The sequence below is a fragment of the Bubalus bubalis genome, chromosome 3, assembly GCF_019923935.1.
Source record: "Bubalus bubalis isolate 160015118507 breed Murrah chromosome 3, NDDB_SH_1, whole genome shotgun sequence".
NCBI classification, from domain to species: Eukaryota; Metazoa; Chordata; class Mammalia; order Artiodactyla; family Bovidae; genus Bubalus; species Bubalus bubalis.
In genome coordinates, this window is record NC_059159.1 from 165,386,471 (window position 1) to 165,530,101 (window position 143,631).

At 48.5% G+C, this 143,631-nt stretch overlaps 1 protein-coding gene, 1 long non-coding RNA gene and 1 other non-coding gene across 7 annotated transcripts; 1 reads left to right on the forward strand and 2 right to left on the reverse strand.

Moving 5' to 3' along the window:
• Positions 1 to 4,182: 4,182 nt before the first annotated feature.
• On the reverse strand, positions 4,183 to 96,405 carry WHRN (whirlin). 5 transcript variants are annotated; one of them, XM_025282324.3, is made up of 14 exons: positions 94,918 to 96,405; positions 68,885 to 69,103; positions 60,977 to 61,102; positions 28,473 to 28,675; positions 27,318 to 27,354; positions 25,991 to 26,203; positions 24,761 to 24,970; positions 21,695 to 21,727; positions 9,976 to 10,047; positions 7,995 to 8,532; positions 6,259 to 6,321; positions 5,938 to 6,119; positions 5,312 to 5,434; positions 4,183 to 5,055 (listed from the first exon to the last, which is right to left on the reverse strand). In XM_025282324.3, exons 1-14 carry the CDS (start codon positions 95,533 to 95,535, stop codon positions 4,873 to 4,875), a joined length of 2,820 nt encoding a protein of 939 aa, XP_025138109.3. In that variant the 5' UTR covers positions 95,536 to 96,405; the 3' UTR covers positions 4,183 to 4,872. The 5 variants fall into 5 exon arrangements, with proteins under 5 accessions (XP_025138109.3, XP_025138110.3, XP_006061268.3 ...); XM_025282325.3 differs by lacking the exon at positions 21,695 to 21,727; XM_006061206.4 differs by lacking the exons at positions 6,259 to 6,321; positions 21,695 to 21,727 and adding an exon at positions 27,895 to 27,898 and having other exon boundaries at positions 28,465 to 28,675.
• LOC112584128 lies at positions 53,732 to 53,865 on the reverse strand. The gene has a single exon (XR_003108474.3). It is a non-coding gene; the product is annotated as a small nucleolar RNA SNORA43 (small nucleolar RNA).
• Positions 96,406 to 115,562: 19,157 nt separating the features above from the next.
• On the forward strand, positions 115,563 to 121,276 carry LOC112583570. The gene is made up of 3 exons (XR_003107611.3): positions 115,563 to 115,974; positions 119,643 to 119,816; positions 120,244 to 121,276. It is a non-coding gene; the product is annotated as an uncharacterized LOC112583570 (long non-coding RNA).
• Positions 121,277 to 143,631: the final 22,355 nt, after the last annotated feature.

The window sequence follows — 143,631 nt, forward strand, 5'->3', positions numbered from 1 at the left end:
TTAGGAGTTTGGGGTTAACAGATACACACTGTGTGAGTGCTGAATCGCTTCAGTTGTGTCCAACTTTTTGAGACCACATGGACTATATAGCCTGCCAGGTTCCTCTGTCCATGGGATTTTCCAGGCAAGAATACTGGAGTGGGTTGCTGTACCCCCCTCCAGGGGATCTTCCCAACCCAGGGATCCAACCTGTGTTTCTTATGTCTCCTGCATTGGCAGGTGGATTCTTTACCGTTAGTGCCACCTGGGAAACACAACAGATACATACTACCTTATATAAAATAGATAAACAGCAAGGACCTGCTAAACTATATTCAAAATCTTGTAATAACTTATAGTGCAAAGAATCTGAAAAAGGATATATATATATATATGTATGGTGTGTGTGTGTGTTTGTATTTACATAACTGAAGCACTTTGCTATATACCTGAAGCTAACACAACATTCAATTTAAAAATTAACAAATACGGCAATGGAAAAAAAAAGAAGAAATACGAAGCTCAGAGAAGTTAAGTGATTTGCCCAAGCTCGCATAGCCAGGAAGTGGTGGAAATAGAATGAGTCCAAATGTCAGACTCTGAGCTCTGGACTGTCTGAGGTGCCTTGTTCTCTGTCCTTATGATCCTCACAGAGGGCTACTCCAGCCCTCACCCTGCTTTCTCCCAAGCACAGAGGGCTCCAAGTGATTTAAAGGCCAGCTTGGCACTTGCTTGGGCAGGCCCAGTCTCAAACCAAAAACTTGCCCTCTTCCTGCCTTCTCCTTCATCTAGCAGCAGATCCTGAACTTGTCTACCTGTACCTACCCCCTTCCCCCAGCTCTGACACTATGAGTAAAGACATTAGGGCCATAGACATGTATGTGGCCAGATGGACCTTTGGCCCCTCACTCTCCCAATATCCAAGCTGCCTTAGCCCACTATTTTTGGTCCCTTCAAAGGGCTTCCTTGGTGGCTCAGACGGTAAAGTGTCTGCCCGCAATGCAGAAGACCCGGGTTCGATCCCTAGGTTGGGAAGTTTCCCTGGAGAAGGAAATGGCAATCCACTCCAGCACTCTTGCCTGGAAAATCCCATGGATGGAGAAGCCTGATAGGCTACAGTCCATGGGGTTGCAAAGAGTCGGACACGACTGAGCGACTTTACTTTCAAAGGCAATAGGACATCTGCTTATTATCTTGGAGCTTCACATGGTGAACCTCAGGTAGCCATGGGTCCAAATTTTTCCTCTACCACTCACTAGCTATGCAAATTTGAGCAAGTAACTTGGTCTTTCTAAGCCCATTTACAAACGTATGTTTTTAAGCTTAAAATTCCACTGGGAGGGGAACCCTCACAGCCAATGGCCTACAGTCCCGGAGTCAGACCCAGGAATTTCAGAACCAACAGTTCCAGAAACTCTTTCTTGTTCCTTTTCAGAGAACAAATTTGGGATGGCAGGCAGCAGTTGCCAGGAATTCCCAGACCCCTGGGGTTGGACTGAGTGGGGAGATGGCTAGTTCAAGACACAAGAAGTCATGACCTGTCCTGGAGTTCGTAGAGCAGGCCAATCAGTTCAGTTCAGTTCAGTCACTCAGTCGTGTCCGACTCTTTGTGACCCCATGAGTCACAGCACACCAGGCCTCCCTGTCCATCACCAACTCCCGGAGTTCGCTCAAACTCACGTCCATCGAGTCAGTGATGCCATCCAACCATCTCATCCTCTGTCGTCCCCTTCTCCTCCTGCCCCCAATCCCTCCCAGCATCAGAGTCTTTTCCAATGAGTCAACTCTTCGCATGAGGTGGCCAAGGTACTGGAGTTTCAGCTTTAGCATCAGTCCTTCCAATGAACACCCAGGACTGACTGGCCTGAAATTCATACCGCAAGTAGGTAACAGACAAAAACCTCTGGATTCAGAACAGATCCAAAAGGACTTGGGCCTAGAAAAGATGTGGTTTACAAGGTCAGAGGGCTCCTTCTTCACCATCATTCTGACCGCAATCATCTCCCTGGGGCAGACTCTGAGCCCACACACAGCATCCCAGCCTCCATCAGAAGCGAGTGGCAGTATCCCCATTGTATTTATTTCCTGTGGCTGTTGTAACAAATTACCACCAGTTCATGGTTTAAGACAACACTAGGTCTTCCCTGGAGATCCAGTGGTTGAGATTCCATGTTTCCACTGCAAGGAGTGTGGGTTTGATCAGTGAAGTGAGATCCTGAATGCAATGCTGCTTGGCCAAAAAAAAAAAAAAAAAAAAAAAAAAGACACTAACTTGTTCTTCCAAAGAGAGGTCATAAGTGCAAAATCAGCCTCACCTCACTAAAGTCAGGGGGTCGGCAGGCAGGTTTCTTGGGCAGGCTCTCAGGGAGAATCCGTTTCCTTGCCTTTTTTTCAGTTTCTAAATGGCCACCTGTGTTCCTCGGCTCATGGTCCTTCCTCCATCTTCGAACTGCATCACTGCAACCTCTGCTTCCATTATCACAACACCTTTTCCTCTCCTATGTCAAATCTCCCTCCGCCTCCCTCTTACAAGGACCCTTGTGATTACATGGGGCCACCCAGATGGTCGAGGATAACCTCTCCATTTAAATGCCCTAAATAAGCACACCTCTTTGCCACAGAAAGTAACATTCACACATAACAGGAATCCGGGTATCTCTGGGGCTGTTACTCAGCCTGCCACACACATAGACTAGGAACTTGGGTTCGGAAAGGTGAAATCACCTGCCCGTGACCACACAGGATGTGGAATTTGATGCCAGGAGATCTGGGGCCTGACAAAGCCCTCTTGCAGCCAGGTGAGGGTTATTTCTTGCAGGGGTACCAGGATTGGGAGGGGCATACACAGTCCCATGGGAAGGGCTGGGGTTTTGGGGGTTACTGGCTGCTTCAGAGGTCAAGCGGAAGCCAGGACTCTGGCCTCAGACTCCTTAAGCTGGGAAGGGGACACAAGCAGCTAAGAGCAAGATCCAGTAAAAGTCTGTAGAATCAACAGCCCCCAACCCATTTCTAGAAGATCCCTGGACACGGCTGGACAAAGCAGGACTTTTCAAACTCTTCTTTCCCCAGAGAAAGCCTGGGGAGGGAGGAAGTGGGCACTGGGGCTGGTAGTGGGGCCCCTCTCCTCTTTGCCCCCTTCATGTGTTTTTGCTTCTAATACCCACTGCCCTTGGCTCCTGCACCAGCCTCGTGTGCACAGGTAGGAAGCGACTGGGAAGTCACTGCCTCTTCCCTCTCCCCAGACCTTGTCTAAAGACCGACAACTTGAAGGCCCTGTCTGCTTGCCCTGAGCGGAGACAACTCTAAGTGGAACTTACACTCCAGTGTCCCCTGTGGGATCAGGCTGCAGCTGTCCTCCCAGGACTCCGCCTGAAATCACATCCTGCTTGCGTTCCTCACCTTCGCTTCTGATTCACCCACTGCTTTACCAGCCTCCCTGCACGCTGCTTCAATGAATCACCTGCACACACATCCTCGTCTCAGAGCCAGTTTCTGGGATCCGCCCTAAGATAGGCCACCTCTGTGTGTGCCCGTGTGTTTATAATTTTATTTATTTATTTAGTTTTGGTTGCACTGGGTCTTCATTGCTGCACAGGCTTTTCTCTAGTTTCGGCCAGCGGTGGCTACTCTTCAGGCCGTGCACAGGCTTCTCACTGTGGTGGTTTCTCTTATTGTGGAGCATGGGCTATAGGCTGCAAGGGCTCAGTAGTTGTGGTTCCTGGGCTCTAGAGCTCAGGCTCGATAGTTGCTCACAGGCTCAGTTGCTCTGAGGCATGTGGCAACTTCCTAGACCAAGGATCGAACCCTTGCTTCTTGCATTGGTGGGCAGATTCTTTACTACTGAGCCACCAGGGGAGCCCCCTCTCTGTGTTTTATAACATTCATGCCCATTGTGCATTCTGTCTCATAACATACCTGTGTATTTTAAATATTCTTATATACGTTTCAGGGGTACAGCATTATTAAAACCTATATATACCTGTGCATTTTGATCTAAAGATGTTATCTATAACCTTCAGGGAAGGTGTTCCAAGATGTGAGTGTGGTTCCAGTGCCCCTGCAACACGCTTGGTGTGACCCAGATTGATCCACGAGAGGCCAGGGAAGATGTGAAGTCTGGGTGCCTCCATCTGTCCTACCCATCCCTCTCTCCACAGCAAGCCCAGCCACACACGCAGGCCACAGAGCACGCTGGATCCTAACCTTGTTCAGATCTCTTTATTGAAAAATTAAAGTCATAAGCTCTGTATATAAATACACTGACATCGCTGGTCACCTGCAAGGCCTCTGGGATAGGCTGGGGGAGCAGTGGGAAGCTGGGGTCTTGTGATCCCCAGGGGTGTGGGATGGAAATAAATAATAAATACCATGGGGGATGAGGAGCTAGGAGAAACAGGGGTGTGAATGGGGGTGCTCGATGCTTATTTGTGGCACTGAAGGTCCCGCAAGAGGCCCCCCGGGTTGGGGGCTGTGTCCATGAATTCTTCCGTGACTTCATTCCAGACAAAGATTCCTGCATCGGGGGATAGGCCAGGTCCTAGCTGGCCAGGGAGCACTCAACCCAGAGTTACAGGCCCTGGGAGGCTTCAGGTGAAGACACGGGTGCTCTGCCCTTCCCCTTTCTTTCTCCCCTTCCTGAGGGTTCATGCTTGTATGGAGCGCCTACTGTATATCAGGCATTGCATCAGACCCTGACTTGACCTTCTGTTTGCCTCACCCAGCTCTCTTCTCCCGGTTCTGGTCCAAAGGGCCAGTACGGAATGGGGGGAGGGATGTCTTCCTGCTACCCTGGCCATGCAGCTCCAGCCCCCGAAGGAGCTCAATAGTGCCAGGAGGGAGGAGGGACCAGGGCCGGGGGCTGGGCAGCAGTGGGAGGCCCTGGGGCCTCGGCCCCTAGAGCAGCACGTTGAACTCAGTGACCAGAAAGTCGATGTAGTCACGCTCCTTGGTCTTGAAGGCCTCCGCGATGACGCGCGCGGCCTCCCGGTGCTCCTTGCCCCGAAGCGTCACCCCGTTCACTTCCAGGATCACGTGCCCCACCTTGAGCTGCCCACAGTTGTGGGCTGAGCCACCTCGCTGCAGGAGTGAGACACAGGGCATGTAACCTGGGACACCCCAGGGCTGGCCTGGACTGCCCCCCACTGCCAACCGGGGAGCCATAGTCTGTGTCCACAGCCCTGATGAGGAAAACTGAGGCTATGAGCCAAGGTGCTATGAGCCGGAGGCTGCCTGTGGTGCCGGGTTCCTCTGGGCATGGCAAACCCCTGGGGATGCTGAGAGAGGGACCCTCAGGGGTAGGGAGAGACGGTCAAGCAGGTCCCTGGGGATGTACCTGAATCGTGACGATCCTAGGCAGGGGCTGGCGGGTGTTGGCACCACCCTCGATGGCAATGCCCAGGGTGGCCGCACTTTTCTTCACGCGGATGAGGGTGGACGTGGGCTCCAAGAGCCCGGGCTGCAGGTATGAGGAAGGAAAGTAGTGGAAGCCGTCTTGGTGGGTGGGCCTGGCCTGGGGGCTGGCCTGGCCACGACAGGCCCTTGGGTCAGCAGGGCGCAGGCTCCAGCCCTTTGCTGGGAGCCTGCCGTGTGCTAGCCCTGAGCACAGCGCTTGGTGCGCCCAGCTGTCTAATTCTGAGGCTCGGGCGGGTAAGCAGCTTCCCCAAGGCTGCTAGAGGTGGCCACAGGCCTTGAATCTGGCCTGACTGCCTCACCTCCACCCTACGCTGGAAGGGAGTGTAATGATCCGTGAGAACAACCTTCAGTGCCTGGCCTGTCTGCATCAGTGGCAGAGCAGTAGCCTTCAGACTCTGAACACAGAGGTCTCTCCGGACACCCACATCCGGACAGCACCTCCCTTGCAGTCACTTGTCAAGCTGTACCCTGGTTGGGACTTCCTGTTGCTCATCCCCAACCAGACTTCCCCCCGCCTGCGCTCTGCACATCTCCCGTCTCACTTACAGGTTTGGTGGTCCCCTCGGCGGGCCTCTCGTTCCGAGGCATCTCCTTGCCACTCCTGCTTCTGGTGGGCGCTGTCTGTCTGCCTCGGCCGGGGGCGCTGGCCTCGGCCTCGCCGGCGTCCACGCCACTGTCCTCGCTCAGGGTCTGCCCGCTATCTGAGAGCTGGGAGAGTGTGGAGGCGGCTGGGGTGGGAACAGGAGGAGAGGGGTTTGTAGAGCTGGGTTCAGTAAGGGCTTCCCGGAGGAGCTGAGGGGCAGGCCAGAAGGCTGGGCGGGGGATTCCCTGGGCAGAGACTCCCTGCCACCCTCCACCTGTTGAGACCTGCCCTTCCAATAGGGTCTGGCCCCAAGGCTGCCACTTCCAGGATGTCTGCCTTGACAGCCTCTGGCAAAATGGTGAAAAAAAAAGAAAAAGTCAAGAGGCAAATCCAGCCCACAGATATGGGTTTTTTTGTTTGTTTTAACTATTAGTGTTATCAATATTTAATGATGGACCAACACATTCAAATTAGGAGATTTCACATAAAAATGGAATTCTAAGCTTCTTGGGAAAAAAAAGGAAGGTCTGGGGGAAAAAAAAAAAAAGGAAGGTCTGCCATGCCTGGTCTGTGCCCTTGCTGACCCCACCTGGCCTGAGCTAAGGGGAGGAAACATGCCCTCTGGTGCAATAGTCAAACCCAATCCACTCCACTAGGTATGTAATGGCTTGGCTCCTGAGTTTGAGACACTCTGGGGTCTGGCAGGTGGGGTCTGAATCCCCTCTGACCAGCTGTGCAATCCTGGGTGAGTTACACAGCCTCTCTGAACCCCAGCGTTCTGATTCCAACCCAGGGGCAATGATGCCTATCCCATAAACACTAATAGACAGGACATATGGAGTGAACAGGCTTACGCTAGCCTGCCTGGCTCCACGATTACTGCGTCTCAGTCTCTTTTGCGTGTAAAATGGGGGTGATAACAGTACCAGCCTTACAGAGCTGTTGAGAGAACTGGGTGAGTTACTAACACAGGCACGTTCTAAAGAACAGTGTCCTTGGCTTACGGAGAGTGCTGTACACCTGTCAGCTTTATCATCATGTGTGTCCGGCTCAGTGCCAGGTCCAGAGCCACCTATTGGACAGCTCGGGTTTCCCTCACCACATCCTGCCTTAGCAGCCTTCCCTCAACGAGCTACTGAATGCAGGGACCCCGCCTTCCGCATCCTAGTCCGACCCTTACTTGCATACCACAGGCGCTCAGCAAATGTCCCCTGACCTGGTTGGCCACCCACCCTCCTTGGCCACAGCGGTCCTACGTGTCACCTTAGCCACGAGATGGCAGCAGAATCCAACAAAACGGACCCAACTCACGACCAGGAGGGAGGGGACGCTGGCCTCGCGGTGGGCTCAGGCTTACAGGGTGGAAACCAGCTCTCCCTTCCCGCCACCTCCCTAGTTGGACATCCTCTGAAAACCCCAGGGCTACAGCCCCGGGCCGGCCTCCCAGGTGTCTGGAAGGTGGACCCTGCACTGTGACCCTGCAGCCCCGAGCCAGGAGACCTCCAGGGGTCCAGAGGTGACAATTTCAATGTCCACCTGTCCCTCGGCACCAGCTCTGTGGGACAGAGATCACAAAAGCCACCCCTGCCCTGAACAGGCTCAGTCTTCTTGGGGAGACTGGTAGGTGGGTGCAGGGTGACCAGGTCTGGGGGTCCTAGAGGAGAAATCCCACCCTCACAGCCAGCTGGCAGAACTGTTGCTGTTACAGCAAGAGTTAGAGAACTGTTCCAGCCCGCATGGGATGGCCCAGCAGCCCGTCCACAGTCAGCCAGCCAGTGACGGCAGATCTGGGACTCACATTCCAGCCTCTGCCTCCAAAGCCCCTCAGGGCAGGCTCGGGGCCCTGTTCCCTGGCTCCCCTGACCCTTAATGGGGGAGGACTGGGTTCAAAGGCTTCCCACTGGATGAGCACCTGGCCCCACCTGAGCTGTGTCAATGAGCAGATCAATCCCCCAGTGGGGCACCCCTAAGGTGGCGCAGCGGCCTCCCGAGCCCAGCCCACCGGGCCTGCGGTACTCACTGCGTGTCTGGGGCAGCGCCCTCACTTCATTTACGTCTGGCTCGCTGTCCGGGCGGTGCACCTCCACCATGACAAAATGCTGGTTCGTGCCCGCCTGGTCTGGGTGGCCGGAGGGGGAGGGTGGGGGAAGGCCACCACCGGCCAACGCAGCCTCTGCAGGGGGGCTTTTCAGGTGTGGCGGTGACTGGACCCGCGGGAAGGGGCCGATGGGGTGCTGGTTGACCAGGGCCAGGTGGGTGTCCAGCGGCCTCCTGGAGCCGAGGTTGCCCGGGGAGATGGAGGCATAGATGGGGGAGGAGGGTGAGTTCTGTGCTGTGGGGGCCTCCGGCACAGGAGCAGTACCCGTGGGCGGGCTGCGGTTCTGCGGAGCCGAGAAGACGATGCCCGAGTGGGAAGACGCGGAGGAAGGCGGCTGGAGGTCCTCTCTGCCCGGCTTCCTCGGCTGGATGAGGAGGTGGTCGTGGCCTTGGATCAGAGGGGGCGGGGGAGGCGGCGGCTTGTAGCTAGGCAGCCCCTTGGAGGTGGACTTGACATCATCCTGCCAAAAGACCCAACAGGAGTAGAAGGAGTCAGAGCCCATTGCAGCCGTTAGAGGGGAGACCCGAGTGCCCCAGTGCACCGGACCCCGGCTGGAATTCCGTCCTCGCTCTATCAGCTCCTGGCCACGCTGCTCTGAATAATGCAACACCTGAGTGGAAAACTTCTCCTAGCATCTGAGCAGCTGATAAGCATCGGGATCTTGTCTCTGGGGATGGCATCGTTACGTTCGGGAACTGAAGTTCTTGGCATCGGCCAGCGCTTGTCACAGGGAACGGGACTTAATTAGAGGTGGGATGCAAAGATGAAAACAGAAAAGGCCTATCTTTGGCTTTTCTCTTTAGGGGATTATCACGGCTCCTGGAGCCTAGAGATATGACAGGACTGATGGGAGAGGATGGGTAGAAGGTGGACAGAGGTGGGCCAGGCTGCTGTGTGGCCCTGGGCAGGGCACAGCACTTCTCTGAGTGCACCTCGGGGCCATGGAGGAAACGACCTACTCAGCAGAGTCGTGGGGAGGTGAGGAGTAGCGCGTGTGCTGCACTAGCAAGGGGTCTGAGATCCAGCAGGTGCTTGGTGAGTGGCAGATTCTGTCATCACTATGCCCCCTCCCTATGCCACCATCCAACATTGGCATGGCTCTGATGGCCATGCAAGCACTGTTTCCAATGCTTTACTTAGAATAACTGATTTGCCCTTTGTTCCAGGCTTATGGGGTGGTACACTATTATTGGACTTCCCTGGTGGCTCAGATGGTAAAGCGTCTGTCTACAATGTGGGAGACTTGGGCTCGATCCCTGGGTCGGGAAGATCCCCTGGAGAAGGAAATGGCAACCCACTCCAGTACTCTTGCCTAGAAAATCCCATGGACAGAGGAGCCTGGTATCCATGGGGTCACAAAGAGTCAGACACGACTGAGCAACTTCACTTTCACACTATTATTACACCCCATTTTACAGATGGGAAAACTGAGGCACAGAGAAGTTGAGAAACTTGCCCAAAGTCACACAGTCAGCGGCACAGGGTGGGATTTGGACCTGGCAGTCTGGCTTCAGAGCCCAGGTCATTCGAAAGCCACGTGAGTCAGATCACAAAGCGAGACTGCCCGGACTGCTGCTGAGTGCGCATGGGCGCGAGGTCACGTTTCACCCCCTTTCCCAGCGCAGTCACGGGGCCTCCTTGAGAGGAGCTCTCGTCACACACTTCATGCTTCAGTCCTTGCTATGATAACGTTCAGATAACGTATCAAAAGTAACACCAACTCAGCAAACAGTCAAACAGCCTGACAGCCCTGCCTCAAATCCCTGGAACTCGCTAAGAGCTCTTCGCTGAGGGCCTCAGTCCTCTCCCTGTGGTCTCACCAGGGAGCCAGCCCCCAGGGGCCTCAGGCAGACCCAGGAGGGGGAAAACACAGTGAAAGGGTCTTCCCAGAGCGGGGTCTCACCAGGGAAACGTCTGAGAGGGTGTTCGCATTGCCCTGGACGGCCTCCCCGGTCTCCTCCAGGTCCAGAGTGTTCTAGAACAGAGAAGAAAGACCTGTGAGCAAATACACATTGAGAGGGGAAAACCACTTTGCTCTCTAGGACACAGAACTCTGCAGGCCCTAAGACACCTTCGTGGGGCTTCCGTGTTTCCTGACAAGCCCCACTCCAGAGGAACTTACATGGTAAAATGAATGTTGATTTTCCTGCCTTTCACTTTGAAATCAATTTCAAGGAGTTCAATTTCTTGGAGACTTTCCAGGCCTCCCCAGAACTACGTGGAAACGTTGCGGGATGGCTCTGGCCTTAACTGGCAATCCCCGAAGCTTGGCCCACGCTCAACAGGCTCAACTCCTCAACCCGACTGTTCTCTCTTCAGAACCCCAGGGAGGTGTGAAAATAGCAAGTGAGGGGCGGATGGGGAAGGTCTCTAGCTCTCTTTTTTTAGTTAATCAGTTACTCGTTCATTTTGGCTGCATTGGGTCTTAGCTGCGCATGCGGGATCTTTCACTGTTGTGCCCAGGCTTCCTTCCAGCTGTGGCTGGCGGGCTTAGTTGCTCCCTGGCAGGCATGTGACATTCTAGTTCCCCGAACAGGGATTGAACCTGTGTCCCCTACACTGGAAGGCAGATTCTTAACCACTGGACCACCAGGGAAGTCCTTCTCTCTCTTTTTTAATTTTAAGGGTTTTAATGGTGTATCCTGGGGGAGGGGGGAAGGGTTATGGTTTCAGTGGTGCTTATTTTGCAAAGACGCTCATTTCTTCCTACTTTTCCTAACTTTAGTTCAGTTCAGTCGCTCAGTTGTGTCCGACTCTTTGCAACCCCATGAATCGCAGCATGCCAGGCGTCCCTGTCCATCACCAACTCCTGGAGTTCACTCAAACTCACGTCCATCGAGTCGGTGATGCCATCCAGCCATCTCATCCTCTGTCATCCCCTTCTCCTCCTGCCCCCAATCCCTCCCAGCATCAGAGTCTTTTCCAATGAGTCAACTCTTCTCATGAGGTGGCCAAAGTACTTTCCTACCTAACTTACCAGATGCCTAATGCTTCCTCAAGTGACCCTGAGCTGCTGTGAGGCCATGGCTAGACACCCCACACCAGGAGGTTGAGCAGAGTTCTTCTTTAAACTCAAGAGGGGGCTCCTGAGGGCTCTGCAATCACTTCTCTCCACCGCACAGGACCCAGGCTGGCAAACAAACTTCCCTGACCATCACCCAGCTCAAGTCTCAAGTTCAGGGATTAATACTGGGCAGTCTCAGTGCTCCTGACTGAGGGCCTGGGGACTTAGAGGAAGTGAGACACCTCCCCTGCCTTCAGTAGCTTAGAGACAGTGTGCACACTCAGCTGCTCAGTCATGTACGACTCTTTGTGACCCCAGGGACTGTAACTTGCCAGGCTCCTCTGTCCATGGGATTTTGCAGGCAAGAATACTGGAGTGGGTTGCTGTCTCCTACTCCAGGAGATCTTCCCAATTCAGGGATCAAACTCGAGTCTCTTGTATCTCCTGCATTGGCAGGCAGATTCTTTACCATTGCCCCACCTGGGAAAACCTAGAGACAGCAGGGTCGACACAAATAAGCCAGGAGGAGGCTGCACAGGGTGAGGCAACACAGTTATATAATGCATCTAAGGAAGAGTCATCCAGGAAGTCTTCCTGGAGGAAGGAGCACGGGTTACAGCTGGGAAAAGGAAAGAATGATGGGTGTATCAGAGGGAGGGGTGTGCATAAAGCTAGGAGGATAGAGGATGCTTGAGAATCTTCAGCGGTTCTACAGCAGTCAAGAGCTGCTTAGACCTAAGCCTGAGGACAGTGGGTTGCCATGGAGATGTAGTCAGGTCTCCCTTCTAAGAAGATCCCCTTTGCTCACTTCCCTTTGAGTCACACTAGAGCTGTGCAGGCATGTCAGGGCTTTTATACTGGCCCTTCCGTCTGGAACATTCTTTCCCAGAACTATCCACAAAGCGAGCTCTGTTTGTTCACCCCCTTCAAGACCTTACTCAAATATCACCTCCACAAAAAGATCTACTCTGACAACCCCACCTAAAATCACAACCTTCACCCCTGCCCTGCTTTATTTTTCTCCTTTGCACTGATCACTATTCCTTACCCAGCAGCCAGGATGTAATCTTGAAACACAAGTCAGATGATGTCTCACGCCAGCTCATAACCCTCCAGGCTCCTTCCATCTTAAGTGGAGGAAATTCCAAACTGCATTCACTGGGCACAATGAATTCTGGGCCCTTTCTTGCTACTCTTGCAGCAGGATGGGATGGTTCCTGCCTCAGGGCCTTTGCACTCACTGCTCTGCCTGCATAGCACTCCTGGTTCATTCCTTCATTTTAGACCTGGGTGAGGCTTTCTTTGACCAGCCCTGTTTCAAACAGCACCACCTCCACCCCCACACCTCTGTCTAACCCTTGACCCTGGTTCATTTTTCTGTGTAAGATTTATCACCGCCTGATGGGCTACTATTGATTTGCTCATTGTATGTCTTCCTACTAGGATAACTCCTCAAAGGCAGGACTTGTGACCACCTGGTCCCTACTGTATCCTCAGTATTCAGGATAGTAACTGCTTGATAAATATTTACTGAGCAAATTAATTAACCCATGAATGAATCGATGGGTGAATGAATTAATCAATAACTCTGGCTGTCATGGGGAGGAGGCCTGAGTAGACAGAGAATTGAGCCAGGCTGCTACAGTAGGTCATGGAGAGCAGCGATGATGGTTTGAATGAAAGTGAAGGTATGATGAGAGTGAAGGTGTGGGGGGATGGGAGGAGCCCCCTGACTCCATACCCCCAGAGCAGAGGCTGCCAGGTCACTCCATACTGATCCCCGTCTCAGATAAGCCTCCTGAAGCCTTGAGTATTCTGGGCAGGCACCATGGGAACCCACCGGCCAACAAGATCTCTGTCCTCCCAACCATGAGCCTTTCTCACCCAAGACGCCTCATCTGGTCTTGTGACGGCTCTGGGGCAGTGTCAGGCCAGGTCAACTGCCTTTTACCCGCAAAGCTGAGGCTTGTGCAAACATCCTGACATCTCCTGCCCTCCCCACCCTGATCTCTCACATACCGCTTCGCAGGAAGATGTTCCTGACGGCCCCGGTGATACAAAGACAGGGGCACCCTTGAGGAGGGGAGGGCTGCTCCTCCCCACCTTGATCAGAGGCACCAGTTCTGGCTTCTCTGAGATCACTCCCAGCTCTGCCACTCACAGCTGAGTGACAGTGGACAACCCACTGGACTGCTCTGTGCCGCAGTTTCCTCATCTGTAAAACAGGGAAATAGCAGTCCCTCCCTCATGGAGTGGATGCATTAACACTTGAAAAGTGCTCAAACAGAGCCTGGCACAGTATCTGAAGGGAGGTGACTGTCACACTAGAATCCTGGGATCTTATAAATCTGCCCCAGGAACTGAATGGCTGCAGGTGCCCTGGCCCAGGGGAGCACATCGATGGAAAGAAACAGTGGTCCTCCAATAACCCCCTCCCCCAAAACTGTAATGTGTCCAGTGCTCCCAGGAATCAGTCCGCCTGGGCAACACAAGCCATCTAGGGTGAAGGTGAATGGCAAGGCAGGTTACATGCAATGACTTCCCAAGACTGGGCAGTCACTGCCTTGGCCTCAGCAGGAGGCCCCCAGGAGGTCAGAGACCTGGGAGCTGTCGATAGCAAGGACGAGAGGGGCCTCCATCACCTGCAATGTAGCTAGCTACTGCCACCTGCCCCCAAAACTCAGCCTGCAGACACCCTGGGGGCTTAGATGACAGTCCATGGTTGGACCAAAGATATGGGATTCTGTCCTGTTCTGGTATCAGGAGCTTTGAACATTCATTTAGTTGATCAACAAGCATTTAACAGGCAGCCTTGACTTATGAGGAAAGCTAATGGGGATAAAAGATGAGCAGGTCCCGGTGTTCCTAAGACCCACCAGAGGGCCATGCACACAGGAGCTGCCCACAAACTCTTGTTCGGAATCACTGATGAAAGGTGGTGTTGTGATAGGGTCAAAGGGAGGGAGCAAGGAAAGGACCCAGAGTCTGATAACGCAAGCATGTCTTTGCCCAGCACTACAGAGCGGCTGTGACTTTCTCTTAGAAAGGGCATGGGAGAACTCCAAACTGTGGCAGGCCTTGCTGCATGCTAGGCCCCTGCTGGGCATTTTATTTACATGGTCTCACTAATTCTCCTTATGACCCTGTAAGGTAGGCACTCTGATTGTCCCGGCTCACAATTTTTACACTTAAGCTCAGAGAGAGCAGTGACTTGTCCAAGGCAACAGGACTATTCTACAGCAGATTAGGTTTCTAACCCACATCAGGGTGACCCCAAAGCCCATGCAACCTTAGCAGGACCCCAGAATTAGATGCTGTAGGAAGCAAGGGACTCCAGGAGGAGGACCCTCTCTGAAACAAGCGAGAACACGGCCATCGCTGGCCCCTGACCTCAGTCACTCCCTGTTATTAATGGCATCCTGGAGCCAAGAGGGAAGGCAGGGATGGATGGGTGGGAGGGTGAGGGTGGAGTGTGGACAGGCATCCAGCCCTGGGAGGAAGGCCTGAAGTGGAGCAAACGGCAGACGGCTTGGAGCCCAGCCCTGCCAGACTCCATCTGCCGAATCCAGACGCTCAGGAGCCCCGAGTCCCCGAGCCATGTTCCTTGTGCGTCTGAAATAGCTGCAGACAGCAGGCTAAGAACCCGGGGGATGCGTCAGCAGAAACGCTTCCGGGACAGGCTTCGAGAAGAGGATCAAGGTCAGACCGGCCGTAGCATCTTGGCCTCCTTCCCATCCCCCTCTCAGCCCCAGCTGCTCAGTGGATGGGAGTGGGGGGCTCCTCCTGCACCCACGGAGGCCAGAGACTAGCTGAGGGTTTAGATCTGGCAGCTCAATTAAACCTGCCAGGTGGGACCCTTTTTCATCAGTTCTACAGCTGAGGTTACTGAGGTTCAGAGAGGGAAGGCCACTTGCCCAAGGTCACACAGCAAGGACAGAGCAGAAAGCTGAACCCTATTCAAGGTCTGAGTCTGTCATCCAGAGAGAGGACTTCCCACAAGAGCCGGGATGCCCTCAGGACCTGCGGCGGTGGCTCCCTCATCCCCTTCCTCCTCAAATCTGTGGCGGTTCAGGAAATCTCCTCCCTTTCAGAGAGAACTTGTTATTTTATTTTTTTGGCCCAATCAGGGTTCTAGATATTCCAGTCTGGTTCGGGGGCACTGTGGGGCGAAAATGAAGTCACGAGGGGCCATCACCGAGCTGGCCTCTGCCAGATGGACTCACGGTTCTGGAAACGGACGCCCAAAAGGCCTTGGGTGGCCCAGGTACCACCCCCAGCAGAAGGAGGCTCTCTGCTCCCCGCCCCCTCCTCCCTTCTCTCTCCCCTCCCCCCCCAGCCCATTTCCCGGGCTCTGCAACCCCGCCCTCTCATTACAAGGGGAGGGCTCTTACATAAAGGTGCTATTTTCAGCTCTTTGTTCTTCTGGCTTCTTTACTCTTAAGTCTGGACAACAGGCTCGCATCACCTCTGCCCCCACCCCTGCCAAATGCACCAGAAGCCCGAGACTGGGAGCGCCCTCCTCTCTCTGTCTCTGGAAAACTGAGGCAGGGAGTCACAGGGGCTTCTGGAAGGTCGCATCAGGGGGCTGCTGAGCAGAAGAGGGCCACAGGAGAGAGACAAACTAGAGAAGGGGGAGTGAGCATCAGAGGGGACAAGAGAAGGGAGGAGACCAGGGAGAAAAGACCAAGAAGAGGAGGACAAAGGGAGGACGAGGAGGAAAAGCCAGAGGCGGTGGCCCTGCCAGAGCCAGAGAAGAGGAGCTTGTTGGCCCAGCCACGGTGTGGGCAGTGGCAGGGGGCGGGCAGGAGTGACAGCAGCTGGGGGGAGCCGGAGAGTCCTGGCGTTCTTGGCAGGTGGTGGGGCTGCCCAGAATGAAGGGGACAGGTCTGGGGATCCAAAAGAATCAAGGGGCGGACCCCGGGGCACTGGCTGTGCTGGTGGAGGCCCATCGATCAAGCAGCCCCAGCATCTCTGAGCACCGGCTGGTGTGGAAGTCTGGATGCTGGAGGGAAGGGCGGAAGACAGGACAGGGAGAGGAGCAATCCCCGCACTCACAGAGTGCTGGGAGCCCGCGCTCGCAGACCAGGCTGGGGCGGTGGGAAGCAGCACGGGGTCTTTGAGCAGCTGGCCCACTGCTGCTACCATGTTCGGCCACCGAAGCAGAAAGGACCCAGGGAAACCAGCGCACAAAGTCCTCCTGAGACGAGGGTGTCCCTCGTCCCAGCACAGCCCAGGCTTCCTTCTACCCCTTTGCATCTCCCTCCCAACGCTCTTAAGAAAAGGATGTCATTCAGCGGGCAGAGAGCATGAGGCAGAATCTCCAGGTCAGGCCCAGAAAAGTCCTCAGGACAGGCACTGGAAAACAGGGCTTCAGGAAGGAGTCAGAGGCCCGTGAAAAACCCTGCATCCTTTATTTTCATTAACCTCTAACTGAAATGTAGCATCTCCTTCCATTGTGAGTGGAGGCAACACAGCCTTGTGCGATCAGCAGCGCCTGGGACCCTGTCACAGCTCTTTCGAATCACATTGCAGATGCCGCAAAGTCCCATTTATGCTCATCACGGCCTCATAATTGCAGCTGTTACCGACCTGCCATCAGACCTTGTTATAGGGCACGCTAAGAAAAAAGCACACCTTTCAATGTTTCTTCCTATCTTTGAAAACAGCATTTTATGATGTTTCCTTTGTCATTCTACATGTTTTCTTTTTAAACATTTAAAACTGTTACTCTGAGAAAGGTCCCCAGGGCTTTGCCAGTCTGCCAGAGGGGTCCATGGCACAGAAAAGGTGAACCCCCCTCCACCAGTTCTAAATTAGTGTTTAGTCTAGCTCTCCTAGGGGGTAGCTGGAAAAACGCAAGCTCCGAGGGGCACAGGGGCTGGCCATGTTCCAGCAGGCTCTGACCTCCATGGACTTGGTTTTGTTTTCTGGAAGCAGTTCCCACATCCCCAGTCCCCACACAGAGGGGAGGATGCTCCTCAATGAACCGGTTTGGAGGAAGGGTCCTTATTTCAGACACCGGCCCAGGGAAAGCTGCACCCGCCCAGAGGGTTACTAACATCCTCTGGTGAATCTATGGTTCTGGGGAGGTAAAGGGCATTGCTGAGGCCTCTCAGAAGGGAATGGGATATTCTACTCAAGGGAAAAGACTAATTCCAGCTTCACCGTGTCCCTGTCTGTGCACGGGGGAGCTTCCTTGGAAAGGGGCTATAGACAGCATATCTGTGTGAATGAAAACATTGCTATCGTAGCAGTAAACAAAGGGATGCAGTGGCCATCAAGCCACCACATTAGAGCTGTGGGCCCCGAGGGAACTCAGGATGAGAAAATACGGGATACTGGCCCCAGAGAGCTGAGGCGCATAGCCAAGGAATGGTTTCAGTGAGCCCAGACTCTTGCATCTTCCCATATACAGAAAAGCATCAAATTCCTTGAGATACCTGGTTTTCTTTAATGAACAGTAATCTCTTGAGGGTCTGACTACCTGATTTTTGTTACAAAAACTCCTATATATCCTGGCTCCTCTGGCCCTTGTCTCTTCGGAGCAGTCTCCTGAGTTTTCTGAGATGTTATATCCTCAGTTCTGTCCACCAAATAAAACACAACTCTCAACTTCTGGGCTGTGAGTATTTTTAAAGTTGCTATCATGTAAATAAGGAGCCACAGAGTGACTGGGCTCCATAGATGGGCTCCTTCCTGCTCCCCCACTAGGGAGGGGCCTGCCCAGCAAAGGAGCTAACCCAACCAGGCTGGACCAGAGGCCGATGCAGTAGGTGGGATGTCAACCTCTCATCACTTGCTCCCTCTTTCTGGGAAGGGGTGCTTTGACAGTCAGGGGTCTCTGCAGCAGGAGGCATCTGAAACAGGCTGGAGCTTCTCCATCCACCTCTGGCCCCGCATGAGCAGGAAGGCATGGAGGCCAAGGGGAAGAGGCTGGTGCTACCAAGGGCTGCCAGCCATGCCCGCACCCACTTCTGGCCTTATTGCAGGGGAGATGGCAGTGGCCTTTAGAAGCAATGACCCCATCCCAAGCATCCTTTGACAAGACTGGAGAGCCCCATTCTAGACACATGAGGGGCCTGGAGGGCAAATCCAGGAGAAGGGCTCTAGTTAAGGCCCTCAGCAGGGCAAGTTCCACTGCACCCTCAATGACATCTACCCGGTGGGCACAAGCTTGGCCTTGGCCTCTCAACCCCTTTTCCTCTGCAGTCCTCTGCAGTGCCCTTTGCCAGCCTTAATTTCCTTCCTTCCTTCTTTTCTTTCGCTGAGCTGCGTCTTAGTTGAGGCATGTGGAATCTGACTTGCAGCATGCAAACTCTTAGTTGCAGCAATGTGGGATCTAGTTTTCTGACCAGGAGTCAAACCCAGGTCTGCTGCATTGGGAGCTTGGAGTCTTAGCCCCTGGACCACCAGGGAAGTCCCTGCTGGCCTTTAGAGTATCAGCAGAACCAACTTCTGAGTATTCCACACCTGTAAGCCCACCCTGGATCTCACTTGATCTCCATAGCAACACACAGATGGCTGATCTTATCAGCTAATTGTGCAGATGCAGAAGCTGAGGCTTCAGAAGCTTAAGTCACCTGCCCAAGGTGACACGGCTACCAGTTGGGAGAGCCAACCCTAGTGTGTGAGATTCCAGAGCCTATGCATTTAAGCCCCTCTGCCTCAGGCCTGTTTGCACCAGATGAGGAATTCAAGAAATGTCAGGCAGCCCTTTCTTCTTTTGCAAAGCTCTCCTGGCCGACATCTTTATGGGAGGGTGATGATACTGTCTGGAGGTAGCAGAAAACTGCCAGGGCTGACTCTATTAGACAAATGGAAACTAAACACAATTTGTTGAAGCGGGAGGCTGCATCTGATTTCCTCTGATCGATTGTGTCTGGTTTGAGAAAACGGCTGCAGAATGAGCCGTGTTGAACCTGGGATGGATAACCTGTGCAGCACGACCCAGGAACTCTGGGCTAAATGGGAACTGGCTCCAACTGGCGCATCCGTCTGGGGCATCTGGGTCACGAGAGCCAGCTGCCTGCCACCCTGCCTGTCTGAGCGCCAGAGCAGCGGACAGTTTCCTATGACAGAGGAGGTAACTGTTCAGGAGGCTGGAAAGGGAGATGATGATCCTGAGTGACCAGGGAATGAGGTTTCATTCCAGTTTCTGCTTCGCATTTCCTTGGCCTCCACCCTGTCCCAGGCCCTGGGCTGGCACTGGGGACACAGACAGGAGAAAGCTGAGGTCCCTGCCGGTGGACCCCACCAACTCTCCCTGTGTGCCGAAGAAAACTCAGCAAGAGGTTAAAGCAACGGGGTGGGCATTTTAACGGAGACATGAAAAACATGTGTGCTCCCCGGGCGAAAGAATTTTTGTACATGAGCAAGAAATGTTTTGAGTTGATGTCCATCTAGACTATGGGGCTTGTTTGTTACTCAGCATCTCTGCAGCAAAAGCTCACTGTATGAGCTTTTGTGGGTGGTTTTGTGGGCTAGTGCTGGGCACTTAGCAGGGAATAAGTGAATGTCATTTCGACCCCTTAGGAAGAGGTTCTTTAGGAGGAATGATGCAACCCTTGTTCAAAACCAGGAAAGTAGCGGAAACACAGGGCAGCCATTCCTTGCGGTGCCTCCCCTGGAATATTTTCTAGAATCTCTCGACAGAGAGGACTCTCAGGGTTGGAGGAGCTTTGGGAGCCTACCTGGGTTGTACAGATGGGAAGACAGGCCAGTGGTGGGTGAGGGGCTTTCCCGAGGGCGCCACTGCATGGCGGGGACAGGGCAGAGGAAGGGTGTGGGCTCCTACTTCCAGGATGGGTCTGGTGCCCTGCATTCCCACACAGAGGGGCTTCCAGGAAGAGGTGTCTGTCCTGTGGCTCCGCATGCAGGCAGTGTGGGGCGTCTAGCCTGAGACCTGCTGTGTGTGTTTGGAGGGAGGGGGTTCCCAAGAGACACTGAGGCCAGGGTTGACCAGGCAGCAGGAAGAGCTGGCCCCTGCAAAGCCTGTTATCACATCTCTTAGCAGCTTGGGCTGCACAACCTCCCCAGCACCTGCCTGGGAATGAACTTGTTTTGGGTTCAAACCCACGCTCATCCACTCTCAACCACCAGCGGCATCCAGGTACAACTAAGGCAGACCAGTCAGACCATGTTGGCCCCTGTTCCAACTTTCCAACAGCTCCCATCTCGCTCAGACACAAACTCCAAGGCAGCAGCACTAATCCGCCACTGCCCTTCCCCTCACTTACTGCTCCAGTCTCTGGCTTCCTGGACTTTGCTCAGACACTCCGGGTTCCACCTCAAAGCCTTTGCACTTGCTCTTCCCTCTGCTGGAAATGCTCTTCCCCCAGCTGTGGGCAGGACCGTCTTCCTTACCTCTTTCTCGTCCTACTGAGGTGTCACTTCCTGACCACGCCCCTTTCCTGTTTCTTATTTTCTCCTTAGCACTTTCACCACTTAACACACTGCGTATTTCAGTTCTCGATCCGGTTTAGTCTGTCACTCCTGCTCCGCTCTAAATCGGATAATGGAAAGGATTTCTTTGTTGTTCACCGCTGTATTCCTAGCACTGCAACTGTGCATAGCAGGTAGCAATCACTCAATCGAAATTTGCTAACGGAACAAAAGGAAGATAAGGAGGAAGAGAGCAGAAATAGATAGACGGGTCGATAGATTGGTAGGTAGAGGATGCTTAACAAGGATCCGGTTGAGCTTCAGGGAAGAATCACAGCCAGAGTGCAGTGTTAGCACCAGCTCAGAGGTAAGCAGGCCTGGGCTGGAATCCACACTCTACCGTTCGCTAGCTGAGCAATCTTGAGCAAGTCACTTCTCCCTGAGCCTGTTTTCTTCTCTGTAAAATGGAAATCATGGTAGTACTTGCCACAGCTAGTTACCGAGAGGCTCAAAGAAGATATACTTGGAAAGCATTATCACCATGCCATGGAGACTCTTGACATATGCCAGCTATCATTATTATTAAGAAAGGCCCAAATTATTAATGCGGACCAGGCTCTATGCAGAGCACTAGGGAATCAATGCTGACTCCAGACACAATTGTGTCCTCAAGCAGCCCATGGTTGAGGGGGGTAACTGACCAGGCTGGTAAATATTATTAGAATATAATGACACAGGAGCCATAACGGCAGGAAGCCCAGGGGGCTGAAGGATCCAGAGACTCAAAGTCACCCCCTTTGAGAAGATCAGGGAAGTCTGCTTGGAAGAAGAGGCATGTGAGCTAAGGGCTGAAGCACACACAAGATAGCCATGCCATATGAAGTGGGAAGAACATTCCAGACAGACAGACTGTGTGGCACAGGCAAAGGCCAAGAGGTCTCTTGACAGCTCCATAGCACAGAACTGTCATCAACATTTTATAAAACTGAGCTCAGGGAGGTGAAATCATTTCCTGAAGTCACACAGCAAGGAACTGGCAGAGCTGGGATTTGAACCACCGCAGAGCCTGAAAACCCTGATGGACTGGCAAATAGGAGAGACAGAGAACACCAAGAAGAACCTGGTCTCCCCGCTGGGCTGGGTGTAGGCACAAAGGAGTGAGGGGAAGGGCCACAGCCCCCTGTCTCCACCCCAGCTAAAGGATCCCCAGAGCCCCACTCAGCAAGAAGGACGGTACCTCCATCAGGTCTATAAGCCACAGCAGCCGCTCCTGGGGAGGAAGGGTGGGCAAAAGGCAAAAAGAAAAATACGTCAAATAAACATAAGGGATGGAGCGGGCACAGCAAACCCCCTTCCCAAACACACATACACACACAAGGCAAAACAAACAAAAATTCCCCAAACTCCTTTTCTCTTCACGTGGACTGCTTTGGGCAGGAATAAAGGAGGGATGAGGAAGACCCCACAGGGACAGTCAGCATGGCTTCATTCTAACTGCTTCCTAGAAGGAAAACAAGAAAGGACAGTGTCCTTGAGAAGGGCAATCAGGAGATGGCCATGCCCCCTGAGGGCAACCCTGGGAGTCTCCAGCAGGTGAAGCTGGGATCATTATTCCCACTTGGCAGATGGGAAAACTGAGGCTAAGCAAAGGGAAGTGGCTTGTCCAAGGTCACATCTGTGGCTGAAAGGCAGAGCCTGAAGGAGTGTCTTGTTTGGAAGCCTCCATCAGAGAAGACCCAGATTCCAGGGAAGCCCAGGCCCCATGTTGGCAGAGAACTTCAGCGCCGTGAACAGGAGCCCAGGGCTGTGCCTGTGGAAGATGCCTGGTGTGGGATGACGTTTGGAGGGGGAACGGCAGAACCTCAGCCCCGTGCTTTCCAGAAGGCCTCAAGTGCCTGCAAGTCCCCGGATACAGGGTGGTTACCCCAGCCAGGCTGGGAAACGGGAGAAGAACAGATGCTTCCTCTGCTCTCCAGGTGTGGGCAGCATGTCTGGGAGGTTACTCGTCCTCTACGCTCCCAACAAGCTGGGGAAAGGAGCATTGCTGCCCCAGTGCAAGGAGGGAGAGCCAGGCACTGCGGAGGAGGGTGCCTTTTCACACTGCCTCTCCTGCCTGCACATCGCTCTCTTAGCACCCACCTCCCAGTGCTCGTCCTGACCTTGGTCAGTCCTGATCTGACACACCTGTGCTCTCCAGGGGGTCTCAGACTCATCAGTTCAGTTCAGTGCTCAGTTGTGTCCGACTCTTTGCGACGCCATGGACTGCAGCACGCCAGGCCTCCCTGTCCATCACCAACTCCTGGAGTTTATTCAGAAGCTGGGAGACCCTTTCCATCTGTCCTACAAACTTCCTGCTCAAAATCATCCTGTAGCTTTTAAGAGCTGTGCCTTTCCCAGGGTGTTCCAATCTGGAGGGAAGGTGTCTTTGACAAGGCAGGGTCAGCTGCCACAGCGGGGCCTCAGATGGTCAGGGACAGTGCCTTCCAGGTACAGGAGAGACCCAGGCGCTGAGCTGGGGCTGGAACCCCTACCCTGAGCCCTTCCTGGGAATACACCTCCAAGTCCTGCAGCCTGGCCTGCCCTCAGGGCCTTGGGCTCCTGTGGCCAGAGTCACCAAGGACCTCAGGTCATTCTACCCACAGGGAAACCAAGGCCCAGAGAAGCTGGGCTTAAACCTAAGCCCCTTACCTCCCAGGCTAGAACACACCCCATCCCATCCACTGGATCTCTCATCCTCACTTCTAAAGGGATCACCCCAGAAGTACAGTATGCAACCCCCCAAATTTTAGAGCAGTGACTTGTGGCTCCTGAATCCCCACATGGACATACTTAAGCCAATCTCAGTGGAGCTGGACGCAGACAGAAATGAACCCTCAGGCCAGGGCTCCACAGCCTGAAGCCAGCTCATCACCCATGTGTGCCACATCAGAGCCAAACATGCAGCCCCAGGTGGGGGACAGCCTCCTCCCTGCCCCAGAAGTGGTCTGCAGCCGTGTCCAGAGCCTGGAGGAATGGGCGGCAGCTTCCTAGCCACCCCAGGAAGGATGAGGACTTGGGGGATGAAGGTGACTCCGGATGGTAGGGACAGGAGGTAGAGGAATAGAAGTTTCCCCAGAAGCTCAGATCCCCAGAGCTTTAAGAAAAAAAAAAAAAAGCCACATTGGGAGCTGAAGCCCACAAAGCGGGCATGCTGCGGGGCTCTCCTGGTGACTGTGAGCACACCTGTGCCCGCGCTGACCACCTGTATCTGCAGGTGGACATCATCGCATCCTCTGACCTCCTCCTCCAACAGGACAACCAACACTGTCTAATAGAGATTCCACCCGTAAGAGCTCCCAGTTCAGTGTCTGGGAGTAACAGTGGTTAAAGAACTAGACTTCCTCCTCCCCTTCCACAGGAGAGGTGGTGAATGACCGACAGGCAGGGAAGCAGAGGACGGAGCCGAGCCGGCTCTCCTGACCTCCAGCTCCGACTTTTTCCATGGCATCGGTCTTGGTAACTGGCTGTGTCCTGCAATGGATAAGGCACTTCCCCTGCCCTTTCCTCCCCAAGGCCTCCCAGGGTTCATCTGCCTCTGAGCATCCTGGGGGCACAGCCACACCCTGAGGCGGCCCAGATGCCTTTCTGGGGGCTGGTGAGTCTGGGAGAAAGTCAGGCTGGGTTCCGGGGCTCCAGAGAATCAGGAGTGGGTCTCTCAGGGAAGATCCCGGTCACCACGACCATTACCATGAATGAGACCACCAGCGTGATGTCTCATGGGATCCTCCCACTACTGGTTCTGTTTGTCTCATTAAGAAAAATGTTAGTTGCTCAGTCGTGTCTGACTCTTTTTGACCCCATGGACTACAGCCCAGCAGGCTACTCTGTCCATGGAACTCTCCAGGCAAGAATACTGCAGTGGGATGCCATTCCCTTCTCCAGGGGCTTGAACCTGGGTTTCACACATTGAAGGGAGATTCTTTACCGTCTGAGCTACCAAGGAAGCCCATTTGTCTCATTACCTGCATTTTCCGCCTTTCTTCCCCAGCCCACCCGCCTGCATCCCATCCCACAGCCTGTGAGCCCCTGAGGCAGGGTCAATCCGTCTTGTTCCGTTGTGTCTGAGAGCCCATGCCTGGCATAGAGGAGGCACCCAGCAATCAGGAGGTTTTCACAGGCGAAGAAACCGAGGCTCTGAAAGGGAAGGCCCAGAGCTGGCCAGGAGTCACGTCCCAGCAGAGACTCCCAGGGCTGGATTCGAACCCAGATGGGTCTTAACTCCCTTGCTGGCTGTGAGATCAGGCAAGGGGCAGGGGCTGCTCACCCTGGCCGAGCTGACAGTGGTGGAGGTGCCGTGGCTGCCTGTGGACGAGCCCGTGTCGCTGTAGGAGACCGTGGAGTAGGTGTCCCCGGCTGCAGGACCCGGGGGCTGCCGCGCCTTCATGGACTCAATCTCCCGTCTCAGCACCAGGTGGTCGAAGCGGTCCAGGTCTTGCGGGGAGATGGTGCCTCTCACCTCGGAGAGGAGTGAGAACTGGAGGCCGGCACAAGCCAAGCACTCAGCAGGGAGCTCCACCGGCAGGCATGACAGCCCTCTGCCACCCCAAATGCAGGCATGCGTGCTAAGTTGCTTTAGTCGCGTCTGACTCAATGGACTGTGGCCTACTAGGCTCCTCTGTCCATGGGATTCTCCAGGCATGAACACTGGAGTGGGTTGCCATGCGCTCCTCCAGGGGATCTTCTCAACCCAGGGATCGAACCCACATCTCTTGGGTCTCCTGCATTGGCAGGTGGGTTCTTTACCACTGGCACCGCCTGGGAAACCCGTTACCCCAAACAACCTTCGTGCAAACTTGGTCACTGCCCTCCCTCCTTAAGTCTCCGTGGCTCACCACTGTCCTAGGACAAATTCCAAACCCCTAGAGGCCAGGCCCAGCGTCATCGACCCCTGCTCCCTGCTCACTTCTTCTTCCCTAACATCTCACCTTTCATGTCCGGCTCCAAGTCCCTGAACAGGAAGCCCTTGCCTGTACCTTCCTTTTCCTTCTTTTTAAACTGACTTCCCTCTGTTAAATCTTCCCAAAGGTAACCACTCCCAGTGGATTTAATCACTTCTTCCTTGGTGCAGCTTCTGAACCTCAAACAGGCCTCTCCACTAGAGCAGCGTACTCAAAGAGGGTAGCACGGTTTGGTCACTTGGGGGCTTGTGAAACATGCGGAGTTAGCCAGCCTGGGGTGTGGCCTGAGCATTGCTTTTTAAGAGCAATCCAGACGATTTTAATGTACACCCAGCATAAAAAGCTGCTACATTGGGACCCCAAACACAAGGCACGTGGTCTGTTCCCTTGAGAGTCTGAGGGGTTCAGGGGTGGGGGCTGGGGGTGGGGTCTGTCTCGGTCACCAGTCTTTGCCCAGGCTTCAGGCTGGGTCTGACTCTTTGTGGGTTCTCAGTAAAGGAGTGGGGTTAAGAGGGAGGCAGGGAAGGATGTAGAACCCTGAGGGAGCTGAAATCAGGCCCCTCCAGCCCCGCCTTGCCCAAGGAGGCGCGGGTCACCTTGGCGTGGGTGTTGAGCAGCTCGAACAGGGCCATGACTAGGGCCTCCACCGACACGCTGCCGCCGCGGTACTCCTCCAGGTAGTAGGCCATGGTGGCACGCTCCTGCTCGGTCAGTAGGTGCCGCGCCTGCTCCTCCAGCAGCACCCGCGTCTGGTTGCCCAGGCTGCTCAGGGTCACCTGGGAGCCGGCTGGCCCCTTGTAAAACCCCAGCTGAAAGACAGCGAGACAGAGGCCCCGGGTGTGCCAGTCTGCTCTGAAAGCCGAGCCAGCTACCACCCTGCAGACTATGGGGTGGGTCCCTCTGAGGTCTCCACCCAGGGTTAAAGCCGCAGGTGTTCCCGGACGTCCTCAGGGCACTGGGTCTTGGTCGCGTGTAGCTGCAAAGTGCTTTTCTGGCTCACGTGGCACTTTTACACGTGTTGTCTCATCAGAGTCCCGTGACCATTCAGGGTCAAGCAGTATTATTACGGTTCCCATTTTACTGTTTAGGTTGCTGTCTCTCTCTGGGTACATTGGGGATAACAGTAATGTTATTTCTGAAACGTGGCTCAGACCTGCACACACGGCACACCTCCCAGCATGGCCTCCACCACCATCAGCCGTGTCTAAGAGGCCACCCGGTCTCCCTGCTTGTCCCCTCTGCCTCTCCCTGTCACCTACACAGAGCTGCTGAGATGACCTCGTGAAAACATAGATCTCATGTTGTCCCCCTGGTGAAGCCTTTCAATGGCACCCCATTTGGCTTAGCAGCCACACCTCTTCCCCGGCTCACTAAGTCCTATGGGATCTGACGATCCCACCAACAAGCCATGCGTGGCGCCTGCCCCAGGGCCCTGGCACATGCTGTGCCCTCTGACTGCATCCTCCCCTCCGGCTCCTGCCCAGACTGATTTCACTACCGCCACTTCATGTTCAGCTTACAGCCCAGACACTGTGTTGCCACCTTAGAGAGCCTTCGCCCTCTACCTCTGCCCTCCCCGCACCTAAACATCTGCCGTTCTCTCTCCTAAGACCTGGCACCTTTCTTGGAAGGCACTGAACATCTTTGCTGATGAGATACACACGCAGGTTTGCTTTACTTTGATGTGTGTCTCCTTCACTGGGTGTGACCCCCACCCGGGTGGGGACCTGATTTGTGCTGTTCGTGCCGCTAACTCTGGGGTCCAGGGTGGTGCCTAGAACCTGGTGGCCTGGAACCTTCCCAGGAGTGTGGGAAGGAGGTTACGCAGGCAGTCGGCGGGCTGCCCACCCTGCTGGACCCAGAGCTCCCCACTCGGGCACCAGTGAAGAAGCCAAAGACACCCGCAGACAGAGAGCAGCCTACCTTGTTGGTCCCTTCTGCTGTGAGATCCCCGGGAAACCTACGAAGAAAGACAAGCATGTTCAGCCTGATGTCTGAGCCGTTCAAACAGGCATGGGCCAGGGGATGGCTGCTTTACAGCGAGAGGAATGAAACTTTGGGAGAACCATGGGCCGTGTTCACTGGGCCCTCTCAAGGGAATATCAGGCCCTGGACAGACGGGCACTTTCTGAACTCCTGACCAAGCATGTGGATGGCACTTCTAAAACCAGGCAAGGTGGTCTGCTGAGTTGTTTCACGGCCTGTAGGGCCAAGTCAGGTAACACGCAGAGGAGAGATTAAGTAATAAGTGCCACATGGTCTCGGGGTCAGGCCAGCCCAGGGAGGGTGAGGACCGGGGCAACTGGAGATGCTGAGAAACAGCCTGCAGGTGCAGCTCTCTTCCAGTCTGTTTCCATGAAAAAAAAAAAAAAATGTGGTCTCAAGCTTCCAGAATCCCTGATTTTCAAGAAGCAGCCAGAAGTCCAGGTGTTCCCCCTCTCCCCACCCATGGGAAACCTGATGTCTTTTTAAATGTTGGTAACTAATTTTTAAAAATTACTGTACTGGGAAGGTGAAAGGAAGAGAGGAAGGAGGGGATGAAGAAAGGGAGAGAGAGATGCCCTGGGTGTGTTCGGCTTGGGGGACACCAGTCAGTTTGGGATTTCAAATGGAAATCCAAAGGTGACACTTTACATTATTAGCAGCTATGCAGCCACCTGGAAACTATCTCTCACGTTATGACTCCCAAGACCCTTTCATGCAAGTCACTCGTGGGATCCTTATCCACACACCTGGAATGCGGGCTGCAGTTAGGATTCCCACTTTTCAGACAAAGCAACTAAGGGCCAAAAAGGAAGTTATGAGATTTGCTAAACAGCAAGTAAAGAGCGAGCAAACTGGATGCTGCGGTTCAGCTTTCCAAGGAAAACTGAGGTCAGAAGAGCAAAGGGGATGTGCCCATGGTCAGGCCCCGCAAACGGGAGGGAGCCTGGGGTGGGACTTCAGGCTCAGGGAACCGGGGCAGTCTCCACAGCTCGGGGCACAGAGCATGGTGCAGGGGTGGAAGGGGCTGTTACTGGCTTTCAGGAACGGCCCTGGGATCCTGGGGCTCAGAGTGAGAGCCCAGCACGGCCGCACCCTGCGCAGTTGGTGGCAGCGTCCCCGATCCGGGAACTGGCAAACCACTTGGTCTCGTCCACGGTGGTGCGGGCGTGGGGCAGCCTCCCGACGTCCTTCACGGTCAGGATGAGATGCTGGGATGACTTGAGCAGCCTGACTGCCTCGTCATGCAGGATGTTGAGAAAGCTCCGCCCATTCACCTCCAGAATCTGGTCCCCAACCTGCCAAGCCCACAACACAACACAGTCACCTGGGCTGTCTGCAGGATACTGACTCATGCCAGGGGCTTCAGAGTCCAGATAGCAATTTTCCTCCTGGGTAGCCTAGGAAGGAGGTCACCAAGCCTCAGACAGGCTATGTGGATGCTTGAGGGTCACAGCAAGAGACTCAAAGAGGTTATGTGAATGCCTGTGGGTCATACAGCAAATCAATGGCAGAACCAACCATCCAATCCAGATCCTCAGCCCATGACCCTGTCACTAGAAAGGGCCACCTCCCTCAACCGAACAAGGGCTTTGAGGAGTGGGTCTGTGAAGTTCCCCAGGGTCTCCTTATCTAGAAAACAGAAGCCATTTCAGAGGCCTGGATGCAGGTGGAATTGGGGGGGAAGATGAGATGTGAAGGCACTGTTCCAATACTTTTCCTTTTACACTTCTACATCATTAAGTTTGCTACCTTAAGCATGCATTCTTACACTGCCTTAGTGTAAACATCATTTAAATTTACTTAAGAGAAATCAGTAAATGAGAAAACTAGCCTACTGATAAAGGAATAATATATTGCTTGGATTTTTAGGACAAGACGGTGGTTTTATTTGGTAATGGAAGAACATATTTTTTAATGAAAGGAAGAAAAAATAGAAGAAGAAAAAACTATAAATATGTGACAAGACCAGAAGGGTTGTCCAGCAAGCTGTTTCAGGGTCAGCTGGGGCACTTTCCAACTCAGAGGGTTTGGTGCTTTTTTTACTTTCATTGATGGGTGACCAGAGGGGGCTACCCAGGGTCACAGCCCACCGTGGTCTTGAAGGGCAGCCCTATAACACCAGTTGTTTCTGGCCCCTCTTCCTTCTTCCCTCCATCCCTGTCTGCTGATGGCACATGCTCACCCCTAGGGGAATTTTCCGGCATTTTTAAAAGTAGAATTTGGAAAGGGTGAGCCAAACACGAATTTGGAAGAAAAAGAGAAGAAAAGAAGATGTGGTGATGAGCCTGAGAACCAAAACCCTGGTCCTCAATTTCCTGTCTTTTCTTTAACCCCTCACCTGCAACCAGGGAGTTTCTAGAATAGAAAGTGGTTATAAATTCAGTCTTTCTGTCTCCCCTCTGCTCCAGTGTTGATGCGTTCAGAGAAGGCCCTTTGCCTCCACAACCCCATCCAACACTTCCCGCATACCTCCTGTGTGCCAGGCTTGCACTGAGACACGGAGCCGAGAAAGACAGACCTCCTCCTGCTCTCAGGCTGCTCAGTGGGCTCCACCTTGTGCTATGAGTGGGTTTTCCCGCCAGCCTCTCCACGCCTTGTCTCCAAGGCCCAGAACACAGTGGGAATTCAATAAAAATTAATCCAATGAGTGAAGAGTCAGATACCAGTCCCCCCCAATCCTAGCTCCAGGACCATTTCTGCTGCAGCTCGGGGTGGGGGGGGGCAACACATGACACCAGCCTGGAGCCCCAAATTTCGAGCCACTTCTGACCAGATGCTGACTGTATGCCAAGAACCTTGTTTGTCCCTTTACATAGCTTTCCCTATCTAATATCCTCCGCATTCTGCCAAGTAGGGATCATTTGCTCTGCATCTGACCAGAGAAAAGACAGAGACTCAAACAGGTTAAGTAAACAGTTTGCGGTTACAGAGGCTAGTGAAGAGGACAGCGGGGTGGAAACCCAAGTCAGGCTCCAAGGTCCTAACGCTATCTGCTATTGGGCTGCTGTCAGGCTTCTGCTGTTCCTCCCTAGGCCTGCCTGCAGCATCCAGCTCTGAAAACCCACCCTCATCATCAACTCTGCCTTTGTCCCCCCAATGCCGGAGACCTGGGTTTGATCCCTGGGATGGGAAGATCCCCAGTGGCAACCCACTCCAGTATTCTTGCCTAGAGAATTCCATGGACTGAGAATCTTGGCAAGCTACAGTTCATGGGATTGCAAAGAGACGGACACGACTGAGCAACTCTCTCTCACACACACACACACACACACACACACACACACACACTCTCTCTCTCTCTCTCTCTCTCTCTCTCTCTCCCCAGGAAGTCTCACCTTCCTCCCCCTACATCCGTTCCCTAACCTGCGGCTCCACCTGCTCACTCCTGGGGTCCTGGGCTGGCATTCTCCTCCGTGTATTAACTTCTAAACTGGCCCCAGACCTGGCACCGGGTTTTACTGTTTCCTGTTTCCTTAGCTTAAAAACCTGAATGACCCCTATAACCCAGCTGGTGGCATAACCCTATGGTCAAAGGTTTCAAAGACCATCAGACTTGGGTAGACACTCTGGCTTTGCTACTTTCATGCCACATGAACTCAAGCAAATCCTCCAATAAACTTCCTTTTTTTTTTAATCGATTAAAAGAACACATTCATTTTATTAAGGTACTTTTCTGTTACTTTAGGAGAGAAAAAAAACCTTTCAAATAGTGGCCTGGTTTCAAAATTCATTGTTTTGGGTTTTATTTCATGCTATTTCAGTCCTACTTCTTGGGAATAAATCTATAGCAAAACCTCAGAAGATCTATTACTTTGCATGAAGGCAGAAAAAAAAGAAAAACCGTAGGTCAGGTTCAAAAGGAGTTTGGGTTACACCAGCATATTATTGCTGCTGCTGCTGCTGCTGCTGCGTCGCTTCAGTCGTGTCCGACTCTGTGTGACCCCAGAGACGGCAGCCCACCAGGCTCCCCCGTCCCTGGGATCCTCCAGGCAAGAACACTGGAGTGGGTTGCCATTTCCTTCTCCAACGCATAAAGGTGAAAAGTGAAAGTGAAGTCGCTCAGTCATGCCGGACTCTTCCCGACCCCATGGACTGCAGCCCACCAGGCTCTTTTAGAGGCCTATTTAAATTTTTCTCAGGAAATTACTTTCCAAATTACATGTAGGAGCACATTTTCCACTGTTACTAAGAACAGGGGACAAAAATCCATTAAACTTTTGTCGCTTAGTTTTCTTGCACATAGGGAGGGAATCCTAGCCCAGGATTGCCCTCCAAATTTCTACAGTCATCATCGTCATTGGTCATCAGCATTGGTTTTCAATGCCACCAGCAATATCCACAATTTTCTCTCTCTTTCCATATCTTTGAGCTCCCCAGTCGAAAAATCCCTGAGAACTTGTGTGTCCTACGTCACTTAAGTCATGTGTGACTCTTTACAACTCCATGGAGTGTAGCATGCTGGGCTCCTCTGTCTATGGAACTCTCCAGGCAAGAATACCGTGGTGGTTGCCATTTCCTACTCCAGGGGATCTTCCCAACCCAGGGACTGAACCGGTGCCTCTCACACCTCCTGCTGGCGGGTTCTTTACCACTAGTGCCGCCTGGGAAGCTTAGGTAGCCTGAGTTGGTCTCCTTGTAAAGAGCTTAAGGTAAGACACAATGTCTGATTTTAGGCTTGGCACACAATAAGTGCTAAATAAGTGCTTATGCACAGGAGGTGTGGCTTTTGCCTCTTCCCTCTGTGCTTCTCTCCCAGCTGGTGTTTCCTGATGCTGAGAAGCAAAGCTGTGTTAAAGAAGACCTTCGCAGGGCAGGTACCAGGGCCTTACTGAGAGCGGACTGCGATGCCAGCTCCCTCCAGCCCACTGTTCTGGGTCCTCACATTTCCCTGCGTAGCGGCTACACCTCTCCCCTCTGCCCCCAGCTCCCCGCTTCCCCACAGCTCTGAGCTGGAGCCAGGCTGTACTTTTCATCTGCTGAAGTGCTCTGTTTGCTTAAGTATCCCTCTCAATAGCTCTGGCTTTTGTTAAGCTAAGGGAATCAATTTTAATCTTTCCCACATACTTTATTTCATCTCAGCAGTTTAATTAAAGGAAGTAACATCTGAGAGACCAGATAAGTGCAAGCATCCTTTGTGAGCAAGCCCCTCCCTACGGGTCTAGGCCCTGGGGGCAAACAACTCAATTCCACAAACAGATACCTGGCCCTTTACAGTGAGGAATGTCCCAGATACTGCATGGGACTTAAGTACACTAAATCAAGTATTCGCTGTTTAACTGGAACTCAGATTTACATGGTGGCATCTGTTTTTATTAGCTAAAACTGGCTGCGCTGGGTTGGGGGTATCAGTCTCCTCTGGAGGCAATGCTTCTTGATGTGGGCAGGGGTGAGCCGATTTAGTGCTATGGTTTCCAAACTTCAGTTACCTTCCCTTGCCCTGGGCCGGGCACGTGTCATCGGTCCTGTGAATCACCAGTGGACAGGTACTGCAGCTTCCTTGTAAGAATTAATATCTGGCAAATAGAAGGTCTGCTGTGCTAATCACATGCCTGTTGAATAAATCCCTACCCAGCCTGTGCATCAGCATGGGGATCATGTGCGATCCACCAGGGAACAGACTTGAAGCAGGAGTCACTCTCTGCTGCTGCTGCTGCTAAGTCGCTTCAGTCGTGTCCAACTCTGTGCGACCCCATAGACGGCAGCCCACCAGGCTCCCCCGTCCCTGGGATTCTCCAGGCAAGAACACTGGAGTGGGTTGCCATCTCCTTCTCCAATGCATGAAGTGAAAGGTGAAAGTGAAGTCGCTCAGTCGTGTCCGACTCTTCGAGACCCCATGGACTGCAGCCCACCAGGCTCCTCTGCCCATGGGATCTTCCAGACAAGAGTACTGGAGTGAGTTGCCATTGCCTTCTGCAGTCACTCTCTGAAAACCCCGATTTAATGGGGGTACATGAGCCTGTCCTTCCCATCTCTTTCCTCTCTTCTCCTATCTTTCTTCTTCAGTGAGTGAAAGTCGCTCAGTCGTGTCTGACTCTTTGCAACCCCATAGAATAGTCCATGGAATTCTCTAGGCCAGAATACTGGAGTGGGGTGCCTTGCCCTCTTCCAGGGGATCTTCCCAACCCAGGGATCGAACCCAGGTCTCCAACATTGCAGGAGGATTCTTTACCATCTGAGTCACCAAACCAAAACTCTAGATGGGGCTGTCTCCAGACAGCCCTTCGCAGCATCTGAGTTGGTCCGAGTGACTCCCATTTCTGTGTCCAGCTCTCTGTCATTCCTTCTACTTGTTGGAAAGCTTCCCGAGGCCTGCGAGCCCTGTCAGAAGAGTCATCTGCATGTTCAATGCCATTTAAAGTCCACCAGCCAGTTTCAAATAAATCCAGCGTCTCCCTGTTGACCCCAGCAGCCCCAGGCCAGCAGGCTCTGCAGTCTTGTCCCCGCGGTGCAGCCGAAAGATAACCGTCGTCCTGAAGCCAGGCAGCCAGGACACAGTGGCCATGTGGCCCTGCCCAGTTCAAGGACACTCCGAGTCTGTCTCCTGCTCTGTACAAGGCACACGAGACTGCTTGCAATCCCCAGGTCATTGAGAAGCAAGTGGGACCACTTGGCACAGGGCCTGACATGAGAGAGGCTTTCGAGAGCTTTTCATTCGCTTTCTTTCCAAACCGCAGGGACAGGTCGACATGTCAGCTGGCTCAAGGTCACCATCACATGTGAACAGGGAGCCAGCATTTGGGCCCAGCCTCTCCTGTATTCTTCCTCAACCCCGAGGCACTTGTATCCCCGCGCAGTGTCTGGCACACGGGAGACGTTTATGGGGAAGGGATGGCAGAGACCCCTCCTCCCTATTCTCTGAGGCTTACTTCCACTCGCTTCCCCTTTTCCTTTGTTTTGTGTGATGTGAAGTACAGGTGGAGTGTTTAAAGGTCTTCACCCAGCGCTTCCCCTAAAGCCCACCCTTCCAGCCAACCCCCCGCCCAACCCCTCACTGCTGCCCCAGGCAACAAAAAACCCAGCTAAGAGTTCTATATGTTCAGTCATTGGAATGTTCCTCTCCTTCCCACAAAAGACAGCTGAGTTAGACAGCCAGGGGCCGGGGTTGGGGGGGTGGTGGAAGGGTGGGGTGGTAATCAAGGCAAAAGGTAAAGACAGGCAATGACTGTCAGGCCTTCCAGGGTCCCCTACAGATGGGGAGACTGCCTGGACAGGCAGCATAGGGACCTGTCCAGGGGACACAGAGCGAGGCAACAGCCAAGCCCAGACCCTGAGGCTGATTAACCAAGGAAACAGCACCCACCCAGAGCTGTCAGGACACGACCCGCTAGAGAAGGGAGAGTGTGATCGAGTGTCTAATATTGCTCAGCTTGCAGACGGGTGCCGATGGGGAGGACGTGGAAGGATAAACGAATAAAGGAGGCTTTATTTTATTTGTCACCACGGGCGTCCTATTCATCACCAGTGACGGAGGAGCGGAGGGCGGACCACGGGAGTGCCCTTCATTTTAAGGCAGAGCAAAGACTCCTCCATCATCCACAGCCCAGCGAGTGACAGGCTCGGGTTCAGGACGCTCCGTGGAGAGCGCGAAGGGACTTTAACAAGGACAGGACACTGCTTTTCCCTGAACTTGGCCAGCCAACCACCAGGAAGCAGGAATTCATTTCCCCTGGGTCTGAAGCTCTTGGAGCAGCAGAAAGTGCTCAGGCTCGGGAGTGAGCCAGCCTTGGTAAACGGTTCCCTGTAACTCCCTGAGAGACCTGGGGAAAATACTGTTACATCTCCAAGCCTTTCTTCCCTCAAAACAAGAATAAGACCACCACTCACTAGAGTGTTACATCGTCTAAATGAGATGCCATCTGCTGTGTGGTTATTGAACACAGATTCAGGAGTCTTGTCCTCCGGGTCTAATTCCAGCTGCCACTTCCTAGCTGTGTGACCTTGGGTGATTTCCCTACCCTCTCAGTGACTCAGTTACCTTCTCTGGAAAACAGGTTAAGCATCAGTGCCTACCTCATTGTCTGAGGATTAAAAATGAGGTCATGCATTCTCCGCTGTAGCCCCAGCACCTAAGATAGCACTTGGCACATGCAAGGTACCTAGTGAATATTCATGGAATGAACAACTACAAAGCAGGTAACACAGTATCCAGGATACAATAAGTGCTCAATAAATGTTAGCTGCATTCTTGAAAACCATGCTTACCCTTAAGGGATCCCTTGGTCACTCACCAACCAAATCTTGTGATTCTGCCTCCTCAGAGCCTCTTAAAGCCACACCACCTGCCTTTCCACCTGCCCCCTCTCTGGCCCTGCCCTCCACTTCCACTCACACGGACTGACCACACCCATGAAGCACATACTCATATCCCCATCTTACAGGTGAGGAGACTGAGGTCAGGAAGTGAAGTGAGAAGAGCTGGCATTTGGCCGACGTTCTGCCAGCCTGCCAAGCCTTGCTCTGACCAGTACTGGCTCCTCCTTGAAGAAAAGCCAGCCTACCCTTCCACCTCTGATATGACCCTCAGCCCCGGGGCATCCTGCCATGCACAGTCTGTGCTCTGTTCATGCTTGGTGAAGGGAACAAATGAGCCCAAAGAACCCAGGGCAGGATGGCAGTGGGGCTACGCTCCTGCATCAGAAGGAGTCGGGGGAGAGACCTGCCAACAACTTGATCCCTGTGCTGAGCTGGGTGGGCGGGAATCTTCCCTCTCCAGACACGCACAGCAGTGGAACCCTCGCTGTGCCAGGGCCCCAGAGGAAGCTGACTTCAGCCCCTTTTTCCCCACCTTCCCAAGATTTTATTGAAATTTATTGGATTTTGCAGCTTCCAATGAGGACTCTGCTGATTGTACCATCACCGCAGTGAAAATTCAAATTCCACTGGAGAGTTTTATTGCAATTATGAATCTTTAATGGTCTACCATATCAGGTATGAAACTTTAATGGGCTTGTTTTCTTTTTTTTCGGTACAAGTGAGCAATGCAGTTTTAATGAGACACCAGTAGTTTTTCCCAACAGTTCAGAAGTCAGTAAACCTTGTCTGTATTTAATAAAAAAGATCAAGGTAAATGCTCAGAAGATGCCTGCATGAACCAAGCTGGGGGTAAGAGCTGGGTTTGGGTGAGCTCAGCACACACCCTCTCTGGTTCAGGGTTAGGGTTAGGGCTCTCACAAGGCAGAACTCACTCGAGACGCCACGGATGGAATTGGCAGATGGTGCATCCTCACCTCCTTGTGGTTCCTCCTTCTCACCCGGTGCATCCATTGTCAGTCCTTGCTCATTATTTTCAGGACACGAAATGAAATGTAAGATGCACTGTGCTCAGTTGTGTCCAGCTCTCTGTGACCCCATGGTCTGCAGCCTGCCATGGGATTTTCCAACCCTTGCATACCCTGCATTGGCAGCGGATCCCTTACCACTGCGTCACCTGGGCTTCCCCTTTCAGAACACGAGCAGTCCTCAAGGAAGGCCTGCTCTAACCCCAGGTCATCCATCAGTGGAAAAACTGAGGCCCAGAGAGGGGAAAGGACATGCCCAAGGTCACACTCTGAGTCCATGTTGGAGCAAGGGCAGAGAAGTCACTCCTGAGTCCTTCTCACAGAAGAGTCTGGCTTCCAAATAAACACATCAGAGCAATGACAAAGGTCAAACTCAGGAGAAAGAACAGCTACCAAAACCCCCTGAGCACCTCGCTTAGGCCAGCTACCTCGTACAATTTGACTCAACACTTAGAAAGCACCACTTGAGGCACGCATGGGTATAGCCTGTTCCAAACCAGGGCCATGAAACTCAGAGTAATGAAGTCACTTGTCCAGGGACACCCATCAGGATTTGAATCCAGAGCAGGATTTGAACCCAGTCCAACTGGTAGGCTGAGCCCCAGACTTGTATTCGCCTATGCAACATTTCAACTCAGACGACGCAAAGGCACCGGAAACCAGCTCCGCCCAAAAGCGCTTTGTGGAATAACAGCTCCACAGCCCTCATCGCGGTTTGAGGCCACGCTGGGCTGTGAGCACTGAGCTCCGGACCAGAGTACTGCGTTCCCCGTGCACGGCACGCAGGAGGCACCGTTCCAAGGCCTGACAGCATCAGTGAACTTGTGAATAAACAATCAAATAAATGGACAAGCAAATAAACAAACAGGAAAGCTAGTCCCCTTGCCCCTTCCGGCTTCTGCAGACGGGCAGGAGACATTTTCCATTTATGTAAAGGTCTAGTTTGACAAGGCCAGATGATGTAGGGAGGCTGGGTACCTGCAGCCCAGCTCTGTGCACTGCAGCGGGGAACAAATGTCCAATTTTTTCAATCACAAGGAAGGCAAAGAAGTAAAAACACAAGCTGCAATTTACTTTTGGCTGGAGTTTCACTCTGGGAAATAGTGCACGTCTATCCAGCCCTTCATTTTGGAAGAGTGAAAACTGGGATGATGGAAAAAGGAAAGATGTTAGGAGTTGGAGGCTTCCTGGTAAATCAGGGTAAAGCTGGCCTGGGCTAGCTCCCCCATCTGCTTTGGGCTGCTCCACAGACCTGTAAGAATCAGTGAGTTCTCAAGTTCAAGAGCACAGCCTTCACACACAGAGTGGCCAATCAGGAGATGAAATCCCATTTAAAATGGTGACAGAAGAGAGAAAATATTTAGGAAGAAACTTAACAGGAAATGTGCAACACATATGTGAAGAAAATGACTCAACAAACAGGAAAAAAAAGATGCCCTGTTGTTGGAAAGGATTCAGCATCATTAAGATGTCAATTCTCTCTCATTTGAAAATTTAACATTATCCCCTTAAAAACACCAACCGGCTTTTGTGAGATAAGCTGACACAAAGGTTCATGTGGAAAAATAAAACCGCACATAGAGGAACCCTCAGTGTATATTGCTAAGTGGAGGAAGCCAATCTGAAAAGACTACATATTATATGATTCCAGCTGCATGACATTCGGGAGAAGGTGAAACTATGGAGACAGTAGAAAGATCAGTGGTTGCCATGGGTTTGGCGAAGGAGGGAGGGCTGAGCAGGCAGAATGCAGAGCATGCAAGTATCCCATATGATACTGTAACAGTGGGTGCATTTCATTAACATTTGTCCAAACTCATAGAATGTACAAAACCCATGGTGAGACCTAATATAAACTATGGATTTTAGTTAATAATTATGTGGCTCATCAATGCAGTAAATGCAATTTATGAACACTAACGAAAGATGTTAATAATAACAGGAAATTGTGTGTGGAAAGGGTGAAGGGAGAGGGGATATATGAGAACTCTATATTTTCTGCTTGATTTTTTTATGAACCTAAAATCACTCTAAAATGAATCTATTAATTTTTTAATAATAGTTTTTAATTAAAATCAAATGGCAAGAATAGTTATGAAAGCCCTGAGATCGAACTGCTGCAGGGAGAAGTATTAGATACTAAATCCTGTTCTAAAGCCTTTAGGTGAACAATGGGGGACCGACCCATCAGAAAACAGATGGACATACAGGGGAGCAGGCTAGAAATCAGTCCCAGGACACACAGAAATGCAGCATATGAGAGAGAAGCCACCACAAATCAGTGTGGTAAAGATACGCTTTGTGATACACAGCGCTGGGATAACTACGTAGCCATTTGGAAAGACAGAGGATTGAATCCATACCATATACAGCACACAAGAATAAATCAGATCCACACTCGGTTCGGGGCCAACATGTTGATGAGAGATTTAAAAAGAAAAAATGTATTTACAAGTATTCAAAGAAAAAATGGATAAACTAACTGCTGTATATCTAAAAAAGTTTTTCTAAGGAGAACTCAGATTCAATAGAAGGAAGAATTGGTAACCAAACTAAATGATAATCAAAAACTTGGACATAGGGAGAAAAATAGCCTGGTGGGCTGCCGTCTATGGGGTCGCAGAGTCGGGCACGACTGAAACGACTTAGCAGCAGCAGCAGCAGCAAGCAGTGTTGAAAGAAAATGACAATCAAGGAGAAAACATTTGCAATATTTATCACTGATAAAGGGCTAGCAAGTCCTGATATATAAAGAATTGTTAAGTTTAGGGGAAAAATCCAAAATCTTGACAACAGAAGGATAATAAAAGACACAACCACAAAACCATTTTTATGTTACAAAAAGACATAAAATGGCCCATAAACCTACTAAAAGATGTTCCGTTTCACGCATAATAAGAAAACCGCAGATTAAGCTACATCAAGATACACTCTCACCTGTCAGATTGGAAACAATAATCAACTGGACGGCAGCTGTCGGTCGTGCTTGGACACGTCTGCCGGGAACTCGGGAGGGAGCAACAGTTGCGTCCACTTCTACAGTGAATGCGATTTCGCAATATTGAGCAAACTGTGTGTTTATTTACCTGCTGACACAGAAATCTCACTTCTAGAAATTTACCCTGAAGATACACTTCCCAAAGGGATAAAATACATACACAGAGGCACTCATTGAATCATTGTTTGCAACTGTAAGATGCTGAAAGCAGCCTGAGTGCTCAGAGGACAGCGGGTAAATTAAAGTACAGCAGAGCCACAGAAACGGAGTCCTACACAGCTGTCTAAGAAAATGACAAAGACTTCTGTGCACTGACATGTAGTGATTTCCAGGATACTAAAACTTTATAAATTAAGTGAAAAAGAATATCTATTGCACACTACCTTCTCTATAAGAAAGGCAAAAGAATGTATCCATGTGCTTATTCTTACAAAAAGAAACAGAAATAGGTCAGAAACTAGCTCATTAAGTTGTCTTGCAAGGAGTGGCGGGGCGGGGGCGGGCAGAAGGGATACGACGGAGAAGTAATACTTTGAGTATGTTTTTTGGTAAAGTTTTGATGTTTTTGTTACTCAAAAAGTAAAATTAAATCAGTCAAGATGCCAGTATCTTCGGTCCAAATCCTTCTCATAGAGCCATCTTTCTGGTTCTCTCCTATGATTCTCTCCCCCACTTTTAGGGCCTCTTGTGATTACACTGGGCCCCCCCCACCCCAGATAATCTAGAAATCTCCCCATGTCAAAGTCAGCTGATTAGCAACCTTAATTCCATCTGTAATTTTAACTCCCCTTTGTTATGGAACCTAACATATTCACAGGTCCTGGGGATTAGGATGTAGACCTCTTTGGAACTCACCATCCTGCCTACCAGATGTTGTTCAGTCGCTCAGTTGTGTCTGACTCTTTGCGACCCCATGGACTGTAGCCCACCAGGCTTCCCTGTCCTTCATCACCTCCCGGAGCTTGCTCAAACTCATGTCCATTGAGTTGGTCATACCATCCAACCATCTCTTCCTCTGTCACCTGCTTCTCCTCCTGCCTTCAATCTTTCTCAGCATCAGGGTCTTTTCTAATGAGTTGGCTCCTTGCATCAGGTACCCAAAGTATTGGAGCTTCAGCTTCAGCATCAGTCCTTCCAATGAATATTCAGAACTGATTTCCTTTAGGATTGGTTGATTTGATCTCCTTGCAGTCCAAGGGACTCTCAAGAATCTTCTCCAACGCCACAGTTCAAAAGCATCAATTCTTCGGTACTCAGCCTTTTCTATAGTCCAACTCTCACATCCATACATGGCCACTGGAGAAACCATAGCCTTGACTAGACGGACCTTTGCCTACCACACGGGTGGCCCCAAACCTGGCGGCAGTCACGGCTGTCCAGAAAGAACCACAGCATGCTACCTGTGAGCAAAACACTCGGGAGGACAGACACCATAGCTGTTGCTTGAGTTTTCCCCTTAGTGTGGATCTCCCGGCTTTTTCTATGGTGGACATGCTTTACTTTCAAATTCACGTTTTTAAATGATATCTTAAAACTGCCCATCTTACATGTCTTCCAGTGTGTTAAAGAGACTGGGAAGGAATATGCCAAAATGTTCACAGAAGCTGCCTCTGCATGGTGAATTCCAAGCAATTTTAATTTCAAGCTCTTTAGGAATTTCCTGTGCCTTCTGGATTGCATGTGAAGACTATATTGGTGAGGCTAAAGAAAAAATATTCTAAAAAGAAATGTAAAAATTTGCTGGGAGACATGATATAATGCTAACATCTCACTCAACATTTGGCGGCTTGGGGAGGAACAGGCCTGGGCCCTTGGCAGATCTGCTGTGCCCCCTGGAGAAGAATCTTTTTTATACCAGCCAGTCCAATCCTTGTCTCTTAGTAATTCGGGATAAGTCATTCCTGTCCCCCGCTGGGCTCGGCAGCTTGCTGGCACTGATGGGCTGAGAGATGATTTAAGCTCTTTCTGGAGGGATCCTCGGAGGTTTTTCTCCATTGATGCTCCTTTTAAACATTATTTCAACTGGAAACAACTAAATGCGTGACTTCAAGGGAATGGTTAGGTAAATTATAATTCAGCCAGAAGATGGAGTATTATCATGCAGCTATTACAAACTGCACTTATGAGAAGTTTTTGATTATGTGGAAAAACACAAGTGAAAATGGGGGATGCAAAATAGTATATATGGTATAATATCAATTGTGTAAAAGCGTACAGAGGAAGGGATGAAAGAAGCTACGTCAAGGTGCTAACAGATGGAGACGACCCACACGTCTATCAACTCACAAGTGGGCAAACAAAATATGGTATAGCCACACAGCCGAATATTTCACTATAAAAGGAATTTACTGCTACATGCCACAGCATTGTGCCAAGTGAAGTGAGCAAGACACCATGGCCTCATATGCTACGATTCTATGAGGTGCCCCAAACAGGCAAATCTAGAGAGACAGAAGTGGGGAGTGGCTGTTTAAAGGGTGTAGGATGGGGCCGGTGGGGGGAGTGTGAAGACATGTTTTGAAATAGATGGGGATGACAGTTGTGCAATCTCACGAATATACTTCACTGATTTGTACACTTTAAAAGGCAAATTTTATGATACATAAATTATATGTAAAAAAAAAAGATGTTAACAAAGGTTGTCTTTGGAAGGTAGGATGTCTGAGTCCTTTTGAGTGTATATTATGGATTGAATCTATTACTTTAATAGCTGGAAAAAAATAAAAAGAAACAAACTCCCCCAAACAGTGTGAGTTAACAGCCCTAGGGCACAGTCCCACCCAGGCCGCTGGACTCCCCAGCCTCTGAAAGCTTTGGCCTCCCTCTGTCTGCCTTGACAGCAAACAGCTCCTTGATTCTGGAGTTAATGCAGTCAGTCCAGGGCCTACGGGTGCCTCTGGGTCCGTCAGCCACCAGCGCGGTCTGGGAAAAGCCAGGGCGTCCTTCCCCGCCCAGGCCCCCTCACCCTGCCTCTCCTCTTGATCAGCCCCCAGGTCCTCCTCTGCAGATCTGTGTCCCCCAGCCCAAGCCTCTGTGTGCTGGCTTCTGCTCGGCCTGCCCTGAAGTTCTACGTCTGGTGTAACTGCCCACAGTCAACACCCCAGCCAGACCACACAAGGGCCGAAAGCACGTGTCTTTTGGTCCCTGCTTCCTGGTCAGGCACCCACGCACGTGGGTAGCAAATCTCCAGTGAAGGCTCAGCTTAGGGAGCGACTTCCTCTCTGCAGCCACACTGACCCTCCTCCCCTGGGCTGATGGCTCCCTTCAGAGGTCCCAGCCCAGGCAGGGTGGTACAGTGGTTGCTGCAAGGATTCCGAACCAGCCCTGTCTAGATTCAAGTCCTGGCTCCACCACTTCCTGGCTGCGTGACCTTGGCCAAGTCATTTAACCTCTCTGAGCCTCAAATCTGAGACCAAGGACAAAAACCCTTATTACAAAGCTTAAATCCGATCACTGGTATCCATAGAAGAGAAGAGAGATGGAGACGTGCAGGGAAGAAGACCAAGTGAGCATGGAGGGAGACACTGGAGCAATGCTGCCACAAGCCAGGGAATGCTAGGGACACCAGGAGCTGGCACAGGCAGGGAGAGATTTTCCCCTAGGGCCTTCAGAAGAAGCATGACCCTGCCGACACCTTGATTTGAGTTGTTTTAAGCCGCTAAATGATCAGGGCTTCCCTCATAGCTCAGTTGGTAAAGAATCTGCCTGCAATGCAGGAGACCCAGGTTCTGTTCCTGGGTCAGGAAGATCTGCTGGAGAAGGGATAGGCTACCCACTCCAGTATTCTTGGTCTTCCCCTGTGGCTCAGCTGGAAAAGAATCTGCCTGCAATGTGGGAGACCTGGGTTCGAACCCTGGGTTGGGAAGATCCCCTGGAGAAGGAAAAAGCTACCCACTCCAGTATTCTGGCCTGGAGACTTCCAAGGACTGTATAGTCCATGGGCACACAAAGAGTCAGACACGACTTAGGGACTTTCAGTAATCACTGATGAAGCCACTGAAGTTATGACAATCATTCGCTACCACAGCCCTAGGAAATGAAAACAGGAAGTAAGTTATTCGCCCTCCCTTGAACCTACCTTCTGTTGTTGTTCAATCGCTAAGTGTGTCTGGCTCTTTGTGACTCCCAGGGACTGCAGCACGCCACGCTTCCCTGTCCATCATTATCTCCTGGAGTTTGCTCAAACTCATGTCCATTGAGTCAGTGATGCCACCCAACCATCTCATCCTCTGTTGTCCCCTTTTCCTCCTGAGACTGGGTCATAAAAAGAATACAGCTCTACCTGCCTCTCTCTGGGACCCATGACTTCAGAATCCCCTTCTAAGTTGCCATGCTTAGATGAAGCCTGAGCTAGCCCTGTGAGAAGATGGCCCCAGCCAGCAGCCAATGTCAGTCTCCAGACACGAGACAAAATGAGCCTCCCAGCAGCTCCAGCTGCAGCCTGAAGGGTCATGGAGCCAAGACAAGCCGCCCTGCTTTGCCCCGTCTGCTTCTTGACTTAGTAGACCCACAGCAAGGCAGAGGAGAATCCAGGGCTATTGCATATGTCTCGGTTTGAGAGTTGTTATGCTGCCATAATCGGAGAAGGCGATGGCACCCCACTCCAGTACTCTTGCCTGGAAAATCTCATGGACCAAGGAGCCTGGTAGGCTGCAGTCCACTGGATCTCGAAGAGTTGGACACGACTGAGCGACTTCACTTTCACTTTTCACTTTCATACATTGGAGAAGGAAATGGCAACCCACTCCAGTGTTCTTGCCTGGAGAATCCCAGGGACCGGGCAGCCTAGTTGGCTGCCATCTATGGAGTCGCACAGAGTCGGACACAACTGAAGCGACTTAGCAGCATGCAGCCATAATAATGGTATTAATAGCACTTTTGGAATCATTATCTGCATTTGACAAGGTCCCTGACCATTCATATGCACGGTCAAGGGCCGGAAGCACTACCCAGCCGTGTTTACTGACCTCTCTCAAGGTGTGTGTGCCCTATCCTACAGCAGGGAAATGCTGCTGAAACGCTCATTGATTACTGCTTCCCCTGCAAAAAGGGAGAGTAGGTTGACCTTCGATCCGGCAACCCATGCACATCCTGGATTGTTGTTTAGCTGCTAAGTCGTGGCGTCTGACTCTTTGTGACCCCATGGACTGTAGCCTGCCAGGCTCCTCTGTCCACGGGATTCCCCAGGCAAGAATACTGGAGTGGGTTGCCATTTCCTTCTCCAGGTGATCTGCCCAACCCAGGGAGCGAACCTGCATCTCCTGCATTGGCAGCAGATTCTTTACCACTGAGTCACCAGGGAAGCCCACACATCCTCAATATGCAGGCACTGAACTTGGCATAGCCATAGGTGGAGCCAGAGGGCAACTGCTGACCCCCCTGTGCTGGTTAGTGGCCACTCAGCGTCTCAGGCTCTTCCCTTGGCCACTTGGGATGAAGGATGAGAAGGAAAGCCAGCCCTTGCTGACCGTCTCCCTCCTGTGGACAGCATGGTTCACAGGGCCATGGGAGCCTCAGTGAATGCTATCACCTTTTCCTGTGACCGGGGTAAATGACAGCTGGGCTCCTGCTCCAAGTGGCCTCCCTGTAGAAACTGTTACTCTTTTTGGCAGTAGCCTGCCTGGCAGCAATTACTACCCTGGCAGGGGCCCCTTTAAAAATCAGGCAGACCTACCTGAGTAGCAATAAGTACTGGCCAACCCTCAGCAGAGAAGGAAATGGCAACCCACTCCAGTGTTCTTGCCTGGAGAATCCCAGGGACGGGGGAGCCTGGTGGGCTGCCGTCTCTGGGGTCACACAGAGTCGGACACAACTGAAGTGATGCAGCAGCAGCAGCAGCAGGACTAAGCAACTTGAACATTTGCAATTTACTGAACCTCCACTCAGAGGCCAGTTCACAAACTCAGCTAAGAGAACAACTACGGAAGGACTGAGAATGTGGTCCAGCCGGCAAGGGTTGGGGCAAGTATGGGTGGGGTGGGGAGACGCTTAAACCGGGCCCAGCCTGTGCTGGGATTCTCAGGAAAGAAACCATCTTCTGGCTCCTCGGAAAGGTGTTCATCATCAGGGCAGGTTCATCAGCTACCGGAGAGTTTCAGATGGCATCAGGGACCAGTCTCGCCCACCACACCAGCATACATACTCATGTGGATACTGACGATCACTCACAACCAGAGCCATCGTTTGGGGAGGGCTTTTCCTGTGCCGGGTACTGGACTTTCTTGCACTAGCTCATTGTCCTGACAATATAGGACCTAGGGCACAGGTGGTGGCGGTATAGGTATCATTATTTTAAAAAAATTATTTTTAGAGAACCTGGAATCGGTTGAAAGCACAACTCCTCTCCCACAGTCCTTGGAAGGGAAGCAAGATGCCAATTCGGAAGTTCATGGCTCATGGACTCCTGGGCAGGGAGAGAGGTGGCCACTCCACCCCAGGGAGGGGCAGCCCCCAGGGACACAGAAGGCCCTGCTTCAGCAAGGGGCTCTGGAAAGGAGGCACAGCCAGTCTTCTAAGGCAGAGCTTGGCAGTGATGTGAAAGTGTGATCCCCCCTTTTGCTGAAAGAGCAGGGGAATGTCAAAGACCTCCAGCAACCAGGGGCTGCTCTGCCATAATTCCTCGCAAGCAGGCTCCGTGTGGGGCCAGGGCTGGCAGGTGAACGAGGAACCAAAGGAACTGCCTGAGCTTATTTCATCCTGGAGGGGCAACACCAGATTGACCCTTCACCCAGGAGACAGGCCCCACAGTGGAAACCCCACGGATGGGCATTAGATCTGAGAGCCAGGCCTGTGACCTTGGCTGGCCCCTTCTGGACATACGACCTTGGGCAAATCACTCCCACTTTCTGATTCTCATTTTCTCATCCATATACAGAATCAATGCTATTTACATTAAACAGTCGTATACTGAAACCAGACAGACTTTTTTTAAAAAGCCAGCACATTGTGAATACCTTTATCTGTATTAAGTGTTTCTATAGAGATTCTCTGGCTACATCCTCGCAAGTTCCTAGAGGTCCTATTTTCCCAGTTTTACAGATGGGGAAACTGAGTCCAGGCAGATACAGCTGGTAATTCTGACTCCAAAATGTGTGCATTTAACCACCATGTGACACTGCCTGCCAACGACTCACAGTGCCTGGCACAGTGGGTATGAGGAGCGGTAGGCATCATTATTAGCTTTCTCCAAATAATGCTTTCTTGCCGGAGTACAGCTTTAGTCATAAATTCTTATTTAAATCATCTTAAAAGTTGAGCTGGGCATGTGCTCTCACATGGAGGTGGCACATGTCCAATCATCCGGGTCCCAGGGCCCCCTTCCGCCCACAGCAGATGCTACTGCGAGAGCCTTAGCTAAGTCCTGTCTCTGGCACAGCCCGGTTGCTAATACACAAGCACAAGCGCTTTTGCAACCACACTAAATTAGTGGCGCTGGTATACACAATGGAGATTATCTGCTGCCCTTGGGAGTGGAAAAAGCACTGAATGCAGAGGCACAGAAACACGGACAAAGCCTTTCTCAACATACAATTTTAAAAACCACGTTACCAATCGGAGACATTCGTCCAGTTGGCAGCCGAGGTGAACATGTGACCTTAGAGAGCCCTGCATTTGAATTGCCAACTCTCTGCCAGCCAAGAACACACTTTGGGGCAAGCTGTTTAAACTCACTGAGCCTTAGTCTCTTCATCCACAAAATAGGGATGATGACAATCAATACCTCTGCGTGGGGCTGAGATGAGGATAGAACAAGATGATTCTCGCCGCCCCCTTCCCCTCCCTCCCTCCGCCCCGGCTCCCAGACAGGACTGGGCTGGGAGAGGTCAGTGACTACTAGGGCTTTTGTGCTGTTGCTATTATGTAGATTTCAGGAATATCACTGGGAGTGTGTGGACATGAGCACACACACCACATATACAGAGAAATAACCCAAAGTTGTGGGGCTTCCCTGGAGGCTCAGTTGGTAAAGAATCTGCCTGCAAGGTAGGAGACCTAGGTTCAATCCCTGGGTTGGGAAGATCCCCTGGAGGACGGCATGGCAACCCACTCAAGTATTCTTGCCTGGAAAATCCAATGGACAGAGGAGCCTGGCAGACAGCAGTCCAAGGGGTCGCAGAGTCAGATACAACCGAGCAACTAAACACACTAATGACTCACCTCCAGGGGGCAGTAAGCTCAAGATGCCCCGTTGTGAGAACCATTTTGCAACGGGATGAAATTCTGTCTTGTAAGAGCCACTGGAACTGGCCAGAGGAGGAGTTGTGAGCGGAGGAAGCGATGAGAACTGGATTTCTGTGACTAAGCTCCAGACCCACATGAGTTTTCAACCCCAGCTCCTCCACCTACCAGCTGTGTGACCTTGGGCATATTGCTTAACCTCTCTGGGTCTTGGGTGCCCATCTCTAAAATGAGGATGATTCTGCTCCCTCCTCACAGGGTTGCTGGGAGAATGAAACGACTCAGAGCAGGAGCAGCCTTCACTGAGCACCCTGGTTGACACAGAGGGAGCACTCCCCGGATGCTCATGATTCCTATGAGTATTACGGTCAATCAGAAACAGTAGATGACTCCTCTGCCCTAACTTATTTCCTTCTATTATTATTTTCCCCTATCATTATCATTACTACCCTCACACTGCCATACCTTCTGCTATTTCTACCACACTGTTACTTTAACATATTCTGAACAGCCAGGAGAATCCTCCAGGCCCCAAATTCAAAAGCAGAGTGTGCAGAAACCCCCAGCAGGTGTCACAACTGTGCTGACGGTGGAGAACCCGAGCAGAAGCAGGGAAGACTGAGGCCTGGCCGCCAAGGATTGTCAGGTCGCTTGTTTTTTTCCATCACATAAGCTCAGGGGTTTAGCATCTTGTGGCTAAAGGGGGAGGCCTTAGGGCCAATCTCCACCCAGTTTCACCACTTCCTTGCTGTGTGATCGTGAGCAAGTGATGACCTCCCTGAGCCTCAGTTTGCTCATCTTCAATTAATGGTACAGCGTCTATGTCAAGAACTGTTCAGGGATTCATTAAGGTGGAAACCTAAAAAAGCACTTAGCAGGGTCCAGCCTGGAATGTCACTCAGTGGACACTCGCTGTCACCATTTCTGTCACCGATGCTCAGCCAGCTCATCACCTGGGGCACCAGGAGTCTTCACTGACCTCTGTAGCCCACTCCCACCTCCCCCCACCCCCATTCAACACGAGTTCCACGCAGACCACACAGGGGACACAGATCCAGGCTCTGCATCGCACACACCTCGTTCTGGCCCCCAGATCACCAGTGCCTGATGCCCACCGAGCTCTCACCACAAGAAAGACTCTGAGGGCCCTGGGGTGCCCGGGGAGGGACACGGCTGCCCACCCTCCCTGCCACTCAGCCAGCAAGCCTCTCTCCAAACCCCGCTCAAGGTGAGAAAACGGACACGCTCAGGAGACATCCTGCCGTTTCTCCTTTGTTTTGGCTCTCTCTAGCCGGCAGCAGGAGAACACTGTAGATACTAAATGGCAGCAGTAAAAAATGATCACGAGATGGCTAAGACACATTTTTTTTTTTTTTTGCTACATTTTGTGCTTGGACTTTTGAGGAGGGCCTTCTATGACACTCTGAAGTGGCAACAACTTAGTCCAAATCTTATTAATCAGAGAGGAAAGGTTTTGAACTGAGAAAGGAAGCACTTTTCTAAAAAGCCGGTGGTTGGATCATCAAAGGAACAGAATGAACAAGGGCCCCCAAGTCACTGTGTGCACAGCAGGTCAGGGAGAAAGGGGTCTGGAAGGGTGTGCCAGCTGCTGACAGCTGCCACACCCTGGGCCGGCAGGTGCAGGGGAAGGACGGTCACTGCACACCCGAGTGCTGCCTATGATCGGACTCCTTCACAACCAGCAAGCGTTACATTTACAATTAGAAACAAGTTAAGATTTTTTTCTTAATACTTATTACACTTGGCTAACTTGATACCTGCCAGGATTCTCCACTGTGAACTTAACAGTTTTCCCCTTTATTATTACAAAATATATTGATAGAGGTACTTTGAAATTATGCAAAACATCCTGTTTCTGCTATTTAGCATCCTTTGGTGCTCCTTGCCTATAGCAATGTAATATAACGCTCTAACTGTGATTTTCTCTTCCTTTATTCCTTCTATGCTTTTTCATGGCAATGTTTCTTTAAGCAGGAGTTGCTGCTTCTCCCCCATTGATTTATTTATCCTGGTCTTTATGTAATTACGTTAGTATGGATCCCTGGATATTTACTTCTCCTTTGGCCATGGCTGACTCTGGACACATATGATAGGCTGATTGATTGATTGGGTAGTACATCTTTATTTTCTGGTCCTAAAAGATACCCCAGGGTCCTCTGCCCTAGACCTGGAATCAATGATTCCTACAAAGAGCCGTGGTTCCTTTCATTTGGAGAATAGTATTTAGAAACTAAGATCTCAGTACTTAGCTGTTCCCATTTTTATTGGGTACAACCCCCATCAACGGATCGAGTAAGGAATTATATGTACATGTACTAACTCATGCATACATACACAGCTGAATTGATTTCTGCATCTATCTGTGTATATACGTACACAGATTTTTTCTCTTTTTTGTGAATGAGTCCATATTGACATCTCCGATGAGTCCAGCACCACAGGGTTTTTTCTATTCCCAACCCTTTCTTTCCTTGTGACTTTCTTTGAAAGTAACAACCTGGCTCTCACTATCTAAAATGTACTTATTTTTTCAACCTGTACAAACGAAGTAGTTTCAGAATTCCTAATCCATTCCCCTTCGAGGCAAAGAAATTTGCCAACTGGAATACAGTGTCTGAGGGCAGTTCTTCTTGTTTTTGCCTTATAGCATCAGTTGAAATGATGTTTTTCAAAATCACTTAGGTCAGCTTCCTCCTTTTCCACTCCCTTTCAGTGTGGCTACAGGAATCATTTGTAATACAGTTAGATTCCTTTGTCTTCATTTGTCTCAGTCTGCACTCCATCTATCCTCCAACAACCAGGCTGAGTTTTTAAAAATATTATATATAGCAACATCCCTCTGTGTACAGCTCTGTGGGTGTTGACAAGTGCCCAGATTCATGCGTCCATCACTACATACAACCAACTTTCCATACAGAACCATTTCCCAGGTCTTCTGCCCATTTTGAGAGTTCTTTATACATTCTCAGTACAAGTCCTTTGTCAGAAATGTAATTAGAAAATACTGACTTCTCCAAGTCTGCGGTGTGTCTTTTCATTCTCTTAAGAGTATGTCTTTTGCAGAGCAATGTTTTTAACTTTCATAAAGCCCATTTTATCAATTTTTTTCCCTTATGGGCCATGCTTTTGGTGTCTCATCTGCAAACTCTTTGCCCAATGCGAGGCCCCACAGATTTTCTCCTAGGCATTCCTGTAGCAGCAGTGCGGTGTTATTTTACCTTTAGGGCTATGGTGTATTTTGAGTTCATTTTCATAGAAGGTGTGAGGTTGAGGTTGAGGCTCATTTGTTGGCATGTAAATGTCCAACTGTTCCAGCACCATGTTGGAAGGACCATCATCCTTCCTTTCTCCACTGACTTACCTCTTCACTTTTGCCAAGCACCGGTTCAGTATGCAGAGGGGGGTTTGCTTCTGAACGCTCTGCTCCGTCCCCCCGGCTGACACGCCCATCCTGTCACGAGCACTGCACCGTCCTGTTTATTGCGGTTTTATAGCAAGTCTTGACATCGGGTACTAAGTCCTCTAACTGCTCGTCGGCTTCAGGATTATTTGAGCTCCTCTAGTTTCTTTGCCTTTCCAGTACAAAATTTACAGTCAGTGTGTAAATATCTATAAACATTCCTGCTGGGATTGGAATTGGGATTGAATCAAGATTCAATTGATTCGTTGAATCAAGATCAAACTAGAGAGACCTGGCTTCATAATACTGAGTCTTTGTATTCCATGAACACAGTATATACCCATTTATTTAGGTCTTTTTCGGAGTTTTCAGCATACAAATAACTGTACATATTTTATTATTTATTTCTACCCTAAACTGTTTTTTTAAATTGATGCTGAATTTCACTTGTTCATTGCTACCATATTGAAACGGAGGTGACTTGTGGAAACAGTGTCAGACTTTTATTTTTGGGGGCTCCTAAATCACTGCAGATGGTGATTGCAGCCATGAAATTAAAAGACACTTACTCCTTGGAAGGAAAGTTATGCCCAACCTAGATAGCATATTCAAAAGCAGAGACATTACTTTGTCAACAAAGGTCCATCTAGTCAAGGCTATGGTTTTTCCTGTGGTCATGTATGGATGTGAGAGTTGGACTGTGAAGAAAGCTGAGCACTGAAGAATTGATGCTTTTGAACTGTGGTGTTGAAGACTCTTGAGAGTCCCTTGGACTGCAAGGAGGTCCAACCAGTCCATCCTAGAGGAGATCAGTCCTGGTGTTCATTGGAAGGACTGATGTTGAAGCTGAAACTTCAATACTTTGGCCACCTCATGCTAAGAGTTGACTCATTGGAAAAGACTCTGATGTTGGGAGGGATTGGGGGCAGGAGGAGAAGGGGACAACAGAGGATGAGATAGCTGGATGGCATCACCAACTCGATGGACATGAGTTTGAGTGAACTCCGGGAGTTGGTGATGGACAGGGAAGCCTGGTGTGCTGTAATTCATGGGGTCACAAAGAGTCGGACACAACTGAACAACTGAATTGAACTGAACTGAACTGTGTATACTAACTTTGTGTCCCTCCATCTTGCTAAACTCATTATTTCTTGGAGTTTTTTGTAGATTCTTTGGAATTTTCTATGCAGACGAGCAGTCTCTGTAAATAGAGTTTTATTTCTTCTTTTCAGATATGTATGCCTTTTCTTTCTTTCTATTGACTTCTGCACTGACTACAGCTTCTAGTATGATACTGAATAGGAGTGGTGAGGGAAGATATTTTTGCCTTATTTCAATCTTAGAAGAAACTGTATAGTTTTCACCATTAAATATATTATCTATTGCTTTGTGAAGATGCTCTTCATCAGGTTAAGGAAGTCCCTTTTGACTCCTAATTTAATTAGAGTTTTTAAAAATCATAAATGGATATTGTGCTGTGCTTAGACTCTTTGTGACCTCATGGACAGTAGCCTGCCAGGCTCCTCTGTCCATGGGGATTCCCCAGGCAGGAATACTGAAGTGGGTTGCCATGCCCTCCTTCAGGGGCATGGTGGATACTGAATACTGTTAAATGCCTTTTCTGATTATATGGTTTTTCTCAGTAACACTAATTTTCAAATGTCGAACTAGCCTTGTGTTCCTTGGATAAAACTCATTTGGTCATGGTATATATATTTTTAATAGATTGTTGGGGTTGTTAAATTTCGTTGGGGGTTTTCACATCTAAGTTCATGAAGAACAGTGATCTGTAATTTTCTTTTCCTGAAATGTGTTTGTTCTTGCTGTTATATTATACTGGTTTCATAAAATGAGTTGGGAAGTATTCCCTCACTTTTTATTTTCAGAGAGAGATTGTGTAATAGTTCTTCCTTAACTATTTGCAAGAGATCATTAGTGAAAGCAACTGGGCTTGCGTTTTCTTTTTTTGGATGGTTTTTAACTACAAATTCAGTTTCTTTGACACACATATAGAATTTTCAGGTTATCTATTTTTCTTTCTTGAGTGTTAGTGGTTTATGTCTTTCAAGAAATTGGTTCATTCATTTAAGTTGTAAAATTTACAGGCAGAGAGTTGCTTGTAACACACCCTTATTTTTTTTTTTTTTTTTGAATCTAATCAGCGAATCCTCCCAAACCCTGTTCCTGCAGCAGCGCTGTCAACCGGATTCTCTGGCCTTCCCTCGAGGGACTCCTTACGTCAGGCGTTCGTAGGCCGGGTGGCACAGGACGCCAGCTCAGCAGCCCCCAGCCAGGGATGCACGTCACAGGTGCTCAAGGACGCCTAAATGTCCTCCCACACAGAACCATCATTTCCAGCAGACCCTCTCCTGGTCAGTCCCACCGGACCCAAGCTTGCCGTGTGCTGTCCACTCCCTCTGTCCTCTCCGGCCTTCTGTGCACGTGGGAACAAGGGGCTCCCTCATGCAGTGCCCACTGATGTTCGGCTACAAACCATTCTTAGTGCCCACGGTTCTGAGCACTGAGCGTAGAAATAGCCGCTTCCTCTCTGCCCCAACTGCACGGGCGCAGCAGGGCGGCCGCACCCGTGGTGCCGGCAAATCTGGCATCTGCAGGGCAGTTAACACACCCTTATTATCTAAGGTTTTTTCTTATTGTTAGAAATATTAAGAGGTAATTTTTATCATCTTCATTAGGGCTGCTATAAAATCAGTCATCAGATCAGATCAGATCAGATCAGTCGCTCAGTCGTGTCCGACTCTTTGCGACCCCATGAATCGCAGCACGCCAGGCCTCCCTGTCCATCACCAAATCACAAATAAAAATACTTTAAAAATATCTTTACTAAACAAGTATTATGTAGCAGCCACACCCTTTTTCCCCACTGAGAATATGCAGACTGCATCCTTGGAGAGTATGCCAGGCTCATTCTCTCCTAGCAGGACTATTTCAGGGACTCACGGAGACAGAGTCAGCAGGCAAAGGAGCTGCCTGATGATGAAGAGGCTCTGTCCAGGGCTCTGTGCTGGGGATTCATACACCTGGACCTACTTCTCCATGATCCTCAGCGAGTCCTTCCCCTCCCTCTGGTCTTCAGTCTCCCCAGGTGGGAAATGGGAAGCTTGGAGGCTGAGATCTATGCATATAGATGGGTTCCTGCCATCACCTACCCTCCATCAGGGAAGAGTTGAAGGTGGTCCTGAATGTCCACTGGTACCTTTGATGAGCAAACCTCACTGTGGGCCATGGCGCTATTCAGCTTTTTCATCATGAAGGCACGTGTCTCTAAAGTAAAGGGTCTGATTGCTCAGGTCCATCCCAGGTGGTTATAAAAACCACTAAGGCCTCTTAGCAGGATTCATTCCTCAACAGAAGTCCAGCTCTGTGCTGTGTTCAGACCAGGATGCACATGAAGCAGTGGTCAAGATTGGAGCTTTGGAGTCAAAAAGACCTGGCCTGGGGCCTGCCTCAGCTGTAGCCGCTCTCCTTCATTCAGGACATCCACCGTGTGCCAGGCACTGTCTGCACAGCGTGTAGCTAGCATGCAGTCTCTGCTCCACGCTGCTGGGATCTCAGAGGAGAGACAGTCATTAACGTCATGTCTAACTCTGTGTGACCCCATGGGCTGTAGCCCGCCAGCCTCTTCTGTCTATGGAATTTTCCAAGCAAGAACACTGGAATGGGTTGCCATTTCCTCCTCCAGGGGATCTGCCAGACCCAGGGATCGAATCCGAGTCTTCTGCATCTCCTGCATTGGCAGGCGAATTCTTTACCCATGAGCCACCTGGGAAGCCATTATCCATTTAGTTCAATTGCTCAGTCGTGTCCGACTCTTTGCGACCCCATGAATCGCAGCATGCCAGGCCTCCCTGTCCATCAAGTCAGTGATGCCATCCAGCCATCTCATCCTCTGTTGTCCCCTTTTTCTCCTGCCCCCAATCCCTCCCAGCATCAGAGTCTTTTCCAATGAGTCAACTCTTCGCATGAGGTGGCCAAAGTACTGGAGTTTCAGCTTTAGCATCATTCCTTCCAAAGAAATCCCAGGGCTGATCTCCTTCAGAATGGACTGGTTGGGTCTCCCTGCAGTCCAAGGGACTCTCAAGAGTCTTCTCCAACACCACAGTTCAAAAGCACCAATTCTTCGGTGCTCAGCTTTCTTCACAGTCCAACTCTCACATCCATACATGACCACTGGAAAAACCATAGCCTTGACTAGATGGAAGCCATTATAAATAAGCCCGAATTATGATGAGATTATAAGTTTCTATCTCACAGAGCTGCAGTGAGGGTCAGAGCTGACACGTGGAGATCACCAGCTCCTGGGTGAGTGCTCCATGAAGGATGCCATCCCAGGCTCAGGCCAGAGAGGACCAGTCAGCAGAACAGACCCTGGTAAAAGCCAGTCCATAGAGAGGTCAGCCCAACCCAGTTGAGACACAGCACACACGACAGATCTGGAACTAGTGGTTCATCCCCATAGTCACCGAGACACCAAATCAGCAACACATGCTCCATGGCCAGCCCCAAGGCCACAGGCAGCACAGTGGTGACCCCAAGAGTGGGGCATTCATGGGAACAGAGTTCCTGCCCCCCAAAAACCCCATCCAGGATGGAAGCCTGGCTCCCACTGGCAGAAACCAAATAAGTCTTCTACCCTGCAATGACCTCAAGGGTGAAGGCCATGGAGCCTGGCAGGATAAGGTACAAGCACCCTGGGCTTCACAAACTCAGTGATTCATAAGAAGACTAAATGGCCTTTGTTTCCTCTTTCTGCATTCTTTTGATATTTGACCAATACAGGGTCCTAGGGAGGTGGTGGAACAAAGTCCATAGGTTTTAGAGGGCCTGAAGGGCTAGGGCTGGATCCCTGTGTGAGCCCAAGCAAGGACTATGCCTCTCTGAGCCTCAGTGACGCATCTATGAAGTGTCCACTTATTAAATGCCATCTATTAATGCCCACCAAAGGGCTACTGGGAGGATTAAATAAGCATGAATCTAAAGTGTTTAGCACAATGCCTGGTTCATAATAACTGGTTAGTAAATAGCATTATTATTATTAAATGCCAGTCAACTCTGGCTGTCCTTAAAGGAACAAACAAGGTTTTATGGCCCCTTCTCTGGTGGGGTTTGCTGGGGGCAGGTGTAAAGGCATAAGAGAGGCCTAAAGGTAAATGCAGAGGCAGGAGTCACCCCTGCCGGGAGGGCGGGACAGTTCCAAATTCCAGGCGGCTGCGCCCTGGGTGAAGGCTGGCAAGTGCAGGGCCGCCTCCTCTGAGCTCTCCTCCCAGCAGCGTTCGCGGGACTCACAGGGCCCCTCAGGAGCGAAGGGAGTGGCTGGAAGCCAGGCGCAAGGTGCTCTATCACCCCAGGAAAGCTCTGCACGGTGGCAAGGAGCCCTATTTACAAATAAAGTTTGTTCTTGGCTCCACCACCCACACAGCCAAGCCCCTTTATTCCATTTCAATATGCTTAATTACATGGAAAGTGCACTGGCAATAAAACAGAATTAATCAGTCCCGGAGGCCTGAGTGAGTGTAGGCAGGTGTTAGCATATGCGAGGGCCCTGGGAGGGGAAAGTCCAAGAGTGGCAGGGAATATACTGATGAAATGTTTTACTACGGTGGGGATGGAAGATGGAAGGGCCTTTACTGAAGGGAGGCATTTTAGGAGCAAATAAAGCTTCTGATCGCCTGCAACTGAGAAGCAGACTAAAGTAAATGAACAACTTCTACGGAATATTTTTCTTCTGCCTTGTTTCAAAATGGAAATCACTTTCTTGTTGCTGCTTCCATGATTATAAAAGTAGCATTTGCTCCATTGAGACACTGTATAAGGATGTAAAGAATAAAATGAAAATCATCCAAAATCTTACCACCTCAGGATAACCACTATTGACATCTTGGTGTGTGCTGCTGTAGATGGTTCTCTGGATATGTTTTTGCATAAGTATTCAATATGCATGAGATCCTGTAGACACGTGGTTTGGCAGCCTGGTTTCCATCGAATAACACACCGCGGACATCCCTCCGCAGAAATAACAGAAGATCTCGAGCATCATCTTTTTACGGCTGCAGAGTCCTGTGTGCATTATATGACCTGTGTGATCTGGCTATTTGCCTCCTCAGCATGGTCTGGCACCTTCTCCCTGCCTGGCTTTCTGCATTCAGCCAACACCAGTCTTCCTTTGCATCCTAGAACACTTCAGGGACTCAGCGTTAGGTGTCCTTTCTGCGCAAAATTCTCCTTTCTCCTTCACATAATTCATCTTTTTCCTTTCAAATTTCCACTGAAATGTTTCTTTCTTCAGGAAGTCTTCCTGGATATCTACCCCCAGACACTCAGAGTTCCATGCGCCTTGCCGTCTTGGTATTTATCACATCTTGGTATTTATAGCAATTAAATACATAGTCGTGAAACTTATTCCCCCTCCCCCTTGTCTTTCCACTAGAAAATAAGCTCTCGGAGGGCAGGGACTGTGTCTGTCTTTCTCAGCTCAGAAGCCACAGGGCAAGTACAGTGTCTGGCATGCAGGAGTCCTCAGTATATATGCGCTGATCACGTGGAAGGAAGCGAAGGAGAGGCAGCCAGGGATCCCCGCTTCCTGCATTAATGCCTACTTCCTGCCTGCCTGCCAAAGGATCTGCCAGCAGGTCACCTACTTTGGCACCTCTCTGTGGGTACAGGAGCCTCCAGGTGAAGGAGAATAGATCACGGTCCTGTGCCTGGGCACCCACTGGTGCTCCCCGGCCAGAGACGGTCCCAGAGATCTGCCTGCCCAACTGTTCAACTGCTCACAGCCCAAGCTGGGAAACCAAGGCCCAGAGATGGTGACTGCAACTAAAAGATGCTTGCTCCTTGGAAGAAAAGCTATGACAAACCTAGACAGCATATTCAAAAGCAGAGACATCACTTTGCTGACAAAGGTCTGTTTAGTCAAAGCTATGGTAGTCATGTAAAGGATGTGAGAGTTGGACCATAAAGAAGGCTGAGTGCTGAAGAATTGGTGCTTTCGAACTGTGGTGCTAAAGACTCTTGAGAGTCCCTTGGACTGCAAGGAGATCAAACCAGTCAATCCTAAAGGAAATCAGTCCTGAATATTCATTGGAAGGACTGATGCTGAAGCTGAAGCTCCAATACTTTGGCCACCTGATGCGAAGAGCTGACTCATTGGAAAAGACACTGATGCCAGGAAAGACTGAGGGCAGGAGGAGAAGGGGGTGACAGAGGATGAGATGGTTGGCGGGCGTCACTGATTCAGTGGACATGAGTTTGAGCAAATTCTGGGAGATAGTGAAGGACAGGGAAGCCTGGCGTGCTGCAGACCATGGGGTCACAAAGAGTCAGACACGACTTAGCAACTGAACAACAACAACAAATAATTGCTTTGTTAATGTTGTGTTAGTTTCTGTTGTACAACAGCATGAATCAACTACACGTATACATATATCCCTCCCTCTTGAACCTCCCTCCCACCCACCTGCTTCCTGCCCCTCTAGGTCATCACAAAGCACCAAGCTGTTTCCTGTGCTATACAGCAGCTTCCCACTAGCTATCTGTTTTACACATCAGTTCAGTTTAGTCTTCTCCAACACCACAGTTCAAAAGCATCAATTCTTTGGTGCTCAGCTTTCTCTATAGTCCAACTCTCACATCCATACATGACTACTCGAAAAACCATAGCTTTGACGAGATGGACCTTTGTTGGCAAAGTAATGTCTCTGCTTTTTAGGTATGAGAAGGAAATGGCAACCCACTCCAGTGTTCTTGCCTGGAGAATCCCAGGGACGGGGGAGCCTGGTGGGCTGCCGTCTATGGGGTCGCACAGAGTCGGACACGACTGAAGCAACTTAGCAGCAGCAGCAACAGCAGCAGCATATCTATGGGAGAAGGCAATGGCACCCCACTCCAGTACTCTTGCCTGGAAAATCCCATGGACGGAGGAGCCTGGTAGGCTGCAGTCCAAGGGGTCGCTAAGAGTCGGACATGACTGAGCGACTTCACTTTCACTTTTCACTTTCATGCATTGGAGAAGGAAATGGCAACCCACTCCAGTGTTCTTGCCTGGAGAATCCCAGGGACGGGGGAGCCTGGTGGGCTGCCGTCTATGGGGTCACACAGAGTCAGACACGACTGAAGTGACTTAGCAGCAGCAGCAGCAGCATATGTATGTTGATGCTACTCTAAATCCATTCATGGGGCTACACCTTTATAACCTAATCACCTTCCAAAGACCTCACCTTCTAGTATCATCACTTTGGGAGTTAGAGTTTCAACGTATGAATTTGGGAGGAACACATTCAGTCCGTAACACAGACACACAATAATTTTAACCTTTATCATTAATGCCATCGAGTGTATTACTCATTTTCTTCTGAGAAAGAGATGCTGTATATTATCATTATCTAGGAAGGGGAAGGGGAACAGTGAGGTGGAGGGATTCTCCAAGGTCACAAAGCTTCGACAACAAAAGCAGCAACGCTGGGATCCGGCCTCCAGACCCAGAGCTTGCCTCATCGTGTTGTGTTTCCTAGGGGAATCCCCCTGAGCCACGTCACGGAGCAGGAGGTGGGGGCAGCCTCCTGACCCCTACTCTGACCCGCCGTGACCCTTCTTCTCATCCACATGGAGAACCAGCTTCCCCGGGTCAGTAGAGCACGCAGGCCCTTTGTTATGAAGACGCAATCTCATCTCCTGCCTTCTTCCCCAGCCTCACACGTGGCTAGTCGCCCATCGGGTCACACCTGGTCAAACCACATGGCTCCTTCAGCCAGAAAGCCCTGCAGCCCAGCCCCTTCACCCATATCCTCTCGTCCACCGGACTTGGCTCAAATGCCACCTGTACCCAGGGTCACTGCCACCACAGCACCTTTGGCCATAGGATTTAGCCACAAAGCATGCTGCTACTTACCTAAGGGATCTGTGTCCGGGGGGGTCCAGTGTAACTCAGTCTCCACCTCACCCACTGTACCTCCCCCAAAGCCCTGGGGCAGTTCCCAGCCCTCCCCAACGGGGGATACAGTGTAGCGGTTAAGCCCATGGGCTTTGGAGCTAAGGCTGCTGGGCTCAAACCCTGCTCTGCACGCCATCCGCTGCATGACCTTGGACAAGTCTGTTTAACCTCTACAGCCTCAGTTTCCCCAACTGGACAATGTGGGTAAGAACATCTCACCCCACAGGGCAGGATAATGTTCAGGGAGATGATATGTGTGACATTAAGGACAAATGTCGGGCATGCAGCTGGCCCTCTTCAAGATGAAAGGTAACTTGCTGGTTGCCCTGGATTGAATGCCAGCCCTGAAGCTGCCCAATGCAACCCCATCCCAGCCCACAGCTGCCTCTCCTCTTCCCTCTCCAAGCGTCACAATAAACCCCAAAGTCAGGGCCATCGCTGGTGTTTACAAAACAGCAGCCTCAAAGAGCTCAGGCTGGCCCGCTGCCCTCAGCGTGTGGGAGGGTGCCCTGTGGGACGATCACTAGGAGAACTCGAGGCCTGGGAGTGGGGGGTTGAGGTGTTGTGAGCTGTGAGCTGTGAAGGAGAGTCGTGGAGCCAGGGGAGGGCTCCCGGCTGGGACAGGTCCTTGAGGCGGGGTGCTGACCGCTCTGCCGGACATCCCATTGCAATCAGCTGCCCAGAGTTCCACACATAGGAACCTTCCCTCCCTCTCTCCCAGGCCTGCAGCCCGGCACCCCATCCCTCTCCCTGGAGTCAGGGGTCTCTCACCTTGAGCCCGCTGCTCTCTGCTTCGGAGCCCGGGTCCACGCCGGTGACGTAAATGCCCAGGCCGTACTCTGCTCCTCCGCGGATGGTGAGGCCCAGAGACCGGCCGTCCCCCAGCACCAGGTTCACCTGCAGAGGGGGAGAGGAGACAGCATCGGAGGGCCTGGAGGACACTGGGAACTTCGGGGGGCGGGGGGCGGCGGCCTGAAGAGCCGCCTCCCGTACTCTGAAGGGCACACCTACTCGGGCTTGCAAGGTGCCCTGGAACGTTCCAGTTTCTGCCCCAGCTCTGCCCCCGACTCACTGAGTGACGCGGGGAAATCCCTCTCCCTTCCTGGGTCACAGGCACAAGTGAAGTAAAGGGAAGGCCCCGAGGAAATGACCTCTAGGGACCCCCTGGTATTGACACCCCAGGTTTTCATGTTTCCCTCACACCACAGGGGCCCGGACTCTCTCGGCCCCCACTGGCCACCCTTGACTTCACACCCTTCTGTCGAGGAGTGCCTGTCAGGCCCAAGGCCTCCACCCAGCTCCCCTACCTCCCATCCTCTGATCTGAGGATCCAGGCTGAGTCCAGGATCAGGGCCCACCACCAGGCAGGCCACCCGCAGCGTCCCCCGCCTCCCAGGGGCCTGGTCTCCTGCCTCCCTGGGGGTACCCTGCTCTGCCACCCGTCCTCCCAGGCCACGGCAGTGTCACTTCAGCAGCCCTTCATCTCACAAACACGGGGAGTGCCCACTGAGTGCAGACCCAGTGCCAGGCCAGGGATGTGGAGATGACCCAGGCACAGGTCTGCCCCCCAGGGCGCCGAGTCCTGAGGGGCAGAGAGACCAGCAAACAAACCTTCAGGGTGCTGTGTGATCAGAGCCGGATGGGGTGACCTGGGGGCCATGTGGGTGCAGAGAAGGAGCAATGGCCCTGCCTGGAGATGGGGGGTTGGATAGGGGGAGCTTCCTGGAGAAGTGACATCCTTCACGAAGAACCGGAGAAGGGAGGCATGGTGGCTGGAGCAGGAAGCGCTGCGGGTGGTGGGGGAGGCTGAGGGGGGTTGTCAAGAGGCTGGCACAGAAGCCTCAGTATCCATGAGGGAGACTAGTGTGCTTGGCCACTTACAAAAAGAAGTGGCCAAACAGTTGAAAGTGCTAGTTGCTCAGTCATGTCTGACTCTGCAACCCCATGGACTGTAGCCTGCCAGGCTCCGCTGTCCATGGGATGCTCCAGGCAGGAATACTGGAGTGGGTTGCTATTCCCTTCTCCAGGGGATCTTCCTGACCCAGGGATAGAACCCAGGTCTCCCTCATTGCAGGCAGATTCTTTACTGTCTGAGCCACCGGACAAGCAGAACAGCTGAAAACTTACCCCAAAAAAGGGCAGAAAACACCCCGAAACAAGTTAAGACCCAGTGGCATGTAAGGGACCCAAACAGAGCACAGTGTGACCGCTTACAGGAGACGGGGGCAGAGGTCGCGGCAGACATTGGGGAGGGCAAATGTCATGGAGTCAGTTAGGAAGCCATTCACCAAGCTATCTCTTTCTGAAAAGTCATGCACCTGACAGTTATCAGGGGCTCTGCACCCATCAGGCGTCCCTTACATCTATTATCTCACTTCATTCTTCAATCCTCCCCTCTGGAGATCAGGAGGCAAGTAACTTGCCCAGGGTCACATAACCAGTCCCCTACTGGTCAGGGGGAAGTCCTGGAGAAGACAGACTCAAGTCCAAACTGACCACGAAGATTGTGGGGGGAGAGAGCAGAAAGGAACCCGGGAGCACACAGATGGCTGTGTTCCCCCTTCAAATACTAAAGATGAAAACAAACCCCACGGCTTGCCAGTCACTTCCCCATAAATTCTTTACATGGGAATAAAAGGGAGTCTTCATCACAGGACTATAATAACAGACCTACCCATAGCAGGGTATCTGCTTCAATCACCTGCAGGCAGCTCCACCAGCACTTGGCAGGAAACAAAACTCATCTAAGGGAAAGGGCACTATGTGAGAGGCATCCTGGCACAGTGAAAAGAAGACCATTCAGGCTAATAATAAGAATATAAAAGTAATAACTCATTAAAGCAATTGGTTACTGAATGTACTGCGTCTTTCCTAAATCCCTGCTCAACACTTCACATGCCTTACCCCCTTTAGTTCTCTTTCCTCTTCTGTGGTTTCTCTTATCATCCCCAGTTTCCAGATAAGGAAACTGAGGCTGGAGACATGAAATGGCCTGGCCAAGATCATAGAGCTGGCAGCTGGCAGAGCCCAGCCGTTTAACCAGCTCGCCACATTGCCTCCCAGAGGACTGAGTTCACATCCTGCTTCTGCCCTTTACTCCTGGGCAACTCTGGGGCAAGGCCCAATGCTTTTCTGATCTTCAGTTTCCCCATCAGTGAAATGAGAGCCACACAGCCTAGCTGGGGCAGGCACTGCCATCCTTCTTCCCGCCCCCGCTTAGAACCCCAAGGAAGCAATGTGAACAGCCCTGGGAGATGACATCCATAAATATTTGGGGGCAAAAAAAAGATATGAAAGGTACCTAGCACGTAGGCAGTAATGGATAAATGATGGTTGTTGCTGCCATGAATTACTGTGTCCCAGGTACCATCCTCTGTGCACACGATTTATTGATTCTTGAAACAGCCCCGTGTGGCTCCTGTGATCACCCCCAAATCTCGCCTAGGGAAGCTTAAGTGACACACCCAAGGTCAGGTGACTCACCCAAGGTCACACAGTCCGGGAGTTCTGAAACCAGGGGTGATACTGTGATTTATACTAAGAAATACATATTTTTTGTCTTTGTCCTCCTTCCTGGCAATAAGCTCCAGAAACTTTGTAGATTCCTAAGTGATAAGACCACTAGGGGCATCTTTTGTTCTCATAAGGCGACTCTGGGTGCCTGGAAGGCATCTGGTCACCAGAAAGACCCAGCCATGATCAGAAGCTTGGAATTTTCAACACCACCCCCATCTGCTTCAATGACCTGCTGGAAACTCCACCTTCCCCACTCTCCAGAGATGGAAGAAGCACTAGAAATGGAGTTAATAACTGGTCATGCCTATATGATGAAGGCTCCATAAAAATCCCAATTGTATGGGGTTCAGAGAGCTTCCAGCTCAGTGGACAGGTGGAGGTATGGGGAGTGTGGTACATCCATAAGGGGTGTGGAAGCTCTGAAACCCTCCCACACACCCTGCCCTACGCACCCCTTCCGTCTGGATGTTCATCTTTATCCTTTATCATGTCCTTTATGATAAACTGGTAAACAGTAAGTAAACTATCTACCTGAGTCCCATGAGTCATTTTAGCAAATTAATCAAGCCGAGACAGGGTCATGGGAACCTCTGAGTTATGCCAATTGGTCAGAAGCACAGGTGACAAGCTAAACTTGAAACTGGCATCTGGAGTGGGGCAGTTGGGGGAGTGTTCCATCGGACTGAGTCTTTAACCTGTGCGACTGGACACTTTCCAGGACGAGCGTGTCAGAATTAAGTTAAATTATAAGACACCCAGCTGGTGTTCCAGAGAATTACTTAGTGGAGAAAACCTGCACACATCTGGTGTCAGAGCACCGGGAGTGTGATGGTAAAGGAGAAACACAGGAGGAGCACTGTAGGATTTCCTTATACGGACTTCAGACCCAGTTCCAAACCCTCCTCACCTTCCATAACCAGCTGGTTCCCAGCCTGAACCAAAGGGGCAGGTCCCACCTTGTCTCTGCAGTTGCTGAAGGCATGAGCTTGGGGGAGGGAACAGCTGCTGCTTCAGAGGATCTGCCTGCTTAGCCCAGATTGGGGCCGTGGCTCTGAGAAACCACTGAGACTTGCCCACTTGCTCAGTGACCCTGGTCAGAGGTGGGCAGTAGGGGACATTTGAGTCCTACATTTTAAAACAGTCACTCATGCAATTAATACTTCTGCCTAGTCAAGGCTATGGTTTTTCCAGTGGTCATGTATGGATGTGAGAGTTGGACTGTGAAGAAAGCTGAGCACTGAAGAATTGATGCTTTTGAACTGTGGTGTTGGAGAAGACTCTTGAGAGTCCCTTGGACTGCAAGGAGATCCAACCAGTCCATCCTAGAGGAGATCAGTCCTGGGTGTTCATTGGAAGGACTGATGTTGAAGCTGAAACTCCAATACTTTGGCCACCTCATGCAAAGAGTTGACTCATTTGAAAAGACCCTGATGCTGGGAAAGATTGAGGGCAGGAGGAGAAGGGGGCAACAGAGGATGAGGTGGTTGGATGGCATCACCAACTCGATAGTCATGGGTTTGAGTGGACTCCGGGAGTTGGTGATGGACAGGGAGGCCTGGTGCGCTCTGGTTCATGGGGTCACAAAGAGTCGAATACGACTGAACGACTGAACTGAACTGAACTGAAGCATGTACACTGTGCCAGGCCCTGATTCAGGCCCTGTGAGTGCACCAAAGCACAGCACCAGTGGTGGGAAGAGGAGGCCCTACCATTGTCTCCATTTTATAGGAGAGGAGGTTTAAGCTCAGAGAGGTTATGTAACTTCTCCAAGGTCACACAGCTGGCAAGTGGTGGGGTCAGGATTTGAAGCCAGGCAGTCTGGATCCAGTGTCTTACTCTTCCTGTCATGCTGACAAGATCCCGTCTAACCCCCACAGCAGATCTGTCCTAGGTTTTTTTATACAGAGACCACATCTGTACCACAGAGACTACGGGCCAGCATAGAATGGGAAGCTGGAATGATGAACAACTCTGCACCCTATTCACCTCTGAGCATGTGATCGTGACTTGAGAGCAGACAGGCCTGATTCTCGCAGGAGTTACCTGTGTTCCTCCCTTCTGTTTCGTCCTGCAGCCTCTGGGATGGTTCTCACACTCCAGTGTAGAGAAGAGCCTTACTAGCAAGGGCTGCAAAATCAGAACTAGCTTGGGACAGTTGAGCGGCTTTCAAGGACAATATCACTACTAGTGATTTTTACATCACTATTGCCTTGAGAACTCATTTGCCTAGAAGGTGTGTCCCCACGAGGGTTGAGGTTAGGCTTTTTGAAGTTTGGCACGGGAAGTCCAGAGTCTGGGGTGGCTTTTTGGAATACTGGATGAGACCAGGCGGCTGGAGAGAAGAGAATCGGGCCAAGGAGCCAAAAGTGAGGGCTCCGGAAACATTTCCCCTATGCCCGTCCAGTGGGAAAACAGGGGCTACACACTGTATCAGCAGGAGGAGGAAGGGGACAATGGAGAAGCTTCTCTGGTGTGGGTCAGGGCATTTCCTGCCTCCCGAACTATCTGTGTTCCCCCTGGAGCCTGACTGTCTCAGTTTCTGCCTTCTGCACACTTGCGTTCGTGCATGCTCAGTCACTTCAGTTGTGTTCGACTCTTTGCAACCCTATGGACTATAGTCTGCCAGGCTCCTCTTCTCTCGACAAGAATGCCGGAGTAGATTGCCATTTCCTCCTCCAGGGGATCTTCCTGACACAGGGATCAAACCCGTGACACTAACATCTACTGCATTGGCCATTAGCGCCACCTGGGAAGCCCTTCTGCCTTCTACATTCCTATATACGTTACTCCAAGACACCACAGGGCACCTGACATCCTCTCAACCTTCCCACCCATTCAATTCCAGTGCCAGGGCCCTTTTCTCTAAGCCTTGAAGATGCCACATTTATTCCCACTTCAGGGCCTTTGCACATGGTGTCCTAGCTGCCTGGCATTTTCAATGCTCAGAATGATACACAGCAGCTCCATCTTCCTCTCAGTCTCAGCTCAGAAGTCACCTCCTCAGGGAGAGCCTCCCAGCCCACCTCATCTGAAGCAGGGGCTCCCTCCCCATCACTCTCCATCACCCTTCCTGATTTTATTTCCTTCCATCAAGCCTCACCATCTTAATTATCTTGTTCAAATATGCTCATTTCTGGACTATCGTCTCATTCCTCCTGTGACGTCCAAACTCACCAGTAGCCTCCCCAGAGCAGGGCTTCATGTCTTCTGGCCATTTCTCCATTCCCACCTCCTATGACAGCACCAGGTATACCACAGGTGCTCATAAGCATGGGCTGACTCACTCAGTGGATCCTAGTTGCTGCGGCACCTGAGTCTTGGATTTTGCATCTTCAAAATGTTGCTAAGGGCACCTACCCCATAGAGCAACCACAAGGATACGGGAAGATGCTGTAAGCAAAAGCCAGCACATGGCGAGCTCTTCCCTGATCATAATTACTACCCTAAGATCATGCCCTCCAGAGGGAAGGCTTGAGAAAAAGATACAAGTTCTCTGCCCAGCCCTGGAAGGCTGGCCTTGAAAATGACTCAATGCCACAGGCTGTGCTGCTTTCTCGAGATGGCCAGAGAGCACCTGGCGGGAGGCGGGCATGAGCCCCTTTCTGCGGCCAACCAGCCCTGGCCCCCTTGAAGAAGCCCAGGCAGGCGCTGGTGGTGCGCACGAACTGGCTACCCCACTGCCTCTCTGCCGGCAGAAAACCCCGCCACCTCTGCTGGATCCAGCATACTGATATTTGAGCAAAGAACACAAAACACATTAAATAAATGTTATGGTCTTATCGACAGGAAAGGAGAGCTAAGAAAGAGTCTCCGGAGGGAAGGCGCTTGGCTCAGAGCCCCAAGCTGTGTCAAGGTCTTAAAACGTCAGAGAGCTGCTTACAGGAAAGACTTTCTTGGTTCCAGGAGCAACGAAATGGTGCAAGGCAAACAGCACCCCGAGTTAACCTTAAAATATCAGGGGGGACCATCTCTCAGTCCTTTCTCAATTTTATTAAAGAAACATGGTCTTGGGGAAGGAAGGCTCTGTAGGGGGCATTGAGGCCCCTGCCCTCTTCTTCGGGTTACAGCATCCCATGGTGCTTTGGACTACAACCCATCCCCCACCAGCCACAATACTGGTGTTTCTGTCAATCAAAGGCACCTCCCTGCCAGCCAATCAGGTGCTCCCTTCCCGATACACGACTCTGGAGCGAAAGGATGCAGAGAAGGGAAACCGTGGGGACCCCTTTTTTCCTGGGGGCTGCATCTTGAGTTCCTCAGCTTCAGTTCTGGGCTTGCCCACACACTGCCAGTCAATTCTGACTTTGTGGAAGGTGACCAGGACCAGTTTCCGTTCCTTACAACCCGAGACCCACACTGCAAAAGGTGCCCCGTGAGGCTTGGAGTCCTGGCAGCTGCATGCGGCCATGAGCCTGGATCTGGGGCACTGAGGAGTTAAATCATCGTGCGTGTAAATCATCTGAGCATCTTCTCTTCCTCTGTCCACTCTCGGGGCTACATGAAGACTAGGCTTCACCCATAAGGGGCAAAATATCACAGAAGACAGCAGAGGGAGAACGGAGCTGCCCGCCAAGCCTAGAGGGTCCCCTCTACTCTTCTATGGAGAACTGATGCTTTCCAACTGTGGTTCGGGACTCTTCAGAGTCCCTTGGACTGCAAGGAGATCAAACCAGTCAACCCTAAAGGAAATCAACCCTGAATATACATTGGAAGGACTGATGCTGAAGCTGAAACTCCAATACTTTGGCCACTTGATGCGAATAGCTGACTCATTAGAAAAGACCCTGATGCTGGGAAAGATTGAAGGCAGAAGGAGAAGGGGACAACAGAGGATGAGGTAGTGGGATGGCATCACTGACTCAATGGACATGAATCTGAGCAAACTCCGGGAGATGGTGAAGGACAGGGAAGCCTGGCATGCTGCAGTCCATGGAGTCACAAAGAGCTGGACACGACTGAGCAACTGAACAAATAACCAGGGAATTGAGGGAGATGAAGACCAGAGCCCCTACAAAACCAGGGCCTTGCCTCCAGGCTCTAAGAAGTTTCCCTGTTCTGGGTTTGGCAAGGAGAATGGCATCTCAGTGGCCAGCTCCCCCACCCTGACTCCCACCAGCCCTCCATCTCCAGGAGGCCCTGCGAGGCCAAGGCCAGGACGCTCACCTTTTTCTCATCCCCGCCTTGCAGGAGGTGTAGGGTGCTCCTCCGGTCACTCTCATGCTGCCGCAGGGCGCTGCCGTGGGGCTGGGGCAGGCCTGAAGGTGGGGAGATGCTGCGGCCCTGGGGGTCCACCCAGGTGTAGATGTGGTTGGTGACGTAGCCACCGGGGATGCGCCCCGCTGAGTACACCGACAGCACCAGCTTCTTGGAGCCCTTGAGGGCCTAGAGAGACAGAGACACCTGTCAGCAGGAAAGGGGATGGCGAGAGATTGTCCGGAACTTGCTTGCTCTTAGGACCCTGCACACGGAGGAGGCAGCCAGCCCCTACGTCTCTTCCCTTTCCCAGCCCTCAGTTTTGTCTTAGGGAAATGAGGACATCTGTCCCACCCCACCCCATCCCTCACCTTGAAGTGGTCCAAACACAAGAAATAGGACCTCTCAGCAAATCTTTGCTGAAGAGTCGATGGAACAGGCCTACAACTGCATCCTTACGAAGGCCTGCTGGGCTGCCCTCTGGGAACATGGAATCTGAATGTTCCCACCAGTCCTTACTTGGTATGGGAGGCTCACCGTGCCGGGACTATTTGTGCAAACAACGTAGTGGTCTGGAAGGTGGGTACAGGCAGAGGTGCCTACATGACCAGCCCCCAAATCAAAGCCCCCTGGTGTGAGTCTGTAAAGAGCGTCCCTGGAAGGCATTTCACACATCAACATGACTCAGTGCCGGCAGAATCAAGTGCATCCTGTGTGACTGCACAGGGAGAGGACTCAGGAGCTCACGCCTGGTCTCCTGCCATTCAGCCCTGTGCGCTGCTCTCCACGCTCACTGTGCTGTGCACCCTTTCTCTGTAACAAATCTTACCCACTAGCACAACCATATGCTGAACCCACGAGCCCTTATGGGAACTAGGGACGATCTCGACGACCCCAGTAGAGAGTTAAGAGATAAAAATACTGATAATAATGGCCATCACTTTATGGCAAATAGAAGGGGAAAAAATGGAAACAGTGGCAGATTTTATTTTCTTGGGGTCCAAAATCACTGTGGATGGTAATTGCAGCCATGAAATTAAAAGACACTTGCTCCTTGGAAGAAAAGCTATGACAAACCTAGACAGAGTGTTCAAAAGCAGAGACATCACTTTGCCAACAAAGGTGCATATAGTCAGAGTTATGGTTTTCCCAGTAGTCATGTTTGGATGTAAGAGTTGGACCATAAAGAAGGCTGAGCACCGAAGAATTGATGCTTTCAAACTGTGGTGTGGAAGAAGACTCTTGAGAGTCCCTTGGACACCAAAGAGATCAAACCAGTCAACCCTAAAGGAAATCAACCCTGAATGTTCATTAGGACTGATGCTGAAGCTGAAGCTCCAATACTTTGGCCACCTGATGTGAAGAGCTGACTCACTGGAAAAGACCCTGATGCTGGGAAAGATTGAGGGCAGGAGGAGAAGGGGGCAGTAGAGGATGAGATGGTTGGATGGCATCATCGACACAATGGACATGAGTTTGAGCAAGCTCAGGGAGACAGTGAAGGACAGGGAAGCCTGGCGTGCTGCAGTCCATGGAGTTGCAAAGACTCACACATGACTTAGTGATGGAACAACAGCAACGATGGTAGCTTAACAATGATAAAAGGCTTGTATGTGTGAGACATTCTGCTGTGTACCTGACGTGCTTTATCTCCTAAAATCCTTATGGAATCCAATCTTGGTGAGGAGGGATTCCATGACTCAGTTGAAGTAAAGGAGGAGAAATGACCTGCCCACACAGCTAGTAAGGGATTTCTTTCCCTCAGCAACTAATGTTGAGTGTAGGTACCACCTTGACTTGACACTTTCCAGTCCGGGGATGGAAGGACCACAGGGAGAGGTGAACCCAAACTCTGCCCCCTGGGAGCAGCCATACTGCTTTCCCATGATGCACCTGTACTGACATGAAGCCCTTTATTCTGGGAGGTGGTCACTCAGCACTGGGATGAGCAAGCAAACACACCCCAGAACCTGGGATTTTGTATCAGTGGTAGTACCTACACATGGATAAGCTCATGCTGCCATTAAAATCACATTTACAATCATTACAAAGCATTTTAATGTGATAGATCTTACAATCATTACAAAGCATTTTAATGTGACAGATTTTAATGTTAAGTGGGGTCAGAGGATATAAATCCTGTCTCACAGTGTGATCTCAGTTAAGAGAAAAATTACACAGGGAAAAAAAATGGAAACCGAGGAGTAATGTGTGCCAAGATGCCAGCAGTCCTTCTCTCTGGGGGGCAGGATTATGGGTGGTTATTATTTTGTTCTTCCTGTTTCTCTATATTTTCCAAATGTTCCAGAAGGAAGGTGTAGTGCTTTCAATATCAGAAAATAGCAATATGCATAAAAGGCGAGGGCGGCACTTAACTCTCTGAACCTGCAGAGCACTGTGTAATACTGACCCCCAGTTCTCTCCATGGACAAAAGGGGTCAAGGGCAGGGCTTTCAGAGACAGTGGAGAGCCCTGCTTGGGTAGAGTTTCCGGACAAGGACACTGGACCACAGGCCTGGACACTCTGACACCTGAACCTCTTCCAGAGGAGGAAGGTCGGGCTGGGAGGGCCCCTCGATCCCACAGTTAAATGCCAGTCCCAGGGCGGTGGGATAACGAGCAGATGGCAGCTCTCCAAAATTCTGCTTGTAAAAAAGATTTCTGAGAAGATGAGCAAAGAAAGATTTACAGTGTTCTTTTCCCATTCCCCGGGACTCCCCTGACAGAGCAATTGGGAAAATAAAATCTCTGTGAAGTTTAAGATGCAGGATGGAGGAAGCCTGAAACCAAGTAAGCTTTTGCTGGAATTTAGTGCACAGCATCCGCAGAAGCCACTGTGGCCTTTGAGGGGTCTTCCTGACCCCTCTGCCCTGCCTCTGGCTCCCTCCTCCATGAAGGCGTCGCTGAAGCTCTGAGGCTGCTTCGACGGGCTTGCCTCTTCTCTGCTTCCTCCCTGGAACAGACAGTGAGTCTGAGCCCTCACTCATTCCACAAGGACTGGCCAAGAGCCTACTGTGTGCCGGGCCTGGAGAGAGCAATGTGAGCATATCTTCAGGGCACCTGCAGCCTGAAGAGAGACAAGGCTTCGCTGGGCCCAGAGTGCGTGCCTGCCCGCGAAGCAGCTTCAGCCATGTCTGACTCTTTGTGACTCTGTGAACTGTAGCCCCCCAGGCTCCCCTGTCCATGGGATTCTCCAGGCAAGAATACTGGAGTGGGTTGCATGTCCTCCTCCAAGGGATCCTCCTGACCCAGGGATAGAACTCGAATCTCCTGTGACTCCAGCGTTGCAGGTGGATTCTTTACCTGCGGAGCCACTGGGAAGCCCAGGCCCAGAGTAGGTCCTCAGAAAAACCTGCTTGCCCTGGCTGGGTGAGAAAGCAGATTTTTGGCCTCCTAAGGAACCCTAACATGCACGGGCATCACCCTGCAGCCACCTTTCTCACTGGATCTGGAAGGCTGTGCTAGAATTTGGGACAGGGGAAGGCAAGTGGAAAGAACGGGACCTTGTGGATCTGGGCAGAACTGGATTTAAGTTGCCTCTGTCACTTGTGAGTCCAGGGTCACTGAGGCCAGCTGCTTCTGCTCTCAAAGCAGCACAAGTTGGTGCGGGGGAGGCGCGGACAATGCCCGCCTCTCAGAATCCTGTGGGTAAAATGGAACACATAGAGGGTGGGCGTCTGCACAGTGTGGGGTCAGCACGTGGCAGAGCCCACTCCCCTCTCCTAGTAGTGACTCCGCATTGAGAAGGCAAACCAGGTGTAGAAAAGCGTTATCCAAGGAGTTGGAAAAAAAAAAAAAAGAAGGTGTCTGAGAGAATGAAAATCAACGCACAGTGCACGATTTGTATTCTGTATCACTGGCAATAGTGGCATTTTCTTGGTCAGTTCTATAAATAGGCGAGCAGCAACCTTGAGAATGGAGAGGAGGTTAATGCCTTTGATGAGAACAAGAGGGAAGGCTGGCACCGGAGAGGGCCTGGCAGGTCACTGAGTCTCCCATGCACCACCAGCCCCCAGCGTGCTGCAGAGGGGGACCCTGGCAACCCGAAATGGGAAGGGACACAGAAGCACAGCCCAGACACAGGAAACCAGCCCTGGGCAAGCGGCTTCCCCTGTGCACCTCGGTCTCCACATCACCAGCCTGTGGGACCAGAAAATCTGAAGGCCACTCCAGCCTGGACCATTCCAGAACCTCTAATATTGGCTCTTTAGGGGCAGGGGGTAAATGTGGGCTTTCACTGGGTCTTGGAGAGCTTGAATATCATCATCCACTGCTGCTTTATTTTTCTGGCAAAACTGCAGAAAAACAGGATTCCTGAGACAGCACTTTCCATACCTAAACAGGCTCTGGGAACACGGCCCTGGTGCCGGGGCCATGAGAATGCAGTGAGGAGGGCTCCATCCATGGCACTTTGACCAAACTGTGTGTGTCATGCAGGGAAGGTGGGAGGAGGGGAAGGTCTAGGAGTGCAGTTTCTGCTTTTTCCTGGCTGTCTTATGTCTCTCTCTCCTTTTTTTTAAAAAAAAAAAAAAAACAAAAAAAAACCATTTGCTTATTTTTAAAAGGTGTCCCTGGCAGGAGGCGAAGGGGACAACAGAGGATGAGATGGTTGGATGGCATCACTGATTTGATGGACATGAGTCTGAGCAAACTCTGGGAGCTGGTGAAGGACAGGGAAGCCTGGCATGCTGCAGTCCATGGAGTCGCAAAGAGTTGGACACAACTGAGCAAATGAACTGACTGAATGGAAGGATTAATTCATAAAGAGAGCTGGCTGGCACTTTCTTGCCCCGAAAGCCCTTCCACCTGCCTACCTCACTCACTCACCATTGCCATCTTGATCCCTGAGGCTCAGGCCATCTGGAGGATAATGTGGTTCTCGTTCCTGGTTAGGTGCCCAGAACTAGTGGCTTCTCTCACTGGCATGCCTCAGTAGCAAGCAGCCTTATACAGCAAGGCAAACTAGAAAGGACTCTGCTTGTGAAACAGACACTCAGGCATATCTCCATTATGTTCTGCTGGGTGGTCGAGGGCTATGCCCTCCTCTTGCTGGCCTCGGTTTTGCTAACTGGCAATGAGCGGGTTCCTAGGTGGCGCTAGTGGTAAAGAAACCACCTGCCAATGCAGGAGACATAAGAGACGCGGGTTCCATCCCTGGGTAAGGAAGATCCCCTGGAGGAGGGCATGGCAACCCACTCCAGTATTCTTACTTGGAGAATCCCATGTAAAGAGGAGCCGGGCGGGCTACAGTCCATGCGGTCACAAAGAGTCAGGCACGACCAAAGTGACTTAGCAGCAGCAATGAGCAGAAGGGAATCTCTGATTGCTAAGGTCCTGCCCCAAGTTAAATTTGAATGTCCTCTGGTTCATTGCTATATTTAGGAGAAATGACGTTGCTACCAGGTCCTTGAACCAGATCTTGAATCTCGGGGCTCTGAGGTTCCACATCAGTTGGGAGGGACCAAAAGGGTTTAAGAAAACACCAGAAGGGCAGATGGAGCATCTCAGGTGTGGCAGGATATGCACCCCAACTCGGCATTATCACAGCAGCAGGGACCTTCAAAGGGACCCGACAGCTGGGGAGACAGCCTCCAATGGGACTGCAACCATGCGTCTTTGTTCTTCACAGACAGCAGCCTGTGTGTGGTAGACAACATCCAAAAGCTACCTAAAAGCAGTGTACCAGTGCCTGCTGGCGACTGGCGACCACACCCCTCTCCTGCTGCAGCAGCCGGCAGAACGAGCCAGTCTCCTGAATCAAATGCTTATAAGCTGTGCCACCTCATGCAAGTGACCAAACCTCTCTGTTCATCTGCTTCCCTCCTGGAAAATTCAGATCTCTTTTCCCCAGTCTCTAGGTAGAAGAAGCCTATTAGCACAGTGCCTCGTACTTAAGAATTCAATGAGCTAAGGCTAAACAAATCCCATGAGATCTGGGGAAAGTCCACTGCAAGCAAGAGCCGTCATCAGAGCCCCCTGTTCCCTTGCTTGCTATCACATGTTTACTGGTGAAACTCCATCGGGGGGTTTGCCAGCATGCCACCAGGTCATATCACAGAGGAATCTCGATCTGCCCAGGCAGATGGCACGGCTGAGATATTACCCATCACCAGATGATGACGCAGGCAGCATGCTATGATTGCGGGAATGTAAATTATATGTGGATGTCTTCAAACTTAATAACTGGCTAGTTGGATTAATGCTCTCAGGAGGCACATCTACCTCACTCAGCTCTTCAGAGCTGACTCTAACACCCCAAAATCACAGACCAGGCGACAGAATTCTCTGCCCAGCAGAAGACTGAGAAATAGACTGGAGATAGTTACAGTACGAAGGGACTGGGGAGTGGGGAGGAATTGTGTTAACACAGCAGGTGCACACATGTTCCCGTGTTTAAAAACATGCACCAAAGTGCAAACACAAGGTCACAAGACCATGAGACTACTGCCTGGAGAGGCAGGTACGAAAGAAGCGTTCCGGAAAAGTCTTGAGTGAGGACACAAAATGGTGAGTCATCCAGCTTATTTCAGGGCAAGGTCTTCTCTTCTGGGGAACAGATCACTCAGAACAGAAACTCAGGAGGGAGGGCTGGTCTAAGACCTGGGTTAGTGATGGGGAAGAGAGGGAAGGATCGTGCTGGCCTGCTCTTCCTGATTCTACCTTGCCTAGCTGGGTTTTGGATTCCGAGTCTCTGGGCTCCCATCCTGGCTCTGCTGTTGACTTACTGCGTGACACAGAGCAAATGACTTAAGGTCTCTGTACCTGTGTCTGCATTCAAAATGCCACTGTTTTAAGGATGATCAAGATAATATAAACTACCTATACAGTATATATAGCCGCACAACAGTAAAGAATCCACCTGGCAATTTCAGGAGATAAGGGTTTGATTCCTGGGTCGGGAAGATCCCCTGGAGGAGGAAGTGGCAACCCACTCCATTATTTTTGTCTGAGAAATCCCCTGGACAGAGGAGCCTAGCAGGCTATAGTCCACTGGGTTGCAAGGAGTGGGACAGTACAGAGCGACTGAGGAACAACATTGTACGCGGCACAGAGTAGGTACTAAAGGCACGTGAATTCCTTTCCTGGGCCTGCCAGCTTCTTCTCTAAACAGAAGCCCTAGAAAACCTCTAAAACTCTCATCTGCGTGGACACCAATACCTGAGCAACTCTAGCCTCTCCCTCCCAACTTTTCTCCTCTTCAGAAACGTCCTCTCTTTTGATCGCTACTTCCTCATATCAGCCCTGACTGACACTCAGCCCCTTTCTCACCACCTCCAGGAAGCCTTCTTAGACAGTGACTGACTTCCCTTTTCTGAGAGCAGCTGGCACACTTGTATGTTTTTGTTGCCATCTATACTACAGCTTCTGTATCACCTTCATGCATTCTGTCTCTAAGACTGCAAGAGCAGCTCCTTGAGGCACACTGCCTATTCTGTTTTCTTTATCCCCTCTCCCAGCTCCTTCTCCTCCACTCACTACCTGTTCATTCATTTCATTCATGCTCATTCATTCAAGATATCCGTTGGGCTTTCAAGATGCTAGGCAGCCCCGGAATCTGTTAAAAGAGGCCACAGAAAGAGCCGTGCACTGGCCCGGGGCCCAAATGCCTGGATCACCATCCCATGCTTGTTCATACGCATGTGAGCATGTCTCAGACACACGTGGAATTCAGAGAAGCAGAAGGGGTAGTGCTTTAGAGCCACAGCTCTGCAGCAAGACTTCAAGGATTCCGTTCCTGGCTCTGCCATTCACCAGCGGCAACCGCAGGCAAGTTACCTAGCCAGCCTGTGTTCCAGTTTCCCAGGCATGAGATGGGATAATGGTAGTATTATCTCACAGGGCCGTGGGGAAGATTAAATTAGTCAACATGCATAAAGTGGTTAGTGTCTGGAAGATAGGTAAGAGGTACAGAAGGGTGAGGTGTTGTTATTACTATGGAGACCCCAGAGCAGAAGTCGCAACCTGCTACCCACGGCAACCACGGCTGCATTCTGGTGTCTGTCCATCTCGGTTTGTTCTGTATATTTTACAAACACACGGATGTTCACACACAAAACTATTGTTGTCTGAGGATGACTCATGCTTAACATTTCATTGACATCTTTTTTTCAGCTAAAAAAAATGTATTTTGAGGATCTTTCCTTAAAAAGATCATCTCTTCCCATAATACATGGCATTCCCTGGCTGAGACGCACCACCATTGAATTCCAGCTCCCCTATTGCTGGAAATTTATGTTGCTTCTAAATTTTTGCCAGCACGAACAATGCTGCGATAACATATTTATACTTGCATCCAATTTTCTACACCAAAGAAAAGTGGAATCCCAGAGACTGTTTTTTCATATGCAAACCTGTCCATCTTTGTGTAGTTCCTCTAACTACCTGCAGGGGGCAGCACTATGACACCTTAGTCTGTAAAAGGCATGAATTCCCCCTATCTAACAATGGCACCCCACTCTCAGTACTCTTGCCTGGAAAATCCTATGGACAGAGGAGCCTGGTAGGCTGCAGTCCAAGGGGTCGCTAAGAGTCGGACATGACTGAGCGACTTCACTTTCACTTATCACTTTCATGCACTGGAGAAGGAAATGGCAACCCACTCCAGTGTTCTTGCCTGGAGAATCCCAGGGACGGGGAAGCCTGGTGGGCTGCCGTCTAAGGGGTCGCACAGAGTCGGACACGACTGAAGTGACTTAGCAGCAGTAGCAGCATGGGCACTGCGGATGGGACTGAGTGAGGGCTTTCCAGTGATTTTTTCCTGAAGCAGAGTTCACTCTGATGCAGGGATCCAGCCTACTACGTGCCTTCTTCCATAGGATCCAGAAATCTCCTAGTGTATGCAAATCTTTGCTCTATCTTCCAATTTCTCCTAGAGACGAAGTATTGTATTGCAAAACACCAAAATAAAAAGGGGGCTTAGGGGGAAGACCCCTCAAGAGTTTTAAAGTAATAGATGTACTCACTAGAAAACTATTCCCAGACAGAGGACCACGTCATCCTAGCTGCGAGACTTCAGGCAAGTTCCTTAAGCCCTCCAGGCTGCACCCTTCTCACCTGTTTTGTTGTTGCTGTTTAGTCACTAAGTCGTGTCCAACTCTTTTGTGACCCCAAGTACTGTAGCTGGGCTCCTCTGTCCATGGGATTTCCCAGACAAGAATACTAGAGTGGGTTGCCATTTCCTTCTCCAGGGCACCTTCCTGACCCAGGGTTCGAACACACATCTCCTGCACGCATCTCTGGCATTGCAGGCAAATTCTTTCACTGCTGAGCCACCAGGGAAGGCCTCTCACTTATTAAGTGGGGTTATTCATGCCTACCATCACGGAGTTGAGTGGACAAAAGGAGGACAGACAAGATACTGGACACAAGACATCTTGCACTGGGCATGGTGCATAGCAAGTGCCCAGTAAACGATGGTTAACATTATTGATCATAGCAAATTACAGTGATGACTAAGAGTTATATTCTTCCCACTGCACCTATGAAGAAAGACTTCTGGGTGGTCAAGTGTCTTATGCAAGGTCAGAAAGAGGAAGAGAGGCAAGGCTTGAACTTGAATCTTGGATTCTTCAAACTCATGTATCTTTTACCAGTAGTTCAAGAGGGTTCAAATAGGGACTTCCCTGGTGGTCCCGTGGTTAAGACTACAGGCTCCCAGTGCAGAGGGCCCAGGTTCGATCCCTGGTCAGGGAAGTAGATCCCACATTCCACAACTAAAAGATTCTGCTTGCTGCAATTAAGACCCAGCACAGCCAGATAAATTTTTTTTTTTTTAAGTAAGTTCAGATAACACAAGGCCAACCATATGTCAAAGCCACATAAGATGGACAAGGAGAGGGCCTGAAAAGGGGGCTTGGACTTACAGGTTGCAAGTAAATGAGACACCTTGGCCTCTTGAACCCTGAGCTGGTCCCAGGTGCAGCCACAGACACTGGAAAGACCCTCTCTGCTCAGCTCCACTTGGAGGGAGGGCGGAAACTGGCGTGTGGACTCCGTCTCTCTGTGGCATATTTTAATGTCATGAGAAAGTAAAGCCCTAATTAACACTCTGTCTTCAGAGCTCCTTCCTCTGCACCACGTTTTATCTGTGTTAATTATCACCTCTCACAGGGACCACTAACTGCAACAGCTTTCCAGCCTCCTCTCCCAGCCTCCAAAATTAGTCTGTGCAGGGCAATCTGGACATCCTTTTAAAATGAAGTGGGCCCTGTCCCTGCCCTGCCCCAAACCCTCCCAGTGCCTCTCCAGCCTGCACAACCAACCCTGCTGCCCAGCTGGCCTCCTCTCCTGCCCTGCCACCTGGCCTTTTTATAGTATCAAGAGCTCCAAGCTACTTACATGTTCTGCTTCCTGTCCCTGAATGTTCATATCTCAACGTGCATGCATGCTCCATTGCGTCAGTCGTGTCTCACTCTTTGAGACCCTATGGACTATAGCCCACCAGACTCTTCTGTCCATGGGATTCTCCAGGCAAGAATACTGGAGTGGGTTGCCATGCCCTACCCAGGGGATCTTCCTGATCCAGGGATTGAACCCGAGTCTCCGGCATCTCCTGCACTCCAGGCAGATTCTTTACTGCTGAGCCACTGGTGAAGCCCTACCTCAACATACTCAACTTACCTATAAGTGATTATTTTATCAACATCTTTCACAACAGAGAAGACAGGAGATTCTGGTTTGGTCATAGATGTGACCAAATGTATCAGTGATCAGATGTAACAGTAAATATGTAAATCAGTAAATATGAAAGATAGGAGACTGTGGGTGATCCCACGTAAAATGAGAGACACTGAAAAATACAACTAAAATTGCTTTCCTCCTGAAATTGACCTCCTTCCTCTTGAAATTGAGTGCCAATGAGGAGTTTTTACCTCTGCCAAGGTACCAGTGAGTTTTCTATAGAACCTGAAAGAATGTATTAATTTCTCTTTTTGCCTTGGTTTTACTAGGAATTTCAGAATTCCATTTGAATATCAATCCTATAAAGGCAACACCTTGCACATGCCTATGTGTGTTAACACACACACAGTACACTTTCTAATATTGTTTCTGATCTCTCTGCCTCTTTCACGATAAGCTTTTTAGGTTAATTCACTCAGTTATTTTTGAAACAGGATGTAATATTAATTACAAATATATTAACAAATAAGTAAATGGGATACATGGCTTCCCATGTGGCTCAGCAGTAAAGAACCCTCCTGCCAACGTAGGAGATGCAGTTTCGATCCCTGGGTCAGGGAATGGAACCCACTCCAGTATTCTTGCCTGGAAAATCCCCTGGACAGAGGAGCCTGGTGGACTACAGTCCACGGAGTCTCAAGGAGTCAGACATGACTGAGTGCACACACGCACACAAATGGGATTCAAAGAGTTAAAAGAAAGTGTTAACCATTTCTTTGCTCACTTCTACTTCTTGCATCTCCAACCTCACTCCTGGAAATTTATCTTCTATTATTCTTTCATGAAGATAATAGATTCTCTCAATTTTTAAAAATAAATGAACAGGGAGTTTGGAGGAGAATGGATACATGTATATGTCTGGCTGAGTCCCTTCGCTGGTCACTTGAAATTCTCACAACGTTGTTAACTGGCTAGACCCCAATACAAAATAAAAAGTTTAAAATAAATAAAGAGGATGTTCAATCACACCAATCACATAGGAGGTACTCAATAAAACAACTGCCAAGCGGATGAATGAATGCTAAAGGCCATCTCGACGATTAGATCTCCTCCACATGCAGTTGGAAGCAGAGATACTTTTCACAGACACTTGGGCAGTAACTGGGCTTTCTCATCCAACCTCTATATCTCCCTCCACCTCTCAGAAATCCTTTGCTGCTGCTGACTTTGGTCTAAGAATGCACGTCATTTACAAACAGAAGTCCAAACATCGTCATTCTAAATTCTTGTGGAATGTTGACATCAATTGGGTGGCAGTGTGGTAAGATTTCACTCTGTCTCCAAGAAGGTCAGCTTCATTGTCATGTACCTGAGGTCTGCATGCCCACTGGGGGCTAGATCGAGACCAAGACGAGCCCTGACATGGCCCATCCTTTCTGGCTCTTTGAGGCCACTTCACCACCTTGAGCTGCTGCATCCAGGGAAAAGCAACTGAACTGCAGAGCAGCTGTGTGAGCCCAACCGAACGACCTCCCAGAAACGTAGCTCCACATAAAGGTCAGGAGGCGCCATGACAACATACGTAGGAAGCAAACATGAAAGGAGGAAGGTAACTAAACCATTGGGAAAATGTGAATGCATACAGATACAGGCCAGGGGAGAGGGTAGAGAAGTGATGACTAGCTGACATCTTCTTCCCCCCTTTGCAGTTTTCTTAATGATGTTTAGATTTGCCTTGGAACCTAACTAGATTTTCCAAAATCAACTGTGCATCCCCTCCTCTTTCTCTTTTCTTTATAAGTTTGACCTTCTCCAAAGGCTCCAGTGTGAAGATACAGAAGCAAATCTTTGCTCCAGTGCTGAGAATGCCAGGATCCCAAAGGCTGGAACAGGCACCTGACATTTCAAAGCCTCTGCTCTCCAGCGTCTTTACTCCTAAATGTCTGAGTGAGCTAAGGCTGGGGAAAAAAAGGAAAAACATGGAGGATCAAAGAGAGGGAAAAAAGTGCTGTCTTTGGGGATAATGCCATGAGAAATTTACAAGAAGATAGTGACGGAGTGACCCTCCCTTTGCAAAACATCTCACAAGATGAGGACAGAGCCAATTCCAGAAAATATTGATTCCTTTTTAATGCAATTCTTCAATTATCCACTAAGCCTGGCTTTTAGTCTCTTATAATTTAAGTGAATTGCTTTACAAATGTTCTCTTAAATTTTGTCTCTTTATTCTTTTCTTTTTTTCCTTTAAGGAGGAACTAACAAGATTCTAGGAGTCATAGATATAATCATGAGATGCACCTCGATGGGTTTGCAATGGACTGTCTGCTGTCCAGAATCAATGTCCATAGCACATCCATCCATCAGGAAAATCAGTTTCTATCAATATCGTTTTCTCGGTGTACAAGTGGATACACGGATGGGGAGTGGTAAAGAATCTTCCTGACAATGCAGGAGATGCAGGTTCAATCCCTGGGTCTGGAATATTCCCCTGGAGGAGGAAATGGCAAACTACTCCAATATTCTTGCCTGGGAAATCCCACGGACAGAGGAGCCTGGTGGACTACAGTCCATGGGGTCACAAAGAGTCCAACAAGACTAGCAACTAAACAAACAGCAATTATCTATGTATATATGTATTTAATATATGATATATTCTATATACCATTTATATGTACGTGTGTGTGCTCGGTGGCTCAGTTGCATTTGACTCTGCAACTCCACAGACTGTAGCCCACCAGGCTCCTCTGTCCACAAACTTTTTCAGGAAAGAATACTGGAGTGGGTTGACATTTCCTTCTCAAGGGGATCTTCCCGACCCAAGGATGGAACCCACATCTCCTGCATTGGCAGGCAGATTCTTTACCAATGAACCACTTTGGAAACCCCTATATATGTATATACAGCTATACAAACACTAAATATGCAAAGGGGTTCAACTTCATTATATAAATTAGAGTAGGATATTATATAAATTAGAGTAGGATACATTTTGTCTATCAGATTGGCAAAAATGGAAAAGGAATATGATATCCAGTGTTGGTAAGGCTGGGGGAAAATGAGGCATCTCATACACTGCTAATGTTGGAGGAGGGACTGTAAAAAAACAAACTCTTCCCCAAGAGCACTTTGGCAACAGTTAAGAAGCCTGAAAAATCTGCCTATTCCCGGAGCCAATGCCACCTCCAGAAAGACAGTCCAAAGAATTATTAGAGATGCGCTTCAATATTAATGTACAAGGATGTTTAAAGCAGAAATAAAGATAAAGCTTAAAAAAAAAAAACAGTCCACAAGAAGAAATTGGTTAAATAAATCATGTATCTCTTTGTCGTGATATATTATGCAAGCATTAAAAATCATTTTGAAGAAATATTTATCAAGGTGGGAAAAAAAAACGTTTGTGATACATTGTCTGGTGAAAGAGGCAGGCTTCATGACTATGTTCAGAATGGCAGTTTTCTAGGAGGTTCCCAGGGCAAATTTACAGGCACAGACACACAGGGGACTGGAAAGACAGGAATCAATTGTCCACAGTGATGGTTTAAGGGGGGATTATCAAGATTTGGGGTTTCTTCCTTTGTGTTTTTCTGAGTTTCTAAGTTTTCTAAATGGAACCTATCTCTCTTAGGTAATTAAAACACACACACTTGTGCACACACATACACATTGGTATTTTAAAAGCTCAGACAGACTCCTCTGCTCCTGTTTCCTATGAGCTAAAGAAAATGGCCTTTGACGCGCCCAGTCTGCGATGGGGCTGGCAGCCACCAGTCTTCTACGCAAGGCCCGGCAGACTCTGTCCTCATCCTCCCCAGAGGGCAGACAGCAAGACAGATTCAAGCCTCCACCAGTCAGTGAGAGGATTTCATAAGTTACGGGTTTATCCTAATGGGGGTGGAGTTGAGGTCACAGTTATCTATTTAAGGAATTTCCATAGACAATGCACAAAATAAAATCCTGACAAAGACCAGGGCATAGTGAGAGGGATGAGAGAAGGGACAAGGAAAGAAGCAGCATGGCCGTGCCACCTCTGTACCTGCCATCTAGTAAATGACATGCATAAAGACTTCCTGGGAAGGGGGAGGGCGGCCACGGCCTGGGTTGTCTGGCTCCTTGTGGCTTTTCTTGCTAAGTGGAAAAAACTGGGGGAAAGACGTACATTTACTGACCCAGCTCTGACCAGCACCATGGCTCATGCACCCCGCTTCTCAGTTATTAATAGAAGCTGTCGAGGGCAGTGGCTGTGAGCAATGCTTTGGAGGCAGAAAGACCTGGGTTCAGATCTTAGGCCTGCCATCTCCCATCTGTATGCAGGCAGTCGATCACTTCCTATTCCAGATGCTGTTTCCTCTCCCTGGGGACTGTGTGAAAAGTCAATATGCGAAGCCCCGGCAGAGTTTCTGGAGCCACACAGAAGACCCTCCGTGTGGCCATACGTATTAGTGTGCTCAGTATTGCAAGCTTGTAAGCATCTTGTGTTACATATTTTATACCAAGTAGAACATCATTTGGCAGGAAAACAGACCCCAACCCAGTGGGTAATCATTCAGTGTTCGAATAAATAGATACGCGCGGTGCTTCAATACATTACCTGTACAGCCATCTATATGGAGGAAATTGAACAGAGAAGGAACACAGAAGCTTAGTAACTTGTCTGCCATTTGACTACTCTTTTCATCACAATTTTATGGAAGAGGAATCTGAAAATCAGAAAGGTTAAGAAGTTTGTTCAAGACCCCACAGGTCCAAAGTGGCAGAGTTGAGCTTGGAACCCAGAATGTCTGACTCCAGAGCCCAGATTCAAGCACAGTAGGCTGCTCCCTCTCTCTGGTGTTGGGGTGATGGTCACAGTCCCTCAAATGGACAAAACCTGGGTTTAAATCCTGGCTTTGCCACTTTCCATCTTGGTGACAACAGGCAAGTGACAAATTCTTGGCAGTTTTGCAAAATTAAGTGAAAAACGTGGTGCCTATTAATAAGGCTGTCGTGATGGTCAATGAATTTTATATATACAAAGGTTATTACTGTTCACAGAGCAACACTAGGAAATACATACTCTGTAATGATGAGAGAAAAGGAGGCCACCACCCAGAGGAAGCAGAGGGGAGAAGAGAAGTTTTCCCATAGATGGAGTAGCTGCCTGTGGCCGGCAGGTCTTCTAGGGGGAGGCACAGGGGCCATAGGACCATGGGAGGAGAGAAACGGAGCCTTGCTGCTTGTCTGACCCAGTGTGAACTACACTCTGGCACAGCTGGGGAAAAGGACTGTCTGTGGGTAAGAAAGGATCGGATCATGAGCAGCCCAAATGTCAGGGTCAGGAGCTCGGCCTCTGCCCCACAGGTTCCCAGCTCCACTGTGAGGCGCTAGGCAGACCCAAGTTTCTAAAGTTCACTTTGCCTCCAGGACGTGGAATGGACTGGCGAGTAGATGAGCAAGATGGGAGACAGACAGGCGGACAGCAGGGAGGCCTCTGCCGTTTGGCAGTGGTGATAGGGGTCGGGGGGAGTGGTCTGAGACCTGCTGGAGAGAGGTCAGGCCGGAGAGTCGAACTCACCACGAGCAGGCGCAATCCATGACAGGGATCATGGAGAAGCTTTCGAACTGTGGTGTCGGAGAAGATGCTTGAGACTGCAAGGAGATCAGATTAGTCCATCCTAAAGGAAATCAACCCTGTATATTCATTGGAAGGACTGATGCTGAAGCTGAAGCTCCAATACTTTGGCCACCTGATGCAAAGAGCCGACTCACTGGAAAAGACCCTGAGGCTGGGAAAGATTGAGGGCAGGAGGAGAAGGAGATGACAGGATGAGATGGTTGGATGGCATCACCGACTTGGTGGACATGAGTTTGAGCAAGCTCCTGGAGATGGTGAAGGACAGGGAAGCCTGGCATGCTGCAGTCCACGGGGTCACAAAGAGTTGGACACGACTGAGTGACTGAACAACAGCAGAGAGGTGCCATCAGAGGGTCAGAGATAAGCCAGGGCTTCCAGGCCAATAATACAGAAGAGCTGAAAACGTAAGTAAAAATAAATACACTAAAGGGAGGAACAGATCCTGTTCAGAGATGACACAGGTAGAAGATGGGTGAAGAGACAGACATTTGGGGAGAAAGAGGAAGGAATCTGTGGGTGACCTAAACATTCTGACATGCCCCGTTGACTTAAAACATGTCAGGATTTGGAGGAACTCTTGGAAGGGGGAGATGGTTCAGGAGAGTTGGGGAAAAAATCTGGGAGAGGGCTGGGGAACCCAAGAAGAAACAGGAAGGAGGAAGAAGAGAGAAGAAGAAAAGGATAAAGATGATGCTGAGTCCAGACACACCAAAGGACCCCACACCCTCTATCTGGGTCTGGCAGGACAGAAATGGAAGAAGGAAAACCCATCCCCAGGGACTTATGAGCAAAGTTTCTGATAGCTGGATCACTTTTCTATTCTCTTATTAATCAGAAACCTCTTAGTGAAGCCTAGAACACCATTTCAGAAGTGGTTCAAATAAACTGCAGAGGGTTTTTTTTTATTGTTTAAGAGTGGATGCCCTTGTTGTCAAATTACCACTTTCACCTGTATTAACTGCTTAAATGGGTTCTGCAAACAGCTTTATCTCCTCCACCTACTCATCAGGGCCCCTGGGGAGCCCATCAGGGAAGGATGCTGGGGAACAAGGCTGGGGATGCAGCTGACCAGGGGGGCTGTCACACACTGGCCTCTGGGCCACGCATCTATCTTGCCTCCTCACCTTTTTAAGGGAGGTCGAGACATACAATTCCACTCAACACCTGGGCCTGATGACTGCTGCAAAATGAAAACGCAGATGCTGACATCCAGATAGGAGCAAATACATTTTTAAAGAAACTCTGTCTATGTGGGAACATTGATTACATTTAGTAAATGACCCTGCAATTCAAACAGTTACGATGGAACACGAGAGCCTCAAGTTCCAAAATTTTCTGCCAAGTATATTTTTGCTTTAAAAAAAAAAAAAAAAAAAACAGGCACAACAAAAAACTGTCAAAGCCAAGCAAATTCAGTCGATAACATTTTCCATTTCACTTCTTGCAGTGGGACCTCCACGGCCTTATTTCTCAAACTTTTGATGTGCAACAGTGTCAGTAACTGTTCGTGAGGGCAGTGAGCCGGGCTCACCGGTGGGGGAGTCTGAGTCACAGAGAGGCAAAGGGAGTTAGCTGCCCAAGGTCACAGCCAAGTACACTCTCAGATGAACCCAGGTCCATCTCCAAAAGCTGCCTCTTGGGTACAGACCTCCCTTCCCTTGATTTTCCAATTTATCAGCTGACCTTGCGCATCTGGGATTGTGCTCTGAAATAGTTGAAGATGGGGACAGGGTGGATCCACATCTCTGATCAAATCTTTGTGTGGATAAATGGGGGTAGGGAGGGGAGGAGGGGTGGAATCCAAAAGAAAGACAGGCTTTCCAAACTTCAGAGTGGTTAAGAATTGCCTAGGGGGCTTGCTGGGCTTCCCTGGTGGCTCAGTGGTAAAGAATCTGTCCACCAATGCAGAAGATATGGGTTCGATCCCTGGCCAGGGAAGCTCCCCTGGAGAAGGAAATGGCAACTCACTCCAGTATACTTGCTTGGAGAATTCCAAGGACAGAGGAGCTTGATGGGGCTACAGTCTATGGGGTCGCAAAAAAGTCAGACACAAATTAGCAACTGAACAATGGGGGCTTGTTAATTTGTGAATCACCTCTTCTAAGGCCCCAACTCCTGGGTGTTTGAAAACTCCCTTTGATGTCACTGTACTCTCTTCTTCCCTGTAGCCTGCATCTTTAAAGTCCTGTAAAGAGGACATCTTGGGACCTGTTTATGGGAGGCTGATGTATTTGCTTTGCACTCAAAGTTGAGAGGATGCTGATATTATGAAAACTCAGGTAGAGAGGAAAAATAACTATGAAACTGGCTGCCAGCTGAAGCAAAGCCACAGCCAATTTAGCAGCAGGAACACAAAGTCTCAAAGGGGGAAGGAGGCAAAGGGGCTGGGACTGGAAAAGAAGAAGAAGGGAAAAAAAAAGAAATTATGCATTCTCAGATAAAGCAGCTTTGAAACACACATGTGATTAACAGAAACTTGCCCTTCACCTAAAATGCTGAGGTTTCTTGAAACCCACCAGAACAGTGTTTCTTTTTTTTTTAATAACAAAAAACCAGAAGACACAGAAGATATATCTCACCCGAAATTGGTTCATTGATTGCTTCAGAATGCATAAATGGTTCTATTTTGGAAGCTCACACAGTCAGGCTGTGGAAATAACCCACTTTTGGGGAATGTGATTTTAAAATTAAGAGCAAAGTGACAAATGAAATAACCGAAGGGGTCTCATAGGGTAGACTTGGGAGGGTAGAGGACAGGAAAAGCTACTGCCCACCAAGTCAGACTACACTTTTTTAAAGACTTTTCATTGAAACAGTTTCCTACTTAACCAATGTTTTCACACTTGTTCAGTCATTTGATCCCTACAGCCCTGGGAAGGAGGCAGGTGGGAGATTGCTGTTGTTGTTTAGTGGCTAAGGTACGTTCAACTCGTTCGCGGTAGCTATGCCCATTTCACAGTTGCAAAGCTGAGGTTCAGAGAGTCACATGACCTGCCTGCAGCCACACAGCTGATTTCCTGGCACACAACACTAGAGTCGATGGCTTTCCTTGAGTTTTCTATTCAGCACCCACTACACTGCAACCCCCAGACTTTCTTAAGCTATTACACTCAAGAACCAAGGTGTCCTGAACTCTCCAGCATGGCATTCGTAGTAAGAACATTCCATTCATTCAGCAAATATTTATTTATGTATTAAAACACCTACTCTGCACCAGTCACCGTGGAGGTATTGGGGTATGTGAGTGAGCAATGCAGATCAAATTTCGGTTCTCACAGAGCTTACGCACAGTGGGGAAAGCAGATGATAAACAGTTAAAATGTCCTTCTAGTAGTGACAAGTGTGCTGAAGGAAATTGAAGCAGGTTATGAGGATGGATGTGGGGGAGTGTGGGAGCGGGCGATGCCTTTGGAGAGGGTGGCAGGGAGGCAGAGGCAGGCCGGTATCACAGCTCTTAAAACACTTGGTGTCTTGTGCCTATGAGTAGTTCCAAGTCTCCCTCATGACTCCCTGAGGGCACAGGCTGTATACATTCATCTCTGATTTCCAAGTACCAGCCTGGGTGCAGTAAGTGCTATTCAGAGCGCCTGTGGACAAAAGACTGTGCCTGAAACAGGAGGACTAAAACATGCTGCTTTCTCTAGATGTGTGAGCATCAGACTCCCCACTTGGTCGAATGAAGCCTTTGAAAGACCCCCTGAATGTCAGGCACAAAATGTGCCTTTTGCCTGCCTTCCAGCAGAGGGCTGGCACTGCCTTCTATGTGGATGGCTGTTTAACCCTAGGGCTGAGTTCCAGGGTAGGGAGGTAAGGCAAAAGGGCCACTGAAGTCCTGATCCCATTGGTGACTCCAGCCTGGTCAGTTTTACCTCCTTGAGCACCAGGCTCCCGACTTCCCTGCCTCCCCTGGGGGGCAGAAAGCATGAAGCAAACAGTATAGGCACACACTAAGCCTCTTCTCTTCCCAACAGTGTTCCGGTGATGCAAAGTTAAAATACAAGCCCCACGGGGCTGCCTCCTGCAGTGACGCCAGGAGTGCATGGGAGCAGAATGCAGAGTCTGTTTCCTGCTCTTTGCACCCTTTCCATCCGCCCTGCTGGAAAAGTAAAATGGCAACGTCTGCAGCCCAGGAATCTTGAAAAGGTGGCCCCCACCCTGGGGGGTGCAATTAGAAGTCCTTGTGAGCTCTACATTAACATCAGATTCTTGCTTGGGGTTTTTTAAAGAAACAGAAAGAAAAAGAATTGGCTTTGAAAGATCTGTATTGCAGCCTCCAGCTACCTCTAGCCATGAAATGCCATTCTTCCCATCAGAGCCTCTGGTCTGGAGTCCCTAAACGGTGGAGACCAGACGCTGTCCTTCCAGGTCATCAAAGAACCTTGCGGGAAAGCCAGTTGGAGCCTAATCCCCATGGATGACTGCTTCAGTGCAAAGCCCTCTGAAGGACGGCGAGGGGATTACGACTCGGAGAAGCATGTGTGCGGTGAGCACGAGCAGACAGGCAGGCGAGGGGCTGCGTGCGTTTGACAGGTGCATACAGGCTGTGTGCCCTGTGGCTGGAGGCAGGCGGATGTGGGAGGCAACAACACGGACAGAATCCAATTGGTCGAGGGTTAAAGGATCATACTTATCTTGGCAGCTCCATCCACATGATGAATCTGTGGCAGGTAATAAACATTGCCGTTGGTCGGGAGGGGGTGGGGTGGCAGAGAAACAAGAAGCTAGCACTGGAGTGATTACTATCTGTTTCCTGTCCAGCTTAAGTCAGGAGGCAGGAATCGTCTACTATAAAAATAACAATTCTGAAAAAAAAAAAAAAGTGTTCTCTTCTACCTTGCAAAATGCTCCTTTGATTTGAACAGTAAATAACCAGTTGAAAGGCACCATCATTTTCTAAAGCCTTCAGGATCTACTTGAGCCAAATAAATACACAAGGTTAAATTAAAGAAATGGACTCTCTCAAGGTACTGCATCACACTCTGGATCCAGCAAGCAAACATCTATTCAATAAAGGTTTTATTAATAGTAAGCTTTCACATGTCATGGCTGGCAGGACTCAGAGGACCCAAGAATGAATGCAGGGCCAAAGGAAAGTCTGTGTGTCCTCATGAACACATTAGCCAGGGTTTTCCAAACTGGAAGACAGGAATGAGATAGGGAAGGAGGAGCTGCGTTTCAGACACCAAGTTGGAAGCGGCAATAATTTGTCATGGCTTCAGCTAACCGTGTACAATGTGAAAATGACAAATGTGTCGTTTAGAATGTGCCGGACCAAATACAATAACATATTATTATGGGCAGATTCTCCCTGGGTTATTATGCAAAGGAAGGGAGGGTGGGATAACTCTAATTAAATGAAAGGGCCAGCCCCTGCTTTAAACTTCTGGAACATTTCAAATTCTAATATGCTCCTTGGATGTACCCAGCGGTGGTGGGGGGTGGAAAATCAGAGACTGTAATAAAGCTGTTTAATTTTTATCGAGATGAAACTCAAGCATTCATAGACACATCCCAGTAACACATAGATACCCCTCCATTTCTACTACCCGATGAATCAGGGACTCAGAAAGCAAGCCAAGCGGGTGAGTGAATTTGATTTTGAATACTCGCAGGGTGGTGCTGTGCATGCCACAATCTAACTGTCGCTTTCTCATGTACCCTGGAATGTCACAAGGGCTAATGTTCCTGGGCTGAGGGGAGCAGTCAAGTTCCTATCAGCACAATGTGTAACCCACCATTTTTTTAATTTCGTAGCAGGCTACCCAAAAGTGCCAAGATACTTGTCTTCCAATCCTTAGCCAACTTCCTTTACTCTGCCTTAAACGAAAGCAATTCCAAAAGAACAAAGAAACCCCCACCGAGTTAGACTTCTAAATGCCTTCTGGGTGGTACATATGAAGCAAACCACAGATTGTCTGAGCTGGAAGGGACCTTGGGCAGTCCCTGGCTCATCCACCCAGGACCCAGAGAGGGTCCGTGACTGGCCCAAGGTCACACAGCAAATGTGCAGCAGAGTCCAATACAGCATCCTTGGCCTGGGGACTTCATGGCCAATTTATCAAGCATTTTTGGCTGAAAATCTTTGAAAGGTCTTCTTTTTTGTTAGTGTTGGCTTGGCTCCTGTTCGTTCAAGATAGACTTTTCAAAAATCCAACGTTTCAACATAATTGCAAATAGTAAATGGCTTGCCTTATCTGCGCCTGTCACTGCTGATTTAGCAAATAGGCTTCAAGAGAGGGCTGGGAGCTTCAGCAGACAGAGGATAAAGTCCTCCCTAAATTCGCTGTAACGGTGGATACTTGATTTGTCAGACAGAGAAGTGGAAGAACCTTTGTATATTCAATCTCCTCTGTTCACTGAAAGGAGGTGACCCTCTCTGATTCATAAACTATTAAGTAACCTGATTTCTAAAATTTAATTTTATTTTGACACACACACACACACACAGGTGTGCACGCGCACATTCTCTCCTTTGAGAAGCTCAGAGGATCTTTTCCCCCTTTCTACCTGCAGAAGAAAAATAAAGATTTAAAACTGAAGCCATATTGCCTCAATAGGCAAGTGTCTACTGACAGTGAACAGAGAAGGTAAAGGTGGCATATATTTACACACAGTGGAATATTATTCAGCCACTAAAAAAGGAAATCTTGCATTTGTGACAACACAGATGAACCTGGAGGGCATACTAAGTAAAACAAGCCAGACACAGAAAAATATTGTATGATTTCAATTATAAATGGAATATAAAAACGTTGAGCTCACGAAAGCAGAGAGGAGGATGGTGGTTACCAGGGTCTAGGGTTGGTGGAAAACGGGAGATATTGGTAGAAACTTCCAGTTATGAGTAGCTTCTGGGGATCTAATGCACAGCAAGGTGACCACATTTATTAATAATAATTCTAAATTGTATTCTTAAAGTTTTCTAAGTGTTTACATCTTAAGTGTTCTTACCACAGAAATAAAATAACATGTAAAGTGATGGATATGTGAATTAGCTTAATTGTGGTCATCATTTTGCAATATAAAGGTGATCAAATATCCCACATTCCATTGTATACCTTAAATAACCCACTCCAGTATTCTTTCCTGGAGAATCCCATTGACTGAGGAGCGGGGCAGGCTACAGTCCATAGGGTCGCAAAGAGTCAGGACATGACTGAAGCAACTTAGCATGCAACAACACACCTTAAATATATATAGTTTTTACTTGCCAGTTAGTTACACTTCAATAAAACTGTGGGAGGAAGCAAAAAATAAATGAATACAATTGAAGAGGAAAAAGGAAAACATATCTCCTACTAAAGGCAATGTGGTATCCTGGAACAGGAAAAGGACAGAAGCAGAAACACTGATGCCATTTGAATAAAACCCGAAGTTAAAAAATCCCTACACCATAGCTTTTAAAGAGGGGCTGGCAGTGCAGAAATCCTGATTAAGGGCAGCAAAGTGGGGCCTCCCAATTTGGAGAAGCTGGGGCCTCCTTGGACTTTCAGTTAAGGGGACTCTGCACCCTGAATTTTGTGGAAATGTGTCAATAGCTGCACGTGTTCTAAACTGTCCCTGAAATCCCCGCCCATCCTGCATGCCTAGGGCTCCTGAGGCCTCTGAGATGAGGTTCCGCCTCCTCCGTTTTAAATTCCACCCATGGAAAGTCCGTCCCCCTCTCGTCCCTGGAGTTAAGGTGACACAGAGCTGCTCATTTGCCTGTTGCTTCTGAAGGGTCTAAAGGGGTGTGTTCCAGGCAGGTTAAACGTCTGGCGTTGGTCGGGAGGAAGCGGGTCACCCAAGAGGATGGTGTTCCCCCAGCCTGTGCAGGGAAAGTTTCAGGGACAAGGAACTGCCTGGCTCCCACTGGCTCCCACCTGTCCAAGGGCTGTTCCGCTCTGATCAACCCCTCCCTTCGGCAAGGGAGTTCTGGAGCTTCAAAAGCTATGCCCAGTGAGTTTAAGTCTGACTCCGGAGGCAACAAGAGTAAGTTTACACAAGCGAAGGCCTGGTGCCCGGGGGCAGCAGCACTTTGGTGTAGTGGAGGGAGGTTGGGGAGAAGATGCAGGGCGCCATCGACAGATGGGGAGGGCACAACGGAAACTCTGGAGCGTCTCCAGTCTCAGAGGCGTGGCTGAGTCTGGGGTAGGAACTGAAGGGGCACTTGGTGTTTTTAACGCCCAGGTTTCCTGAGGCCTTTCCGAAGTCTATCACCTCCTGACGATTAAGCTACCCGAGTCCTTTTAAACTGCCACTAAAATTGAATCCACGTTTATAAATGACCATTTGGATCAAATATCTTTCAAGTAAAAATTTGTCATCTGGGAACTCCAGACCTTTCAGGATCAAAGGCTAATGGACTATTTCTTTTTTTAAAATATGTGGAATGTCAGATAATGGGAAGAGATGAACTGTTGGGGGGTGGGGAGGAGACAGAGAGGAGGATGTTTGCCTGGAAACCCAGAGGGAGCTTTATCCTCAGTACCCCCAAGCAGTGTGAACTCGTCAGTCTTTTTTCTGGGAGCAGCAGGGAAGTTTCTAAAATCCTCAGGGGCCTCCCTGAGGGGCAGATAGGTCAGGAAGCAGAGGGAAGCCAAGGTCAGAGGATGGTTGTGCCCTGGGTGAACAGTCAGGAAATGAGCTCTAGAGGCACCTAGAGCAGGTCACAGGTCATTAACAGACACGGGAAACAGCCCAGGGACCTCTGCTGCCTGAGTGTTTCCCAGCAGCCTGCGTTCCCTCCGCTGGAGTCCAAACACCTGCATGGAGGGGACCAGAGACTTGGATGAGGGATGGGTGGTGAGAAGCTGGGTCAGAAGCCTGCCCAATCCCCTGGGAAGCATTTTCCTTGCAGAAGCAAACTGTGCCACTGTTCCTTTTCCCCAAAACTCTTCACTTCTTGACACAAAGGTGGTGTGTGCGTGTGTGTGTATGTGTGTGTGTTTGCGCGCATGCGCAGGGCATGTACCTGCAAAGCACTGCTGAATCCACACATAAACCAAACACTGTCCCATCTCTTACTTCAACTGATTTTCAACAGCCCTGGGCATGAGATTAGCAAACACATACATTCCTTTAAAGAGCATGTTAAATTCCTAAGAGTTAGTTGTAATGAGGTTATTTTTCTCAATTAACAGACACAAAAAGCACAACTACTCTCCGGGGGTGGGAGATTTATTCTTGACATTCAGGCAAACACCCCCTTTCCATCAAGGTTAGGGACACTTATGGTCCAAATGGAGAACCAGAGGTTCTGAGGGACCTGTCCCAGGATACACAGCCTGGTCCATAAATAGCAAGGTCAGGCCAGACCTCTGTGGGTCACCAGCACAGCCTCCTTGGACCACTCTGGAGTTAACAAAACTTTCAGGAGCAAAAGCCTCCAGAATAATGAGAATAACAACAGCAGAAGGGGAGCTCGCCCACTGATTACTAACCATATGCCAAGCAGACACAGTACCTCTTTTAATGCTCATAAGAATCCTTTTCCCACTTTGTGGGAATCATACCTTTGCAGGAGCGTTTGATAATGCCTGTCTCCCGCACACTAACCTTTATGCCCCATGAAGGCAGGGTCCATGTCTTTTCACCCATCACTATGTCCCAAGTGCCTGGTATCTATTTGCTCAAAAAACCCTAGATGTTCGTGTTTTAAGGAAATACTTATAAGAAAAACGGGGCCCAGAAAGGTCAAGCGATTTGGCTAAGGACACACAGCATGGAGTTACTACTAATATGAGGTGCTTCGCCACTCTGCCCCGAAGTCAACCCCAAATCAGAGCCCTACCTTGACGGCTTCAGCGTGGGTCACTCGGGCCAGGGATTTGTCGTTGACACGCAGAATCTGGTCCCCGACTCTCAGCCCCTCCTTCTCGGCCAGAGAGCCCGGCTCCACCAGCGACACATAGATGCCCACGCCATGCTCTGAGCCCCCGCGGATGCTGAAGCCCAAGCCCTCGTGGGCCTTGGCGCGCCGCAGGCTCACCAGGCGCACCTCCCCGGGCCCCGCGCCGTCGGGGCCGCCCCAGACGGGTTGCCTGTAGGGGGTGGTGGCGGGCAGGTAGAGGCCCTCCGCCGTATACTGGTCGAAGAGCAGCTGGTCGGAGCGCGGGATGACCAGCCGCAGCATCGGCAGCAGGCGCCGCTTGACCGGGCTGTCCAGCAGCACGCGCAGGGTGCGCACCAAGTCGAAGACGTTGCGGCGCGCGTGGTAGGCGTTCAAGCAGTGCGTGAACTGCTCCCGCTCCGCCTCGCTCAGCAGCGCGGTCAGCGCCTGGTGCAGCTGGCGCACGTTGGCAGACAGCAGTCGCAGCCCCGCGCCCCCGCTGCCGCCCGCCCCGGCCGCCGAGCCCAGCGAGCCGGTGGAGGACGAGCCCACCGACAGGCCGTCCAGCTGCGCGTTCATCTCCCCGCCGAGGCCCGGACGAAATCGGGGCGCGCGGTGGGACACCCGCGGCACTCGCCGGCACTGGCGCGACAGCTGGATCCCGGGAGCGCGGAGATCGCGGCTGGAGTCTGGGTCTGGGAGCTGAGGATGGCGGGGTGGGGGGGCGCCGGGGGATTGCCGAGACAGGGGCTGGATCCGGGAAGACCTGGAGAAGGCTGGAGTCTAGGTTTGGAGGGCACGGAAACGGTGCCTTAATCCTGGGGCGGGATCGCGGAGACCAATGCTAGATTCCCGGGCGCGCGAAGACCGAGGGGGTCGCGAAACTGGAGTCCAGAGGACGCGGAGACAGCGGCTGGAGTCACGGCAAGGCGGAGACGGCGGCGGGGTCCCCAGGGACAAGGAGTTGGCGGCTGGAGCCCGGAGGTCGCGGAGACTGCGGCTGGAGTCCGAGGGGACGAGGAGAGAGCAGCTACATTCTGAGGGGCACAGAGACCACGAGTGGCCAGAGCCGGGAGGAGGGGTGCAGCAAAGCCGACCGCCCCGTCACACCATACCCGGGGCTCCCCCAGCCGGGACGCCTGTTCCTCTCGGGCTGGGGGACCCCGAAGTCATAAATTGGGGTGGGGGCGCTCTAGACCCGGAGTCTCCAGGATCGCAGCCGGTGGAGCCGCGCGGACGTCCGGCAGGGGGTGCGAGGCATGTCCAAGGCAGCCCCGGGATGCAAACAGCCCGGGGACCCCTGCGCCCCTGCACCGCCCGCGCGCAGACGGAGCCGCGCGGCCGCGAGCCGGGACTTTGAGAACTGTTGAGCCGCCCGGGGCCGATCTTCCAGTGAGTTCCGACGCCGTCGCTGTCGCCGTCGCCAGCCCAGTCTAGGCCCCGCCCCTTGCCCCTCCCCCTCCCTCCCCTCCCCCCCGTGCGGGCTCTTCAGGAAATGACGTCCCGCCTCGCGCCTGGCGGTTGCCTGGAGACGAGGTGAAACAGTCTAGCCCCAGGGAAGAAAGGGGTGAAAGTGGGGGTTAGGGGTGGGAGGAGCTCCAGGGTTGATGAGAGTTACCCCCACTTCTCCAGCAGGTGGCCGGGGGGGAGGGGTATACCTCAAAAACTGTTCTCTTCCACGATCGAGGCATGGTCATCTGGATCGCTTTGGAGCAACTGGCCAGTAAGCTAATTCACAACTCGGGGAAAATAACCAACGTCTTGCCCCTAAAATGTTAAATGTCTTAGGCTCAGTTTTCTACCTTAAAACCTTGAGGTCCCTTCTTGCACGCACTAGCATTCAAGTTCATGTGTTTATACGGACGATTGTTGAGCACCTACTGTGTGCAAGAGATCTGTCTATTCAAGCATATTTGGTATCTGTGGGGTCTAACTCCAGTGCAAGGCTAGATCAGACTGGACCCCTGCTCTGTATTCAGTAGGTAGGAAAAATGTTTTCACAAAAATAATGTGGACAACACACACACACATGGGCATATGAAATATAAAAGTATAAAACATAAAATATTAAAGTTTTATACAAAATATTTCAAGTTCCAAATAAGGTGGGCGGATTTTATCAATGTCAAGATCAGAGCTGTGATCTTGTCAGCATTAGGGGAAACTAGGGGAAGGGCGCATGGGATGCCTGTGTATTATTCCTTACAACTGCGTGTGAATCTACAATTATCTCAAACACTTTAAAAAATGTGTTTTAAGAGTGTTGGGGAAAAACTATTCAGTTCCTTTCCATCCCAAGACAAATGGGAAGATTCTCCAAGGTACCCCCTCCCTCAAATATAATCTAAGGGGACTCATTCTGTCCTGACTCTTGTGCTGAGTGCTGGAGACTCCAGTTAAAAAGATGAAATCTTTTACCTCAAGGAGGTTATCGTCTAGCAGGGGAGAAAGCCCACATAAATAAATAAAGTTAAAAATCAGAATGATAAGTTGTTGCAACGGCTGAGAGAGCCCAGGTTTAGGGGAAGAGAAAATGGCCAGGACTTAATCAGTCAAAGAGCTGACACCTGAATGAAGGGAACGGATTTTCTTTTCTGGACCACGGGGAACCATGGAGGGATTTTTCAGCCCTGTAGGTCTAGTGCATTTCTGAAACCAAGGCTAGGAACTGAAGCTATATTCAGTTCAGTTCAGTTCAGTCGCTCAGTCATGTCCGACTCTTTGCAGACCCATGGATTGCAGCATGCCAGGCTTCCCTGTCCATCACCAACTTCCAGAGCTTACTCAAACTCATGTCCATCGAGTTGGTGATGTCATCCAACAATCTCATCCTCTGTTGTCCCCTTCTCCTCTCGCCTTCAATCTTTCCCAGCATCGGGTCTTTTTCCAATGAGTCAGTTCGCATCAGGTGTCCATAGTATTGGAGTTTCAGCATCAGTCCTTCCAATGAACATCCAGGACTGATCTCCTTTAGGATGGACTGGTTGGATCTCCTTGTAGTCCAAGGGACTCTTAAGAGTCTTCTCCAACACCACAGTTCAAAAGCGTCAATTCTTTGGCATTCAGCTTTCTTTATACATTATCCCCCTCAAATTGCCAATTCTCTTATTCATTTCCCTAAAACAGGCCTCGATTAAATTAATGCCCAAAGAACATATGTGAAAGGGTGTCTGTTTAAAGATTTGTGTGTTTCTTTTGTGTCTGGCTGTGCTGGGTCTTTGCTGCTGCGCGAGTCCTTCTTCGGCTGCGAAGGGCAGGGCTACTCTCCACTTGTGGTGCGCAGTCTTCTCAGTGCAGCGGTTTCTCTTGCTGTAGATCACAGGCTCTAGGTGTGTGGTCTTCAGCAGTTTCCGCTCATGGGCTCTAGAGTTCTGACTCAGTAGTTGTGGCACACAGGTTTAATCGCTCTGCGGCATGTGGGATCTTCATACACCAGGGATTGAACCCATGTCCCCTGCACTGGCAGGCAGATTCTTTATCACCAAGCCACCAGGGAAGCCAGACAGGGTGTCTTAAACAGCCAGTTAAGCTACCTTGGACATCCATCTGACAGCTCTGTTAGAGCAGTTCATAATGTGCATTCTTCTTTCTCATTGAAGGCTCTGATATAACTAGCCAAAAATAGTTTTTAAAAAATCAATCTCGCTCACCCCTAAAATATATTAATGGCAAACCTCAAAATGCCACCAAGCAGGGCTTAATTGTATGCAGTTCAGGTTTTCTGCAAATGTATTTCATGCTAGGCTTTCACTTAGTTTGTGTTCTAATTATAATTACTGTGATTGGCTTGATAAATGCATCCCAGGAGCTAAGATCCCCATTCCCAACATTTTATTTCTGTGCAAAGGATATTTGCAAGAAGGTATTTTGCTTTAGGCAGCAGAAACTACTGTTGCACACACGTTTGAGTAGGAAAAGCAACACCTTCTTCTGCAAACATCAGAAACCCATCTGGGATGCTGGGCTATTGCTTAGTCATAGAGGCTGATTTGGGGGGGCAGACAAGTTCAAGGACATGGAAAAAGAGCTCACTGGGTCTTCTTCCATCCATCTTGCAAAACCTCCTTTGTATCAGTTTGCACTGTGTACTCTCGGATACAAGGCAGTGTGTAACTGTGCTCAAACCTCAAGAATCCTATTTCATGTCTGAAGATGTGTTTGTCGTTCAGAAATAAGTTCTTGGAAACCCAAGATGCCTGGGCTCCTGAGGGCTGCCTGGGCTCCTGAGGGCTGCCCAGCCTCCGGCCTTGAAGACCTGGAAGGAAATCCTGAGTACTTGAGCAGACCTGGCCTTGGTTGCATACTGCCCTCTTCAGAAGGAAAATAAAATTTTCCGGTATCCACTGCAGGCTTCCTTTGGCTGTCTTCACCAAAGCACCTTTTTGTATAGTCCACTGTCATTCCCCAACTCTGGCAAATCACTGCCCTTCTCCTGTGGATGTTTCTGGAAATTCGGACACACTGGTGTGGTTGAAAAGGCAGAGGGAAGAAGACTGACTTGTCTTCAACTGAGAAGTTGTTTGTGTGGAACTGAATTTTTGGTTGTTTATTTCTCATGTGTTTGTTTTAACCAAGAGACAACATATTAAATTGCACCCTAAATATTGGGCAGAAAACGTGATTTCAACTTCATAATGTCCCTTTACTAGTTGAGTGACCCATGGCAAATGGCTTCCCTGCTCAATTGCAAAATGAAGTTTCTAAGCCTTCCCTGTCTCTCCTGAGGACAGCTGTAAATACCACATCCTGTGCGGTAAGTGAGAATGTGGCACAGTGCATAGGGAGGCCTGACGTTGTCAGTTTCTCCTCTTTTCAATAGCAATTTAAAAATTCTTTTTCTATTTTATAGTCATTTGGCACTTCCCTGCCCCCACTTCCCTCTTATCTACTGAAACATATCCTTAGAAGTCAATAGAGATTAATTTCATTTGAGATGCATTTCCCATGGGACATATAAAAAAATAGAGCAAATGTTTATTGAGTGCCAGACACTGTTTTAAACACTTGTAAACATTTTAACTCACTGAATCTCCCAATTATTCTGAAAAAAAAAAAAAAAAAGATACCACCATCATCCTTATAAAACAGACAGAAAACTGAGACGTAGGGACATAGCTATCCCCAAGGTTACAGAGGTAGCTAATGAAAGAGTTGGGATTTGAACCCAGGCTATTTGACTCTAGAGTTCTTACTCAATCACTGTGCCATGCAGCCTGTCACCTGTCCAGTTCAAAGATGCTAAAAGGCCCCCAATGGGAATGGCATAAAGACTGCATCTTCTTGAAAGTAGGGCTGGGAATGTCAGAAGTTTAAAAATAAGGCACATCCTAATGATTCTTGGTTGGTAAGCTGACATTTTGTGGTGGAGAAAATAAGTGGGGGGTTGATAAAAAGATATCCTTGAGAGGACTTCCCTGGTGGCGCAGCAGATAAGAATCCACCTGCCAGTGCAGGGGACATGGGTTCAATCTCTGGTTTGGCAGGATTCCACATGCCTCGGAGCAACTAAACCTCTGTGCCACAACTACTGAGCCTGGACTCTAGAGCCAGTGCTCTGCAACAGGAGAAGCTATGCAATGAGAATTCTGGGCACCGTGATGCAAAGTAACCCCTGCTTGCCTGCCGCATCTAGAGAAAGCCCATGCAAAGCAACGAAGACCCAATACAGCCAAAAATAAATAAATATTTTTTAAAAGTATCATTCAGAGAGATGGAGATGGAGAGGTTTGGGGGACCCCCGGGGCTCTTAGCCTGGACACAGGAGGAGGATATTCAAAGCCATTCAGTTCAGGGTGGCCTAGGGAGCCTCTCCCAGCTCTGGGATCTGTAAAAAAAAAGGAGAGTAGCAACCCAAGTCATGACTTCTGCTCCAAGACCTCAGCCTGTCTCTTCCCTGCAGTGAGTATGGAATCAGCAGAGAAAAGGGACACGTTCACCTCTGTGACTGGGAGGTAATATAGACAATGTTGGTGGAAGTGCCAGGAGATAAGAGAGAGGTGAGAAAAAGAGAAAGAACGAAAGCGTCAGGAAAACAAAAGAGATATAAGTCTTTATCTTAGCCTGGATATAATCTCCAGAGTCTGTCTCATGGTAACAGAGAATCATGTGATGTTTGTGCTGGAAAGGCATTAGAGCACAGAGCTGATCTCCAGGTTCAAAGCCCATCCCTGATATCTGTTACCTGTGTGACCTTGGGCAAGTCACTGGAGGGCTTTTGCCCCTGGGTGCCCTTTCCTGTAACAGGGGGTCAGTGCCACTGCCATCAGTGTTACAGTGAATACCCATGGAACTCAGGTATGCAAAGTACTTACCACCCTGCCAGGCACGTAATAGGCACTCCCACAAGGCTTGGCATGCATCTTGGGTAAAGCTCTTACCGCACAGGAGGCGCTCAAGAATAGGACCAGAGCTCGTTTACCTGTGTGTGCAGCGCTCAGCTAAAGCACAAGCACATGGGAGGTGCTCAGTAATCACTGCTGAATGCATCCTTAGTTCTCTCCCTCTGCCGCCGTTGGTTACAGATAGGACAACCAAGGTCAGAGAAGGTCATTGTCTTGTCCACAGTCCCAGTGGCAGCTAGAGCCATCTGTCCCAGGCTTTCTTATTTGTAACTAAAAGGAAAATTTATTGAGTGCTTCCAGAGAGCAAAGCCCTTTCTTTACAGGCATCTCTTTCAATCCTCAAGACGGATTCTGTGACATGGATAATATTATTGTCCCCAGTTAACAGATGAGGAAAACTGAGTGTCTGAGCTATGAAGTGGTTTCTCCAAGGTCTGGGCAGTTAGCCACGCACCATGCTAGCCCACTACCTACTCTCACTGTACCTCGTATTAAGACAGATGAAATTGAGACTCACTTTTCTCACACAGCTTTGGGGAAACAGAGAACTGTGATGGCAATAATAAACGGCAGGGAGCTGATCTGTCAGCTGGAAAGAGGCAGAACAGTGGAAGTGACCTTATCAGGAGTGCTGTGTGTAATCCGATTGCTATGAGGTCTGGAAGAGCTTCTTTAATCAGAGGATTATATATTGGTTAACACAGGGACACTCACTCCAAACATCAGCATGGTTCAGATTGGAGGAGCCCCCAGTGAAAACATCCTCAATATACACACGTCTCGTGTTAACTGGAGCATCCAGTTCATGCCTTCACTCTGTCCATCATTCATCATTCAAACAACTGTTCTTAGCTCGTCCTCTGTTCTGCCAGGGAACTGTTCTGGGGGACCCAGTAGGAACAAGATCACCATGGTTCCTGCCCTCCTGGAGCAGTCGAGAGCTGTTGTGTTTCGTGCATTAAATATACTATTAGGTGGCTGGAGGGGGAGCCTGATGAGCCCTGGCATGAGGGTCCCACACCAGACTCCCCAGCTGGAAGCCCCTTCTCTGTACCTTCTTTTGGCATTATAGCAAAGGATCAGTACTACAGACAGACTTTGTTCAGTTATTTCTGCTTATGTAACCCTGGAGGAATCACGTCACCTCTAGGAGCCTCAGTTTCTTCATTTATTAAAAAATAAAGAAAGAGCTATAAAAACAGCTTAAAAAAAAAAAAGGAATAGTTGGAAGGCTGGTGGAGATAATGCAAGTAAAGCAGGTAGCTTGGTGCCTGGGACCAGGGCAGTTTGGGGCTACTGTAAGAATTGCTTTAAGAAAGTAACTCCTTAGCTTGCCTTATCTGTATTGATCTCCTAAAGCTTTTTGTTTTTTAAAAGCTAGGTGCTTTGAATTTCTGGTTAACTGACTCAGTTCCTCACTGTTCCTCAAGGAAACTTTTTGTTTCCTGTGTTTCTATTTTTAACTCCACAGTCTTCTGCGAATTCTGAAACAGCACACTGTTTTTAGGACCCTCAGTACCTTGTTGATCAAATCCTTTCTCTCTGTGCCTCAGTCTTTCCATCTGTACAATGAGGAGCTTGGAGGCAGGGATCAGCCGGCTTTTCTAGTTCTAAGAATTGAGTTTTTCTTTCTAGGGCAGAAGAAGAGAAAGGGAGGGGGAGACAAGGACAAGGGGGAGACTTGAAGAGTTTTCTGGAGGATCTGAGCAGATTTAGATTTAGAATTCTGTCTCCATGACTGACTGATGACTCTTCCTCTGACTGGTTTGAGGCTCATAATGTCACCTTGCCTCCAGGTGTCAAATAGCAGCTAATGGTCTTAGCTGCCTTTCAGCAAGTTCTGTGATTTTTTGCCTTTGACTTTGACCATCTTCAAAGACACTTGACAGGCATCGTTATTACATTTACAGGGCCCAGTGCGCCCAACTGCTTGGCAAATTGTGTCAGAGAATCTGTAACTGTTACAGAAGAATGCTTGCTGTCTGCATTCTTCTTTGTTCTTTGGAAATGTGGTATTCTTATTGACCTTCTATAAATATAACAGTACATGGAATTCCAACATCCCAGAATTATAATGATGTTTTAAAAATAAAGTGGATCCTTAAAGATCACACTTATTCATTCATTCAACAAACATATATCAGGTACCTACTATGTGCCAAGCACCGAGGGGGGCTGAAAGACCTGAGCTCTAATCCTTGCTTGCATGGCTCCCATCTACTTGGGAATAATACATAAAGAATAATACTGGCCATGTGTTGTAACAGTGTATTAGTTATTATCTATTGCTCGACTGAAGCGACTTAGCATGCATGCATGCACTGCAGAAGAAAATGGCAACCCACTCCAGTGTTCTTGCCTGGAGAATCTCAGGGACTGCAGAGCCTGGTGGGCTGCTGTCTACAGGGTTGCACAGAGTCGGACAGGACTGAAGTGACTTAGCAGCAGCAACATGTAGCAAATTATAACAAACTTGGGAGTTTAAACAATACACATTTATTATCTCATAGTTTCCACGGATCAGGAGTCTGGTTTAGCTGGTTCCTCTGCTCAGTATCTTTAAAGACTGCAACCAAAGTGTCGTCAGGGCTGTGTTCTCATTCAAAGGCTTGATTAGGGAAGGATCCACTTCCAAACTCACTCAGCTGATGACAGAGTTTATCTTTTGTGACCGTGCCTTTTTGCTAGGGTCAAAAGGCCCCGCCTTTTTGCTAGGGTCAAAATGCCCCACCTTTTTGCTAACTGTTGGCTGGGGATTGCTCTCTGATTCTAGACGTCAGTCACAGCTCCTTTGCCATGTGGCCCACTAGGGCAGCTGACTTCTGCAAAGCTAGCAGAGAAATCTCTGTCTCTAGTCCACTAAGACTAGGATAGAGTCTAGACTAAAATCAAGGCTTTTACAGTGTCAGGTAATCTCAGGACTGCCAAACCATTATCTTTGTCATAAAAGGTAACCTAATCAAGAGAATGGTTCACTGTCACTTTCGCCATATATCGTTGGTTAGAAAAGCCAGTCAGTGCTTCTGAGCATACTGATGGGGCGAGGAACGTAAAAGGGTGTGACTCACTGCGGGAGTCACCTCAGGAGGTGTCTGTCACAAAGAAAATGGACAAAGTGTAGCAAGTGCCCAGAGGAGGAAGCCCTGATTCTTCCAGGTGAAGTCACGAAGGCTTCCTGAAAGAGGGGAGATGTGACAGGCGACACTGGGAGAATGAGTAAGGGGTCACCAGGTAGCCTTGCTGGGAAGGAGACTCTAAGAAGGAACAGCATGAAAAACGACACGGAGGCAGGAATGAGTGCAGACTGTTCAGGAAACGACAAGGAAGTTCTGTATAGTTGGGTTCAGCAAGCATGTGGCCAGAGATTTGGCTGGAGACAGGGTGGGCAAGGGCGAATCATGACAAACAGGGAAGGCTAAGTTTGGTGAGTTTGACAATATCCTAAAAGCAATAGAGAGCCATCAATTTGCAGGTGCGGATTCTGAATCTTCCTAGAGGAGCATCCCATATCTTCTCCAACAGCTCTCGAAGATTTATAGCAGCACTTGTATTTCATAAAGAATTCTCAGCGAAGGTGGCACTCTTTCAAGAGTATGATAGACAGTGGAGCTGGCTAAAAATATGTCTGCGCACAAAACCATAGACTGTTTACCTTGGAAGGGACTTTTAAAATTCATGCAGGCTAGTGATTGCCTTGTCTCCTCATCTCAAAATTTGATGCAGCAGTGGGTGGCAGGCAGCAAAGTCGGACTGGGCTGGATTCAAATCCTGGTTCTGCCACTCGCCTGCTGAGAAGACCTTGAGCAAGTGACTAACCTCTCTGGTCTGTTTCCTTGTCCATTCAATGCCGATAGTAAAGAATGCAATGAGGATTCAATGTAATCATATTTGCCAGGCACTCATCTGCCATATGACACGTATATTAGTTTGCTGGGGCTGCCATAACAGAATGCCACAGCCTGAGCAGCTTAAACAGCAGAACTTTCTTTTCTTACAATTCTACAGGTTACACATCTGAAATCAAGGTGTCAGCAGCATTGCTTCTTCTGTGGTCTCTCTCTGTGGCATGTAGATAGCTATTTTCTCCCTATATCTTCACAGTGTCTTCCCTCTGTGTCTATCGGCATGTCTCTATTCAAATTTCCTCTTCTTGTTGTTCAGTTGCGAAGCCATGTCAGATTCTTTGCGACTCCATGAACTGCAGCACACCAGGCTTCCCTGTCCTTCACCATCTCCCGGAGTTTGCTCCAATTCGTGTCCATTGAGTTGGTATGCTATCTAACTGTAACCGTTTCATCCTCTGCCACCCCCTTCTCCTTTTGTCTTCAATCTTTATCAGCATCAGTGTCTTCTCCAGTGAGTTGGCTCTTCACATCAGGTGGCCAAAGTATTGGAGCTTCAGCTTTAGCATTAGTCCTTCCAATGAATATTCAAGGTTGATTTCCTCTTCTTGTAAGGGCACAAAGCATATTAGATTCGGGATTACCCTAAAGATCTCCTCTTATTCACTTTTTCAATGACCTTGTCTCCAAATATAGTCATGTTCTGAAGTTATGTTACCTCCTGGGGTTAAGACATCAGGGTATGAATTTGGGGGTATACATTTCAGTGCACAAGAGTATACTCTCAATTCATGTTAGCTACTTCTTCCTCTACCTCTGATTGGTGAAAACCCTTATCTTCCAATTTCAGACATGATTTCTCAGCCTCTCCTAACTATTCCATGAGAATTAGTTTGTCTCATCAATAATCTTTCAGAAGGATGTGTGTTCATGCCTCACTCTGTAAATAAAGTAACAGCCAGACAGTCCGTGATGCTATCCAACCACCGCGGAGATATGCCTAACGAATCAGTTGAATAACCTTTCTTTAATTTAACTCGATGGCAGTCATTTTCTGGAACACACCATTACAAGGGAGCAGTATGATCTCCAGGGCTTTTTGATGCCTAATTAAAAGGCAGTGTAGCAAGGAGACTGCAGTTACATCTCAGAATCACTTTGTCCTGATTTGGGAGTTGGAGGGAAGGAGTTTTTTACCGAATTGTAAAGAGGTTGGGCAGGGTGGCTGAGGGAGACTGTGGCGGGGGGTGGCTCTGCTGGTCTCGTGGAGAAGGCCCTGTGCTATTGTTTTTGCTTGTCAGAGTAAGCCAAGGTCATTCCTCATTCCTTACGGGTGATGGGCCTGGAAGACCTTCTCATGGGCTGAGATGGTCGTTGACTAAAATATTTCAGGAGAGTTGATCCATTTTTAATACTAGCTCATTCAGCAGCACCTCCTTATGGAGCATTTATTAGGTACTCCTTGGAAGGAAAGTTATGACCAACCTAGATAGCATATTCAAAAGCAGAGACATTACTTTGCCATCAAAGGTCCATCTAGTCAAGGCTATGGTTTTTCCAGTGGTCATGTATGGAGGTGAGAGTTGGACTGTGAAGAAAGCTGAGCACCGAAGAATTGATGCTTTTGAACTGTGGTGTTGGAGAAGACTCTTGAGAGTCCCTTGGACTGCAAGGAGGTCCAGCCAGTCCATCCTAAAGGAGATCAGTCCTGGGTGTTCTTTGGAAGGACTGATGCTGAGGCTGAAACTCCAATACTTTGGCCACCTCATGCGAAGAGTTGACTCACTGGAAAAGACCCTGATGCTGGGAGGGATTGGGGGCAGGAGGAGAAAGGAACGACAGAGGATGCGATGGTTGGATGGCATCACCGACTTGATGGACATGGGTTTGGGTAAACTCCGGGAGTTGGTGATGGACAGGGAAGCCTGGCGTGCTGCGATTCATGGGGTCGCAGAGGGTCGGACACGACTGAGCAACTGAACTGAACTGATAGTGGACATAATAAAAAAGACAACTGATAATTTCTGAAAGTCACTCAGTCGTATCTGACTCTTTGTGACCCCATGGACTATACAGTCCATGGAATTTTCCAGGCCAGAATACTGGAGTGGGTAGCCTTTCCCTTCTCCAGGGGATCTTCCCAATCCAGGGCTCGAACTCAGGTCTTCCGCATTGCAGGCAGATTCTTTACCAGCTGAGACACCAGGGAAGCCAAATAATTTATAAATACCTCTAAACTATGGTCTGTTAACCTTGGGCTGGTGCTTCAGTGCATCTGTTAAATCCTTGGAACTGTGCACATATTTTTCCACATGTGTGTATTAATCTTTTGTCTCTCTAAATTCTGCGGTCCATGACCCCCAAAGATTAAGACCTCCCTATTCCAAATAATGGGCTTCCTGGGTGGCTCACTGGTAAAGAAATTGCCTGTCAATGCAGGAGACAAAGGAGACTCAAGTTCTATCCTTGGGTCACAAACATCCCCTGGAGTAGGAAATGGCAACTCACTCCAGTATTCTTGCCTGGAGAATTCCATGGACAGAGGAGCCTGGTGGGACACAGTCCATGGAGTCACAGGAGTCAGACACAACTGAGCAACTGAGCTTGCATGCATGTGCACGTATGTATTCCAAATAATACTTCCTTCTCTTTAGAGCTTACTCTGTATCAGGTACGTTATGTTGCTTTCTTCATTTAAAACTCAAGTCAGCTCTCCCATCTTTCTGCATTATCCCTGTTTAATAGACAAGAAAACTGAGGCCAGGAATCTAAACCTTCAAGAGGCAGAGCCTGGATTTTGTCCATCCATGCAACAAATGCTAAGTACCATGCATTATTCTAAGAAGAGGGGATGTAGTGGAAAATAAAATAGAAAAAGTCTTAGTTCTCCTGAAATTTGCATAGTAGGGAGATTTGAATAATCTATTGAGATTACAACTACTGGACTGAAACTTGCTGTTATACTATTTTACTTGTAAAATTTATATGATGTCATATAACAGTTATCAATTACCACGATAATATTGCATAACAAACAACCACAAAGTTTCAGTGGCATACAATAATAAATACTCATGGGGGTTGGGCTGAGTGTTCTGCTGATCTGAGCCTGCTTGGCCACTTTTGGCTAGGCTCGCATATGCATCTCTGGCCAGCTGGCAAATCAGCTAGAATCTGGCTGGCTGTGCTGACCTCAGCCAAGATGCCTCTTCTCTGCACCATGTGGACTGCTCATCCTCCAGTCAGCTAACTTGACCTGACTCTTATGTTGGAGACAGCAATCCAAGAGAGAGAGAACGGAACCACATTTCCACCACATTCTGTCGGCAAAGCAAGTCACAAGGCCTGTCTATGTTGCAAGGGGCACGGATCCAGGGATGGGAACAACTGGGACTCTTTTGGCAATTCATCTACACATAACAAGCTGCAGTGTGTTGAATGGTGTCCCCCATCCACAAATTCATGTGTACCCAGAACTTCAGAATACGACCGTATTTGGAATAAGGGTCTTTGAAGGAAATCGCAGCCCACTCCAGCATTCCTGCCTGGAGAATCCCATGGTCGGAGGAGCCTGATAGGTTACAATCCATGGGGTTGCAAAGAGTTGGACATGACTAAGCGACTTCACTTTCACTTTCCAGTGTGAGAATCTACCTGCCAAAGCAGGAGACACAAAAGACGCAAGTTTAAGCCCTGGGTCAGGAAGATCCCCTGGAGAAGGAGATGGACACCCACTCCAATACTCTTGCCTGGAAAATCCCACGGACAGAGGTGCCTGGTGGGCTGTGCAGTCCACAGGGCTGCAGAGAGTCAGACAGGACTGAGCAACCAACACACAATCAAGTTAAAGATCCTGAGATGAGATCAACCTGAAGGGGAGCCCTAAACCCAATGACTGGCGTCCTAATAAGAGAGAAAAGAGGGAGACTTGACTCACAGGACATGAAAGGAGACCCAATGAGGGCTAAAGCAGAGGCTGAATGTAAGCTGCCAGCAGCCAAGGATACCGCGGGTCGCCAGCAGCCACCAGAGCCGGAAGACGGGATGGAATGGATCCTCTCTCAGAGCATCTAGCAGGAGCCCACCCAGTCAGTGGCTTGATTTGGAGCTTCTGGCCTCCAGACTGGGAAAGAATACATTTATGTCCTCTTAAGCCACTCGTCTGTCATTGTCATTGTGGTCTTCTGTTACAGCAGGCCTGGGAAACGGATACCCGTGGTTAGTAACGATTGTTTAAAGTTGCTGTGTTTGAAGTGTTACAGTATTTGACTCTCCCCATTTTAGGGATGGGCCTCCGAAGTTGAAAGAGTATGATGACTTGCTCAGGGTCCTTCCCTCAGACGGGTGGCGGAGGGACTCAAATTCAAGCAGCCTGGTTGGGCAGGGCTTCCCACACACACGCACAGGAATCTCCCAGGTACCTGTTACAATGTAGACCCCAGATGGAGATCTGAGATGGGACCCGGCGCTCTGAGCTTCTCACAGGCTCCGGGTGATTCCAGTGCTGTGGTGCCTGGACCCTCACCTGGGTCTTCACCTGGACCATTTGCAAAGAGGTAGTGGTGGACAGGTCCCAAGCACTGAAGATCCAGATTCAGGATTCCAGTCTTGAGTCCTAGCTTCCCCATCACTTCAGCGTGCAACCAGGGGCAAGTGACTGAATCACTTTCCAGTGGGAGTAAACTAAGGGTAATCAATCCCACCTCCCTCAGCTTAAACGAGACGAGGGGACGATGAAGGGTGAGCAGTGGAAACTCATAGAAGGTTTGCAGGGCTAACTTCCCTTTTTTGTGCATCTTGATCTCAGGTTCATAGATGCAATACGGCTCCATGACTAAGAGCAAAACACAGGCTGTAGAGTCAGACTGACCTTGGATTAAACCCATATTCAGCGACCTCTGAGAGCCTCATTTTCTGGGCCTATAAAAGGGACATAAACATTGTACCTGTCTTCCTTGTGTGGTCTCTGAGAATTCAGTCATAAAATGAGTGTAATATGCTAAGTGCAGTGCCCCTCACATGGCTAGTCTTCATTAAATGCCATAAACATAATAACAATTAATTTATTTAGCAATATTATTATTGCTAAGTCAAAGTGAGATGAACTTGCAACCCCTCTATAAACCATCAAGACAACAAACAAAGGTTAAGATATGGTCTCAGGGTTTGTGAGGTTCATTCAAATTTGCCCTTTTGAGCCCTCCCCACGGAGAGCTGTTTGGGACAGAGCCCGCCCAGGGCTCCGCGCTGAGCTGAGAGGGCAGGTCCTGGAAAGAACACTGATTCCCTGGTTCTCTGACCTCTGCTGAAGGAGGGGAGTTAGTTACACAGCAGTGAGGTGGGTGCTTAGAGGCAAGGAGCCGAGCCTGGCACAGAAGGGCCTGATCAAATGGAGGGGCTGGAAGTCAGGAAAGGCTTCCTAGAGAGACAGTGCCTGAGCTGAATTTTAAGGGAGAAGGGAGTGGAAGAGAGTTGGTTGGAGAAGGTACTCAGGAATTGAAGCCTTACTTCTTCATGCGTCTTAAGGAATGAGTGGGGATCTTTTCCATAGCAGGTGGAAAAATGCAGAAACCCCATCCAACCAATAAATGTCAGGGAAGACATTCCAGCTCATTTGTGAGCAGGAAATTGCAGATTAAAACAACAATAAGACATTATTTCACACCTATAAGATTGGCAAAAATCAAAATATCTAACATTATTGAGTATTAGCAAGAGGATGGTACAAGAGGTACCACCTACAGGGCTGGTGGGAGTGTAAATTGGCACAACGACTGTGGAAAACTACTTGGCAATCTCTAATAGGCTTGAAGATATGCCCAAGCTGTAACCCAGCAGCTCCACAGCTTGATACATTCTCCAAAGGAACTCTCGGACTTCTGTATGAAAAGTGTGTCGGTTAGTTTCTGCTGCATAACAAACTACCCTTAGACAGCAATCATTTATTTAGCTCATACTTCTGTGGGTCAGCTGGGCAATTCTTCTGGTATGGTTCAGCTTAACTGATCTCTGCTGGGCTCTGTCATTAGGAGGATTGGCAGCTGGAAGAACTAGGGTGGCTTCGCTCACATACCTGCGGACTGTTGGCTGGGGTAAAAGGAGTGACTGGGCAACATGTCTCTTGTCCTCCAGCTCCATGCGTGATTAACACCCTTGCCTGGTACAGGGGTGTCCTTAAGAAATAGGAGCTGTCATCACACTTGCCTAAAGGATAAACTGATAAACTAGTTTGGGGAAGACTCTTGAGAGTCCCTTGGACTGCAAGGAGATCCAACCAGTCCATCCTAAAGGAGATCAGTCCTGGGTGTTCACTGGAAGGTCTGATGTTGAAGCTGAAACTCCAGTACTTTGGCCACCTGATGCAAAGAGCTGACTCATTTGAAAAGACCCTGATGCTGGGAAAGATTGAGGGCAGGAGGAGAAGGGGATGACAGAGGATGAGATGGTTGGATGGCATCACCAACTCAATGGACATGAATTTGGGTGGGATCCGGGAGTTGGTGTTGGACAGGTAGGCCTGGCGGGCTGCAGCTCATGGGGTTGCAGTCGGACACAACTGAGCGACTGAACTGAACTGAACTAATTTGGGGAAAGGCAGCCTTAGAGGTTTTATTCTTTTTCTTTCTTACTTTAGCAACAGCTTTATTAAAGTATTATTCATGTACCATACAATATACCCATTTAAACAATTCAATAGTTTAGAATATTTTCCCAGAATTGTGAAAGCATCACCATAATCAATTTTAGAACATATTCAATCACCCTAAAAAGAAGCTCCATACCCTTTGGCTCCCAGACCTTCCAGTACACTATCCCCCTGATCCCTAGGCAACCACCAATCTGCTTTCTCTAGAGATTTGCTTATTCTAGACAGTTCACATAAATACCACCAAACCATATGTGGCACTTTGTGACTGGCTTCTTTCACTTAGCACAAAGTTTTCAGGGCTCCTCCATGTGATAGCATATAGTAGTACTGCATTCCTTTTTAAAATTTTGTTTAAAACTTTTTATTTTATAGTGGGGTATAGTCAATTAACAATATTGTGATAATTTCAGGAGGGCAGCAAAGTGACTCAGCCATGTATATACTTGTATCCATTCTCCCCAAAACACCCCTCCTATCCAGGCTGCCAAATAACATTGAGCAGAGTTCCCTGTGCTCTATTATACAGTAGGTCCTTGTTGGTTATTCATTTTATATATTTACTTTATCTTTTAATTAGAGGATAATTGTTTTACGATGTTGTGTTGGTTTCTGCCATTCGACAGCGTGAGTCAGCCCCAAGTATACATCTATCCCCCTCTCTTGAAACTCCCTCCCACCCCCACCCCATCCCACTGCTCTAAGTCATCACATTGTAAGGACAGACTGTTTTGTTTATCCATGCATCCACTGAGGTACGTTTGGATTGTTTCTACCTTTTGGCTATTACAAATAGTGCTGTTTGGCGCATTCATGTACAGGTTTTTGTGTGAATATACATTTTCATTTCTCTTAGGAGAAGAGCTCCTGGGTGTTACGGAAGCTCCACATTTAATCATTTGAAGAATTACTAGGGTTTTTGTTTTTTTTTTTTTCCAGAATGGCTGCAGTAAGCCTTACAGAGATCTATAGCTCTCGAGAGTCAGTCTTTTGGGTTCTCCTAAGCCAACCTCTGTTGGTGTAACTTTCAGTTCCTATCCTTGTTTGTTTGGCTTCTCTGCTGGCTTTTTACAAACCAGGATTCAGGTGTGATGTGACTTCAGGCCCAGTTAAGCTGACAGTGTTTGGGCAGCTCTGACGTGCCTCGTGCTGGTCTCTGAGGCCCCAGCAGGATTCAGTCAGAGGTTCCCTCACCCACGTGCTTTCACTGAGCTCCTGAGGGATCTTTCTGTTCCCAGTTCTGTTTCATTCCTGTTCCCTCTTCTACAGAGCCTTCCACACCCGACTCCCTCCACCAGACCACCGAAAGGGCGTGGAGGTCATCGAACCAACCCTCACTTCTTTCTGGGAACAGAGGCAGGGTGAGGGGAAAAGGGAAGTTATGATTTTAAAAAATAAGTTGATAGCAGAATGGAAATAGACACCCAAGGGTTCGTTTTCTTTTTTCTTCTTTCTTTTCCTCTTAGTATAGATGTAACACATGCTTATCATGTAGAAATGAGGAAATAGATATCATTTAAAAACAATAAAAGCACATTTAAAAAAAGATTACCCATAGTTTCACCACCCACAGAAAACTAGTTTTAGTTTATAATTCTTTTTTTTTTAGTCTTTTTTTTTTTTTTTAGTTTTTAACTCTTATTCATGATTCATTAGTTTATTCAGTACATGTTTATTGAGTATCTACTAATTGCCAAGGGCTTCCCAGGTGGCGCTAGTGATAAAGAACCCGCCTGCCAATGCAGGGCAGGTAAGAGATGTGGGTTCAATCCCTGGGTTGGGAAGATCCCCTGGAGAAGGAAGGGGCAACCCAGTCCAGTATTCTCGCCTGGAGAACCCTGTGGACAGAGGAACCTGGCAGGCTACAGTCCATAGTGTCGCACAGAGTCAGACATGACTGAAGTGACTTAGCACGCACACACACTAATTGCCAAGTACTTTACTAAACCCTGGAGACATTTTTCTTTGCACATGTATATGTGTAAATATATATGTCTTTTCTTACAAAAAACACTATCATCCTGTATATGTACTTCATCATTTAAATTTCTCTAGCATTTCTACAATATGTTATAAAGCCTTTTCTGGGGCAATATATTATATTATATTATTTTAATGGGTGCATAGAATATGCTATGATTTATTTAAGTAATCCCTTATTTTGTACATATAGATTATTTTATAACTTCCCCTATTATCAGTGTAGCTATAATCATCTTTTTATTTTCTTAGTTCTCCAGATAAATTTGTAGAAATATACCTGCTGGATCAAAAGGTATATGTGTATTTTAAGGCTGTTAAATTGATACACTTTACAATTCATTCATCAAAAAAAACTGCCCAAGCACAGTCTCTCATCAGCAGTGCAGAAGAGTGCGTATTCCTCACCCCTTGGGAACAGTCTAGTAAACCCTGGGGAACTTACTCTTCTCCAGTGTGAGAAGTGAGAAGTGGTTTTCTTAGTTTCCTAGGGTTGTTCTTACCACAAACCACGTGACTGAAAATACCAGAAGCTTATTGTCTTACGGTTCTGGAGGCTAATGTCCAAAATCAAGGTGTTGGCAGGACCACGCTCCTTCTGAAAACTGCAGGGGAATCCTTCCTGCTTTTCCTAGCTTCTGGTGGTTTGCTGGTAATCTCTGGTGTTCCTTGACTTGTACTGCCTAACTCCAGTCTCTGCCCTCATCATCAAGGGGCTTTCTCCACCCGTCTCTGTCTTCACATGGCCATCTTATTGTAAGGACACCCATCATATTGAATTAGGAACCTCCCTGCTCCATTGTGACCTCAACTTAACTGCCTGCAGCTGCAAAGACCTTATTTCCAAACAAGATCACATTCTGAATACTAGGGGTTAAGACTTTCCAGTTTTTCATTTTACATGATTTCTTTTTTAAATTGAAGTGTAGTTAATTTACAATGCTGCGTTAGTTTCAAGCATACAGCAAAGGGATTCGATTAAACAGACACACACATACATGTACACACATATAAATGAATCTCTCAGATTCTTTCTAAGATATCCAGTACAGTTCCCTGTGCTATGCAATAAGTCCTTGTTGGTTACCTATTTTATATATAGTAGTGTGTGTATATTAATCCTAATTTATCTAATTTATCTCTCCTTCATCACATACAAAATTATGTGTTGGGTTGCTGTTTTTTAATTACTGGTAAAATTGAGCGTTTTTTCATGTATACCTTAGATCGTTTTTCTACAAAGATGTTTGTCTTTTTCTTATCTATAAAACTTTTTATAGAACTATGAAACTTTTATTTATACAATTAAAATATTAATACATAAATCACAGGTTTTTCTTTTTTACCCAATTTGAAACACAGGAAGATCTATCCAGACTCTGGAGTATTTGTAAAGCAGCTAGAGGATGTGTCTGGCTCTGGGTGCAACTCTCTGCCCACAGCACGGTGCAACAATTCTCTGGACATAGTTCCAGCTGGAAGACAGTGAGACTTTATGGCTTCTGTATTAATCAAGATAACTTAGATTGTGCCCCATCCAAAAAACTAACCTCAGGAAACTTGCTGGGTCACAGCACAAATGTGTGTGTGTGTTTCTTGCTCAGACTATGTGTCCACTACTGAAGCCTGCGTGCCTAAGCCACCGCAACGAACAGCCTGCACACTGCAGGAAAGAGCAGCCACTGCTCATGGCGATTCAAGAAAGCCCGCACAAAACAACGAAGACCCAGCGCAGCCATAAATAAATAATTTTTTTAAGGAACTATTTCCATGTAAAGTCACATTCTGAGGTTCCAGGTAGACATGGATTTAGGGGGAATCTATTTAACACACGTGTGTGCTGCGGGAGCAGGTCTCTGGGACATACTCCAAGTGTAAAATCCCTTTGTGGGCTCCATGATTTCTTTTCGGAATGCTTCAGAGCACTCTGGCCTCATACCTCACCTACAGCGAGGCACTGTGATGACAAGGGACAAATGTCTTTCCTGCAGGTGAGATTGTACTAAACCTCAAATGCAAATACTGTAAGATAATTGAGAACACATCTCTTTGTCTTTACAGCATGCAAATCCATGGATGTCTTCTGCAATTGACTGTTCAGTTCTGTTGCTCAGTCGAGTCCATCTCTGCGTGACCCTATGACTGCAACACCCCAGGCCTCCCTGTCCATCACTAACTGCCAGAGCTTGCTGAAACTCATGTCCATCAAGTTGGTGATGCCATCAAACCATCTCATCCTCTGTCACCCCCTTCTCCTGTCTTCAAACTTTCCCAGCATCAGGGTTTTTTCCAATGAGTCAGTTCTTCACATCAGGTGGCCAAAGTATTGGGGTTTCAGCTTCAGCATCAGTCCTCCCAATGAATATTCAGGACTGATTTCCTTTAGGATGGACTGGTTGGATCTCCTTGCAGTTCAAGGGACTCTCAAGAGTCTCCTCCAAACCACAGTTCAAAAGTGTCAATGCTTCGGTGCTCAGCTTTTTTTATAGTCCAACTCTCGCATGCATACATGACTACTGGGAAAATCACAGCTTTGACTAGACAGACCTTTGTCAGCAAAGTAATGTCTGCAAAGACAATTATTTTTAAAACTCCTCTTAATTTTCCATGTATTGTGGATTCTCCTCAAAGTGGCAGTCTTGGGCAGCTTTGAGGAACAAGGCAGTTCAGGCGGGTCAGTTGAGCACTTGGGTAGGTGCTCTGTTGCCCAAGCTACGAGGGAGCATGGTTATTTGCAGAGAGAGGGCCCAGGACTATGTAGTCCCACCAGACTGTAAGCTCTCAAAAGGTAGAGGATATGTCTTAATCCTTTCTGTGTTCACAAGACAGTTTCCGACACGAGGCACTTACTCAGTTGATGTTGATCAGATCTCCCATAAACAGACCTTGAGATGAAGATTTGTGGGCACGTGGGTAGTTCTGGAAGAACTGCCAGGAGAACCCTGTAAAAGAGCAGGGGAAGGAGATAGGAAAGAGGAGGAAGGCCAGCAAGCAGGCTGCAGGGCTGGGGGAGCCGAGTGAGGCCCCAGGGTGCAAGACACATGGAGGTTTGTGCACGAACCTGGGAATAAATGTCCCCGTAAATTTTGCAGCCCATTGCCTCACCTGCCTCACCCTAGTCCCAGCCCTCTGGGCCCAAGTGCAATTTCAGACAAAATCCCTCAGAGGGCAGCTTCAGCCTGATCCTTTGGGGGACCCTAGAGTGTAAACTGCACCTCAGTTTTCCTGAGTAGAGGTTTCCCTTGTGGTTCAGCTGGTAAAGAATCCACCTGCACTGTGGGAGATCTGGATTCGATCCCTGGGTTGGGAAGATCCCCTGGAGAAGGGGAAGGCTACCCCTCCAGTATTCTGACCTGGAGAATTCCATGGACTGTATAGTGGGCACGACTATATGGACACGACTGAGCCGCTTTCACTTTTCCTGATTAGAGGCCAGCAGTCTGGGACTTTCTGAATCCTGCACTCCACAGTCATTGGTAAAGTCACCCTGGGGGTTTCCAGGATGTAAATTCCCCAAAAGAGCCACAGATGTTTGCTGTTGGAAGAGAACACACAGCTAAGGAGAGGGAATGGGCACAGAAACAGTAAGAAGGGATCTGGGCAGGTAATTAACCATATGGCTTGCCTATGTTTGTTGAATGAATGAATGAAAGAAGGAGATCATTTATGAGTGAATTAACACTTGAGCAAATGAATGAATGCACTGTAAGTTGAGAATGCTCATAAAAATCCTGTCCTTCAACCACCTCTGAGCTCCTACCTGACTCAGCCTGTGGACTGCATGGAGCTAGTGTCTATTTAAAGCGAGTGGCAAGCATGGGGGTTGGGGGGTGGACATTTTTACAGCAAAGACCAGGACATTTCCTGTCGCTGGTGGAAACACAGAGGGCCCGGTGACATGATCCAAATGCTGTGGACATAACAGCCCCAAAGAGAGCGGGTAAGGGTGTCCTTCCTTTCCCTGGGAGATTCCCCTGAGGGAGAGGAAGGGAACAAGGAATGTAGTCACTGGCTGATTAGTGTCCTGGATGCTGGCCTCTTGTTCTCCCAGTTTCTCCATCCTGCTCATTACTAGGCCTCCCCAAAGCAGCCCAGTATATGTGTCACTGTTTAAATGCCATCACATCTCCCTGATGACTCTCATTCCTAAATATTTATTCATCTGATGGCTCAGAATAATTGCCTGAGTCCCCAGCCTCTGAGACAGGCAGTGCAAAGCGGCAGATAATTCCCATCTTTACCTGGCTATCTTGCTGCCAGGGGATCAGTGATGGCACCAAGAGCGCTGGGGCAACATGAGATACTCAAGACATCTGCCCAGCACAGCCCCTTCTCTCTAGAACCCCTTTTCCTATCCACACTCTCACTTTTTGTCAGGGGCATCCTCATTGTTCTATTGACCCAGACTTAAGACTGAGGGTCATCTATTAATTCACTCAAACACATATTCAGTACCTAGTTTGGACCAAGCCCTGATCCTGCCTTTTAGCTATATGATAGGTGATCTATACATGAGTGTCTGTATAGTGCCAAGCACAGAAAAAGCTTTAACTAAATGCTTGTTAGATAGAAAAGTAGATAGATGATGGGTAGCTGGATGGAAGGGTAGATAGATGGATGGATGCATGGAAGGGTTAAATGGTAGGATCTGTTTACTATGTCTCTTCAATATACTGTACACATTCCTTGTGATTAGATGGGGCTGAACTTGACCACTCATACTCTCCAACATGGCCCTGTGTCCCAGGCCAAACTAATCAGACTATTCCCAACCTTCAGCTACATAAATTGGTTTTAGGCAAGCACATGTAACAGGAGCCACATCGGAGTTTTCCTTGGGATTTTTCAGCTGGGGTGAGCAATAGACAATCTCTTCCCTGGATTGCTAAGCTGCTAAGATGTTTACTTAGGGCTCCTGGAGCCTCTTTTACTTGCTGTAAGGAGAGGACCTGACTAAAGGAGGGGAAGGTGAGAGGTGGGAGAAGGTGAAAAGGAAAGGAGAGAAAGAGGAGGAAGAAGACAGACTCTTGGGGACATAATTTAAGTCCCCAGTGTGGGAAGCCAGTTGAACTCTTGGACTTTCCAGGTACGTGAGCCAATGAATTCCTTTTCTCTGGCTAAGACAGCTTGAGTTGTGTTTTTTTTACTTGTAACCAAGAGAATCTTGCCAGTGCAGAGCAAGGAAGTGAATAAATGAATGAACACTTGGTTGAATGACTGAATGAACTCCATAAATATCCAACTAGATAATACTATTTTTGTCCCTTGAGAACTAGACCTGAAAATGTAGAGATTTAATTAGATGTTCCTGGTTTCCATGGGGCCTGTTTGATTGTTTCTATTATGCATGGTGTTGATGCTAACTCTTGAAATGTAAATGAAAAGTGAAAAGAGAAAACAGCCCACTAAAATTAATGAAGTTCTGGGGTGGACTTTCAGCTCTGGCCTCAGATCCCAGACTCTAGAAATCATTATAAAAGGAGGAAAGTAAAAGGGTTAGTTGCTCAATCACGTCTGACTCTTTGCAACTCTATGGACTATAGCCTGCCAGGCTCCTCTGTCCATGGAATTCTCCAGGCAAGAGTACTGGAGTGGGTAGCCATTCCCTCCTCCAGGAGATCTTCCCAACCCAGGACTGAACCTGGGTCTCCTGCATTGCAGGCAGATTCTTTCCCATCTGAGCCACCAGGGAAGCCCATAAAAAGAGAACTGAAACTAAACCAAAAAAATTAAAAATTCCTCACAAATCTTCTTCCCTATCCTCCCACCTCTGTTCAAACCAAAGAAGTGGGAACAGGTGGGTGGGCAGATCTGCCCATACATACATTTTGTTCTTCCTTCCCTGCCCCCATCTTCTGGAACTTTATCTCCATCCAGAACTTCTCAAGGGCTCCTCAATGACTGACAACAAGCACAGCCTGAGGGTTCATGGAAGCTTTCCAGGTTGAGAGGATGACTGAGCTGCATCTTGGGGGCTGGGAAGGATCCAGGTCCAGAAAGGTGGAAAGAGCTTCATAGAAATGGAAACAGCACAAGTCAAGTCACCAAATGGTAAGTAACGGTAGTGAGAGAGGCCAGAGATGATACTGGAGAAGCGGCAGAGGCCAACTCACAAAATCCCTCATAAATTCAGAATTTGCATGCTTCCTTAACCAATTGTAATTTTTAGAATTTGGTGTTTCTCTAATTCTCTTACATGGAATATCTATAATAGGAGCTCCTGGGAGCTTCTGGGATTCTTTTATATAAAACTGGTCCCAGGGCCCCACTGCAGATCTACTTAGGAGAGAATCCATCGGGGCGAAGTCCCCACTGTGAATTTGTGTCAAGCATCCCACTGGTTTGGACACTTACTGAAGTTTACAAACTGCTTCTGTAGTTGATGGGAGAGTCTATCAGTTAAGACTGAATCTGACTTCAGTAACAGAAACCAAGATTCAATTACTTAACCTAATAGAGATTTATCTTCCTTGTGTAGGAATGGAAGTCTGGAGCTTGACGGTCCTAGGTTACCACTCCTGCTCCAAGAAGTCATCAAGAAAAACAGGCTTTTGTAGCTTCCTGCTTCACCAAATTGATTTATAACATTCATCCCCCTGGTGTCAAGATGATTCCTTCTCCAGTCATCAATCTGTGTGTCAGACAAAAACAGGGAAGAGAAAAAGGTGATGTGTACCACTTGAAGCCATCTCTTTTTAATCAAGAAAATCACAGATTCCCTAGAAACGCCACTCCATAGACTTCTGCTTACATCTTTTGGACCAGAACATGCCAGAACCTGGTTGTGGCTGGATGTCAATCATCCTCTCTGCAGAGTAGAGATTGAGTTGACAATGGACAAGGCAGAAGCAGCGGGCTCAAAATGGAGGTGGAGCAGGGGGCAGGTGGAGGACGTGGAGAGGCGCTGCTGCAGCCCATCAGGCGAAAGCTGACAGTGATCTACATGGGGTCATGGCTGTGGTTGAATTCAGGAAATAGCAGATAAGACTTGATTGTACAAGATCGGAATGAGGGGGTGGGCAGAATGGCAGATGATACAAGGTAAAGGAAAGGAGGAAAAGGAAATATCAAGGATGTCAATAAGGTTTTTGGCTTCAATCCCTGAGAGGATGATGTCATTTATAAACAAGTTTGCAACCACAGAGAGGGGAATATTTCGTCTGAGACAAACTGCATTGTCCAGAAATGCAAAATCTTAGCATCTTGGGTGGGAGTTCAAACTCCTGGGGTTTATGTGATTGTCAAGGAACACAAGCTAAGAAAAGCAGTGGAGGAAGACTTCCCTGGTGGCTCAGTGGATGAGAATCTGCCTGCCAATGCAGGGGACATAGGTTCGATCCCTGGCCTGGGAAGATTCCACATGCCGCTGGGCAACCAGGCCCGAGTGCCTAGAGCCTGCGCTCCACAACCAAGAGAAGCCACCACCGGTGAGAGTCTGAAAACTGGAGCAAAGAGTAGCCTCCACTCATTGCAGTGAAAGCCCATGTGTAGCGACGAAGACCCAGTGCAGCAACGAAGACCCAGTGCAGCCAAAAATAAAGGAAATAAAATTATTTTTTAAATATTTTAAAATAATTTGAGGTTTTTTTGAACCCTTGGGCCAATGACGAACAGAAATATTTGAGGTTTTTTGAAACCTTGGGCCAACAGGGAGCAGAAATATTTGAGTTTTTTGAAACCTTGGGCCAACAGGGAGCAGAAGTAGAATGCTACAGCTTCCACCCTCTCCCAGGTCCATTGAGCCACCAAGTAGCTGCTACTGCTTATGGGGAACCATCTAAGATCCTTTCCTCTGGACTGGAAAAAAAAAAAAAACCCAATGAATAGTAATAGCTGACTTGGAGTGATGTACTAAGTACATTACTTATCTTGTTTAAGTCACACAACTGCTCTCTCTCCATTTTAAAAAACAGAAAACAAACGAGGAATAAAATGGCTCAGGTAATCAAATGACTTGCCCAAAGACACACAGTCAGTCAAGGTCAAAACAAGTCTGACTCTAAAGTTCAAAATCTTAACCACTATGCCATCCAACTTTTTAACACGAAGTATTTTCTACAGTGAGTTTCAATAATTTTCGTCCTTATTTTATATTCCTATTGAACTACAGCCATCTGAGACTATGAGGTTATCTTAGACCTTTTCTTTCTAACTGTTGAGTAAAGGAATCAAAGCAGGTTCCCAGTGATGGCCCAAGTTTAAGTGCAGACATGCTCCCTGAACATCATGGATTCTTTTGTATCCCATCAACCCTAAAACAGCCCTCGGGACCAAACTTAACCCTTTTTTACAGATAATTGTGAAAATTCTGTGTGTGATTATCTTGCTTTCAGAGATGAAAATAGGGAAAATGACTTTTTATTAATGAACTGCAGGTACCATTATGCAAAACCATTGTACTAGTGGTCACTGCTGATTTGAGCATAAGAATTTTAGTTCTTAATGACAAAATGACTTTTCTTAAACGATATAAAGCAGGACAAGGGCTCCTGCTTCTTAAGAAATTGTGTGGGGCATTATAAGCCCCTGAAGCGTAAGTCTCTGTACCACTAGGGCAGGATGAGACATGGGGAACAGACCCTGTTTCTGATGACTGAACCAGGTGGGAAGTCTTACAGGAAGACTGAAATGAGGGCTGTCTGAGGCTGTCATAGAATACATCCTACTTGTTCAGGTGACACATTTGTGTCTTGCCTCAGAACTGGCTTTCCTCAGGCCTCCTGAAGGATGCAGGCAGATGTCTGGTCCATAAAGAGTTATAAATATTGCATTTGACAGCACCCGCATCAACACTGATGGAAGATGTCTGAAGGTTAGGAGCTGGAAATAAGGAGATTGAGGAGCTGAGCCACTATTTCCTTCATTTCCATTGCATATCCCAAATAGGTTTCTCTCTTTTTTTCCTTTGTTTTAAATATTTATTTAGCTGCGCTGGGTCTTAGTCGCGGCATGTGGGATTTTCCATCTTCATTGCAGAATGTGGGATATAATTCCCTGATCAGGGATTGAACCCAGGCCCCCTGCATTAGGAGCACAGAGTCTCAGCCAGTGGACCACCAGGGAAGTCCTGCTCTCTTTTTTAAAGAGCCGAGTTCTCTATCTTATTTGCCCATACGACTAGCCTGGGAAGGATTGGAATAAGCTTTTTCCTTCCTGCCCTGAATTCCTCTTGCTAACTCAGAGACTGACCTCTAGACTCATATGAATTAAACTCTGGTTTGCTCTTCTGAATACCCTTGTTACATTAACTTAGGGGGCATAATAAATCTGGAGTGAAATATGTTTGCTGCAAATGCTAATTTGCTCCATGAGAATATCAATTAGATCTCTGAGGCATAGAAATGATGGCTGTTAAAGATCTCAAAGGTCATTCTTAGCCTGCTCCAAAGTAAGAGGCTCAGTAGCTATCTACTACAGAGGTCTGGGATAGAGCAGTAAAGGTACAAATATTTAATACCTCGGAAGTGTCAGGGACTGTGTTTGGAATTGAAAATTCAGGAGGTTTACAGATCCTAGAAACCCATCCATAGATAATAATAACAATAACAGTACAACAGCAATAACAATTAAAACAAAAATGATAACTTCCACTTATTGAGCAATTAACTGGTGTTAGATTCAAGTATTAAAGCATTTCATTGTTGCAACAATTAAATGTTGCAAAGCTCTGTGACATTGCCACTATTTTTATTTGCATTTTATAGGTAAGGAAACGGAGTCTTAGAGTTTTAAAATTTTTCCTGGCTTCTGCTTCTGGCCAAACTGGATAAACAGGTATCAGATGTACTTTCCTCCTTGAATAACTGAAAAACCAAACAACATTCTCAATAAAGGGGCTTCCCTGGTGGCTCAGATGGTAAAGAATCCACCTGCAGTGCAGGAGACTCTGGATTGATTCCTGGCTCAGGAAGATCCCCTGCAGAAGGGAATGGCTTTCCATTCCAGTGTTCTTGCCTGGAGAATTCCATGCACGGAGGAGTCTGGCAGGCTATAGTCGATGGGCTCACAGAGTTAGACACAACTGATCAACTAATGGCACCCCACTCCAGTACTCTTGCCTGGAAAATCCCATGGATGGAGGAGCCTGGTAGGCTGCAGTCCATGGGGTTGCTAGGAGTCGGACACGACTGAGAGACTTCACTTTCACTTTTCACTTTCATGTATTGGAGAGGGAAATGGCAACCCGCTCCAGTGTTCTTGCCTGGAGAATCCCAGGGACAAGGGAGCCTGGTGGGCTGCCATCTATGGGGTCGCACAGGGTCGGACACGACTGAAGCGACTTAGCAGCAGCAGCAGCACAGCAACTAATACTTTCACTTTCAACAAAGGACAGTAATCCCTGAGAGATGGGAAATGAATGAATTGTCTCAACCCACGCTCCAGCTTTCCACCTGGAGAAAGTTTCCAGTCTATAGGGCTGATGGGAAAATCAGGTCAAGCCAAGTAGGCTCCTTGAGTTGAGGATACAGACCTAGGAGTTTGAGAAAGTCAGGGTGGCTTGTGTTTGTAGGGCAGAGTACCAGAGAGAAGAGAGCTGAACAAGAGAGAGTTCTGGCTGTCAGCACAGGGTGACTCACAAGTATCCCATTTACTGACACCTGCCTGTGTGTGTGGAAATCACCAAGACTGAGGAAAGAGAAACCCGAGAGAACTAAAGGGAATATTGCTGAGCGTTCACACAGCATTGGAAGCAGCCAGAGCAGAAAACTCTCATAATACATGAAGCATCAGCAAGAAGACTGAAAAGGGGACTGCCTCATTAGTAAAGAAAATTAACACTAGACTAAATATTTCTCTGGTCACGCTTAATAAAATATAGAGTAAAGCCATGAAAGGATGAAACTGCTGCCAAATAACTGAACCACATCTCAGAAAAACAGCTGAAAATATTTTATAGAAATAAGTGACTGTGACCTGGCTAGATAAAATGCTAAGTGGATGGGCTAAATGTGTACAAAGTTTAAAAGTAATGCATTTTTTCATTTCTAATTTCAAGTGTACTAAATGAAAATGGTCACGATTCAAATTTGCTTGTTTAATAAAACAATGTCTAGTACCCAACATGGTAAAATTTACAATGTCTGGCATTCAATAAAAAGTGACGAGGTGGGCTACCCAGGGGGAGGTAGTGGTAAATAACCTATCTGCAAATGCAGGAGATGTAAGAAATGGGAGTTTGATCCCTGGGTCGGGAAGATCCTCTGGAGGACAGCATGGCAACCCACTCCAGTATTCTTGCCTGGAGAATCCCATGGACAGTGGAGCCTGGTGGGCTACAGTCTCAAGAGTCGGGTCTCTTGATAGGGTCTCAAAGAGTCAGACACGACTGAAGTGACTTAGCACGTACACATGCAAAAGCAGTAAAATAGGGAGAAAAATCAATTAAACCTGACCCAAAATTAGTGAACTTAAAGATTAGCAGTAGAAACTATACAAAAGTAAACAGAGAAAATGCAAATCAATCTATTATGACAGAAATCAGGTCGGTGGTTTTCTGGGAATGGGGGTGACTGGGAGGGTGGGTAGGGCAGGAGGGAACGTCCAGAGGTGGAGGATATGTTCACTGTCTTGGTGGTGGTGATGGTTTCACACGTGTTCACGTGTGTTGAAATGTAAAATTGCATGCTTTGAACATATGCAGTTTATTTTATGTCAATCATGCCTTCATAAATCTACTTCACAAAACAGGTTTACAAAGGCCATACAGCTAATAAATTGCAGTCTGGCTCCAGATGCTAAACACTTAAACACTACTTTATACCTCAAGGTAGATAATATTATTCCCATTTTATAGACGAAAGAGTAAGACTCAGAAATGATATGACTTCTCCAGGGTCACACAGCTGGTAACTGAGCTGGAAGTCAGCCCCCTGTCTGTTTTAGCCCAAATCAGTGCTCTCTGTGTCCCATCCTCTGTTTCTGCTGTTTGACGTCTGTAGACACCATACACACAGCCTCTGCACTCCCCTGAGACTCTGGGTCACCTCCTCCTCACTCTATGCCTCTTCCTGCAGATACAAAGCCCCTCCCCCTCCCCCCCATGGACTCCTAGTCCTCACCTGTGGATCATTACTCAGCTGCTTACCTTCTCCACCTGGAAACATGGGAACAAATCAATTTGTAAATGCCTAGAAGAGAACAGACTCTGAGTAATTGCCAATGCATCTTTGTGAAAGCAAGAGCTTGCTGGGCACTTGGAAAGCAGCCCCTGCCTGTTTTAAAGAAATAGGCACTCTGAATCGAGACAAATAGACCAGCATGTATGCAGCACTTAGCATCAAGAGAATCTTTTCTCCTCTCTCGTGTCTTTACAACAGCTCAGTAAGCTCTGTTTTCTCACTCCCCTTTTCTTTTTTTCAAAATGAGGCAACGGATGGTAAAATTGCTTATAAGGCATAGAAAAACATAAGTAGCTAAGCTTGCTCTGAAATTCATCCTTGTTATGGGAGGGAGTTTGCTTTAAATCCTAAATCTTATTTAGGTCAGACCAGAGTGAACATCCGACCACTTTTTTCAGTGTAAGCATGCAACTTATATAGTCAGCGTTAAAAACAAAAACAAAACAAAACAGAAAAAAGGAAACCTCTAACCACCTGGTTCCTGGAGTGCGAGTGTGTGCGTGCTCAGTCGTGTCTGACTCTTTGTGAGCCCATGGACTGCCCGCCAGGCTCCTCTGTCCATGGGAATTTTCCAGACAAGAGTACTGGAGTGGGTTGCCATTTCCTTCTCAAGGGGATCTTCTCGATCCAAGGACCAAACCCATGTCTCTTGTGTCTCCTGCATTGGAAGGCGGATTCTTTACCTGCCAAGTCACCAGAGAAGCTGTTGGAGTGGGAGAGAGCTTTCTATTCCAAGTGGGGATTTCCAATGTACGGCTCCTATCAAGGAGTATACTAAGGAGACCCCTGCACAGAGTGGGTCCAGTCCTGAAAACTTCTGAGGTCCCTTCCTTAGCTGGTGGTCTCTGAATAACAAGGGTGCTAAGCTCACACTTTCTTTGTGACCCCATGGACTGTAGCCTACCAGGCTTCTCTGTCCATGGGATTCTCCAGGCAAGAATATTGGAGTGGGTTACCATTTCCTTCTCCAGGGGATCTTCCCGACCCAGGGATCGAACCCAGGTCTCCCGCATTGGAGGCAGATGCTTTAACCTCTGAGCCACCAGGGAAGCCCACTTAAAACACTAGTACTGTTTATATATGAGATTAGGGGTTAAAGAAAAATGTCTGCCTGTCTTCTATCCTCTTCCCTGTTCCTGACTCATTCAGCATTTCTCAACACCAGACTGTTTCTGCATGTGTAATGCAAAGCTTTAATCATTACATTAAAACTATTTGTAATAACTAAGAAAAGATACCATTGCGTACTGTCTGTTGGATGTAATGTTGGGTGGTTACGAGAGGCAGGGCAGAGCAGGACAAGCCTCACCCCTCCAAGGACACATCTTATGTACATCTGAATTTTATGAACTACAAATGTCGTAATGTAAAATGTGTAATCAAGCTTTCATTCTGTAGGCAAAATGGAAATAATGGAAATTCCTCTAAATTGGAAAAAAAAAAGTTCATCATGTAAAGAGTGATTTTCAAACTGGAAAGAGGTTGGGATGATATATCCTGGGTCTATGCTATTGATTCATGGCTGTACCTTTTTGGCAGGTAAAGATTCTGAGCACTTCCCTTGACCAGGATCTGTCTTCAATCAGGTGTCACTTTCAGGAACTATGTTCCTTGCCCTGTCCTGTTAAAAAGTGAGAAGCAACACCAAGCCGGCTCTGACGTGGTGGTGTACATTTTCTGGAACATGAGGGAACTTGGTCTCCAGAGCAGCTTGGTCCAATGGAAAGACAATGCTAACTGCATACATAATTTTAACTTTTCTAGAGGCCACATTAAAAGACGTTAAGACAAACAGATGAAATTAATTTTAATGATTTTTATTTAACCCAATATTCCCAGATTGTTATCTTAACATGGAGTCAATAGAAAAAATTAATTTTGACATATTTTGCATTCTCTCTTTCATATAAATTTTCAAATCATGTGTATATTTTACAATGACAGTGCATCTGAGTTCAGAACGACCACATTTCAGAAGCTCAGATGTCCCGCGTGAACAATGACTGCTGTATTGGGCTAGAATATGTGAGGGTGGGGTCGGAGCGCTAAAGAAGCTTACTTGGTGAGGGGACTAGTTGTGGGTATGGCTCCTTTCGGAATGCAGTATGGTACCTGCCTCCCTTCTGCTGCTGCTGCTGCTAAGTCGCTTCAGTCGTGTCCGACTCTGTGCGACCGCAAAGACCGCAGCCCACCAGGCCCCGCCGTCCCTGGGATTCTCCAGGCAAGAATACTGGAGTGCGTTGCCATTTCCTTCTCCAATGCGTGCAAGTGAAAAGTCAAAGTGAAGTCGCTCAGTCGTGTCCGACTCTTAGCGACCCCATGGACTGCAGCCTACCAGGCTCCTCCATCCATGGGATTTTCCAGGCAAGAGTACTGGAGTGGGGTGCCATCGCCTTCTCCGACCTGCCTCCCTTAGTGATGCTCTAAAACGTTCTCTGGCTCTGGCTGCCATTGTACCATGATTACTGCTCCCTTTATCTTGCGTGTGTGCGTGCTAAGTCACTTCAGTCGTGTCCTACTCCGTGCGATTACGAGTGCTATGGACTGTAGCACACCAGGCTTCTCTCTCCATGGGGATTCGCCAGGCAAGAAAACCGGAGTGGGTTGCCATGCCCTCCTCCAGGGGATCTTCCCAATGCAGGGATCAAACCCGTGACTCTTATGTCTCCTGCATTGACAGGGGGGTTCTTTAAAACTAGTACCACCTGGGAAGCCCCCCACCCCCACTGCTTTATCTTAGTATGTCTAATAATCCTGCCAAGTGACCTGCTCCAAACTCTGGTATTCAAAGGAATCTTCTCACTCAAGAAGACTGAGAACCACTGGATATGATATTGGACAAACCAGAAGTCAATTAACTACTTTTTACGATAAACTCCCCATCTGTAGAATAATGATAGACAAGAATACAAGAGGATAAAATGAGGCAGCTGATATGAGTGTATAATTTAATTTTTATTATGGATGGTTAAAGTTATACTCCTTGGCCATATTGCTGTGTTCATCTCCCTGTATAATTTCATATTTCACCCTACCTTCAAAGCAGGTATTTGAACTTAAAGCAAGCAAAAACAAATCTAAACAAATAAAAACCAAATGAATTGCATGTGTTTGTTGAATCTCTAACAAACCAAATCCAATTTCTAAAAAAAATTTGAGGACTTCCCTGGTGGTACAGTGGATATGAATCTGCCTGCCAACGCAGGGGACTTGGGTTCAGTCTCTGATTTGGAAAGATCCCACATGCTACCAAGCAACCAAGCCACGTGCCGCAAGTACTGAGCTGGTGCTCTAGAGCCGGCGAGCTGCAACTACTGAGCCCATGAGCCACAACTTCTGAAGCCTTCGCCCTAGAGCCTGTGCCCCACAGCAGGGGAAGCCACTGCAACGAGAAGGCACAACCAGGAAAAAGTCCATGTGCAGCAGCAAATACTCAGTGCAATCAAAGATAAAACAAATAGAAGTTTTAAAAATACATATTTTTTTTTAAAAGTTTGAGAACTGAACCAATCTCCCCCAAACAATAACAACAATAAAACTAACAAGACCTAGTGAGTCACTTCTAAGTGGTCTGATGTACTTTTGGTCTTTCCTGTTGCTGCCCAACCTGTGTCATAGAGCCCGGTCCAGGCCCGAGACAGCAATACATGCAGCTCTGGGAAGGCACAGAGGCATTATCAAGATAGTCATTCTTTTCTTACGATGTGATGCAAATGCAACGAGGCTTATCTGCTGATTTTATAGAATGTGTAAAAAAATTTAAAAAAGGATCATTTCCTTTTAGAGGAACTTCCATGCTGCCAGGACAGGGCACTCTGTTCCAAGTCAATTATTCCAACATGTCTGGGTATCCTGATTGAGTACTCACTGAAAGGAAATTGCCCTGAGTGAGAATCCATTCAGGAGCCCATTCCACTCTGCCCCACTCAGAATCAGATTATTTTCCTTCCATTTGAATGATAGGTTGTTATTATGTACCCAAGAAAAGATTTGAAGCTACTGAATGTGGGTGTTGTACAATATTTCACTCAATGCAGTTTAGTGAAGAACAACCAGAATAAATGTGTTTAGTCTTCTTTGCTTAAACAACCAGTGGCACGTCCGAGTGCTAAGTCGTAAAGAACTCACCTACCATGCTCCAGTGGAAAATCAATGGGTTTTAGAGGGGGGCATACCTGGTACGTATTGTTATTTTCCTCCTTACACTGCATTTTAGTCTTTTCCATGAGTAAACTAGAGATAATGCTGGCTACCCATCAAGAGATAAAATGAGGTCATAGAAGTAACTTCTTGGCACACAGAAGGTGCTCAGTAAATACTTTCCTTTCCAGTTACCAAACCCAGAATTCCCCTCCCAAACTGATCTTTCAAGTAATCGTTGGATGTCTTTCAACAAGAACAGCAGGTGATGAATTTGTGGACCCTGTATAAATCCTGATCAGTTTTATTACAGCAACTTACTAAAGGCTTCCCACTGGCTAGTAACCAATAATCAAACCACTACCCAAATAGAGGATTTTTCTGCTCTTGTCCCTAAATTAGTGGTTAGACACTATCAGCTCCATGATTGTAGTATTGGTCTGTTCTTAGAGGTAGAGTGATCAATCAAAAAGTTGTGAGAAACTAATGGGAGCTCTATGTGTAGACGTGTGTGTATTACCGTTTAATTCCTTGGAATAAAAATTCTAGAAGTGGAATAGTTGGTTAACAGAGCCTGCACATTTAGAAGACTTTTAGAACATATTGTCAAAATACGAGCTCAGGAGGGACTTCACTGGTTGTCCAGTGGTCAAGACTTCTCTCCTCCCAATGCAGGGGATATGGTTTGATCCCTGGGCAAGAAGCTAAGACCCCACATGCCTCCAAGGCCAAAAAACTACAACATAAAACAGAAGCAATATTGTAACAAATTTAATAAAGACTTTATCAACCCACTCTAATATTCTTGCCTGGAAAATTCCATGTACAGAGGAACCTGGCAGGCTACAGTCCATGGGGTTGCAAAGAGTCAGACATGCCTGAACACATGGCACATAAAAAAAAAAATGAGCTTGGGAATATTCTGCCAGCAGTGGAAGAGAGTCTTCATTTTCTTTCAACCTCATTAAAAACTAAGTATTGCCATTTTTCACATTTACCAGTATGAAACATGAAATGGTATAGTGCTTAATGTATAAGGCTTTATTGGACTTTTTTCCCCCAAATGTTTATTGGCCATTTGTGTTTATTTTATGTTCATGTTTTTAGCCTCATGCTCTTTGGAGGTTAAGTTTTCCTTATTGGTTCATAAAAGATCTTTGTAATATAGATATATTAACTATTTATCATATGTAAAACAACTGTTTTTCCCCAGTGTGTTATTTGACTTTTAAGATTTATTATTCTACTTTTCAAAATTGTCTACAAAGTAATGAGCAAGCCATTTATCCATCCAATAAACATTTTCTGTGCCAGGCATTGGTGTTATAAGAGAAAAAAAGCTCAAATCTCTGCCCTCTAAAAGATCATAGTCTAGAGGGGGACAGACATTTTTGTTTAAGTGCCGTCAGCCCAGTGTAATGTCTGCTGTGGCCAAGAGAAGCACTAGGCTCCACAGGAGCGGAGTAAGGGCATTCTAACCCACTTGGGAGAGGAGGAAGGGAATGAGGGAAGGCTTCATGGAGGTGGTGACATTAGAGCCTAGACTCAATTAGGCACAGCAAAGAGGACATTCCAGGAAGAGGAAAGAGCACAGACAAAGGGCCCAAGACATTGAAGAGGTTTGATCTTTTCAGAGATTTCAAGTGCTTCAGAGTGACATGATACAATGGGATAAGGGAATGCTCATTTATGGAGACAGATTTGACAGCAGTGAAGCCGGACAAGTATGCAAGAGCCAGATTATGAAGTTCCCTGGACATCAGGGCAAGAAGCTTAAATGTGATTCCAAGGAACATGGGTTGCCACTGAAGGGTTCTGGGCTGGGAAGGGACCAGGTCAGAGTTATGTATAAATGTTAAGGCACAGACCAGAAGCAAAAATCCAGTTAGCTGGGGAAGCAAACCAAGTCAAGAAGGAAACTTGATTTCTTTTTTTTTTTTATTTTATTTTTAAACTTTACATAATTGTATTAGTTTTGCCAAATATCAAAATGAATCTGCCACAGGTATACATGTGTTCCCCATCCTAAACCCTCCTCCCTCCTCCCTCCCCATTCCATCCCTCTGGGTCGTCCCAGTGCACCAGCCCCAAGCATCCAGTATCGTGCATCGAACCTGGACTGGCACTCGTTTCATACATGATATTTTACATGTTTCAATGCCATTCTCCCAAATCTTCCCACCCTCTCCCTCTCTCACAGAGTCCATAAGACTGTTCTATACATCTGTGTCTCTTTTGCTGTCTCGTACACAGGGTTATTGTTACCATCGTTCTAAATTCCATATATATGCGTTAGTATACTGTATTGGTGTTTTTCTTTCTGGCTTACTTCACTCTGTATAATAGGCTCCAGTTTCATCCACCTCATTAGAACTGATTCAAATGTATTCTTTTTAATGGCCGAGTAATACTCCATTGTGTATATGTACCACAGCTTTCTTATCCATTCATCTGCTGATGGACATCTAGGTTGCTTCCATGTCCTGGCTATTATAAACAGTGCTGCGATGAACATTGGGGTACACGTGTCTCTTTCCCTTCTGGTTTCCTCAGTGTGTATGCCCAGCAGTGGGATTGAGAATATAAAAGCAACTCCTACAGCTCAACTCCAGAAAAGTAAATGACCCAATCAAAAAATGGGCCAAAGAACTAAATAGACATTTCTCCAGAGAAGACATACAGATGGCTAATAAACACATGAAAAGATGCTCAACATCACTCATTATCAGAGAAATGCAAATCAAAAGCACTATGAGGTACCATTTCACACCAGTCAGAATGGCTGCGATCCAAAAGTCTACAAGTAATAAATGCTGGAGAGGGGGTGGAGAAAAGGGAACCCTCTTACACTGTTGGTGGGAATGCAAACTAGTACAGCCACTATGGAGAACAGTGTGGAGATTCCTTAAAAAACTGGAAATAGAACTGCCTTATGATCCGGAAACTTGATTTCTAATGGGGCGGGCAATTCTTCAGTTTCCTCTGGGATAAGCTGAAGTTGGACCCTGTTTACATGCATAAGCCTTTCCTGGAAAGATTAGCTGCTTTTGCTAATAGCCTGACATCAGAATCAAGAGACACAAGAGGAAGACTCCTAAGCCAGGGAAGTTGCAGTCCTAGTTCCTGGGATTGCTCATACTGTGGAAGCAAGACAGAGGGGTGAGAAGGAGGTGGAAGTTCATATTTCTGTTGGTTTCCATTCACCAGGCTCTTTCTAAGCACTCTCTTGGAAGCCAAGAGATCAAGCCATGGAGGGACCATAAGTTATGGTCCCTGAAAGCAGGAATAGAGACGAGAAGGGACTTGTGGACACAGGGTGGGAAAGGGCAGGTGGGATGAACTGGGAGAGCGGCACTGCCATATACACTATCATGTGTGAAATCAGGAGCTAGTGGGAAGCTGCTGTATAGCACAGGGAGCTCAGCTTCATGCTCTGTGCTGACCTAGAGGGGTGGGATGTGGGGCAGGAAGGGAGGTCAAGAGGGAAGGGGTATATGTATACACATAGCTGATTCACTTTGTTTACAGCAGAAACTAACACAACATTGTAAAGCAATGATACTCCAATAATAAAATAAAAAATAAAATTATGGTCCCTGTATATAGTCCAGGGATAAGAAAAGCACATAGGAGAAGATCTAAGTTGGCCTAAGCTTCCCACCAGGTAATAAAAGCCATACAATTAGAGTCTAAGCCACCTGATGCTAAGAACTGAGTCATTTGAAAAGACCCTAATGCTGGGAAAGATTGAAGGCAGGAAGAGAAGGGGACGACAGAGGATGAGCTGGTTGGATGGCATCATCGACTCAATGGACATGAGTTTGAGTAAACTCTGGGAGTTGCTGATGGACAGGGAGGCCTGGCATGCTGCAGTCCATGGGGTCACAAAGAGTCGGACACGACTGAGTGACTGAATGGAACTGAACTGAGAGTCTAAGAATTAGGAAAAGCATCAAGGGGCTTTTGGAGGCTGGCCCTAAATGCCTTGATTACATTTCATTGTAAGAGAGATCAGATCAGATCAGATCAGATCAGTCGCTCAGTCATGTCCGACTCTTTGTGACCCCATGAATCGCAGCACGCCAGGCCTCCCTGTCCCTCACCAACTCCCGCAGTTCACTCAGACTCACATCCATCGAGCCAGCGATGCCATCCAGCCATCTCGTCCTCTGTCGTCCCCTTCTCCTCCTGCCCCCAATCCCTCCCAGCATCAGAGTCTTTTCCAATGAGTCAACTCTTCGCATGAGGTGAGCAAAGTACTGGAGTTTCAGCTTTAGCATCATTCCTTCCATAGAAATCCCAGGGCTGATCTCCTTCAGAATGGACTGATTGGATGTCCTTGCAGTCCAAGGGACTCTCAAGAGTCTTCTCCAACACCACAGTTCAAAAGCATCAATTCTTTGGTGCTCAGCCTTCTTCACAGTCCAACTCTCACATCCATACATGACCACAGGAAAAACCATAGCCTTGACTAGACCTTTGTTGGCAAAGTAATGTCTCTGCTTTTTAAGATGTTATCTAGGTTGGTCATAACTTTCCTTCCAAGGAGTAAGCGTCTTTTAATTTCATGGCTGCAGTCACCGTATGTAGTGATTCTGGAGCCCAGAAAAATAAAGTCTGACACTGTTTCCACTGTTTCCCCATCTATTTCCCATGAAGTGGTGGGACCGGATGCCATGATCTTCGTTTTCTGAATGTTGAGCTTTAAGCCAACTTTTTTACTCTCCACTTTCACTTTCATCAAGAGGCTTTTGAGTTCCTCTTAAGAGAGATAGGAGAGATAATTAAACATTTCAGACAGACGATGTTCCTTTTCAGCCTGAAAGAAGTATTCCAAAGTCAGAAAGAAAAAGAAAAAAAAAAAAATCAGAAAGTGGAGCCAATCTGGCAGCGGGAAGTCACTGACGATTTTGCCTAGGGAGCATTAGAGAGGTGTTTAGGAGGATGACTTTGGAAGCATATGTGGATAGAATGGGAGCCAAGAGACTGGGTAAGAGGCCACTGTGACATTCAGGCCGCTCTACTCGGTGGTGGTGGGCACGGAGAATGGGAGAAATTATAGGACACTATAAAGGTCGAGGGACCTGAGGGATTCAGATACATGTTACCTGAGGTTCTCTTACAGGGTCAGTTTAAGGAATTAGACAATTGCTCCTGGAATCCAAGGCCAGACTGTTGAGTTTTTGAACCAGGAGACATCTGAACTAGCGGAGCCCTTGGAGGTCATTGTGATAGACTGTATGTGGCTGCAAATTCTTTGACATTCCTTCTATTGCGAGGTGGAAACTTTGTCTCCTCTGCTTGGATCTGAGTGGGCTCTGTGACTGCTTGACGAGTAATAGCAGAGAGTGGAAGTTGCCTTGTCCCAATTTTTAGACTCAGACCTTGAGACACTGGCCATTTCCACTTCTTATCTGTTGGAATACCCTTAGAACACAGCTACCATACTGTGAGGAAGCACAAGCAGCCCTGTGCAAAAGTTCACATGAAGACGTATTTTTTTTTCTCTTCTTTTCTTTTTTTAAAAGATATGTGTATGAGATGACAGGTGTTATAATAATTAATCTTATTGCAGTAATCATTTCATGATATCTATGTTGTTTTTTTGTTAAGTCTCTAAGTCATGTCTGACTCTTTGAGACCCCATGGACTGTAGCCCCCCAGGCTCCTCTGTCCATGGTATTTCCCAGGCAAGAATACTGGAGTGGGTTGCCATTTCCTTCTCTACAGGACATCTATAACTCAACCATTATGCTCTACACCTTAAATTTATGCAAGGCTATAAATCACTGCAGATGGTGACTGCAGCCATGAAATTAAAAGACACTTACTCCTTGGAAGAAAAGTTATGACCAACCTAGATAGCATATTCAAAAGCAGAGACATTACTTTGCCAACAAATGTCCATCTAGTCAAGGCTATGGTTTTTCCAGTGGTCATGTATGGATGTGAGAGTTGGACTGTGTAGAAAGCTGAGCTCCAAAGAATTGATGCTTTTGAACTGTGGTATTGGAGAAGACTCTTGAGAGTCCCTTGGACTGCAAGGAGATCCAACCAGTCCCTTCTGAATGAGATCAGCCCTGGGATTTCTTTGGAGGGAATGATGCTGAAGCTGAAACTCCAGTACTTTGGCTACCTCATGCGAAGAGTTGACTCATTGGAAAAGACTCTGATGCTGGGAGGGATTGGGGGCAGGAGGAGAAGGGGACGACAGAGGATGCGATAGCTGGATGGCATCATTGACTCGATGGACGTGAGTCTGAGTGAACTCCGGGTGTTGGTGAGGGACAGGGAGGCCTGGTGTGCTGCGATTCATGGGGTCGCAAAGAGTCGGACATGACTGAGCAACTCAACTGAACTGAACTGAATATGTCAATTATATGTCAATAAACCTGGGGGAAAAAAGGATCAAGCCTCTTGCTGGCAGCCCCAGAGGAGTTCCCAGCTGATGGTGAGCACCAGCTTGCCCACCAGGTTAGTGAAATATCTTGAAAGTAGATCATCCCATCTCAGTTATGCTTCCCCCACTGACATTGCCTGGAGCAGAGATAAGCCATATTTGACAAGTCTCTTAAATTGCAGATTCACAGGCAAAATAACTGCTTCCTGTGGTTTTAGGCTGCTCCAGTTCTGAGGGTGACCTGTCACACAGCAGTAGATAAAGGAATGATCATCTACTAGAGGAGTGGCAAACACTGGCTACACTGACAAATTTGGGCCATCATGCATTAAAAAAAATTTTTTTTTTATGATGGTAAAAGTCACATAATATAAGACAGACTGTTTTAACCGTAGTTAACTGTACAGTTCAGTGGTACAAAGTACATTCACATTGTCCTGCAACTCTCACCATCATCCATCTCCTGAATTCTTCACCTTCCTAAACTGAAACTCGGTCCGCATTGAATACTATCCCCTCATCGCCCACACTCCCCCTCCCCCACCCAGCCCCTGGCATCTATCAGTGCAATTTCTGACTCTATGAATTTGACTATACTAGCTACCTTGTAGCATCACTTGTTTTTGTAAATAAAATGTTATTGAAACACAGCAATGCCCACTTGGTTCACAGATTATCTGTCTGCTTTCATGCTGCCGCTGCACAGCTGAGTAATTCTGACAGAGACCCACGGCTCTAGAAGCCTAAAGTGTTTACTGTCTGACCCTCAATGGACAAAGTTTGCAGACCCCTCATCTAGTATATTAGAAAGAGGCCCAAAGGGAAGAAGGCATTGCTCAAAGTTAACATACAAGTTAGGGACAGAAATCAAGACCAAAACTCAGGATTCTCTAATCCCACTTCTTTGCTAGTTACATCATTCCACTCAGATTTAATAAGCACCTACTATATACAAGGGCAGCAGTGAGGAAATACCCCTCATCCAAGGTAAGGAGCAATGGCTGCGCTTTGCTGGAGCAGCTGTGAAGAGATACCCCATGCCCAAGGTAAGAGAAACCCAAGTAAGACGGTAGGTGTTGCAAGAGGGCATCAGAGGGCAAACACACTGAAACCATACTCACAGAAAACTAGTCAATCTAATCACACTAGGACCACAGCCTTGTCTAACTCAATGAAACTAAGCCATGCCAGTGGGGCAACCCAAGACGGGCGGGTCATGGTGGAGAGATCTGACAGAATGTGGTCCACTGGAGAAGAGAATGGCAAACCACTTCAGTATTCTTGCCTTGAGAACCCCATGAACAGTATGAAAAGGCAAAATGATAGGATACTGAAAGAGGAACTCCCCAGGTCAGTAGGTGCCCAATATGCTACTTGGAGATCAGTGGAGAAATAACTCCAGAAAGAAGGAAGGGATGGAGCCAAAGCAAAGAGAATACCCAGCTGTGGATGTGACTGGTGATAGAAGCAAGGTCTGATGCTGTAAAGAGCAATATTGCATAGGAACCTGGAATGTCAGTCCATGAATCAAGGCAAATTGGAAGTGGTCAAACAAGAGATGGCAAGAGTGAATGTCGACATTCTAGGAATCAGCGAACTGAAATGGACTGAAATGGGTGAATTTAACTCAGATGACCATTATATCTACTACTGTGGGCAGGAATCCCTTAGAAGAAATGGAGTAGCCATCATGGTCAACAAAAGAGTCCAAAATGCAGTACTTGGATGCAGTCTCAAAAATGACAGAATGATCTCGGTTCGTTTCCAAGGCAAACCATTCAATATCACAGTAATCCAAGTCTGTGCCCCAACCAGTAACACTGAAGAAGCTGAAGTTGAACGGTTCTCTGAAGACCTACAAGACCTTTTAGAACTAACACCCAAAAAAGATGTCCTTTTCATTATAGGGGACTGGAATGCAAAAGTAGGAAGTCAAGAAACACCTGGAGTAACAGGCAAATTTGGCCTTGGAATACGGAATGAAGCAGGGCAAAGACTAATAGAGTTTTGCCAAGAAAATGCACTGGTCATAACAAACACCCTCTTCCAACAACACAAGAGAAGACTCTATACATGGACATCACCAGATTGTCAACACCGAAATCAGATTGATTATATTCTTTTCAGCCAAAGATGGAGAAGCTCTATACACTCAGCAAAAACAAGACCAGGAGCTGAATGTGGCTCAGACCATGAACTCCTTATTGCCAAATTCAGACTTAAATTGAAGAGAGCAGGGAAAACCACTAGGCCATTCAGGTATGACCTAAATCAAATCCCTTATGATTATACAGTGGAAGTGAGAAATAGATTTAAGGGCCTAGATCTGATAGATAGAGTGCCTGATGAACTATGGAATGAGGTTCGTGACATTGTACAGGAGACAGGGATCAAGACCATCCCCATGGAAAAGAAATGCAAAAAAGCAAAATGGCTGTCTGGGGAGGTCTTACAAATGGCTGTGAAAAGAAGAGAAGCAAAAAGCAAAGGAGAAAAGGAAAGGAAAGATATAAACATCTGAATGCAGAGTTCCAAAGAATAGCAAGAAGAGATAAGAAAGCCTTCCTCAGCGATCAATGCAAAGAAATAGAGGAAAACAACCGAATGGGAAAGACTAGAGATCTCTTCAAGAAAATTAGAGATACCAAAGGAACATTTCATGCAAAGATGGGCTCGATAAAGGACAGAAATGGTATGGACCCAACAGAAGCAGAAGATATTAAGAAGAGATGGCAAGAATACACAGAAGAACTGTACAAAAAAGATCTTCACGACCCAGATAATCACGATGGTGTAATCACTGACCTAGAGCCAGACATCCTGGAATGTGAAGTCAAGTGGGCCTTGGAAAGCATCACTATGAACAAAGCTAGTGGAGGTGATGGAATTCCAGTTGAGCTATTGCAAATCCTGAAAGATGATGCTGTGAAAGTGCTGCACTCAATATGCCCGCAAATTTGGAAAACTCAGCAGTGGCCACAGGACTGGAAAAGGTCAGTTTTCCTTCCAATCCCAAAGAAAGGCAATGCCAAAGAATGCTCAAACTACCGCCCAATTGCACTCATCTCACACGCTAGTAAAGTAATGCTCAAAATTCTCCAAGCCAGGCTTCAGCAATATGCGAACCGTGAACTTCCTGATGTTCAAGCTGGTTTTAGAAAAGGCAGAGGAACCAGAGATCAAATTGCCAAAATCCGCTGGATCATGGAAAAAGCAAGAGAGTTCCAGAAAAACATCTATTTCTGCCTTATTGACTATGCCAAAGCCTTTGGCTGTGTGGATCACAATAAACTGTGGAAAATTCTGAAAGAGATGGGAATACCAGACCACCTGACCCACCTCTTAAGAAATCTGTATGCAGGTCAGGAAGCAACAGTTAGAACTGGACATGGAACAACAGACTTGTTCCAAATAGGAAAAGGAGTTCATCAAGGCTGTATATTGTCACCCTGTTTATTTAACTTATATGCAGAGTACATCATGAGAAACGCTGGGCTGGAAGAAACACAAGCTGGAATCAAGATTGCTGGGAGAAATATCAATAACCTCAGATATGCAGATGACACCACCCTTATGGCAGAAAGTGAAGAGGAACTAAAAAGCCTCTTGATGAAAGTGAAAGTGGAGAGTGAAAAAGTTGGCTTAAAGCTCAACATTCAGAAAACTAAGATCATGGCATCCGGTCCCATCACTTCATGGGAAATAGATGGGGAAACAGTGGAAACAGTGTCAGACTTTATTTTTGGGGGCTCCAAAATCACTGCAGATGGTGACTGCAGCCATGAAATTAAAAGATGCTTATTCCTTGGAAGGAAAGTTATGACCAACCTAGATAGCATATTCAAAAGCAGAGACATTACTTTGCCAACAAAGGTCCGTCTAGTCAAGGCTATGGTTTTTCCTGTGGTCATGTATGGATGTTAGAGTTGAACTGTGAAGAAGGCTGAGCGCCAAAGAATTGATGCTTCTGAACTGTGGCGTTGGAGAAGACTCTTGAGAGTCCCTTGGACTGCAAGGAGATCCAACCAGTCCATTCTGAAGGAGATCAGCCTTGGGATTTCTTTGGAAGGAATGATGCTAAAGCTGAAACTCCAGTACTTTGCTCACCTCATGCGAAGTGTTGACTCATTGGAAAAGACTCTGATGCTGGGAGGGATTGGGGGCAGGAGGAAAAGGGAATGACAGAGGATGCGATGGCTGGATGGCATCACTGACTCAATGGACGTGAGTCTGAGTGAACTCCGGGAGTTGGTGATGGACAGGCAGGCCTGGCATGCTGCGATTCATGGGGTCGCAAAGAGTCAGTCACGACTGAGCGACTGATCTGATCTGATCTGATCTGATATAGTGGGCTTTAAGATGCTAGTGTCCAGATGATAAGGATCATGGCTGTACCCTTAAAGCGTATGAGCAGGTAAAGAAATAACTACCTAGAAAAACCTATGGTAGGTGAGCACAACATAGGCAGAACAAGCACTTTTCATTCCTGCTGTGGGTACAGGACTGAATGGATTTAGCGAGCACGTGGTGACTAGAAAGAGCTCCTGTGTTCCTCCCCAGCATCTGGTCCCCCTTCTTCCAACAGCAGCACCCTAATTTTCCCTTAAAATGGCATTGTCATCCTGTCAGTTCGCATGGTTTGGAGTTGGGGGTGGGTTTCTGACCTTGCCTTTTGCCTCCAGGCCTGGCTACTGTGCTTTGCTCTGCTCTGGGAATCCAGATGACACCCCTGTCAATAAAATTCTACCCTCAGACTTTGGCTGCAGCTTTCAGACAAAGAGGAATTCTTTCCCTGCTGTGGATAAGCTGGTGGCCTGGAGCCACTGGTGACCATCTCTGCCACCACAGTGGGAAGATCTGGCCAAGACTGAAGCCCCCATAAGATGAAAGCAGAACCAGAAGCTAAAGAAAGGTTCCTTATGACACTGAATCAGATATAACTCAGGGCTCTTCCGCAGATGATAATAAGTTTCCTTTTTTCTTAAACCACATAGAATCTGTCATTGTAACTAAACAATTCCAGCCACTATCGGTTTTTTCCCTAGGCAACCACCACCCGGCACACGTCTAAATGCTTCCCTTCCCCACCCCTTCTCAGCACCGGCTATCGACATCCCCATCTTCCATCTAGGAATGCAAATTTCAGAAACGAATGGTGCCAAGGGCACATCGGACAGGAGTGGGGCCAAGTCTGATAATGAATTCCCATGTACTCTGTGAGCCATTTGGTGGTTATTCAAAAACCCATTCAATGTTTTTCTCCAGTGATGATAAGTACACTGTTCTTGGTATTGTGTCTGTCACCAGCTGAATGATAGTGATATTTCCACTTAGGATCTTAGTAGACTCATGGCTCTGAAAATGATGTTTCTCAGAGGAGACTGGCAGCGCAACAGATGTGTGTGAGCAGAATGCCCCCAGCCCCACCCAGCTGAGCCGCTGGCTGCCCGAGATTCGCTGCCCTCTGATTCCCTGAGGTCTGGACCCTATTATTTTCAGAGATTCCTGGCTTCAGAAGGCTTTTTCTTTCCCTTTGAAATGGGGGCTGCCTCCTGAAATTGGTGTCTCCCATGTGGGCAGTATGCAGCTGGGAAGGAAGTGGCTAGCAGTGCAATGGGGGACTTTCCTTGTAGCCCAGTGGCTAAGACTCCACGGTCCCAATGCAGAGGGCCTAGGTTCAATTCCTGATCAGGGAACTAAGATCCCACGTGCCACAACTAAGAATTTGCATGCCTGAACAAAGATGGGAGATCCCATATGCTGCAACTAAGACCTGGTGTAGCCAATAAGTAAAGAAATCCAGTATTCTTGTCCGAAAAATACCATGGACTGAAGAGCCTGATGGGCTACAGTCCAAATGGTCACAGAGTCCAACACAACTGAGCGACTAAGCGCGCACATGCGCGCGCACACACACACACACACAAATATTAAGCAACATGATGGGTTGGCTCAGATCTTGGATCTCTACACCTGCTGCTTCAGAATTTCCTGGGGAGCTTTCTGAAAGTGCCTCTTCCAGTCCCCATTCCCTGCAAGATTTTTAGTCAGTAGGTCTGGGAGCTAACTTGATATTTATCAGGGTGTCTGATTCTAAAGGGCAGCCTTGATGCAGAATCATAGGTATGAGATGTCCAGAGGCAAGCGTTCCTCTGTTCCCTCTTTGGGGGGGCCCTCTTCTTCCAGCCTTTAAGGTCCCTCATGGGAACCCTCCCAGAGTAACTTTTGTGGGATCAGATGGTGTAGGGAGCAATAGTAGAGACCACTGATGTAGTGCAACCCTATAACTTCCAAATAAGAACCAGAAAGGCCAAATGAATTTCCCAAGATCACACAGCAAGTCTACAGGTTAACCAGGGTACAAACCAGGGAGACTGAACATAGGAAGCTCTCCTGGGCCTGGTTTCCCACACTGAATTATGGATGGGGTGATATCCCCTGATTGGGCTTCCCAGGTGTTTCAGAGGTTAAAGAATCTACCTGCCAATGCAGGAGATGCAGGAGATGTGGGTTTGATCCCTGGGTCTGGAAGATCCCCTGGAGGAAGAAATGGCAACCCACTCCAGTATTCTTGCCAGGATAATCCCATGGACAGAGGAACCTGGCGGGTTACAGTCCATGGAGTCACAAAGAGTTGGACACCACTGAGCAACTGAGCACACAGATATGCTATCCTCTGATTAGCACACTCAGCCTCCAATGCAGACTCAGCAGCCTTTTTCTCCATCCTCATAAGTAAGAGGAAGCTGCCCACTGAGGCAGGCGGGGAGAGGGGCTTCTCTCAGTTCCTCACTCCCAAGCACAAGCTTTGGGCTCTTCAGAAGCTGCTTGGAACTTAACATGCATCTCACCAGCATCTATAAATAAACTTTCCTTTCCTCCAGCCTGGGGTGGCTCTGTATGGTGGATATGCCCCTCTACCTCCATCCCTCCTCCTTTCTTAAGCTGCTACCCCTGCTGCTGCTAAGTCGCTTCAGTCATGTCCAACTCTGTGCGACCCCATAGATGGCAGCCCACCAGGCTCCCCCTTCCCTGGGATTCTCCAGGCAAGAACACTGGAGTGGGTTGCCATTTCCTTCTCCAATGCATGCAAGTGAAAAGTGAAAGTGAAGTCGCTCAGTGGTGTCCGACCCTCAGCGACCCCATGGAGTGCAGCCCACCAGGCTCCTCCATCCATGGGATTTTCCAAGCAAGAGTACTGGAGTGG

Excerpts from the sequence above, each read along its gene's own strand:
- WHRN (XM_025282324.3), bottom strand. The coding sequence starts at position 95,535 with ATGAACGCGCAGCTGGACGGCCTGTCGGTGGGCTCGTCCTCCACCGGC. Across the intron at positions 27,355-28,472 it reads GCTGCCACCAACTGCGCAGG|GTTTCCCGGGGATCTCACAG; the intron begins GTGCGGCCGTGC and ends CTTTCTTCGTAG. Across the intron at positions 5,056-5,311 it reads CTAGGATCGTCACGATTCAG|CGAGGTGGCTCAGCCCACAA; the intron begins GTACATCCCCAG and ends TCACTCCTGCAG.